Genomic DNA, 144179 nt, shown 5'->3' on the forward strand with positions numbered 1-144179 from the left:
AACATCCAACTTGGATAAAAAATGTACAAAAACTGCCTTTCAACTGATTATTGCACATTTTCATGGATGAGTTCTGTTGAAATGATTTACTTTTGTTACATTTTGTTGATGAGGCTTGTATTTTTTTAAACCTTTTTATTCCTCCTTCCAGCCCCGACAAATGTAATCATTGATTAATCCTGCATGGTCAAATTTTTTTAAAAGGGTGATGAAGTTCTTTGGTCTAGTTTTAATTAATAAAGTTTGATTAATCATGTCAGAGCCTATAAAGCATCTGCACACCTGACTTCATGAACTTCCTATAAAGACACCTCTGACTTCTTAATCTGACCAAACTTTATAGTTCGGCTCTTAGTGAAGATCCCATAAAGCTAATGTGGGAAGTTTCAGGATAATAAAATCACTCCTGCATCTTATTTCCTTCTTTACATTTACGGGAACAATCCAGCATCTATTGGGGTTTGATACAAGACACAAACTGTAGGTCTTTGTTTCCGTTTTGGTCCAATCTTTTATTAAAAAATGTGCAAAACATGATGAAAACGTGGGTGATAGAGGTGGCAGTCTCTGTAGCTTGTTCAGTCGAGGGTATTTTCATGCAATGGGCTCCACGCTGTGGTTTTCATTTTCAGGAGGAAAAAATATAGTTGATGAACGGGAAAATATCCAAGCGAGGACGTGACTTAAAGCACAGCTCGTGGTCACTAACAAAGGGAATTCACCGTCCACTGATGGCATGGCTGTAAAAAAGTAAAATTATAGGAGGTGCAGCAGTCAGACAAAAAGACATCCGTTTGCAGCAGAAGATTAAGTGTCAGTGAGTCAGAGCTGGTGATTTCTGTCCTTACGAAACTTCACAGAAGGAAGGTGTGGAGATGACTGGAACAGTCAAAAGCTGCTCTCTGATTGTCTTTAGCAGGAAGTGTTTGGTAAACTCCAAACATCCTTAGAGCTGCATCCCCATTATTCAGATGTCAATGGAGAATGGATTTGATAGATGGCAACTTGATTTCCTCTTGATCAGATGGGAGTTTCCCATTCCAGAACAATAAAACTAGTGAACTACTAACCAGAACCAGGAAATTGGAGACGTCGAATCCTCTTTCTCAAATCCTTGAACCTCCTCTTTGGTCTTCCTCTAGATCAGGGGTTTGCAACCTCCAGATCCAGAGCCACATGTGACTGTTTTACCCCTCCATTTTTAATTTTAAAAAGAAACTGCAAAGTAAAAAAAAGGGAAGTAAGTACTAAAGTATCAGAAAAAGTAAACATACTTGTCTAGTTTTGAACAAATTCAAGAATTTAAAAGCAGCTTATCAGTTAAAAAAATTCGGTAAAGGTCATTTAATTAGCTCTAATTTAATTTTTGTTCGTTAGGTGTTTATGGGTAGATACTGGTAAATACAGGCAGATACTGGTAAATACGGGCAGATAAGGGTGGATGCTGGTAGATACTGGTGGATACTTGTCGATACTGGTAAATACTAACTGTTGGATACGGGTGGATACGGGTGGATACTGGTAAATACAGGTAGATACTGGTAAATACGGGCAGATAAGGGTGGATGCTGGTAGATACTGGTGGATACTTGTCGATACTGGTAAAAACTAACAGTTGGATACGGGTAGATAGGGGTAAATACTGGTAAATACAGGTAGATACTGGTAAATACAGGTAGATACTGGTAAATACGGGCAGAGAAAGGTGGATACTGGTGGATACTGGTAAATACTAACTGTTGGATACGGGTAGGTAAAGGTGGATACGGGTGGATACTGGTAAATACAGGTAGATACTGGTAAATACGGGCAGATAAAGGTGGATACTGGTGGATACTGGTAGATACTAACTGTTGGATACGGGTAGGTAAAGGTGGATACGGGTGGATACTGGTAAATACTAACTGTTGGATACGGGTAGGTAAAGGTGGATACGGGTGGATACTGGTAGATACTTGTCGATACTGGTAAATACTAACTGTTGGATACGGGTAGGTAAAGGTGGATACGGGTGGATACTGGTAAATACAGGTAGATACTGGTAAATACGGGCAGATAAAGGTGGATACTGGTGGATACTGGTAGATACTAACTGTTGGATACGGGTAGGTAAAGGTGGATACGGGTGGATACTGGTAAATACTAACTGTTGGATACGGGTAGGTAAAGGTGGATACGGGTGGATACTGGTAGATACTTGTCGATACTGATAAATACTAACTGTTGGATACGGTTAGGTAAAGGTGGATACGGGTGGATACTGGTAAATACAGGTATATACTGGTAAATACGGTAAAGACCTATCAGTGAGTTAACACATATAAAACATGTAAGTAAGGGTGAAGCAAATTACATAGGCCTCACTATGCAGACTATCAGACTTTAATCTCTCATTTACAAGGTGTTAATAACAAAAAACTTCAAAAAACGATTGGACAACAAGGAATCTAAAGAGTTTTATGTATTGCCCTAAAGCTGTTAAGGATCCATGGCATTGAAATCCTCTGCAGAAAATGGTCTACGTGGGACTGGACTTTGTGTGATGCTATTTCAAAAATCAAACTAGAGCCAACAGGAAGTACTGAAGGAGGATAACAGGTCAACAAATCACCAGACCCATAAACAGTCACCTTACCAAAACCCGTTCAGTCCTGTCACTCTGTTCAAAACAGTGACAGGGAACTTGAGAAACAGGATTTATAGTTAGGATTAGTATCTGATTGTCCGTAAATTACTCATCATTATTTCTATTGTGAATTCTTCAATGACCTCTACTGTGGTAAATATTTAACTTATAGCAAAAAAGGTGTTATAAAAGCATCCAAAAGCTTAGAAAAGGAGCAAAATAAACTTTATCAATTTTTTTAATGAAAAAACTTTACTAAAACGTTAAAACAACAGAAGAAATCAATATGATCAAGGTTTTCATGGGATTCTGCTGACCTCTATTGATTACACCGAGCTAATTAAGAACAAAATCCTACTATAGTGAAACACGGGGGTGGTCCTATCGTGGTACAAATTAAAAAGTCCTCTTCTGCTTTCAAGTTCTCCCTTTCAGTCGCACCAGGTTGGGGCTGTCAATCATCCACAGCTGTCTTGATTTGTGTTAAGGATCCTGAGTGGTTTTTCAGTTCACCCTTTTTTTTTCTCAATTTATACATCAAGTTTTTGTCACCAAACCTCAGTTTTGGATCCTACACCAATTTTAATTATCACTATTATTATTACTTATAGAGAAAACGCGTATCCACAAATATTTCTCAAAATTGTTGGTTGGTTACGTGAAAAAAGATGCAGAAACTTAAGTCGGGAACAAATAAATAAAAAGTAAAATTCAGTCATTGCTGGTTTGCTTTTATCAAGCCTCTATTAATTAATTGTTCGATAAAATGATGAGTCAATGCAAACCCCTAACTTATTTTACTATTTCTATTCAAATTACAGTCATTGAAATACTTCCTAGTACTTTTTTGTTTCCTTCCCCTAACCCCAGTTACGATTTCCCCCTTTTCAACTCTTTACTATGTGTTTTACTAGTTAAATACTTGTTTGTTTTGTTTTTAGTATCCTATAAAAACAGACTATTAGTTCCCCATCAAGTCAAAGCTGCTAATAAGCATCTCTTCTTTTAAAAATATGGTTTACTAACTGGAATGTTTATGTTGTACAAAAATAAAGTAATTTAAATAAATACCAAAAATAAAAAACAATTTCTTGATCAGTTTATTGATTAACCCCGAAGAATCTAAGAATATATTTGTCTTGGGCTCTCAAAGTTAATTTGTTTTTTGTTTTTATGTTCATTCTGGGTCGCGGAAATTAACCATAAATAAAAAGAAAACAAGTAGAAAAAAAAGAAATAAATACATAAAATTAAAAAGCAAAAGTAATACAGAAATAGAACTAAATACATTGAAAAAATAGGCCCCCCTCCTATGGTTGCCGTATGGAGTGGGCCCCCCCTCTTTCGGTTTTATTTGCACCTTAGACATGTAGGGTCCTTGGTAGGGGGGGTGCTTGGACATCACTGCCAGCAAGCAGCAGATGTCCTCCTGGCACCCTACCCGCCAATTTTAACCGCACCTTAGACATTTAGGGCCCCTTGGTGGGGAGGGTGAGGGGACATCACTGTGAGTAATCAGGATGTGTCCCCTTAGTGCCCTACTCGCCAATTTTAACTGCACCCCCCTTAGAACACACACCCCTCCCCCCTCAATATATACATTCCAACATAAACACACACACACCCTCTCAAACACACATACACGCACACACATTTTGCAAGGAAGGTGGGACCTAGGACCATCTGTCCCCTGCCCTTTCCCTGGTGGGGGGTGCGGGCCCCTTGGCAACGGCGGCCGTGTCCCCTGGGTGCCGGCTCCCTGGGCCCGGCGGTGCTCTCTCCGCACGGTGGGGGGGTTTACATTACACCTGAGCCGGGGGTGTTCGTGTCCCTGGGGGGTGGGTCCTGGTCCTTGCCCCTGAGCGCTGGGCCCCGCCAAATTGCCAACTGTGGCCGAGCCTAATCGGGCCATATTTACAACACCCCTTGTGGGCCCCCTTTTTTCCCCGGGGTTCCCCCCTCCTGGGCGGGGGCGGCGGGCCCCTGCCTTGCTCCTCCCTGGACCAACCGTGGGCCGGGTGGGTGGCTGCCTGGAGTGCGGAGCGGGTCTCCCTTGGGGGGTCCTGGCTCGTACCTGGGGTTGGGGCGGGGGGATGCCCGGAACTCCTGGGTGGTGGTGGGGTGCTCGTCTGGGGCTGTGGGCGTCCTTCTCCGGTGGGGCCCTGCGTTGGGCTCTTCCGGCGCGGCGGGGGGCTGCTTTCCTGGCTGGGCTGGGGCGGCGCTCTCTTTCCCTCCGCGCCTCCCTGCTCTCTGGCTCTGGGGGCCTCGCGGCGGTCCTGCTGGCCCTGGCCTGGGTGGCGGTCTTGGTCGCCGGGGGGCGGTTGTTCCCTGCCTGTTCCCGTGTGGCGTTGGGGGAATTCCGGCTGCCGCTGCTGCTGCGGCGGGGGTCTGGGGGTGGGGGTGGCTGGGCGCTCCTCCTCCTTCTTTTCACATTCCACCATCCATTTTAGAAGAACATAAACACTCACCTGAGCACAGGTGTTAGCTCACCTTTGCACTTATAGTTTGCATGATTGAATGAATGAAAGATTTCACACTAGTTGGTTTAAAGTCATAAGTATGCGTGTGTGAGCACTATCTGTTTTGTGTGCATGTTGACATGTGAACATTTCTTGCAGCTAGCAGGTGTGTTGATAATATTTGAGTGTGTGTGAACAGGCCCCGCCCTTTTTGTACTACATTTGAACTGTACCGTAACGATAAACAACCAGTAAACTTGTTGCTGTATGCTGCTTTATGGTCTTATCCCCCCTCCCCTCCTATTATCACCCTCCTACCCCCCTCTCTCTCTAACATCCCTCTCTCTTCTTCCCTTCTTTCCTTTTCCGTCCGGTCCAACACCAAAGATTTTCAAACATGGTTGAAATTAAGATTAATATTAATAACCCCTGTTGTTAAAGTAAAATATGTCCAACACAAGAGGCCCTCAGCTCTCATCTGTCTGCCCAGCTGTTGGACAGGACAAGTTAAAAAAAAGAAAAAGAAAAGAAAAAATAACTAACAAAAAAATTAATTAATTAATAAAACAAATAGAAAATAAATACAAATAAATAATCAAAATGGAAAAAATTGAAATTGATCAAATAGAAAATATATAAATAACTGACACTGAAAATGTCAATAGAAATAAATAAAAATGTAAAAAATGTAATTACATTTTAGAAAAAAGATCAAACAAAAGCAGTCAAATTTGACCCAATGGGTTCTCAGGTAAATCGTGTTGTTGATTTTTTTTACTCAAAGAAAAAAAACGAGTTTCTGTTTCCTGACTGTGAAATCAGTATTTAGAGAGGAAAAAGCGAGTGAGGCGTCATGACTAACACTTCTGTTATCATTTACCTGACAAAGAGTGTCACAAAAATACTTTCAGTTTGACAAAAAGTTCATTGTTGTTCTGTCGTCCTTTGTTCGTTGTTGAAGACGCTTCCGGAGACGTGTTGCGTTGGCTGGAACCGGGTCAGCGAATGAATCTACTGAACTTGGTCAAGCTTGGTCAAAGGTTCAGGACGTCCAAAGGTCAAAAGGTGAAGAGGATTTCAACCTGGGACGTGTTTTATCTGGATACCAAGATCATTTTAAAGAGTCCTTTTCTGAACAAATAAACGTCCAGCTTTCAGAGAAATAAATGTTACGAAATATTTCAATGTTACATATAATTTCGGTTGAAAAGCCGACTTAATGACAGTTTTTTTTACTAATTGCTTTAAAAGATATTTTTAAACAGTATTTTAATAAAACAATTCAGTGGCCCTTTTTGTTTGCCCCCCCACCCCCAGACACACATTTTTGAAGAAAAACTCTTAATTTCTATCCTGTGTAGAAAACTATTGTAAGATTGTTAAACTTTGGCTTTTTTAATTTGACTTTTTAAGAATGTTTGGTCCATTTACTCTCATTTTTTTAGCAGCTGCATCGTCTTTTCTTGATTTTGGCTTCAATAATTACAGTTCTTGTTAATCCTTTTTTTTTTAAAGCATCTTGTATTTCAGAAGAACAAAATAAAAATAAAAACATCATGATATGTGGTTAAGAAACAAAAACACTTTTTTTTTGGTCTATTGTGATCCAAAAAATCCTGACCTGATTAAACTATGATCTGTAAAGCTGCAGATCATCTGTCATCCAGTAAAAAGAGCTTTTTAGTCAGACAAAAAACAATAAACATCTCAGCCTCTTTAAGAATGTAGAGGAAAAGAAAACTGAGAAAGAATTTCCTGGAGGTTTTCTCAGAAGCTCATTAAGAAAAACAAAAATCCTGGCTGGAATCCAGACAACAAATAATGACTGTTACATGGACACGTGTGCAAAGCTGCACGTCTAGTCCTGCATCAGAAGAAGGAAGTTTTTCCTTTTCTCTAGTTTTATTTTTAAAATGTTTTATTCCAGGAAGAGAGTTGAGAAGTCTATAGAAAGTACTATTTTTGAGTCACTTTCCTTTCCAAATCTGCCAAAATCCTCAATTGATTTAATCTCATGAAGATAGAAAGGATTAAAATCATGCTTTGGACAACATTTTTCCACCGATGGTGGAGGTCTTATTTATTTGAAGCCTAAACCTGCAGACAGTTTCCACAGAAACGATGTCCTAGACACCGACAGGCACTTTGGATTTTGCCTAAAAACAGCATAATCGGGATTAAAAGAGCACAGATCAAAATACGATGGTATAGGGGCTTTAAAAACAAACTTTTTTCTAGTACAAGTATGTCCAAAGTCCAGTCCGTAGGGCATATGTGACCTGTGCTAAAGTGTCCACCAGCCCACGAGGGTCCTGCCATAGAATCAATAATAAGGGCCCCTAGCACAAAACTGTGGACGATTTCTAGATTGCTGATTTACTATATTTTAAACCAGGGGCATCACTACCGTGTGGCCGTCTGACTGTATATTTAAAAAAAATACATAAAAAACGACAGCGAGGACTGTGATTTCAGGTCAGTTGGAGCCTTTTTCCGCAAAAAAAGAAATGATAAAGAGGCAGACAAGACATACAAACTACGCCAACCTAACTGGGAAAGAATGGTGCAAAATATTTCAATATGAAATTCACAGTCATTTGGGAAAAACTGCATTTAATGGAATGTTTTTCGGCTTCTATGTGAAGAAATTCAAAGTGTGCCATTGATATTATATCACCATAGCTGGCCGTCTTTCCCTTAAAAGTTTGGACCCCCCCTGTTCTAGTAGTACAGTAGTCTAATTTTTGAAAAACTTTTTGGTTTAGCCACAAGGTGGCAGTGTGGGACAACTTTTCCTTCTGTCCTGATCATTGCAGGGAGAAAAAAGTTGCATTGATTAATGCAAGAAAAGAATGCAACAAACAGGCAGAACGCAGGGATAATCTTTTTTAATCCACATTTTGGTGAGATTTTTTTTCTCACAATCCACTCTTTACAGTCACACCATCAACCAGGCTTTTTCACAAACACTGTATCTGATAAATCACAATTCTGGCAATTTTTTGTCAAAGACAGATGGTACTAAACCACACGGAAGAATAAAGATGATCAGCGAGAAGAGTGTTATAGATAATTCAACAAAAATACTTTGTTTAAACAACATATTTCCTTATATATATATTTATTATATTATATTTTTTCTTTTTAAAACTCAGAGATGGCACAATCCAAATGAACAATCTCTAAACGGTTGCATAGTTGAAAGGACAAATATTGAGGAAAAGAAATGAAAATCACATAAAGAGTAAAAATCTCCTTGGGTAAGGAGTAAAAAATACTTTTTTTGTTTTTTGGAATACTTTTTTTGAATTTTGGCTGTAAACCCTTCACACGTTTGCCTCACCACGCGTGTAGTGGATGTGTGTAACATGGTAGCTTGCAGGGAGGATATGTGCAGCATAACAGCAGGGAAATCCACAGCAAACCAAATGATGGTCAATTCCAAAGCGGGAGAAAACGTGTTGGATGTGATTGTAAGCCGCCGGCGTCTGTCGTTGGGAGGAAACGATATTTCCGGTTAGGTGACAGACGCATCTTTCTGGCTTCTACTTGGAAGCTGCGAGGAGCTTGAAGAATTCCTGTTCTGTTCTCTGCGTCACGCCATGATGCGTTTCCGTCCGTGCTGAGCGTTAGTTCAGTGTTAATGCGGCTCGCTTCGCCTAAAAGCTCGTCGAGTCTTTAAAGCGCCGAGCCGAGCATGGATTAAAATCAAACCTTAAGACAAATGAAGAAATGGGCGATCAACCGCAGTCTTTTGATGCCGGCGCCGACCGTCCCGCCTCGTTCTGCACTTCCTCCACGCGTACATTCGCTCGTCCCGCGCGCTGAGAAAAACCTCCGAGTTCTTTGCTCCTCCAAAGCCTTTTCGTCTCGTCCGAACTGGGTTCCCTTTCCGCAGAACCTCTGCTTTCTTCAAGTCCACCACAAGACACAAACAAAATCTCCCCCCGGCGCCTGGCGGGGGTCACCGGAACTCGTAGATGGCTGCACTGTGCTCGGGAACGTGGGTGAGGTTTAGAGACTGATACCTGGGGAGACAGAGCAGCAGAATTCACCTGGAATTAGCGTGATCAGCCCATCGATGTGGGGAGGGGGTTTAGCTCCAGAAGATATTCACAACAAACAACCACATCGGGACAGTTTATCATAGAGAAATTAAGAAAACTACCCCTTAAGGGTATTTTGTTGGACGTTTAAGAAAAGCAAAAGTCTGTGGGTTACCTGAGAAAAGTCACCCTAAAATACAATTCAAACAGCAGCAAATGAGTAGAAGTGGTCACCAACTGGTAAATAGGTAAGGGATCAATAAGGTGTCCGGTATCGGAAATGAACGGACGGCGAAGAGGCGGGAATCGTCTTCCGTTTAGCGCCTGACTGTTTCTTCCTGGAAGTCCATTCATGTCAGATTCTGGAGCTAAGAGTTCTGCATCTAGAGGACCTCTCTGACCTTCACAGGCGTTTCCGTGAGCATCACAGTCCTTCCCGGTTTATTTAAGAGTATTTCTTTCTCTCCGCATGATGCTACTGTGGCGTTGCAGTTGATTCTCTCTGCCCGATTGGAGGAAGGAACAAGGGAGCTCTTCTCTGCAGATTTCCTCAAGCACAGATGATGTGAATTAAAGGCCCTGATTGGATAAAAACTCGCCAAGAAGTCAGGATTTCCTCACAAAGAACTGCTTCCAAGGTATATATTAGGTATAGTAACCAATAAACGGACAGAGATTCTGGTTATTTGATGAACTTTGAGGAAATGGAATCATGATCTGCAGAAAAACAACTAAAAATGGCATCATCCTTAATGAAAGACTTTAAAAAAATAAATGAAATGATTCAAAGCTTTTATATTGTATCTTTTGCATCTTCTTAAAGATCGTATTAAATTAGGTCAAAGAAAGAGTTTGTTACAAAGTTATCATGTCTAATTATTCTAAATTTGAATGTATAACCGATGATTGTATCGTTTTTGTGTATTATTCTTATTTGATTGCCTGAAACAAACCATTTCAAATCAAATCAAATCAAAATTTAGAGCTGAAAACTAACAATAAGTAGTTCATTAGCTATATGTATATTTAGTTGCACAAACTACAGATGTTTTATTCTTATTTGTTGGTGCTTCCACAGAAAAATCATTGTTAAGGTTGCAGCAGGAAAGACTTGGAGGTTATTTGTAGACGACAGTTTTTTTTACCTTTGCAGCATTTTTCCGTCATGTTAGGACAGACGGTGCAGGACTCTTTCCATGTTTGAACATGAACCCTCATCCTTGAACCAGAAAAGCTGGTTGTCAGTCTGTAGATAAGCAACCCCCCCCACCCCCCACAAGGGTTTCTATGACATCATACTTTGGTTCTCCGTGTTGCTTCGGTTGTGGTTCTGCTCTTCACTAACCAGTTAAGTCCCTGATTCTCTGCTAAAAACAGACGTTCGGACGAAAACGATGGACTTCTCTGCGATAAAAACGCAAACGATTGGTTGTTTTCTCCTAAATCTGATGCCGTCTCCGTCAGGATGCCTGTGACGTCGAGTCATCTTTTCCATGTCAGTGCAAATCTGTGAAAGGATGTGAGATCTACTTATTTTTCAAACCAACGCAGGTGTGATTCGTTACCATTCGGAGCTCCTGTGGTAGTAGTAGCCCTCGATTGTTGCCGTAGATTTCTGAAAGCAGATGTAGTAGAATCCTGCAAAGGAGGCGCCGCTGATGTCTTTGATGGTGTGGTCAGGAACTAGGAACTGCTCCTGCAGACAGAGAGGAGCTAAATGAGAGCGGCTGCATCTTGGAGTTCACTAGCAAACAGGTCGAGGCTTACCTTCCACCTCATAAAAATATAGTCCGAGTTCTTTAGATCCTCGTAGTCGAACTCGTCAGAGTTAAAAGTCTTCGCATACCGGTAGAAAGCCTGGAACTTGCCCTTGGTGCCAAAAGAGAGCGCATATAAAGTTACGGCGAGACGGCCACGTCGCCGCGGACGCCGAGCGTGGAAAAAGTGTCGTCTTACTTACCCAGTGCTTACGATCCACGTCCTCGTCTGCATCCCACTTTCGGGTGAGGAACGGCCTCTTCCTGCTGATGATCTCCCCGGCGAAAAAAGTGGTCAGGGTCGGATATTCCTACGAAAATGTGCAACTGGATTATACCAACAATCTTGTTTTGTAAACTTTACAGCGTTAAGGCTAGGTTATCGCTATGTATAAATCATTAATAGAAAATTAAGACGTTTAAAAATATTCTAAGCAAATCGATCCCTTAATTAAAAATATCTGCACTTCAGAGGCAGAACAAAACAAAAAACTATGTAGAATTATTTGGCTCACGATCAGTTGGACTAATATTTAGTCATTGCAAGAAAAATTACACAAAAGGTGGAGGAAAAACTTGCAAAAACATTTAAAATTCTAAGTCCAGTTCATCCACATGTACATATTCCAACATGAATCCTCTAAATATGAACAGAACTGACCTCTGTGAGTCCTTTTATTTTCAAATAGCCACACAAGTAGGAATCCTCCATTGTGACATGCTGTAACAAATAATAAACAGAACTTTTAGGTCAAATCTCCACTGAATTTATGTTAAAAAAAATAACAAAAACAAAACTTGACGGTCAGAAGCTGCAGTTTCTCAAAAAATGTCAACAGCCCCTAATGTTGCAACATTTAAGCTAGTTGTGATAGTTTGTGTTAATTTAAACTGGTAGAAAATTGTGCAGCTGGTTGTTGTTAGTCGGTGTTGTTTGGGCGCAGTTGCTCTGCTACTCCCACCACTACACCCACAGTTGGTCCAGGACAGGCCGGGACCCCCTTTTTTTTTCAGCTGTCACTCTTCCAGCCGCCACTTTGACACATCACCCGAAAGCCTCGCGCTCGCAGTACGAAAAGCAACATTTCCGCCTCGGTGCCCCCCACCTGTAAGACCACCTCAACGTCGTAGGAGTTCCCTTTGCTTTTCTGGTGGCCTCTGAACTTGGAGCCGCTGTACAGCAGCGACGTGACAACACCGGGCTGGTGAGTGTTTATCGGCGGCAGCGGGATAAGCGAGGCCGAGGATGCAAAGGCCGCGGCCGGGAACTCGCTGAGATATCCAGCGGGGACAGGCATAGCTCCAGCTTCGCAGGCTGAACTCCAACCGCGGTCAACGGCCGTGCGGCAGCGGGACTCGGTCAACCTGTACGACCAGCCAGAAAGAAAGTCCCGAGGAGGTCCTCAAACATTCAAATTGCTCTTAATTGCGCCACAGTTCAGTTTGCGAAGCATCAAGCTCCCCAGAACTAAAAGTGGACTTCGAAGCTGCGCTGTAACCAGTAGCAACGGCTTATCTCATTGGTCCAACAACTTCACCCTCGAAGATCGTCGACGCTCATTGGCTGAGCAGGCGGAAGAGTATTCGTGAACATTTTTGATGTAGTTTTTAAGTGATGTGTAAGCGTTAGCAGTGCCAAAAATAAACTACATTTCCCAAAGCATGCAATGAAAACATTTTGTAGCTTTGTAGCATCGAAGGTCACACGCGTGGTTTTGAACCGATGTGTTACTGTAAGCTAGATGAAAACCTTAATGTTTAACAACAGATTTATTGTAGAGTCAGGTTCATTATACACTCAAGATCTGTTTGTTCAATGTGGTACTTTAGTGCGTGAGAGACCGGCTTAAGAAATCGCTAGTGAATCGTCTTTTTTATTGTAAACAGTATACGTCCAAATTTAGGTATGAATATGTTTAGACGTGTTTTTCAACTTCGAAATTCCTTTGGAAATGTAATTTCAGTTTGCAAGTCGTGTCCCAGTCATCAGTACTCCAAGTGTTTGTCAAAATACTCCACTGCATCTACAGGTAAACGTGTTTATTTTGACATTACTATTATTAATTATCAATATGCTGTGTGCTAATCATGTGCTACATGTTTTGCTATTTGACAGAGAGGAAGAGATTTTATCAAGATGTCAGCATATCTCAAGGAGATGGTGAGTCTTATTTAAAATTTAAAATAATTTTATTTATTGTTCCAGGGAAGACCAAGATTGATTATATTCTCTAATTTTGTGACGATTTTGTCCATAGATGGTTTGTATGAAATAAATCTGGATAGAAGGAAACTCAAAACTCCAGGAGGGAAGCTGTTCACAGTACCAAATGAAGCCCTGGCTATCGCCGTGGCAACAGAGTGGGATGCTCAGAGGGGGACACTCAAGTTTTATACCATGCACCTTGTATGGGATATTTTTTCTGACCTATTTACACCACAGTGTGTAGCCAGCCGTACTCATATGCCGGTTGAACTTTTCTTGCAGACCACTTTGTGCAACACGGCTCTGGACAACCCCACCCAACGCAACAAGGAGCAAATGATCAATTCAGCGTTGAAGTTTTTGGAGACTGACACGATCTGGTATGGATTTAGCTTTTATACTGTTTCTGTCCAGAGTTGATGATTATTTGGCTCATTTATGCCGGTTACTCAGTTTAAAAGATAAAACACCTGTATTTCAAATCAATATTTTACTTGAATGGAGAAAAAATGTTCTTAATCTAGAGAGAAAAGCAACAAGGACTTCAAAATAAAAGCACCTAACAGAAATACCAAAACAATAGAAAATTCAAAATTAGGTTTGTTTAGATAAAAAGTACCCAAACAAATCCTGGACTTGTGAGATGCAACTACATCTAATATGTTTTTTTTTTTTTCTATTTCTCTTTGTAAAAAATAAAACGTTATCTGCCATTCTGTGCTCTTTTTTTGCAATTTTTTTTGCAAATAATAGTCAAAATGCAATTACTTTTTAGCTTTTTGAAAATGTTCGAACCTATTAATATAATTTAGACTTTTTTTTTCATTATTATAAATTATACTTGTATAATGAGATATATTGTTTAACTGTCAACTATGTATTAGATAATCCCTTTAGTTCTTTAAATTTATATATTACATATTTATTTATTTCCCTTGTCTTTTTAACTTTTTACACATATTTAAAAAAAACTTATTATCTTATTCAGAATTTAATTTAAACATTTTATTGTGGTCCTGAAATATTCAACTTCTTTACACTTGTCTGCTTAATTGTTTTATGGATACCTTAGTAGTTTTAGCAAACAGATTTGCATCAGTCTTTTATTTACAATTATTATGTTTTAGCTACTTTATTGTGTAGGTGTGAATTTGTAATACATTTATTGGCACTATATATCTTTTTACATTTTCTATTTACTTTAGCATATTAGCTTAGGATTTAGCAACGTTCACTTTCTTAATTTCTTTAGCTAATTAACAATTTTATTTTACTGTTTTTTTGTGTTGATCCTTTTGTTATTGTGATTATTATTAATAATTATGCAGTGTATTTTTAGTTATCTCCCTTTATTTGACTAATGTAGCATTTTGCACTAAACTGTAATGCCACTGTAAAAGAAAGCAGATGTTTTTAGCTTATTGCAGAAAACTAGCATTTTTGTTTATGGAAATAAAATAAAAGAAATGAATTTTGGAACTTCTATGAATTTCATATACTAGATATTTGCAGGAGAAACTTTTTTTTCTCGGTCCATTGTCAGATGATTCCAGACTCCAAAGCATTAAAAATAAAGAATTACTGTGAAAATGAATGCAACAAACTTTTTCTTTGACCTAATTTCTTTAATAGGACCATCATTGTCTGGCCAGTAAAGTGAAAGCAAGGTCTGTTTTGTTTTCACCGGAGATGGTTGCCATATACCTGACTGTGGAGCAGGCTGTGCTGCTCTCTTATAGCATCTGCCATTTGGCTGCCTCTTTTTTTTAAGTTTCATTTTCAGATTAAGTTACCTTGTTGTCACAAAACAGTGATTTATTTATGCTTTGATTCAGTTACAGAGTGGAGGATCCTCCTGGTTTAGTGGACCTACAGAAGAACGAGTGGGATCCGGTTCTGCACTGGATTGAAAACCGGTAAAAAAAATAAAACAAAAGCATTAATCTTCACATCTTGTGCAGTAGACTTCCAAATGATGTAGGAACTGTCTCAGTAAACCATACATTATTATGCATTTTCTCTGTACTATTGCATGGCAGATACAATGTCACTATTGGATCTTCATCGAGCATTCTGGGTCCTGAAATTCCACAGGCAACCAAGGAAACTTTTCGACAGCATCTCAATTCTTACAGCCTCTGGTCCCTGACGGGTAAGACATCTCAACTCCAGAAAACGTGATCATCTATAGATCTCAACTTGTGCAGGCTGAGATGATGTATTTATTGTTTTTGAAATGTTTAAGAATTGTGTCTGTTTCTTTGCAGGACTTGAGTTTGTGATCTCGCAGCTGAAGTCTATTTTGCTTTCACTGGGGATGGTTGACCGATACCTGACAGTGGAGCAGGCGGTGCTGCTCTCCAGACTGGAGGAAGAATACCAGGTGGGAAAAGTCCATTTGATTTACCATCAATCTTTTATAATATTTACTATACTAAGACTTTTTTGTTTGATTTTTGTCTGTTTTAAGAAACAGATATTATTCTATTAATACAATGATATCTAACTATGTAGTGGGAAAAAAAAACCCCATTGTAACTAGGTTTATTTTATATCAAATTTGTTTTTTGAATATCTGTTGTTTAATGCTCTTTTCTTGAGTTCAGAACTCTGTTTTTCTTATTGCAGATAAGTCACTGGGGAAACGTAGAATGGGCTCATGACTACGACATGTATGAGCTCAGGGCGCGGACTGCTGCTGGAGCTCTTTTCATTCAGCTTTCATCTGAGAATTTAACCGTCAAACACAAAATTATGCAAGACTAATTACTCTTTTTATTTGGCCAAATCAAAAACACACACACTGCAATCCACCCAAACAAGGAATTCAGTCTTTTTCAGACTAATATCTTGACAACCAGTCGCACCGTCTTATTCTGAAAAACCCTTTATTTTGTTTAAGTGCTGGTTCTAAATAACCTGTAAAACTTTGGACCCTAGCATGCAGTTACAAGGGTGGACCCAGTGCTTTTACTTTGTAATTTCAAGCCATCTTTTCATGTTACCTGTATTTAAATTCTGATGCATGCAAAGCTTGTCTTACTGTTTTTTGTTGTTTTTTTTGGTACAGGTTTACCACACCTGAGAAAAAAAAATTATTTGAATAAAGGAAACACCTTGCAAGCAAGACCTCTCTATGCTTATTTTTTTAAAATCTTCTATTACACATTTGTTGAGAATATTTGTATGCAAATATGATTACGGTATGTTAGGTGGAGTGTTTCTACCAGACCTTTCCTAAAGTCGTTGGCGACTAATAAAAATAAATACAAACGGGAATAGTCTCTATGAGACTTTTATTGTTGTAACCTTTGGATCCGTTTTATTTACAATCCTACATCCTTGGCGATGGAGTTCAGCTCTATCCAATCAAAAGACGAGTTGAGATTATGTCGGCCAATCATGTCAGAGTGTGGGCGGGACTTCAAGGACGTTTCCTCACGCATCATCATTATCCCATGGACTGACTAGGTTGTTGTCGAGCAAGATGGAGTTCCTTTTGGGAAATCCTTTCACTACGCCAGTAGGACATTGCATAGGCAAGTAATTGTGTTCTTTATTAAATATAATAACCGTAACTTTCAGTTTTTATTTTATTTATCGTTTTGCGTTTGCGTGGATTGAGCTTTTGCCACATTAGCATGCTAATGTCCCTGTGTTCTCCACAAGTGAAGTCACCGTTAGCCGCCTTGCTAACCAGCAACTAACACAAAATATGATTAAGTCATTGTGCTGACACCTTATTCTAGTTACTAAATGCATACTATTTTGTAGCCTGGGACAATTTAAATACAACGACGTAGAACATTTCTTGTAATTAAGGGCTACTAGCAGCGAACTTTGCTAATTGTTAGCTAATTACCCGTCATGCAATTGAGTTTTTTTCTTATATATTGTAAAAACCAATTTAACTAACGCTTTTTTCTTCTTCAGAGAGAGCTACTGATGGCTCCCTTCAGAGTGAAGACTGGGCCCTTAACATGGAAATATGTGACATAATCAATGAAACAGAGGATGGGTGAGTTCACATTTAATCAACATCCTGCAGTTATTTACTCTCCTACCTATGTTTTCTGTACATTGTGAATTCTTGAAATCAGAGTTCTGGTTACTGTCTATCTTTATCTTATCAGTCTACAGTTAGCAAATATCTTGTCCTAGTTTACTTGGGTGGATTCAGGCAAGGCCTCTGTGCTAATCTTTGTGCTCCAATAACCTTGTGACATATGTTTGAATTGGTGTATGAAGTCCAGGCCTAATTTGATTACATGGCGTGATTCGGTCCAGCAGAGCCAGGCACAACCTGGATTACACAAACTGCTTAAAAAAATTAATTAAAAATGGCTATTCCTCACACCTACAACTTGAAGACAAATTATTTTGCTAAAAGATACCTTGCGTTAGATTAGATAAATCAGTTCATTTAACATTTCTTCAGTTGGAAAATGCAATATTTCTTTGACTGGGGTTTCGTTTTAAAGCGTTTATATCATGCAAAATCAACTTTTTTAAGCTTTTAAGTGTATTAGGATGTTAATTCCTTATGAAAAACAGCCCCAAAGGGTTATTTTTGCTCCATTCACACATCAAAAACCCTGCTGCCTGAGCAGCAGCCCCTCTCAGTCCACAGAAACGAGTGGGTCCTCACATAGTGATGTCACAGAGTGAGGAACCGCCCCTCCCAGGAAGAGTTTGCACTGCCAGCACCGCCCCCAGGCTAACAGACACATCCACTTTCTCTGCAGAGCTAGTGGGAATCGACTAAACTTTTTTGATTTTATATGCACAATATACACATCCATCTTTGCAAAAGTTTGGATGTTGTTTGTTTTCATGGGAGAAATGCACACATGCTGCCGAGGCCGATGGGCGACACCCACAAGGAGCCAAAGGCGGAGCTTCAGAGATCGAGTCGTCTTACTTCAGACTAGAAAAATGCTAAAATAACTCATTAATATACATACATATATTAATGAACATATATATTTAGTAACAGTAATTTATGATCATATATATGGATATAGTTTACTCTGAAAGACTTAAGAAAAGCATGATAAAGGCACACTAATCTAATCTTTGAATGGGGTTTCCTTTATGGCGATTTTAAAGACAGGTTTTCTGTTTGTTTATTTCCTAAAATTACTTTTTTCATTATTGGAAGTTTTGTTTAATATATGAAAACAGTTTTTCTAAATTAATTTTAAAATAAAATTGAATAAACGGAAAACGTAAATTTGATGTCATTTGAATTGTGCCAAATTTCAAACCACTTCATCCAATCTATTCAGTATTTTTGTTTTTTTTACAAACTGAGCTGTCATCAGATGTGTTGACAGTTTATTTTCTTCATTGTGTTTTTTGCCTGTCATATGTTTTTCCTTTTTCTGCTTGTATTTAGCCCAAAAGATGCCATAAGAGCAGTAAAGAAGAAACTTGGCGGCAACAAGAACTACAGAGAAGTGATGTTGACTTTAACGGTGAGCTCCTTTTGAATGAACGTAAAAGTTTAGGACATGTAAATTTGTTCTGCTTTTTCATAAAAAACAGATTTTCCTTGTGGATATGAATCATTTTTACACCAAATTGCTTTTAAATAGTAAATAATCCAGGAGCAGTTATTCATTTGCTTTTGATAATCCTCTAATGTGGTTGGATGTCTTAAAAGTCCATCTCACGTGTCTTTAATAGGTTCTGGAGACGTGTGTGAAAAACTGTGGCCATCGTTTTCATGCTTTAGTGACCAGCAGGGACTTTGTTGACGGCGTGCTGGTTAAGGTCATTTCTCCTAAAAACAATCCTCCCACCATCGTTCAAGACAAAGTTCTCGCTTTGATCCAGGTGAGATAACTAGTCCCCCATGAGGCGGAGCTTTCGCTTTCAGTGCGAATCATAAATCTTAATGGATTACTCGCACAAACCTGCTTCATTTTGTAATGACGCCTGGCGCTGAATGACGGAGATTCTGGGCCGTTTGCATTTGTGAGGTAAATGTAACAGGGTAGCAGAGGCGTTTATTGTAGTTTAAGGTAGCAGTGCAGAGGGATCATCCTGTCACCCTGTATCCCCGGGTTTCTTTTAGCCTGGAACGGCTCTAGTTACCTGTTCCCAGCTCAGGTAACCCCGCAGTGAGACATGGCCTGCTCATTTTTCCACTTATAACCGAATCATTTCCAGCAAATAATCCAGAATAAGGCGTTTCTGTGAAAGAGCAGTGAGAATCTAACTGCTTTTCATTATCTTTGTTTGTCTTTCCATTTCAGTAAACAAACATTTGGTTGCAGTTTCATTTGGGGAAAACGGTCGGAAAAGCCCAATTCACACGGCAGCTGTGTGGCTGCTCAGCTCCATGCATAAAACCCAGTCGGGATTGGCCGTGCTTCTGTTTAACCACCTGTTTCTCCTGTCAGATGTTTATGGAGACGATAACAAATGGAACTGAAGCCCCTTTTGTCCGTTTTAAGGAAGAATTGTTGGCTTTGATTTGAGCTGTTTTAACTTAGATTTAGAAATGCATAAGTTGCTGTTATATCTAGTTTAAACTGACTGGTTTCGATGATGCGTGTAGATTTTTTTTCCCGTGCAAGTTTGAGACGAACAAATGACAACAAATTAAGAGAATTTTTCTCTTTCTACAATTCAGTTTATTTCTGTCCTCCTCTCATCTGTTTTTGTTCATCTCTTTTGTTTGTTTGTCTTTTACACACGCCTTGCTTTGCCTTCTGCAGGCATGGGCCGATGCGTTCAGGAGCATTCCTGACCTCACCGGTGTGGTCCAAGTCTACGAGGAGCTGAAGAGGAAAGGCATCGAGTTCCCCACATCAGAAATGGAGACCCTCTCACCGATACACACACCTCAACGTGTACGTCCAACCCGACATATGTGCAAACCGCGCGGTCCTTTGGCTGCCCGTATTTGCCGTTTGAACGCAACTTTGTTTGGCGTTCGTAGGTACCGCCTGTTCCAGAGGGCGACTCTGCTTTACACAAGTACAGCACCACCCAACCCAAAACGCAGTCTGTCCCACCACCATATAGCAGCCCCCCGGTCCTGAACATTAACGCCCCTGGATCCATCAATCCCACACCTGAACAGGTACAGAGTTAATGCTATTTTGGCAAGAAATTGATATTTATATTAAATCCATATATTATACTTCACACGTAAATAGTTTAGGCTCTTATTTTGAAGGAATGTTTTGCTGAGGAGACACACAGCTACTTTATTTTTGCAGCAGTTCTGGAGATGCAGAATTAATGTTAAAAACAGAAAACTCTGTAGAGTTTGAGTGTAAAAGAAGCTGTTTCTGCATAAATTCAACCCTTTGGCTTTTATAACATTTGATATTCCTGTGGAATGAGATTTATTTACTTATAAATCAATTAGAATTAGTCCGAAACAGGCTTCAAACTCTTGTTTGCTGATTCCTTTTCTGCCTCCCATATAAATGATTTTTTGTTTTCCCCCCCTAAATACTGCCAACACTCTAATGAACTAGAAGGAGCTGCATTTGCAGAAGAAAATGCAGGGTTGAATTATTTATTTTATAAATAAAGTGAAAACAGAAGAATAACAAAAAATATATATTTTTGTAAAAAATGCCAGAGCCGGTATCGAACCAGCGAGCTTCTGCACCACGGATTCCCCATGTATTTCAATGGAGGCAGAAATCCTGGAATAGCTTGAGAAGTTCAAGGATTTGAAGGACCTAAAGTCACAGCTGGGAAAAGCTGAACATTTGAATAGTTGAATGGTTAAAATAGCTGAAACATTGTAGGAGGAGTTAAGCGACAAAAATGGTGGAAGATACTATAATAAAGAAAGATAAACAGGAAGATAATGGGTTGAATGCTGAAAACTATTCACCAATGAATGTGACTCTTTAAATGGCTTTTTTTTTTCTTTTTTGGCCTCTTTGGGAATTTTAATAGATTCTATAATCCACCATATGCTCCGAATTGTTGCTTTATAAATTCTGCATAAACCAAATTTAGGCATCTTTTCAGCCCAAAATGTCCCTCAACATCCTGCAGATCTGTCGGCTGCGCAGTGAGTTGGACGTTGTCCGTGGAAACACGAAGGTGATGTCAGAGATGCTGACTGAGATGGTCCCGGGACAGGAAGAGGCGTCTGATTACGAGTTACTTCAGGCAAGCAAACTCTTGTTTCTATCAACAGGTGTTAAAAATAAACAACAGCAACACATTTTCACTTCCCTCTAATGGACATCTTCTTATTTCTGTGGTTCTTTTGCTCAGGAGCTAAACAGGACCTGCAGAGCCATGCAGCAGAGGATAGTGGAGCTCATCTCCTGCGTTTCTAATGAGGCGGTTACAGAGGAGCTGCTGCACGTCAACGACGACCTCAACAACATTTTCCTCCGTTACGAAAGGTTTGTCTGTGCTGAACATTTTCCAGTCAGACGTGAAGCATGTCAGTTGTTTACTCTGCCCTGCAGCAGTCCTGGACTGTAAGGATCAAATTGTTTCCACAATTCTTCCTCACTGTGTCTCTGAGCAAAAATGTCGCCCCCGCCACAAGCTTAAAAACTCTTAAAGGGCTCAAAAATCCACTAACGGAACCAGACAGACGTGTCGGAGATTTCCAAAGGGAGGATTAGAATTATTATGTACCTGAGTGGGAAATTTGGCGATGTTCCATTGACCTTTTGGGAGGAGGCCGCCGTCTTCAAAAAAATCACTAAAACCAGCCACTAATGTAACTCTTCTAACTCTTCAAGCATCATTGGGAAGCTACTTGTAAAAAAAAAAAGAATAAAATGTTTATTTTATAGTTTGTTGACTTTTGAACGGCTCGCAAAAAGTGGCGTTTCGCTGTTGCTCGCACATTTTTTGTTTTTTTACCAGATAATTGTGACATTTTTATACGAGGCATTGGCTCAAGCTGAACGAAACAATCTAACATTGGATATGAACATATTAGAAATGTGGGCGGGGTTAACAAAAAACCTCTGTTGCCGAGGAGATCCAAAAATGTACTTTTGCCGATTTTGCTTAAAATTGCATCAACCTGTTCGTCACCCCCAGGCGACCAAAAAATCAAATAGTTGCTATGGAGAAAAAACCATCAAAATATCTGCCATTTTGAAAATATGTTTAAGATACGTAATCATTTTGTCTAAATCCCACCAACAAATTGGTCGATTTTTCAGGCGCAGAAACAGTCTTTTGATGCAGAAAACGGACGGCTCCGTTTGTCACTGATGTGCTACAGACTGAGGTCACTGATGCCTTGAATTCATGACAACAGTAACATGTGGCCCAAATGCAGGCGAAACGCTTCATTGGAACCTGCTTGCATGCACAGGTGCATTTTATTTTTATTTTTTGAAACGCTATGTCTTTGTTCGTTTAGGTATGAGAGGTTCAGATCTGGGAGGTCATCAGCTCAAAGCGTCAACAACGGGGTGAGTCTGCCTTCAGCGCGAGTGAAACGGCTAGTTTGGCACAACTCTAACCTTTTCCTGTCCTATCTGTCTGAGCCTGAGCTGATCCCTGTGTGTCGTGGTGTTTAGTTGCGCGTCTTTCATTTTCTGCTGTGGCTTCTCATATCTTTCCCTGTGGTAAAGCCGAGTTCGAAACTGGATTTTTGGCTTTGAATTGTGCATTATCTGCACAGCAACTGCATGAAATGCAGGAAGAGAGTACAAAAACACCGCTGGGCCATGATCTGTTGATCCTGAAGAAGAGGAGGGAGAAGTTTAAACATTTTTGGAGTAGAACTGATCTGTGTTGATACGGAAAAGACTCTTCTGCTGCAAAGTCTTTCTCTTATTTTCCCTGCTGGTGTTAAGTTTATTTTATCTTTTATCTCAGCTTTTTTAGAGAACTTTTGAAGAATTATTATATCAGAATAATGTTGGGAAGGCTTCGTTTTGTTGTTGTAAAAATCATCAGTAAAGTTTGAGGTATCAAAGGCCAAACCCCCATAAGAATGATTTTAAATCTTCTTTCTTAAAATTCTCTTAGTCAGTTTCTTTTGTCATCTTTGGTAAAACGGTTTGCTTTCCTGTGAAGTCTGTTGGTCTGTGTCTGCATTAAGTCTATTTAATTTATTTTCATTTATGAAGCTAGCTGTTTCGCAAGCAGAAAAACATCTGTGACGGTCACTGCGCCCCTTGGCCAGAAAACACCAGGGCGGGGCAATGGAACTTGGTTGTCGGGAAGATCAATCTCTTATTACAAGTCATATTTTTGGCAGTAATTTGGAACTTTAAATCCATCTTTTTTTAAGGATCATTTCACCTCTTTCTGCTTGTTTTATTTTATTTTTATTTTTTGTGTGTAACGTATCAGTGTGGCGTGATGAACCCTGGCCTGTAGGGCTGTTTCTGTCTTGTGTCCACAGGACAAACTCCTGAGCATCAAGTTATTTTAAAACATACATTTTAATCGAAATTTTAGTCTCGTCTAAACCTTTAGATGCAGGTTTGGTGATGTGTAGAGCTCAAAAACCTTGTTCTTTCTCTCTTCACTTAAGGACCCACTCGGACAAACATTTTGTGTTTTTTTTTTTTTTTGGCATTTTTCTGATGATTGAGCCAAATGTAAAGAAAATTCTGTTTAAATTGTTGTGAATCGGGAGCAGACGAAAAAATGCGGTCGGAAAAAGGTCGTATTTGTGGCGTCGAAAATAGGCTGGGTGGCGCATGAGCTCTCGGCAACAGTGAGGGGAAGGGGGGCGGAGTTGCTCCGCGCCAACAGTCCCACCCTCAACTTTGAGGTGAATTTCTAAAGAAATCCTGCTGCTGGAAATATGTCCTAGAAAACAACCTTTTTGTTTTTATATATATATTTTTTGTAATTTTGTCTAAAAACGTCATTCACAATAAAAAAAAAAAACACTGGGATTGATCTAAAGATGATCAGAGTGGGACTTTAAAAAAGCGACAAAACACAAAAAACCCACATTGATATTTTTTCTCTAGCGGCTGTGTTTTATCTGCCCAAGTGTAAAGGAAGAGTGTTATCTCTTGGTTGCTACAGGTGTGTCCGTCTTTTATTGCCGTTTATTCCTGGAACGCTCAGCTACGGTAGCCTGTTGGTTCCAAAAGAGTTAAAGGTGTTTAAAACAGGGCAGTTGTGAATACACCCTTAAGACGCTGCTTTTCCTCCCTGACATAGATGTGTAACAGTTTTTTTTTGTTGCTTTCTTCATGCATTCTCCAGTGTCCCGTTGTTTCCATGTCATTGCTGTGTAAATGTAGAGCCTTTATTTAGAACATTCTCCCTGCTTCAGAGGGTTTCCCGTGGATCATGCCATGACATTTGTGTGTCTGCACTCGCATGCTAACGTTGTTTCACCGTCTCCTCTTTTCTGTTCCTTTGTGTCCTTCTGTTTCTGTTGCTAGCTCAAACAGGCAAGTATGAAAACACTGTCGCCCCCTCCTCACAGCAGCCGCATACACCACAGGAGCCGGTTTTCTCTGACATCTCCCCCCCCCGTCCGGCATGCTCGGTCTGTAAGCCCTCCACAGTCTGAGGCAGCCTGGAAGCGGACTGTAGTCGGCTTAAGACGGCACCAAAGTGGACGCGTTCATGCAGTTGCATCATCTCAGAGATGCAGCCTTCCCCCTGTCCTCCCCGCTGCATTGCTGTATTCTTAAGGGGATTGTTGTGTAGATCAACAAGGAAGCAACCAAAAGACCCACTCCGAGTGAAATTGTTTTGTTTTTTGTGGTGTTTTTTGATGATGAATGGCATCTGTTAAGAAAATTCAGCTTAAAATGACTTTTAAGGAATCATTTTTTCAAATTGTTGTGAACGATGAAGAAAAAAAAAGGCTGTTTGAAAACTATCACAGAAAAAATGCTGGAATCGTTCCAGAGCAGCACAGATAGTGACGAATAAAACTTGTTAGCATTAGCACCTTTTTGCTAAAGTTATTGGAATATTTCTTCATATGTTGCGCTAATTTACTAAACACTTAAACAATTCCTCCTGTGTTTCAATAAAAGCTAAATTAGCATCGATCTGTTGCAGTAGTGAAGCAGATATTCAGTCTATAATTCTTATCTATTTCGTTATGATAAAGAGAAAAGTTTGTTCTTGTCAGTATTTTGTCAAATAATTGTCTCCCAAAAGTGCGACTTGCAGACGATTTTTTTTTTCTTTTTTTGTGTGTGTGAATATTTTTGGCTTGTGCCACTTGTACTCCAGAGTGACTTACAGTCTAAAAAAATACGTTAACCATAATTCAAAACCACTGGGAACGCTTTTTAAATGCCTCAAGAGAAAGTCGGAGTGGGTCTTTAAGGTCATTTCTTTGACTCCTTACCAAAATGATCAATACCCCCTTAAGAATCTATCCATCCGCCTATCGTTTACAGTCTGCACTCCTGCATTTCAAACTTTTCTAAACAGCAAAAGATGCTAAATCCTGCTTTTCCTCCCAGCCTCTTATTTGGGTGAATGTCTCAATGAAGCAGCATCTGGATGTTTCCCCTGGTGTTTCCTCCATCAGGTCCTCAGTGAGGCCACAGAAGATAACCTCATAGACCTCGGTCCAGGCTCCCCTGCAGTGGTCAGCAACATGGCCAGTGCCGCTCCTACCAGCTTACCCCCCAACCTCACCGCTTCTGGAGGAAGGCCGACCTCCCCGGCCACGTTGGCCTCACGTCTGGCTGGTTTGGGTATGACGACAACATAAAGCTTAACGCTTTTTAATGTTGGACTGTAAAGCTCTCCCAGCTGTCCTTTCCACAACTTAACTGTATGCATGGGAATCTAGCCGTGGCGCATACGTTTGGATTAAAATATTCATAGGAGGTAGTGTTTTGGTCATTCGCTATATTGTGATTCTCCCCGTTTCGCAGATTTTTGCTGGCAAGTATTTGTATTTTATTTTTTTTTACAGTGCATTGTGTTCGGCCTTCTGATTGGCTCCTCCGTGTCTCCTGTACAAAATGCGTTCAGTTCACTAAATCTAGATAAATCGCCATCAGATCTTTATCATTCCATAAAACTGGACTCGTTTTTCTGCGAATGTTCAAACTTTGAGAGTTTAATTTTAAAAAGAAAGAAAAAAATTCAAATATGCATCAGAGAAAAAAGTATTAAGTGTTTAGTGAGGGTTTTTTAGCCTTAAAACATCTACATTTACTGTTAAAAAAAAGAGGCCTAATTATCAGATTTCACCATCGTAGGATATTTTTCGAATGCAAATCCTGCAATAAATGAGGAACCACTGTATGTAAAAATAAAAAGCTATTACTGTCCATTTTTGTTTGTTAGTAACAGTCTGGCCTGATTTGACAATCAGAGAAAATAAACAATCAGAATAGTTTTTGCATTTAAGTCAAAATATTATTTCAAAAATTCTTGCAGAAATAGCAGGTTGTCATCCACATAAGTCCTTATTTTTCATGCACTGTCACATTTCACCAAGGATTCCTTGGGAGTTGAAGGTTCTCTCCTCCGCAGACATGGGCGTGGACAGCGTCAGCAGCACCCTGAGTTCTCTGAACAGCTGTAAGCCCACGCCGGCTCAGGATGACTTTGATGTGTTCGCTCAAACCCGGACCGGAGCCAAGTCGGAACCACAGAAGATGTGAGAAAGCTCAAATTCCGACCCCTTCTGTTGCTCAAAAATATCCTTTTGTCAAGCTGAGTTTGCTTTGGCGTCTCCATCAGGTCTGCAGCAGACGACAGTCGTGCTGCCGGTGGCCCTCCTCCCACTCTGGATGTCCTTCAGTCGACTGCAGGGGGGGTGAGTGTCTGTAAAGCACGTGTTTTCTCCTGCGGGACGACACTAAGAGGTCAAAAGCACAAGCAAGCCGCGTATTTTCATCTCCTTCGGCTCATTTCTTGAGTCGTCGGTCCTCGGATGTTTGTGACCTCGGAGCAGAACGGTGGACTGTGTCTGCTTTAAGGCTCACGGCGACATAAACCCACGAACCTGCCGACATCTGAGCGCGCTCCTAACATCCTGGAAGTCTGAGCTGCTGCACAACAGACGCAGCAGGGGATTCATGAATCCGACAGATTAGAAAATGCCGTGAGGTGTCATGGGTCATCACGTAAACAAACACCAAACCTACCTGTGATTGTCGTTTAAAGCAAACCCACAGCAGTGTGAAGAATAAACATCAGAGACTCTTCTATGGAGGTGACTTGGTTTTATCCAAATACTTGGAGTCAGTCGACTGTTTTCATGAACCCCGCCTTTGCTCAACAGTACCTGGGCAGGCTCCATCAACTCCCATAACCCCTAAGCGGGTTCGGAAAACTGAGGGATGGACCGTTTTTATCACTTGGTTATGGTTACTGTGCGAATGACACTTAAACTAAACTTTCTCTTCATTATTATACATATATATATAAAACAAGCCATTGGTCAACATTGACCCATGTTTGGCTCAGTTTAAGTTGCTTTGCACTATAAACAGTTGTGGGCAGCTCCTGGTTGCCGTGGGAACAGATGACAGACACCGTTTTTAATTAGACCTTTTAAACTATTCCATAAGGATGATCATTATTTGTAGAAAAGAAAAAAACCATGAGCAGTTTTTCATCTTTATGTATTTTTGTTTTAATGTCCAGATCAGATGTTTTTCTCATTTCATATCAGTTCCACTCCTACGTTGTTTGAGTTTCCATATTTTTTTGTTTTCATTCATGTATTTTTTGTTTGTATGTTTTTGGACACCCGTGGCACTCTTGCTCCTCCCCCCACCCCCCCTTCTCAGGGTGTCCCGGGTCACTCCTCTGTCATGGATGACGTAGAGGCGTGGTTGTGCACCGACGTGGTGAGCCAATCACGATTCTTTCATTTTATTTCATATTTCCTGTTTGCCTTTCTTTCCTCTTTTTTTTTTTCCCCCACCGTTTGAGCTTCATTAAAATCAAAATCTTTACAAACTCTGGCTGATCAAAGGTTAAAAAGTCACTCAAACTAAAAGGGTTTTTATTAAACTGAACCAATGAGTTCTGCAAAATCAGCATGAGATGCTTTAGATCTGGTTGTGAATAAATAACGACTTTCATCATTTGGGTTTGGAACTTAAAACTAGAAATGCATCAAATGTGATTCTCTTTTTAAATTTGTAATTAAACATTATTATGTTGTATTTAAATGGTTAATAAAGCATCACAACTTCCTCCTCCATTTAGCTCACGAACTGTGGTAAAACTTGAAGACACACTCCGCTGAAAATTATGTTTTTAACAAGTTCTTGTAGTATTTTTCTGATGATGGAGGATATTTATAAAGAAAATTAAGCTTCAGATTACATTTCTTGGCATTTCTTTACTCAAATGAATCAGGAGCAGCTGACAAACAAATGCAGGTTGAAAAAGAATCGCCGTAGGGAGAAAAAAAACGCTGTATGGCTGGAAAACTCAGGGTGGAGAAGGGGGCGGGGTTTCTGTGCTCCAATGGTCCCGCCTACAACTCGAGGACGAATTTCTAATGAACTCCTGCAGCTCTGCAGAAACTCTGTCCTGGAATACAACACCGGTTTGTTGATTTGTGGCTAAAAACGACCGAATCATAGTATAAAAGATCACTGGAAACGCTTTGGAAGTAGATCAAAAGATGATCGGAGTGGGACTTTGTTGGTGGGGCTTTGAATTTTGGAGTTTCAAACCTAATTAGTTTGATTTATATTAACAGGGACGTGCTGTAAATCGGTTTGTTTATTGGAAAAGTCTTTTTTTTTTAATTTGTTTTGCAGTGTTTGTCGCAGGAATCTGTTTCATTTGGTGGTTTTCTTGTCGTCACAGCTGTGATGTTTTTGGGTTTTTGCAGAAAGGAGATGAAGCAGAAGAAGGCGTCACCAGCGAAGGTTCGATTACCTGCTTTTCTTAAAGTCTTCAGTCGTTTTTTTAAGAATGTTTCACGTGATTCTGGTTCTGACGTGTCCAGAGTTCGATAAGTTCCTGGAAGAGCGAGCCAAAGCTGCAGAGATGGCCCCCAGCTTACCGTCGCCCCCAAGTGGTACCCCGGGCGAAGGACAGGGAACCCCCGGGAGGAAGAAGCCTGACAGACGGGAGGACTCTCTGTTCGCCATGTAGACCCCTCCCACCTTTGACCTCTGATCCGCAGCCTTAGACCTGACCAGCCGAGCAGCACCACCTCTCATCCGTGTGCTTTCTGACTCACCCCAGCACTACATTCGAGTTTTGCACATGCTCTAAACGAAACGACGACAAAAAACACAAATTCTGGTTTCTTTTTGCTGAATAAATGAGTGTGTGAGATGAAAGGACGGTGGCCCTGAAGTTCAAATCATTCAAACATATTAAGGATCACAACGACAAATAAAAATGTAAAAGTGACATTTCAGAGATTAAACAAATATACAAAAAACAAAACGTAATTGAAGAGATTTCCAGAAATCCAAATGAATGAATGTGATCGTTGTATCAACTCTCATCTACAGTTCAGGCAAAACCTCTTCCTGGTTGCCTCTTTTTCAAAACTCTTCTTTTTTTTTCTAACATTTTATTTTTTAATTTCTAAAATGTTATTTTAATCACTTTTATTATTTGTTTTGCCTTTTTCAATTTTTCATATGCTTTTACGTTGGTGTGATTTGCACTTGCGGGCCACCGTACTTTTGCCCTGTTGTGTATTGCACAGCTTCACATCGCAGCTCATTGTGATGAAACGTTATTTTATTTAAAAAAGGGAAAAGCAGAGTCTCACAAAAGGAATGGGATTTTCTAGTAACACTAAGTTTAATCTTATTTTTCACTCTTAAAGAAATCCCAACGCAGAACTTTTTGTTTATGGTTGAAGTCTTACAGACAGTTTTAGTGTTGCAGTTTCTTTAGAAACCTGTCAGAACTTGATTTGTAAATCTGTAAATGACAAATGTCAAGTTTAATACTTCATGTGTGTATATTTAAGCCACATATATATATATATAAATATATATGATTGAGAGGGTAATATAATGGGAAGGAGATTGAGCTTTGACAATGGGATGTACCTGGCTGAGCTTAGTGGAAGGCATCCTTTACACTGTTTTTAATGGGAAGACGAAGGGAAAGAAAAGGGAATTCAGTCGAGCGCCGTGGTTTGATGCTTCTGCTGGTCACAGCAAATCTGAGATTAATTAACATGAAGCTGCTATCCTTGCTATCGTATTCTCCTCTGTTTGGATCTGAATTGCTGTAGGAGGAGCTGTTGTAGCCCAAGACACGCTGTTATCTGTGACTCAGTCGCTGTAGGTTTCAGCAAACTGAGGTTTGTTTTTTTCAAAAGATTAAGCTTAAAGGACCAAGTACAAGATATTTTTTTCTTTCTTATTTTTTTAAGCGTTATAATTTGTTTCTGGACGCAGAAGGGTTGAATTTGGTGCAAATATGTCCCCCGGTGGAAGCACATTCATTATTTTCCGTGTCATAAGGAAAAGCTCGCACTGCTGAAGCTTTTTCTTTTTTTTTTTTTTTCTCCACCGACATCTCAAAAAGCCTGACCTTTCTGCACGACGTTTGTGATCAGAAATGAGCTCGGCGCAGACGTGCCGCTTCAAATGAGACATTTTCCTCCTGACAACCGTAAATGCGGCGTGTAACACAACACCAACAAGCTAAAAACAAGTGTGCACTTTGACGGCGGCATCATTTCCCCGCCGCCTAACACTTGGTTGACGTGTAGACTTCAAAGCACTATTACTATTTTTTTTTCTGATCAGTATTTTTGGTTGCTAATTTAATTTGGGGAATTGTGGTGTTATAGAACAGAATGAAGAAAACAAAATGTCAATGTGTGTTTTGATGTTTTTTGATTCGTGTTTATGGTGTTAAAGTTTTCCTTTTTTTTTTGTTTTTTTACTTGTTGCTGCTGGTGGATGAATTATGGCGTTGATCTTGTTTGTTGAACACGAACACATGAACGTGAGAAGGAGGTTTCTAGTTTGAACTGACACTTTGAAAAAAATGACTGAAAAAAGTTTGATATTTAGCTGGTTTTTCACTTTCTAAGCATCAGAACCTGGAAATTCTTCGCGTATTTGGTTTCCTCTCGCCTCCCCTCTGTCTGTTTTGGTGTTGACGTGAAATTTGTGAAACGTCTCATCTCCTTAGATTTGAAGAAGACGCCCAGAGATGTTCTTGAACCGTCGCCACCTCGGAGGCGGGAGGGGGCGGGGCTGGAGTGTATGAAAGCTGGAGTATATGAAAGCTGACTTTTTCTGAGCTGCCTCATCATCTTCTTTGTTGTTTGACTGATGCATGAACTCCTAATAAAGTTAGCATCTGTGATCTGCATGTTTGGTTTAAATGCTGATTTCTGTTACATCATGATACTACCGCCTCCCTGCTTGATTTTGAATCATTTCCCTTTTGAGGCAGAATTTAGGGAGTTTACTAGCTAAATTTTAGGATCAGCTCAACATTTGTTAATGAGTTTAGTTTCTTAAACACGGTTATTACGTAAATTTGTGCCATTGCAATTTTCAACCTGTGCATAATGCACATAGTGTAAAACGTAGAAAGAAATGAGGTCTTTATAATTCAACAAAAGTCTTTAATTTGCCTCAATTTGTTTCATAAGTCTAAAGAAAAAAATGGACCAAAACTTGACATTTTTTGACTGCTATCTTCTCAGCAAAAAATGGGAAAAATAAATGAGAAGACTCAAATATACAGAATTCTGTACAGAAGAATCCTTAAAAAACAAATTACGCTTTATTTGACCTTTATGAAATACGGTTGTACTTAAATCTATTTTTTCTTTTTAACAATTCAACCCTGTTTGAGGCCTTTTTGAGATTTGTTTTACATTTTTCCAATTTGCTCTCATAATTTACTTAAATACAGTTTTTTGTCCTTCAAATCAATTTGTTTTATCAGTGCAACCCCATCTTTTTTTTGTTCATCTTTTGATGCATTTATACAATAAATGTGAAAATTAAATTTTTATTTTTTAGTACAACCTCATCTTTTTTCCCCATTTTTTTCCACATTCTACAAAAATAGAACCCAACAGAATTTCAAGGAGTAACTTCTATCTTTTTCATTGCAAATCGCAAAAGCTGAGATCAGTTTTTATAAAAAAGATCAAAAGGGTGAAGACCTCATATAAATCTATAAAGCAAAAGTGAGGGTCTTCACTCTATTGTTTATATCAAAACTAACATTTCTAAAACCTTACATTTTGAATGCAAACTTTACTAAATGGGGCTTTCCACGTTATTGTAAACAAGCGTTGTGATTGGCTTGTGCTCCGGGGAGTTCAGAGACTACAGAGGATAAATGTTAGATCAGGGTTGTTTTTTTTTGTTCATTTTATTTCATTCTTTTACTTTTTTCTATTTTATTCATAGACTGTAAATGGGAACTGGATAGAGTGACAGTTCTAAACAGGAAGTACCTGCTGGCCCCAAGAAGACAAAATCCAACAGACACCAATAGATAAATACACAGCAGCTACTTAGTCATTCCATTGGCCAGAATAACCATTCTTGATCTGATATCTTTTTTCTAAACGTGTTTTTGACAATTCAAAAATGTGCCTATTTCTTTTTCATCCCAAGTTATTCACGTTATTAACTGACCAATCAGATGTCTCAGTTAAAGCATGTGGTGCCCACAGGCCCCCGCCTTGAACGTTGATTCTCTCGTGCCTTTCGCCCTGCAAATGTTTGGCACACCCCCATACTGGATGTAACCCCAGACCAGGATTTTTCCGCCACCAAACTTAACTGTTTTCTGGGTGAATCTTGGGTCCATGCGGGCTCCAGTTGGTCTCCTGCAATATTTGCGGCGGCTGTGATGTAATTCACAGCCGCCGCTGTGAATTACGGGGCGGCCGTGGTACAGCGGTAGGGTGGTCAACCCATGATCGTAAGATTGCAGGTTCAATTCCCGCCTTGCACGCCCATGAGTCGAAGTGTCTGTGGGCAAGACACTGAACCCCACCTTGCCTCTGGTGGTAGGCAGGCGCCCGTGTTTGGCAGCAGTGTGTGAATGTGTGTTTGACTGGGTGAATGGGTCTGTGACTGTAAAGCGCTTTGTCCTTGTAGGATGAAAGGTGCTATATAAGTATTTACCATTCAACTGAAGACTCATCTGAGAAATCCACCTTCTGCCACTTTTCCAGCGTCCATCCTTTTAGCAGGCTGTGGGCCTTGGCAAATGCCACACGTTTTTTCAATTGCCTTTTGTTTAGTGCTGCTTTCTGGGCACTGATTGGACCATGGAGGCCATGTTGAGACAGAATTCTACAAACTGTTCTGGTTGACACAGGGACTTGAGGTGACCAGGCCTGGTGGAGCTCTGCTGCAGTGGAAAAGGGGCTGGCCTTGGATTTTCCAACCAACAAACGGTCCTCCTGAGCAGTTGTCTTGCGGGGTCTGCCGGACCTGGGCTTGTCAAAAACATCTCCAGTCTCTTCAAATCTTTTTCTTATTCTTTGTACTTGGCGCTGAGACACATTGAAGGTGTCAGCCACCTCAGCAGTGGATCTGGTCTTCAGCCTCTTGATAATCAACGCTTTGGTCTCAGGGTGAATCTTAGGCATGTTGTCAGAGGTCAAGTTGCAGTTGATGTGAAGGCCTGGTGTGCTGGCCAAAACTTGCCAAAATGTGACTTTTCTGTGTTCATTAAATGATCAATCTTTCTTCAGTGAAGCAATTTTATTTTAGTACATTGAACATAATTTGGGAGGGTTTTAACTTTCATATGAGACATTTCTAAAACCAATGGATTCATTAAAAGGGAGGTTATACGATTTTGTTTCTACAAAATGGATAAGCGACAAGACTTTTTGTCTTGAATTGTTTTGTCCATTTCCTTCTAGATTTGCTCCAAAAGTGAGACGTTGGATCCATTTGGTTGAAAGTTTGTGTTTGCTCCTGCAACAAATTATAGACCCACATCATAACAGGACCACCTCTGTGCTTTACAGATTACCCTAAATATTAAGGAGTTTTTTTCTTTTCTTTAATTTACCTTAGCATGACGTGAAATATCTTTTGATAGTAGTGTAGTCAAAAGTAGCACTTCACCATTTTAGACTCATCAAACTGCTACTTGTAAAAAATAATTTGGATTTGCTAACCTTTGACTTGAGAAGTGAGAAGGTTAATCATGTATTGATTTTTTTTCTTTTTTGATCTTATTTAAATCTTTGTTTTGAATAAAATGTTTTTCATCCGCCATGTGTTAAAAGGGTTAGGGTTAGGGTTAGAGAGAAGCCTGTAAGAAAAGAGAAACCTGTAAAACATAAAGAGACTTTATTTTTTTATTTTTTATTTGACGATAAATAAAACTGGTTCTTATCAAGTAAACAGTTTTCAGCTCTTGTTTCAAAGATTTTCTGATCTTTAAATACTTAAAGTCATACTTAGTTTTTGGAGATTCCATACTTGTCTTGCAGGATTTTCTCATTCTTATTAATACATTTTTTATTTTGTTAACATTTAGATACTAAACACTAACGTCTCAATTAAAGCAGAAACTATTTTTTTTACCTTCTAATTTCCTTTCTTCAAATGCAGAAAGTGATATTTTTCTTCCAGGATGTTCCGTTATTTTCCTGCCCTCATGAGGTCTTTATGTTTTGCATTTTCATGACGACGTTGCTCAGCTTCCGTAGCAGCTGGAATGTAAACACTTGAGCATAGGTTGACTGACACGCCGTGTTGGTTTTCTCATTCCTGACTCACTTGAAGCCATTTGAAAAAAAAAATAAAATAAAATAAACAAAAAAATCCACTTCAGGCCCTAAAGTGTTCCTCCAGCAGCGGTGCACGTGCCATTAAACAGCACGTGCGCCCACAAAACCCCTCAGGCTATTTCATAAGCCCTTATTGAGACATACAGATAATATTTACCATAATCCTCATCATAAATCTAATCACAAACAAACATGGAGGATAAAACGACCTGTTTGTGTTTATGATTTACTCCTAATGAATGTTGCGCTCCGGCGGTTTGCCGTTTTTCCTGATTTTGCAGAATCTTTTGGTGGCACAGTAATAATCTGGAGCAGGAATAGAGGCAGCTGATAGGGAACACACTGCCAGTAGCTGCAGGTTCATATATATCATATGTAATATATGTGCACTGACTTTTCGGGCCTGACTGGCGGCCTGCGCTCCTCTCAGCCGTCTTGCAAAGACTCCTGTAGCCTCCGAGCACTTTATGCTAAGTTAATTTACCCAAATGTGTCGGCGGCGTCATGGCAGCGGCAGCCCCCCCGCTCCCCAACATCAACAACTTTATTAATGGAAACTTGCTGATCCATAAATGAGAGTGCCGCCGCCGCCGCCGCCAACGCTGGGGGGCAAGCTTACAAAACCTGCAGATCCATGAGGGGCATTTGCAAAAGAGGCATGAGGTGTGTTTAATTATAAGGTTTGTGGGTGCATTCGCCTTGTTGGGGTTGGTAGGGGTGGGGGCTGCTGTTTAAACCTGGGGAAAAGGGGGCCTCGGTATTTAAATAGGGTCACTTCCCGGCCTTACCTTGCAAGTGTTATGCTATATTAAATGCCACTCATGTTAAGTGTGTTGAAGGCCTCCTCTGATGTAGTCAAGACATAATATAAAGGTTAAATTGAAAAATGTCCCCTTCAACAGTGCAGGAAGGCGCCGTGATTGATGTCTGCTGTACGGGGGGAGGGAAATGTGAGGCCCTCGTCTGTTTCCCTAAACCTGAATGAATATCATGGGCTGTAATAGGGACGGACCGGATTAGAATTTAAGTGTCAGTCAATCAGGGCTCCAGAAAGGTCAGGGGGAAAAAAGAAATTAGCAGGACGCAGATCAGAGGCAATTGAATTCCAACACGTGAGCCGGCGTGCACGAGCAGACGTGACTTTACCACAACAAGACACTCTTTGACTGGGGAGTCATTCATCCAGTGTTTATCTATAAATTCAGTCATTCAAAAAAGCCATTTGAAATATTTCTATTTATAATAGAACATTTTAAAAGTCATATCTTTTTGTTTGCAAAAAATATCTAATAATTATGTGATTTTAAAACTGTTTGAAACCACATTTTTATATATTTAATCAGAAATTTTAGGGTAAGATGTATTCTTTTGTAATATTTTCCCGAATAGCTCAATTTTAGCTTTTCTGTTTTTTTGTAACACTTGGTACCTTAAAGTAAGTTTCAAAAATTCAAAGCAACTTTATGAAAAGAATGCAAAGGTGAATCAAACCACTTTAGCTCCAAAATGACCTTAATCTACGTGAAAGCAAAAACATAAGTGACTTTTTTTATGGCTGGAAAAAGAATTTCAAGCATCACGGGGGTTACAGGTGGGTGGGTGTCATGACCATGGAGGACCAGGAATCCATTGGTAAGTAAATAATTGTGAATTGAAAATAACATTTTTAGTTCAATCGTTTTAACAAGTAAATACAAAGCCAAACTGTTTTCCAATCAGACATTTAAAAAAGTATTAAACCAGAGGAATTGCAGTATTTGTTATTAAATGATGATCAAATATCGACTGAAAAATCTAATTTTATTACGTCGAAATGGAAAAAAAAGCATTTCATTCCAATTTTTGGTCTTCTGTCCATGATGTCATTTTGGTTTTCTGTCAGTAAACAAAGAGATGGACTGATTTTAATAAAAAATATTAAAAATGCAATGAAAGAATTTAAATCTGAGTTGCCTTTTTAAAGTATTTTCAGTGTTTTTTTATGAGAGTGAAAAAACTGTCCTCCTTTCTAAAAAATGCATTATTTAATCAGGAAAATAAAGACATTTTAAAACTATTTTTTATTTCCATTTGACAAATATCAAATTTTATACCATTAAATTTAACACAATTTAATTAAACATTCCACATAAAATGTTAAATTCAACAAATCCATTATTTCATACATCATAAACTATTATTTTAAGGACTAATTTGCTTATGTAGCTTAATATCTTATTATATTTATATCAAAATCAGACAATCACTTTCACCATCAACTCTTTCTGACAATATTGTGCAGCTTATTACTTTAAGTTTTTTTTTTTTTTTCTGTTTGGGCATTTGTTCTGTTTATTCCACAGATTTCGTCTGCAATCTAAGATTATTTTTGCTGCATTCTATCATCCTCAAGCTGCTGAGTTAAGGTCGTGTCAATCAGTCGCTACGTACATTTTACGCATGGTTCTTTACGGGTCTATGGGATCTATGAACCACGTTAAAAAACCATAGAAGAAGTACGAAAAACCCACGCAAAGAACACGTAAATCGAGGTAAAACATGAACCGTGCGTGAATATTACGCTGGGTTAGGGTCAGTTACGTAAATTTAACGTGACAAATTACTCTGTATACACGACATAAAAGTCATTCGTCGGTGCGTTCATTGGACTCACGTCGTGGAAAGGCACAAGTTTTCGAATGCATCTCACAAAAATCACGCACAACATCGTAAGATCTAAGTAACAATTGTGCACAAACCGCGCAAAATACGCATAGACTGCATACTTCTCAACCGAACAAACACGTCGCACAACTCAACACTGAACTCACGCAAAGACCCGTCGGCCAAAACCCTCGACAGACATCTCATGAATTCACGCATGTATCACGAAAGACGGAAAGTTCATACGTGTAAACGGCACAAAATGCTGGTATGTGGCTGTGAGACACAGCCTTGAGCTGTCAGTTCTTGCAGATCTTCACAGAAGGATCAGAATTGTTGCAGGAGGGGCTGTTGGAGCCAAAAAGACTGAATCAACTGAAGGTTTTAATCAGTTTTAATCAGTTTTCTGATAAAATAATCTTGAGGTGCCAAGTGTGATTTAGTTTCTGCTCTTTTAGGATATTTGAAAACCTTATAATTAGGCTACATTTCCTGATGTTATGGATGAAAAGTGTTTCACTTAAAAATAGAAATAAAACGTTTTTTTTTTCTTTCTTCAGACAAAGTTTTAAGTTTTGGATGCGTTTAAAGAAATATCGTTTTTTTTCTATTTTTTTCTTTCTACCGATTCAGTTCCAGCTCCATTTTTACAAAAGACATGTTAGAAATTCACTTCAACAATTGTTTATATTTTGAATTTGTTCCAGAAAAATAAGGTGAACACTGATAAATACAATTTAAAGCTTGTTTGGAAGAAAAAGCAGTCATTTCCAGAAGGATCTGCTTTTCTTTATCTGACCTTAAATTACGGAAAAGACATAAATTAAACTGTCCATCACGGCTGAGTGCATGAATACATATGGAGAGAACTGCCAGCACTAGACTTTCCACAAACAGAATGTAAACATCAACGGATGCAGCTTTTCTGCTTCTCTTTTCGATCCCTTTCTTTCCATCCTTTTCCTCTTTTCCAGCTACAATTCCTCCGCTGGAGTTCTCTCTTTGGCTGTCCTCAGAGTTCCCGGTTAGATTCCTTCTCAGAGAGTCCAGAAGTGGAGGTTGAGGTGTTGGGGCTCCAGAACGTGGACAGGTGGCCCGGTGGGAACCACGTGTAGGGGGCCGTGAGAGGGCCTGAGGCCCGTCAGGGGCGGATCCGGCGTGGACAGGATGTAGTCAATGCTGAATTTAATCTCTGACTCGGGTTTTCCCTGCTGGGCGGGGTTCAGAAGGAGGCGGTTTTGTTGGGCGCTCGGCCTTGACCTCTCAGGGGTCAGCGGGCAGAGGGCGGAGTTGGGGTCGGGGCGGCGGGCGGGGGCCATGTGCTGGTGGCTGTGGCTCTCTACGGGGTGGAAGGACTTTTCTCCCGGGTCGTGGAGGCTTATCTTCACGTTTCGCCGACGTCTGCGGCGGCGGAAGTTGCCATTTTCAAAGAGGTCGAGCATGGATTCACAGCCGGTGGCAAACGTCCAGTAATTTCCTTTTCCCTTGTCGTTGCCCTCCGTCCGAGGAACCTGAGGGGGGAAGACACCCAAAGCCTTGGTGACATCATTTACGTCATCATTTATGTCATTTTCCCAGAATCCCCCACCTTGATGAAGCAGCTGTTGAGAGACAGGTTGTGTCTGATGGAGTTCTGCCAGGCTCTCTGGTTGGAGCGGTAGTAGGGGAACCTCTTCATGATGAACTCGTAGATGCCCGACAGCGTGACCCGCTGCTCGGGGCTCTGCTGGATGGCCATGGCGATCAGAGCGATGTAACTGACACATACGAGCACTTTGATGAGGCAGAAGTGGCGCCGCGTCACTCCAAAAAACACCAAACATCACCAAGTCTTTCTGCCTGGTCTCTAGTTTAAATATGACATTTGACTGAAGACAAAACCACCTTTTCCAATGAGATGTATCGACTTATTGTAAGACAAGAAATCTTGACTATCCAACAATAAATATCTCTAATGAAACAAGTATTGTTTTTACTTTACACAATAATTTAAAGCTGAAATTTTATTTGTGGTCTAATTTTAGGAAACAGAATTTCTTAATGTAGGAAAACTGGAACTTTTTGTCCTAATTCAGATATTTTTTTCATACATTTACCCTCAAATGTGGAATTCTAGTTTTTCTTTAGGATGATTTTGGTCCAGAAGTAAGGGTAGTTGGACTGTTACAGCATTAAAAAATTGTATATATTTGGGGAGAAACCTACTTTAAAGATAAATATTTATTCATTTGAGCCAAACCTGCCGATTTCAAGACAAATTATGTTTTTAGTCAGAATAGTATACCTTAATTTGAGGGTTTATGGCTCATTTCAAGCTATAATTTGGTGTTAATAGGGCCCATCATTACAACATATTTTAAGAAATCCTAACTAAAACTAATTTTACTTGTTTTATTTGTAGAATTTTCATCATCTTTTCTTTATTTCTTACCTTATCACATTTTTCCTATGATCACAAATTATTTACCAAAATTTTTAAATGTTTGAATCAAAAACTTTTTATTGTAAAGTCATTTATTACAAGTCCAGCTAGTCTGTAATAATAATAATAATATAATATTCAAATTTATTAAAGAAGTTTATTTTTGAAATTGGATGCAATCTTTTAAAATATCTATATGTAGCCATTTAAACAAAATTAGATTCATTTGTTTTGAAGTTTCTAAAACTAAAATCTTCTTTAAAAAGGTAGACATTTTACCCTAAAGTTTCTATTTTAGCACTATTTTTTTAATATGTATAGTTAACTTTTGTTTTTTAAATCTGATATTTTTACAAGAACACAAAGAAAAATCCACCAATTAGATTTTTAACAGTAAAGATGTGTAATTAGGCTTTCGACGTCTTTTTTACTCGGCTGTCAGAGTCTGAAAGTGTGAAATTTATTCAGTCATTCCAACAGTAGACATGATTTAGAACTCCTAATAAACAGAAAATACTTGAAATCTGCAGGAAGAAATAAAAAAAGTACCCTCAAAGTTATTGGTTTTTTTTTTGCCTAAGTCATTTTATCCATCAATAATAAATTATATATCCTTTAAAAATGAAACCCAAAGCAGGTACAAAGTGTTTTCCAGTGCATTGGCGTAGAAAGTTGCGTACCTGTAGGCGGGTCGGCAGATCTTCTTCTCCTCATCGGTGCTGGAGGAAGGGTATCCGTCTCCATCGTAGTTGAAGCAGTTGAAGGGGTAGTGGGAGTTGTCGAACATGTCTCCCCCCTCGGTGTCCTCCTGCAGACCAGCAAAGCCACGTCCTGCCGCTCAGCCAGCTGACACTCACTCTGAGGCTTTCTGCTCCTGAAAACTGGGGGCTGAATACGACCCCCCCCTCCCCTCCTTCATTCCTTATTCCAGCTTTTCCCAAGGAAAAAAGGCTGCTACGTCCCTGAACACCGCCCCACTTGAAAGTCACTTTTCTTAAATATAGATGCTGCGACTAAATGGTTGACTTCTGTGAAAAATACACCAATAAGTCCAGTCGGAGTTCATGGTTGTTGCAGAACAGCCGTCACTGAGTGCTTTGGGGCATAAAAAAAGATTAAATGGCCCCAAAAAAAATCCAACATTCAGCTTCATCCTCATCTCTTTACTGGTGAGGCTGTAAAAGCAGAATTTGCAGCTTCCTGTGAGGTTTTTGTCTACAAACATGGTTTTATGGCTTCACATCGCTGATGAGTTTTCACACAGAGCTTTGGTCAAACTGGGGCTTTTGTGGGATTTTGCTCCATTTAGATGGAGTTAGCCCGTCCTTCTGGACTGTACCTGTTTCTGGGAACCGATCCTGTCCTGATTATTTCCTCTGCCACTTTTCCATCTAATTATGGCGCCTTTGCTTGCAGACACCCAGGATGTTCTTCAGAGCTTTCTTTCTTTCTTTTGAGCGCAGTAGAGTTTCAATAACCAGACCTTTTTATGAACTTTGCGGCTTAAACTGATAAAGTCTTACTGAAAAAAGGACTTGGATGTGTATAATTTTTGTACTTTTTATTAAATGGTCACTGTAATTTACTCTTAATAGGTTACCTGATGGCATTTTTTTATTCAGCTCGTCTTTCTGAAATGAATTTTCTTTAATTGGTCAACTCTTTGGGGTTGTCTCTTTGTAAATAAAAAAAAACCCACATAGATGATACGGTCTTAAAACAATAAATAAATAAAAACAGAAACGCTATGAAAGTAAATATTTAGATGATATCTTGACTGAAGAATTTTAACATTTTCCTGTTGAATTTAAGTTTAAAACAAGAAGTACTTCCTGTCAGGACGACTGGCTAACAGTTTTACTGATTTTTACTTGTAACAGTCATGAAAAAGTTAAACATCGTGGAATGGTCGTGAAAAAGACACAAATTTACGTGTACAACTCTCAAAAATCACGCACAATCAGGTACGATTTACGCACTAATTGCATAAAAACGACATAAAATGCGCGTGAACTGCATAATTCTCCACGGACCAAAAACTCTCACCAAAAAAACCCCCCCGTGAACCTTCCACGGACATCTGCGCACATCGACGAATGACAAACGCAAGAGACACTCATGAATGACGTATATGACGGGTGCATCACGAAAGACCGACATTTCAAATGTGGAAAATGTGCGCATGACTGAGATCACATTTCTTCACATTATGTTCAAAACTGATTCATTTCCACTCATGACACTGTTTTTGTTGTTACTGTTATCAAAACAAACTACAATTAGGTTCATGAAAACTACAAAAAAATTATTTAACTAAAACTAGCAAAAAAAAAACTTATTATTGGGCTGTAAAGGAAGTTATTCCATCTAACAGTTAACTTATATTATCATTTTTCCAAATTTTAATATCTTACTATAAGATTTCTCATTAAGTAAAAAGGATTTCTAATGATTTCTTGTTACATTCCGTGTCCTTGTCCTCTTTTGGGGCTAACCTTCTTGCAGCGACAGGGTCAGAGTTCGATGAAAACATGGGATTTATCCTGCTTTTCCATCAACAACCAGGCTGATGGCCTCTCTGCCACCTCCCTGCAGCCGTGTCCAGGGTGGTCCTCTGGACTCCCCTTCTGTTCCATGTTTTATTTTGCTTCCTTTTATAGCTCAATCTCTCTATCTGTACTTAAAACAGCAAACTCCACATCAACAAACAGAATCCTCTGCGTATTTGTTTTGTTTTTTAACTCTTTTGGAGTGTGTGTTTGTGTGTGTGCCCAGTCTGGCAGACGTTTAGTCAACAACGGGAAGTTTTGTAGATGATATCTATAATGCTCCATAATGGCCACAAATTGTTTCCGTGTCTATAAAATAAGGGGATGTGTATTTTTAAGAGCTCTTAAAGGGGCAATTGCAGGTCTCCCGTGAGTCCACGGAGGCCGGGAAAACAGCCTGAGGTCTGCGGGGCGGCGTGTGTGGTCTCGCCGGGGCCGGAGTCACCTACAGGCCTCCGCCGGAAACTGCTGCTCCCACACTAGATGCACATTTTTGGTCAGTGTGCTGAGAATGACTTTAGTTCAGACCAGATCCCCTTGTTGTGGGTCCCAAAAACCCTGCCTGGTGCATGATAGCATGGACTTGCTGAAACAGAAATGAGTCTAGAAGGTGAAAAACCAAAACAAAAAAAAGACATTAGCATCAACTTTTCTGCAGAAGAAAACAGCCGTTAGTAGTTTTGGCATTTCTGTCAAATGAGCTGTTAAATGATGATGTTTTTGCATGCAAAGCAACAGGCAGGGGGAGGCAGATGGAGAGGTTAGGGCACCACGTTGAGCTGAGATCTGATAAGCACCTCGGAGCTGGCTCCCATGACGGGGCTTCCTCTGGAGCCCCGCCAGCCGGGCCAATTACAGCCCTCAGTTCTCCTCTGGTCACTCTCTGTCCCTCTGATGGCCGTCTTCCTCCGTCTGCCTTCCTCGCTCGGCAGTGGGCTTGGAGGCGTTCGTGTAAACTGGCCGATAGGCCTTTTCCGGGGGCTGTTCTGTGAGGAAAAGGTTATCAAAACACAGCGGAGCGCCCAGGACTGTAAACATGCTCCTGCCATGATCCGAGGCCCTTTCCTTCTGCAGAGTGCAGCTCCGCCACATGTGCAAGAAGAGGTTTGAAGCATAAAAACATCACTTCATTCAATATTTACTCAAATTAATTTACATCAAATCAAAGGTGAACTGATTTTATGATCTTGCAGGTTAAAGCTACTGATTGGATCCACTTTGATGCAAGTTGTAAAGCAAAACTTGTTTGGAGGAGTGCAAACTTGAACCTATTTTAGCCTCATTAAGGCAGTTCTGATTTCTTCATGAACACTTCATGACCAAAAAAAGAAACAAAAATAAATAAAACATCCAAAGCAGGAAATCTTCTGAGTATAATTCCCTTCCTGAATCATAAAATCAATGCTCCGTAAACCCGCAGCTAAGCCTCGGATTACGAAGAAACGCTCCAAAGACGAGAAAGAAAAGAGCTGCAGCTGGGAGGTGTGATTCTGAAATCTTTTCTCTTTTTCTCGTCCTGGAAAAGGCGTAACCTGAAAACACCTGAACATTCCAAAAACACGGATTTATCAGTGTTTATAGAGACTTTTGCATCTTTTTTTTGGAGCAGTAAAAACACATCCCCATAGAAATGAGGAAAAAATGAAAGAATTAAAGAATAATAAATAAAAAAATCTGTATGGGTTTGAAAAATGGTCTTTTTTAAAAAAAGAAAGAAAATTCTGGTCATAAAAACAAGTTTTCCCATTTTTTTGGGAAAAACTTTCTTTATTCGGGTTTTTCTTCTGGGAAGACAGAAATTAAGGCTTTATAATATTAACTATATCACTGGTTTTTCTGGAAAGTAGTTATATTTCAATCTATATTCTTTAGCAAAATATTGTTATGCATTTATTTTTATATAAAAACCAGAACATTATCAAGTACAAGATTTGATGTTTTTTTGTTGTTTCTGCACAAACAAAAAAATTGGCATGAAAATACATAATTTATTTTACCCTTTTGTGATGTTTTTATTAATCTGACAGAACTTTGGTGAATTGGATTTACCTCCAATATTAAAATGATCGGTGTTGCAAACCTATGTATGTAAGTGAGATCATGTCTTAGATTTTAGTATTTTCATTTTGTCTTTGAAATGCTAGATTTTGTTAATTTAAAGTATAACTGCTCTCTCCTAATATTCTTTATGGATGTTATTATTTTTCATCATTTTTAATCATGTATTTCTGGGGTGGTGATTGATTTTTTTCTTTTCTTTTTTTAGATCTTCTCATTTATCTTTTGTTTTTCCCACTAAATTCCAAAGATCCAATCTAATAAAAATGGTGTTTTAACATGTTTTTGTGGTATTTTCTTGTTCGTGGATGACATAAATAAATAAAAATGACATATCATAATTAAAAGGCCTCTAAGAACAATTCTAAAACGAATGAAAAGTGACACATATTAATTATTCTGAGATTTATGATGGATCTGTTTGCTGGAGAGTCTCCAGAGGCTGCACCGCCCCCTACTGGGCGGCTCATTGTCCTGCCTCACATGAAGCAGAACCCATTCATCTCCTCTTCTTTTGTTGGAATCCATTACTGCATGTTTGGCATATTTGTGTAAGACGTTAACATCTTTTTGATGGATTTATAGGCCTCCAGCTTTAACGCCTAGTTTGGGGTGAGTAATGGTGACAGATTAACCAAACTAGTTTACTGTGCCACCAACCTGCCGCCACACCTCGTCTGCCTCTCAAAATATTTTCTTTTCAGATAAAAGAAGCTCCTTTTCCTCGTACTCCTCAGGCCGTAATGAGAAAACGCCTGTGTTGTGCAACCGTTGCAGTTATAAAACGTATCATCCTTCAAATTGTGGATTATGTTCCTGTCAGGCCAGACTAGAAATTAAGAAACGGGGCCACAGAAACAGAAACTGGACGTACAACCTTTGCACATGAGAAACCTGCTGAGCTACGGGAGGAAATCTGGCAACCCACAATGCACCTCAGATGTGTAACTGCAGTTCTTCCATAAGCAGAGGCCTTTTCTACCAGAACTTCCTAGGAAAACTTTTTCACAGGGATGCTTGGAAACACGTCTCCTGAGGAACATCTGACAGAGAAGCTGCCAGATTTGGGGTTTTCTCCTTCAAATGTTCTCTTTTTTACTCCCGGCTTCACTGTTTGCTGCTGTGTCTTCATACAATCTGTGTTTTTCTTTTGAACTGGCTGGATATTCGAAGGATGTTCCTCAATTTACTGTTTAAAATGAGCTCAGATGTTATTTCATTGCTGTTTTGATGTGAATTCTAAAGGAAACTTTTGGGTGAAAGACTACAAAAAAACCTTTTTTATGCATTCAGATCTAATGTAACCTCTACAAATTGTACTCTTTACAGGCTTACTGATTTGTTTTTAATATTAATGTATGGAAATAGAAACAATAAATGAAGATTAACAAACAATTTTATGATTTTGTATTGAATCGAGATGCTAAAAATGTTATAACGGTATGCATTTTTTTCACCGCTGTCACAAATTAAGAAGTCGTGTGATGCCTGAGACATTTTTTTTACTCTGACCTTTTACTTTATTTTTCATTCATGTCAATGGGCCCTTAATTTTATTTTTATTCATATTATTTATTCGGTTAAAGAGCCCAAAGGCGATTTTTTTTACATCTGTGGACGATAAAGTTTTATTCTGTTACTACTTTACTGAATGAAGTGCTGGGCAATGATGGGAAAACAGTCACACTTCTGTCATGTTATTAGCAAAAGTGGATTAAAGGCATTGATTGTTGTCATGTTGGCCTGGAGGTTTGTGAGACGTCTGTCCAGCTGCAGAGTTCCTGGTTCAACTCCCACAAATGAAAAGTGTTTTTATTTTTTATTAATCGCTTTGCTTTCTAATCCCTTGTGCTATCCTAGGCACTTTAACATTGGGAGTTGGGTCATCTAGACCCACTAGACAGTGCGATGAACCTTTTTTCTTCAATGATTTGTGATCTTCACTGGTGTCCATGGATGACATGAAATCTTTCCACCTTTATCCACCTTTGTCATGGTAGGGAGAACACGTCAATGCAAGGGTGGGGTCATCTGGACCCCATAAAATAGCACAAGGGTTAATCTGTCGCTGTGTTCTTGGTTGTGTGAATTTGTTGATGTGATCACGCCCCAGCGGTGGTTGCTGCAGTCCAGCGTGGCGCCTTTGACCTCCCGTCCTTCCAGTACTCCCAGTAATCAATGAGACACCGACTCACGCTGACAATCCTGTTTCGTCTTTCGGCATTAAAAAAAAGCAAAATGAAACATTTTCCCGCTTAGATCTGCAAACAAAGACACAGTTTGGGTGCAGCTTCAATATAAACACGAACCAAAAAGGAAATGTGTAAATGAAGTGTATAAAAAACAATCTTTTCATAGCAGCCAATCAACATATTTTTTTATTCTTTTTTTTGTAGTTTTATTTGTCTATACAAAAAAAAAGTATCTATTTTTGTATTTGGACATATTTAGTTATGTTTGTTGAAATAACAGCAACAAAATCTGCATTTAGATCTAAAAAAGTTGCAATTTTTCCAACCTTTCTTTGTTATTGAAAATCTTGAGGATGCTATAAGATAAAGACCTAACAAGCTGCATGAAATCATGCCGGAGTTCCCCGCTTTCACAACCTGCCTGAATATTCACATAAAAAGAAAAGTCCGACTCAATGCTCATTTCGATTTATTGCACTTTTACCATGATGCAAAGAAATGAAAAAAAATTAAACAAATCAAAATAAAAACACAGAAACAAATGGGTCAAATTAAAAAAAAAAAAAAGAAGCAGATTGACTTTAGGACATCCATCTGTGGCTCCGCCCATACCTCCACGCACGCAGACAGGACGAGGGAAACTTGGAGACGGGTGGAGTCAGCACATCCACACATGAGGACCTCTGCATCTTCTCTATTGCTCGTACCCTTATCGGCTAAGAAACCAGACATTCAAGTATTTCTATCATTGCACAGGCACTAGATTTTCCTACTGTATATATTAACTTTCAGTCAGTGACAGAGTCGCTGACACCAACAGAAAAGGTATCCGCAGTTGGCGTTGAAGGAAATATACATCCTGGAGAAGAATCCTTCCACAACAGCAACATTTGGACATCAAATATATATCACAAATCATCAAAAGTGTCACGTTTGACTTTTTGAAGCATAAAAAAGGGGCTGGAGACAGCATGAAAGCTGCAAACAGAGGTGGAGAGCCATGGTGGATGGTTGTACACATGCAAGTCTGCCCTCTCCTGGGCAAAATGAGGAAGTGCGCCTCTGCGATTTGAACAGATTCGTTTGCTGCAGCAGTTTTGGTCAATTTTAGCACTTAATTTCAAACAATAAATATGATTCTTTTTTCTTTAAATAAATACTCTCAAAGACATGTAACAGCTCTGGGGATAAAATGATGACAGGAGTAAGCCTGCACTCCAAATTGGGCATCTCAAGGTTTTCTAGACAGCAGAAACAAAGTTCTAAAAAGCATTAAAACGCGCTCCTCGTCCCGCTCCTCCGTCCTGAAGGGTTCGTAAGAAAACTTGCATTGGTGAAGAGGGTTAGAAACACAATGTTTAGCTGCGGAAGAGGGAGGGGACGCTTTTCAAGGCCCTCAGAATTCACTGAATTCAAAAATGGGGGGGGTCCTGAAGCAGACAGGAAGCTGTCTTCTGCAAGACGAATGTGGTCTGGCTGCTGCAGTGGACAAACGGGGGCGGTGATGCTGTCCTACTCTACATCAGGGTGGGATGTTTTTTCTTTTTTTTTTATTAAGGAGTCTACGGTGACGTTTTTGTGGCAGGAAGTTCCCGCAGCTTTGCAGCCTCTCAAAGTCCAGCAGGTCCTCCACAGATGCAGAACTCAGTGGAAAAAGTTCGACAAACGGACCGGATCGGCTCAGAGGAAAGTCAAATCTCCGGGGAGTCCGTCCAATCTGGCCACCAGCGCAGGCAGCTACCTCCGTCTCGGTCCGATATGGTAACGTTCCGAGCCTTGGTCTCCCAGGAGGTCGTCCTCCACCACAAAGCTGTAGCCCTCCTTTCCGATGCAGTCCGACAGAGCGTTTAACACCTGCAGACAGAAACATGAAGGCTTTCATTCCTCAATCTGCAAACTGCATCTTACTGCAAATAAAAGGAGAGAATTTAAAAAAACTTAGATTAGCTTTTTTCAAATGTATTTGAGATATTTAGTCGAAAAATACTTTTTATTGAAATGCTTTTCCAACCTTAAACAGCTGGTGTGATTTCATGGGATGTGCCTCTTTAGATTTGAGTCTTACAGCTCTGTGCAAAACGTTTTAAAAGTGCACTTCCTAACAGATGAGTTAGCCTGCAGCATACGAGTTTTGAATCACCTCAACGGTCAGAAATGAGCTTTAAAGCAAAAAAAAAAAGTTTTTTTTTTTGCACAATTCAATCCCTTAAATGTGACTGCTTTCTTAAAAGTCTTGTATATGTTCCTTTATTTTTGTTAAATGATGCCAAATTTCTGGCTTTTCTAAGCAAAAACTGTCAGTTTGTTGAAAATTTGATGATCCTGTGGCACCTGAGGAAAACGGCTTATTTGGCCTTTTTTTTTGGCAGTAGTGCGAATAAGAGATCGAGCAGATCTCCTTTGATGAATTTCATAAACTTCAACACTTTTGACACACAAAAAAAAAACCCAGAAGGAAGAGTTAGAATGACAGACCAGACGCAGCCGTCGGTCCATGGCGTCCAGGTGAGGCTGGATGAGGATGGGCGTGAGGCGGTCCCTCGTCAGGGATTCGGCCATGAGCGTGGACAGTTTGTACTCTTCCTTCGCCAGCAGCTGCAGCCGTATGTGGGTCGACTTCCTCACCCTGCAGGCAGAGCGGGTAACCGTCAGTCAGCCTCGTCGTGTGCGCGGGCGGCCGGATCGCTTAGTGTGACGGGCTCACCTGCAGCACTGCGTCAGCGGCACCAGAATGGACATCTCATCGTGGGAATGCTTTCCAAACCTGGAAAAAGACAAAAATAAAAGACAATTTTAGTCATTTAAAAGTTTTGGAGAAGTTCTGCTTTGCATTCTTGCCTTAAAAAACAGCATCAGCGCCAACGGACAACTGAAGGTGGCGTTTAAGTTTTCGTAAGATTCCGGTTTTCAAAAGAAGGTTTTGAATTTAAAAAAAATTTGAATTTTAAAACCTTACAAACTAGATGTGAATCATCCCTAACATTACTTTTAAAACAAAAAGAATAAAATATTTAAAAAGACATGACACCAAATGAATGATGTGAATTTTCAATAACAGGAAATGCAGTTTAATAGGAGAGTCTGAGAATGTCTGTAAATAATTTACAGAGAATAAAGATTCAATGATACAAAGTTGTTGATTTTCATAAGTTGTTTCTGATTTATAAAAATATCACACAGGGAACATTACTGTTTTTTTTTCCCACAATGCAATTTTAACAATGAGAACTCTAAAGGATTTTCTGAATTCATTGTTCTGGGGACAATCTATCTTTCTATCAGATACCGTGCCGTCGGCTCTGCTTACCCTCTGCCGTTATCCAGGTGGATGATGAAAGTCTCGTTTCCAAACTTTTCAAAGGTCTCATAATGGTGTCGGTCCATGTTTCCTGTGAGGAAAACCACACGGGATCAAACGCCGCCGTGGGACCGCGGCGGGGTTCTCCTACACTCGGTGCTGCACTCACCCATAAGGAAGTCAAAGATGGTCATGTCCATGACGTCCAGCAGCCGCGTGCCACTGTCATACGGGGGGGTTTGTTTGACCTCCTCGCAGTAGTCTGGGTCCACCTCCCACCTGAAGAGTTTTCGTTAAAAAATCTGACCTCAGGAACGGCGGGAAAGTCGTAGTCGGACTCTTACTCTGCTTTCTTGCGTTTGTGGTAGGAGCGTCTCCACGGGTTCCTCCAGGTCTTCCTCTTAGCCAGGGCCAGGTCTGGGAGGAAGGCGGCCAGGGAGCCCTCTATCTGGTCCGGCTTGCCGCACAGAGCGTGCTCAGTGGAGCAGTAGTACGAGCACTCTCCGTAGAAACACACGTTGTTGGCTGACAGGACAGAAAAAAGCCAGATGCTGACAGGGGGCGGTTGATAGCCCCGCCCCCTTGTGGATGCGCCGTTATCGTCCCCCCCCCCCACAACATTCAAAGCTGAACATGATTAAAAGTACCTGGGGACGTTCACTGAACTGGATCAAATGCTGAGGCTGCTGCTAATTCGATTCCTGGGAGAATCTTCCAGGTGTAAAGCACTGAGAAGCTGCATTGCTAATTAATTGTGGTGCTTTGGCACAAGGTAAAGTCCCATGATAATACTAATTCGACACAAATTAATATCCTGGTAATTTAGGCCAGAAGCTTTGCATTTGATTAGGAGAAGCTGCAGATTTCTGCTGGCCTTTCATTTTTGTCGTTTGCGGCAAAACTTGGACTCTCCAGAGATGAGAGCAAAGATTGTGCTTTAGGTTTGGTGGGAATCCAGAGAGCGTACCTGGGGAGATGAAGAAGGTCCTCCACAGCTTTTTGTCCCGCGTCACGTCCCGGATCTCTTTGGTCATGTTGACCAGCCTGCCAGCGACGGGGGGAACGCGCCGGAAGTCCAGGATCCTGTCAGAGTCACAAAACGATTAATGTGAAACGGCTCCAATGTGAGCTTTAAACCAAAGAAGATCCAAAATACAACCAAATTTGAAGGGAAAAAAAGATGACATCACAGTGGGCGAAACCATCAAATAAATCCCTAATATATATACGTTTATTTGAAATGTTTTATTTCAAGCAATCAAAGCAAGGATAATGCACAAAACAATACAATCAGCAGTTTTACATTCGTACAGGGACAAACTTAGGATAATTACATTTTAAGAGTTAGTAGACGTTTTGCCCGCCAAGTGATGTTTCCCTACTGCATGGACATTTTTCACCAGAATAATGTAAAAATGTAAAAAATAAATCCTTGGATGAGGTTGAAAAAAAACCTCCATCGCAAATCAAGAAAGTTACATAGACCTGTCCGTTATCTTCAGGCGACCAAAACATTAAATGGTTGCCATGGAGACAAAACCAAAAGAAAAAAGTTTGTCCTTTCAAACCTGTAAAAACCTTGAAGAACAGATTTCCTCTGGGCTTTTAAAGTTAGTTTGACAAGTTGTTTGATCATTTTGCGTAGCAGCTATTAACAGCAGCCAAAAAGGGAGGACGAAAACTAAAAATATAAATATGAAAATGGAAGAAAAAAAACTGGAGACAAATTTGATCCTGTGGGTTCTGGAGGCTTAAATGAATTCGTCACATGCAGCTCTGACCACGGTGGCAAAGAAAGGGGTAAACAGGGGCCTGTGAGGGCAGGTAGCGCCTGTGAGCCTGTGGGCCAAACAACCCAGCTCACAGCTTTAATTTGGTTGGAGTTTTTAGAGTTGATTTAATTAATGACCTATGTTTTTCTTTTAGCAATTAAATCCTACTTTCACTGAATTTGACATAAAAACTAAAATGATCATCTTTAGTTTTATGTAATCCTTTAAGATAATGAATAAAACAGACACATTTTACAGGCGGAGCACAGATAGAAGTCTTTGAATATTTAAAATGTCATAACAGTGATGTGCGCTGTGCACCGAAAGGGATAAAAGTAAAACAGAAACCCTTTAAATTTATGTTTAGTCGTATTTTTCCAACACAAAAGCTTATTTTACATCCACAAATCAGTGATTATAACGGTCTCACAAATCCGTTCAGTTAAAAATGTATTCAGTTTAATCATCAATTTCAATGTAATGCTCTTTTTGTTGGTTTTTAAATCATTTGTTGCTTTTAAATGAGTTTTTATGCTAAATCAATAAACGTTTATAATAAGAAGACACAACATTAAAAGAAAAAATTACAGTAATTTTTAAGAATTGACATCAAATGTTGTAAAATAATTTTTTTTCTACATTTTAATACCCATTAAAGTACAATTTTAGTGAGAGCCTGTTATTACTATTTTGTGTTGTGCAGTTCACCATTACAGCCGTAAGGGGGCACTGTGACATCAATAATGTCCCCACATTTCCACTGGATGGCGGTTAACTTGTCAGTGGTTCTGATCTGATCTAAGTGATTATTTTTGTGAAAATTTTAAATCTATATTTTCTCGTTTAAATGATTATTTGACAGAAAATAAAAAGAATGAATGTAAACATAAGTGTCTTGTCGATAGATGTCCGGCTTTGTGCATGTGGAGCTTCTGTTCTAATTAATGACAAAATATAGATGTCAACTAAACAGTTGATCCTCATCTAATATCTCTGATGAAACGGGGAAAAAATAAAAAAATAAAAGGACTAAAGGATGGAGCAGCACGGCCACCTGAGCTTTATCTCTTGAGTTCTCTTCTTTCTTTACAACCCTCCTTCTTTCCGCAGCAGCTGTTTAAACCCACAGATGGGACCGGGAACCCCGCTGAGAGCCGTGCGCTCGCCAACCGTGGGAATTTCATGCGCTCCCATATGAAAAAGTGGTTCTCATGAATTTGGAGATCTATGGCTCAATATTCGGAGGTCATATCGGGGCTCGGCGAATCTCCAGATATGCTGACTGCCTAATGCAGCAAAATGCAAGCCCCCCCCTCCACACACACAGTCAAATCCAATCACATAATTAATGATGCTTAAAGCAGTGCAGTCTGCAGGGGAGGAGACGGGCGCTGTGTCTTAGTGTGCTCGTGATTGTGCGAGGCTGTGTGTGTCTGCAGGCCTCCTGGGAGGCAGTGCAGCCTCTGCACCAGCAGCAGCAGCAGCAGCAGCAGCAGCTCTAATTTAGAACAGACACAAAATAAGGAGAAAAAAACTCTGAAGACACATTTGGCAAACCCTGCCTGGCTTATATTTAGGATGGGCGCTGGGCCTTGCATGCCTTTGGTTTCCGTCTTTTTCTCTTAACCCACACATCCTCTTGTGTGCATGTGTGTGAGTGTGTGTGTGTGGTACAGCTGAGACCAGATGTGCAGCAGACTGGTGAGGGACGCCACGACAACTGCTGATGAACTGTGTCATTGGGCCTGAAGGGAAACAGATCTAACACAACCCCATGTGTGTGTGTGTGTGTGTGTGTGTGTGTGTGTGTGTGTGACCTCTGGATCATCTCGTGTCGCTTTATGCTAAACATCAACCGTCCGTCACGCGGGAGGGCGGTAAAGGCATCATGCTTGTAAAGCCAGAGAGCTGAGCGCAAAGCCAGCGTTCAGTCAGACGCACGCTGCAGGGGGGGGGCATTCATGCTTCATGACTCACGCCCCCCCACTAACATCACCCTCTCAAAGGTACAAGAGAGGAGAAAATGTAAGGTATCAGGAAAGTGTTGGTGTGGCAAAAGGTGTGCCGGCGTGCAGACACCTACGTGGTGCTTATGAATGTCAACTCTTCATTCTTACTCCTCAAATAATGGCAGCTTGTTCGTCTTCTTTGTCTCACCGAACGTAAATACATATACTTTCATTTTTAAAGAATATCAGCAGAGTCATCGGCTAAAATCTGGGAAGTCAGCTTTGAGGAAAATGGTGTTTTGAAAATATACTTGTGGATATTTATAAAGAAAAGTACGTTTAAAACTGCCTTTCTTTCCTTTAAGCTGTTGTGGATCAGGAGCAGACTACAAAATGCAGATTGGAAAAAGCTTGCAGGTGTGACGTACGAACTACTACAGCTCCATTCCGATGCATCCACGTTCAGACACATATCAGTTTTCTTGTGGATTGACCCTTTGCCACCTTTGCATGGGGAGTTCATCTCTATTTTCACTATAAAGAAATGCATCAATGCAGGTTTTCCTCTGTTTTTCTGCAGCATAGCAGTTTGGATTATAAGTTCATAAACTAAAGACTAGATCCTTCCAGCGACAAAACAATTGTTTTAACCACGACAACTTAAATGTATGACATCTAGAATTACCTGGTTTGAACCCATTTTTGGAAGAAACGTTTTAATTTATTCTTAATTTTTAGGCAGATAATTAAAGGTTTGGTTTCTGACTTCGTTAGGTGTCTTAGAGTTGAACCGCTGCGCGACCATGGCAGAGGACCACTGAGCAAACTGGCTATAACCATGAGGGTCGCATCTTTCATATCTCTTGTCCTTCTGACAGATTTTTTATAGGTTAAAAGTTCTAAAAATGAAAAACTGAATGATGTTTGTCTTTTTTTTATGCAATCCCTCATCTTTAAAGTTTACAGACGTTCAGCTTCTCTTCTAAAGCCTGAGGTGATCAATCCTGCTGAGCTGCACAGATCATCTGTGCTTTAGCCCTCAAACCTGGATTATCCCGACTCTGGAAAGCCTGAATTTTGACCACATTTCAAATATTCAGTTACTGCCTAAACCCCCCCTGAACATTGTTTAAAATATAACGTCTAAACATCCCGAGAGCAGCAGATTTTCGCGTTTACGTTCAACCTCTACGGGCTTAAATTGGGACAACAAACAAGGCAGACACCATTTATTTATAGGCTGGTTTTCACCTACTTGTCCAGATGAAAGGCTGCAATCTCAGCGTTGTGTCTTTCAAAGTCAGAGAAGTAGAAGAAATCCGGCGGGGTTTCCTGCTCGCGGGTTTGCCTGCAGATGCAAGAACAGCTCCAGTTAGCTCAGAGGGTGCAAACTGCAAAAGGTCTGCAAGGCTTTGCAATTAGCAGAACGAGAAGATTGAATCCACAAAGTTATTAAAGTTCAAATCTGAGCAGCAGCAGCAGCAGCAGCAGTCCAGAAAATGGGTGGTAAAACCCAATTCCTTATTTGTTTGTTAGTGTGACCCAACACAAATGCTGTGGGTGTTTTGTTGGGAAGCAAAAAGAACTGGAGGATCCAAGGTCATAAAGACTTTTCTCCTGCAGCATCTGCTTCTCTTTTCAGTCTGCACCTATTTCTGTCCAGCTCTGATCCTTCAGCAAAAGAAAAAAAAGGAACAAAAATGCTTTCCACACACATTCTGCCGTAAAGCTCTTACTGGAGGGGAAAAGAGGCTCTTAAAGGCTTAAATCTCTGACCTGACGGAACACGGGCCAGGACGGAGCGGGGCGGACACGCAGAAAAAGGTAAAGTCAAAAGGAAGAGAAGTGAAAAGACCCAAAGAAGGAATAAAAATGCTGTTTGAAAGGCCCACATAAAGAGGAGCAGCCCGTCATCAGCATGCCTTCCAAAGCCATTTTGCCTTTCCCTGCACACCATCTTCTCTTCGCTCTTTCATTGACAACAGTAAATACTTTTCAGGAAGGCAGCTGAGTGTAATGATTTGGACTGCAGCCTCCCCCGTTTCTACTCCAGCACGTTGAAGGAGGATGAAAAGAATGGAAACTATCTTGGCAAATTCCGCCTCTTTCTCCCGATTCCCTCTGGATGCCTTTCTCTGTTTGTTTCTCTCAAAATCCTCTGCTCCGCTGCTCTCCCTCTCTAAGAACTGCTTTCCCCAGATTTGATTCGATTTTTATTTTATTTATTTTTTTATGTTTGTGCACCCACAGCTTAATACTTTGAATCTGTCTGCATCTCCCTCTTTTTCTGTCTGCGTTGCATCCGTCACTCCCCTCCTCAGCTGGCTGATTGTAGCTCTGCACTTGGTGGCTGACATGTGCACCAGTCATTAGCTAAGCCAACACAGAGCCCAGAAACTCACCCAGCCACTAAAAACTCCTCAATTTCCTCCTCATTTTTGTTTTGCTTTCTTTCCCCTCTGCATCCTGTCCTTCTCTGCAAACATGTTTTCTTTTCATGAAGCCCTTAGCACACATATGTCAAACTCAAGGCCCGGGGGCCAAATGTGGCCCTCCATGTCATTTTATGTGGCCCTCGAGAGCATAAAAGTTTCTGATTTCTTAAAATAAAAAATAAAAATTGATGTGTATTTATATATATATATATATATATATAGGGAGAATCTGCCTTGAAATATCAGATTGGGCAACTATACATTAGGACTTAAACACTGTCCATATAACCTAACCTGACAGAATCAAATTTAAAAGGATTTATGACAGAGTAACAAGCAAACATATGTTTTCTATGCAACTGGAATTGTCACTTTCAAAAGTTATAATAAATAAATAAATTAGTTGTTTAACATTAAGGAGTAGTTACGTGTATGTTTCATTACATTTAGTTACATGTATAAGTTATATCCGGCCCTTTGAGGACAGCTGCTATACTGATGTGGCCCTCGGTGGAAATGAGTTTGACACCCCTGCCTTAGCAGATGCATAGCTGAGTTTGGGCTAAAGACTCACTCCCTTGAAAACGGCATGGTGATGGTGGACAAAAAGAAAATTACGTTCAAAATTGTATTTATGACTATTTTTCAGATTATATCTTTTGTTCTTTTGCAGTTTGACTGATTTTGTTTTATTATTTTCCCAATAACAACCACTAGAGGGCGTTGTAGGTGGATTTGCTACTGACAGCATTGCAGAAGAAAAAGAAGAAGTGCCGTCTAAAACCAACATGGTTCTCCATCGGATCGGATCATTCTCCTGATCTTTATTATTTTTTTAAATTATTTTTGTTTTTATGTTTTCCTTCCTCTGACTAAAGCGGGACAGCAAGTCGTCAAACTGGGTCACAAAGAGACTGAAGTAGCGCTGAAAGAACCGTCATTCAACTCCTGGATGATCCGATGAACCCAGACATGGAGACCTTTTTTTTTTTTTTTACATCTGTTTTAAATAAATAAACCTGATTTCTGAATGTATTCCGTGTCTTCAGAAGCATCGCACTTTTCTCCCTAAAGTGCGACTAAAGCTACGTTCACACTGGCCGCATTGACTGGCGTTCAAACGGAACCTTTGACCGCTAAATCATTTTAAAAAAAAACTGAAATTTGAATTATAGGTGGCAGACAACTGGCAGAATGCATGTCCATGAAACCACGTAGATCAAGTCCAGTTCAACTTATAGGTGTTTTTTCCCCCTTTTTATTAGGCCTGCACGTCAAATCCCAAATTTGTTGTTTTTGCGACATCAAGCGCTGAAATTTGCATTTCGCAAAAGTTGGTGGAAATTGTAAAAAAAAATGGCTACCTTAAATGTGCTAAAACAATATAATGGCAGCTTAAAGTATTCAACGTATCAAATAAATCCCTTTATGCATTTGACAAATCAGATTGGACGGACTTATAGTCAGAAAAATATGGAGTGATGTTTATGCCACTACATTGCACACACAACATTCTAAGTTGCAAATGAAAATATTAAATATTTGCTTTAAAAAACTTTTTGTTTTATTTTTGCTTTCAATTTTTTTTTTGCATTAAAAAATATTTTTGTGTTTGCAACACAATGTTTTCACATGCATTGTGTCTCATTTCTCCTTTTTCCTATCTTTGATTTTGTTCTCATAAGTTTCAGTTTACCGTGACATAGCTGCGATCAAACTGCTGCTGATTGGTCTAGATTCTAACCAATCAGGTGTCTCTGTCTCGTAATGCCGGAGCTTGGAGGCAGACATGGACTTTGGATTTTGTTTCGGTTCTGTTCTAACGGGATTCTGCCGTCTTCAAGCATTCTGGCTGGTTCGGCCTCTGAATCTCGTTAGCAGACACCATGTTAGATAAATATGGTGATTAAATTGGTTAGAATAAAAAAAAAACATTTAAAAAGCAAATTAAAAAAAAATTGAACGCAAAGAAAAAGTATTTGAAAACAAATATTTGACATTTTTATTTGCAACTTGGAAAGTTTTGTGAGCAACGTGGTGGCATAAATATCACTCCATGGAAAAATAGTCTCTTTCTTTATTGAAATCATTGTGAATCAGGAGCAGATGAAAAAAATGTTGTTTGAAAAAGATTGCATTTGTGACGTAGAAAATACTTTTGTCGCTTGTAGACGACTGGATCCATGCACGTCTTTATTTTCCTCGTCTGAGCTGGGATCTGGCTCCAAACTGCATCGCCAAAGTCAGGCTGGGGGTGTGAGGGGCTGTAAGCTAGTGGGACATAGTGTAAACAGAGAGCAACTGGAAGGGGGTCGGGGTTGCCAACAGCTCCGCCCACAACTCAGAGGTGAATTTCTAATAAACGCCTTCCGCTTTGCAGAAACTATGTTCTAGAACACGACAAGTTTGGGATTTTAGCTAAAGACGGCATCGTTGTAATTAGAAGACCACTGAGAACACAACAGATTAAAAGATGATCGGGGTGGGACTATAAGTCAGCAGAAAAGTTATTTCTATTTAGCTGTGGTGTTTTCTGCTGTGGGCACCAACGGCATTTATCTCAAGCAGCATGCTTTTCCTTTTCCATTTCTCAGCCGGACTTCCTTCAGCCTCCCCCCATCTCCCCAGACTCAGCCAGGACCCACCATTAAAGGCCAAAAGCAGTCTGACTGTTGATTGTATTGCTGTCCTCCTATAGACAGCTTAGCTTCAGGGACACAGCAGGCGAGGAGACGTGATACCGACTTTGAAAGAAGAGGAAAGTGTCTATTTACACCCAAGCTGCCAAGCCCGACCACAGGACAATATCATTTCTTTAGGCTGGGGCTGTTTTACCTGCTGTGCAAAGTTTAGCTCATTTCCTGGGAAATGACAGGAAATTGATTTGGAATGAATGCAAAATGTCAAACATAAGATGAATATGACTTGATGGAAAAGAATAAAGAATGGAAAACTAGAAAAATATATGCCTGGTCTGTCTTTATTCCAGCCGTTCTTCATGAAAAGGGATAAACAAAAACAAAATAAGCAAAGTCTAATTTTGGATCATCCCCCTTCATTGTAATTAAGTAAACAGCAAATTGGGATTCTGAAACTGACTGTACGGTTAAAGTTCCACTCCGATCATCTTTTGATGGACATTGGAGCAGAGCAACCCCACCCCACTTCCCCTCCCTTGTGCTGACAGCTCTCTGTTTAGGAGGAGCAGGGAGCTTGTGGCCCACCCAGCGCATTTTCTACGCTTTTTCAAACTAGTAAGAAGTGCAATTTTAAGCTTTATTTTCTTTCATCACTGGGAAAATGCCAGAAGAACATGTTAAAAAATAAGAAATCACCTTTTTCATGGGAGTGGGTGTTCAACAGAATCGTCTACTAGAGTGTTTCTGACTCACATCAGTGGACGTTCTCTTGATTCGGTTTATAAACTTGTTTTGATGAAGTGCACATTTATAAAGCACTTCCTTCTGATTTTATAGACCAATAAGAAACTAAAATGTGGCCACCGATTCTAAGATTTGACACTAACTTCATCTTTTCTCTTTAGAAGATACTTAACATTTAGTTTTTTAAACATTTTGCTGCTCTGTTTGATCTTTAGTCTTAGAATATTAGCAAAATACCATGTTATAATAGTCTAAACTTTTTTATTTATTAATTACGTAACAAAAAAGCCTTTAAACAAATTTAAGCATTATGAAAAAAATTCAATGAATTACTTCAGCTCAATGTTTCTATGGCAACTGGGCAACAATTTGTTGACAAATTCGCTTTTAAAAATCAAAAATCCCTAAAATGTGTAGACAAATCTTTACCATCCTTTGTACACAGCAAAAACAGAAATATGTAAAAAGCTTTTACCCCTTTGGGAGAATTTATTTAAATCAAGATTAGAAAATGCGGTACAATAAATAGTCTTTCCAAGAATTCTTATTTTAAGAAAAAAAAATCTTAGTTTTCCCAAACTTTTTATTTTCAATAACACATGTTTTGATAGGATTATTTAAAAAATATGTATTTTTTCCTGAAACTTTTAGCTCAAACAAATTTTATTTTGATGGAAAAAAAGCAAGACTCGCATCTATAAATTAATTTTAAGATGTCTAAAGTGCCGGTGTTGCTAAGTAGAAATACCAGTTGCTAAGGAAAACACCAATATTTACTTTAGGGTACAGACACATACGTTGCTATATATTTTAATCAGCTCTATATATGAAAAAAAAGTATGGTTGCTATGGATTCAACACCTCCACAGAGGAAGATTTTAAATTAAAAAGTGATAATTTTCCTTTAATAAACTTTGCTTAATCTGCCTCTTATGGCTACATGAACAGAAAGCACTTTAAAAATGGGGGGAAACAAGAAAATTTCCAAAGAAGAACAAGTAATCCATGTTTTAAAACTCCTTCTAGGTTTTTTTGGGTTTTTTTTAGTACTTCAGGACCTTGCTGACCATACAGAGGCGTAGTCATGGAGATTTCTTGGAGGATAAGAGTAAGCAAACATTCTAGTGCAATGATTCATGGTCACTCAGTTTTAAGCCCTGAAGAATACTTCACACCGTCCTACCACATTGCTCCGGCCGTATAGGGGGAGCATTATAGACGGAGCAGACTGCAGTAAGCCCTTTTATGCACCACAAACCCCGTCAATGATATGTGCTAAGTGCACACGCTCCCCGCCACTGCTTCTCTATCAGAATGTAAAGGATAATAGGGGCGAGCATCCGTGTGTGTTCGGCTTGGACACACATTTCTTGGCCTGAATGCGCCTTTCCTCCCTGACTGCCAGCCAGGAAGCAGGAAGGCTGGATAATTACTGCCATCTATGGCCAATTCAAATGTCAATAAAGTTATTTAGAGCACGGCATCACGCCCTCTGACTTGGAAAAGACTCGGAAGAGAGGTATGGGAAGAATTAACTGTCACGAAAGCTTGTGAAACGGGCAGATAGAGGACAAAGTGGCAAACACACAGTGCTTCTTCACGAAGCAAGTTTGCAGCATTTGGGGTAAAAAGCAAAGGAAACGTACATAAATTTATGACCACATCAAAAAAAAGAAAAAAAAGGCCATAAATGTTTGAGCACGGTGTGAGGGAAAACACAGGGGGAGGGAGCAGCTCGTCCCCTTCACCCGCCGCCGCTCCTGGCTTCACCCTTAAAATATTTACCAATCCAGGGGGGGGGGGGGGGGGGGTTATGTTGCAAAATTGAAAAATATTATGTAGAAAAAAAGAAAGAAGAAAAAAAGCTGCCAGATGTGCTGTTCCTCCTCATGAAGGAACATTTTAGCAACAACAACAACCTTCATCATCAGAGGCAGGTGGGCTGAGCATGCTCAGTGCGGCCCTGCTGTTTACAGTGGGTGGTTCGACACCCCCAGCAAACACAGAGGCAACAGAAGGGCAGAGGTGAATGTGCACAAATCCAACAGAGCCGAGGAGGGGGTGGACCCAAGCAGAAGACAACTTTTCTGCTTAAAAATGCACACACGGTCTGTTTTTTGACATAAGTCAATGGCCTGTTTTCCCCCGGACGTCCTCCGCCTGGTAAACACCCGTGGCTTTCAAACTCCCTGACCCAGTTTGCAGCACGAGCTTGGAGCCGCACACTTTAGTATCTCTAAATTTTAATGAGAGAACTCGTTTTGGGAACAAAAACGTCTTTTTCCAGAAAACTTAGCGGTAGCTTTAAGCTATTGTTTGCACGCACAAATCAAGTCCCACAGTTATATGTAGAACTTGAAAATTATCCCTGTTAAATCAAATTATGATGCTCAAACTTCAAGCAATGAAAAACATTAAAGCAATGTGGTCAGTACCCGCCCCTTTTTGACCCGCCCTCACTGGTTAAACGCCTTCACGTTACTATTAAAAGTCAATACAGAGGTCCGCCAAACACATTGTTCATCAACTTTGTCCCAGATGATGAAAATAAGGAAACAACAACAACTTTAACAAATGATATTCAGAAAAAGTTCGAAAAAAGACTGAGTCTCTACAGCCTGGAAGGTAAAAACAAAAAGTCTTTAAAGAATCCAAAACCAAAGTTTTGGATTTATTTCAGTGTAACGGTTGCAGTTATGGAATAATCTAGAAAGAGAAATGAAAGAATCAAGAACATTAATTATTTTTGAAATCTAATGTACTAATTAGGAATGAAATTTAAGATCAAACTAATGTTGGGCTGCCACAGCAAATAACCTTTCACTGATTCACACAGAGATTCTTATGCTGGATGTCCTTCCTGACACAACCCTGTATCTCATCCGGGCTGGGGACTGGCGCAGGGAGACCCAGACTAAACCCCCCCTGGAAATGGGACTCTGGTTTCCCCATACGCCAGTCCTACATACAGCCAACTGAGCCATCCAGCTGCTTGAGATTAAACTAATGATCTGTGTGAACTGAGACGGCATTTGTGTAATAGTTGAGTTGATTATGTAAATTTAGACTGAAATACTTCAAAAAAAACAAAAAACTACGTACACATGGGGCATGTGATACACTTCAGGAACATGCTAAACGTGGATTCTTGGATGCAAGTAGCCCATGGTGTTCACACTGGACAAGCAAGGAGGGGCTTCCTCTTCTTTATATTATGTTTCTACTGTTTACTAGCTCATGTCCACCACCTACAGTTGGAAGAGGCTTGGTGTGAAATGTCAAAGTGTGTAAATCTGGTGAATCTTGCTCCAGGTTTTTTCTTTCACAGCTCTATATCGACATATAAAAGACTCAATGTTATATAATTACAGCCAGAAACAAACTCCAATTATTAATTTGTCCTCCACAATCCATTTTTAAACGGTTGGCACGTATGTGAATTTAAATGGGGGTGCCGTCCACACATCACTGCCAAATCTCTGATTGGTCAAAGTTCGAGCCCGTTCAATTTTCTACGCACATTCAATGCCATTGTGTGCGCAGAGCCCAAAAACAGTCGAAGATACTTGCGCAGCTTTGCACGAACGCCAGAGTTTTGAATGCAGAAGCCCAAAACTTGCATTTAAGTACATTTACATAGACTTTTAGTGTGAGCACAGCTAAAGAATGAAAGCGATATTGAAAAGCGGGCAGATTTAACAAGATTCGTTCTTCTTTCTGCTCCTTTTCATGCTTTTACTTTTAGTGACATACAGTCTGGGTTTTTTTTGTTGCTTTTTTTTAAAATCATGAATAAAATAAGTAAAATTGAACTAAATTCCTACTTAAGTGGAGATTCAGCCCCTAAACATAACTCTTTTTTTTATGTCAGTTACATTTTGCAAAGGCTGATATTATTCCCACAAATTTACCCACATTATAACCCAGCACAAAAACTGATGGAAAATCATGTAAAACGTGTAGCCAAGATGCACATTGCTGTATTGCCTGCACGTATTTGCAGTGCGACCGAGGCTAAATGTTGTGAATGGTCGCACGTATTGACCAATCCCTATCCCTAACCCTTCCTCTGGGTCTGTGCAGCCACACACATTTAGAAAACGTGTTCTAATTTAGTGCTAACGCCTCAAACTTTACTATATTACAACAGCAGGGAAGCATAAAACTCATGTTTTAAGGAGAAAAAGACGGAATTTGCGGGGAAAAAATTGTTTTCTTCTCTGTGCTTTATTTGCTTTGTCATTTTTGTTCACCGTCCAAACGTCTTCAAACACTCTTTCATCTGCAGCTGCTGCCTAAAACAACATCAAAATGTTTCGTTTCAACTTCCTGATTGGGTACGGCACAGAGAGAATATTTTACTCGCTGTCGTCAAACTGCCCATCGATCACAGCGAGCCTTTGGGTATGTACGCCGGCCCAAGTGCAGCAGGAAGAAAAAGATATGCTCTGAAATCTGAAAGGACAAGGGCATCCTCCTGCCCCGGCGGGTTCCCACCAAAGGGCTGACTCCACACACTTGTCACACACCATCCATCAAAGCGCCGCAGCTGGTGAAGTGAGTACATGAATCCACACAGCCGTGCCTCCACATTTCTGCAGACACAGAAACAAGCCGTGCTGTGTGCGTACAAAGTCAGTACAGAAGAGTTCTTCTAAATCTCAAGAGGGAGATGTTGAGCTGCTGGGTGGCAGGTATAGGCTTTATAGGTCAATAAAGAAAATAAACGTCACAGCCACATGGAGATGAGAGGAGGCGGCAAGGCTGGTTTATCTCAGGCATAACACGTGGGGAGGCTGACCTTTCAAGCTCTGACATTTGATAAATTGAGAAAAAAAGCGTCTCATGAGCGTAACAGACAGGCGTACCTGCGTGTTTGCATCTGGCAATAAGTGTTACGGTTTACTGGCCTCTGCCGCTGCGGCCGCACGCTGTAATCTCATGTCTGCAGTGAGGATTTGGCACACAAACGCGAGGCTGTGACAGGTTATTTTGTATGAGTGAGCACTGTGTAGGTGGAACACAAGGCTGACATTTTGTGAATGTGATGAAAGGATGCGCAGACAGAGGGGCAAAGATAGAGAGCCAGAAGGAAGGCAGGAAAGTTTCATGCTCCATGTCAACACCCAACCAAGCATTTGATCTGTTTCTTTGCGTTTATTCATCGTCACAGTCATTCAGCAAAAACTCCTTACACTAAAAAAAAAAAAGACCCGAAACACCCTTCTAAATGCAATAACAGTCACTCACAAACTAGTTTATAGCTCTATAAAGAAAGATGGTTTAGATGTAATGAATGAGGCGGGAAAATGAAACAACAATTAAAGCCTTGAGTGGCGTTGCATGGCCCGGCACTACCCGTCCTCGCCCTCGCCAACCCCCTTTGACCCGCCATAACTGGGTGAGCTGCTGCTACATGCTCCTCACTCTCCCCCTCTGTCAGAGTTGCATGTGACAAAATCTTTTTTTTTTTGAAACACTCTTTTTTTCAAAATGCTGGCTTTTCTGTTGGTTTTATCTCCATAGCAACCATTTTATTTTTTGGTCGCCTAGGGGTGACGAACAAGTCTATGTAATCTTTACAAGAATCTGTAAAAGTAAACTTTTGGATTTCCTTGGCAACAGAGGTTTTTTTTTGTGCTAACCATGCCCACATTCCTAATATGATCCCATCCTATATGTTATATTGTTTCTCTCAGCTTGAGTCAAGGACTCATGTCAGAAATGTTCACAATATTCCAGTAAAAATCGTCCGAACAACAGCGTAACACTACTTTCGTGAGCTTGCTGCGCTAACAACGATCAAATTCTACAAACTTTTGAAACCAAAATCTTTTCCCAAGTATCTTCACAATGTTAGGGTCAAAATCACTAGGGACAGTTTAAATTTGTAGAAGGTGCTAACTGTTAATTCTTTTTGAAAAATTCAAGAAGAAGCCATATTCCTGAGGTCAAAGGTCAACAAAACTTCAGTTGGGATTTTAGACTTAAGCTGGTGGCACGCGTGTAAAATTATCTTCTTTCATATTGTGCAAAAATCACCATATTTCACATTTTGCCACAAAATGGTTGCCAAGTCGTAGGTCTTTTGGCCATCCCATAATGATCAATCAAATCTAACATTGGATATCTCTGACGTGTGTTTTCGTGTCATTAGTAGATTAAACTTTTTTTTTTGGCCGCTTAAGAGATTTTGGTCCCATTCTTTTTTTGTTTTGATGGTTTCTCCCGCTGTGATGTCATCGTTCACAACAGCCCAAACTGATTTTCACTGGGTACTCCATGCATGTAAATTTTGGTTTTTGAATATGAGGTGGGGGTCAAACTTTCACTCAAACACGCAGTAATATAGGATCTTTCATTCTCACAGTTCAGGACATAAAATCATCCAAAAAACACCCAAAAGGCTCCCCAAATAACCTTCATGCCTTGATCCAGGTGTGTCCCTGCGCCTCTGTTTTTGTCTGTTTCTGGGGTGGATGGCTGCCTTTGCTCACCAAGCGCTGTAGTGCAGTCTTCATCAACCTCAGGCTGTCATATCCTGAGCTTGACACACACAGAGACAGCTGTTTCCTTCCAGCAGAGCCAGCTCTGCTTAACTCCTTGATACTTCGATGCACAAACTCTTATTCAAGGGGGAAAGACACAAATCAAGACAGATGTGCTCTAAAGGGGCAGAGCAGAGGCTCAAAAAGGTCTGTGTGTGTGGCAAACACTTTCACTGAGACTAGGAAAGCAGTGATTGGTCAGCATAAAGGTTTAATTATGACAAAAAATTACAGTTCATCTGATTTTTAACTTTAGCATCTAGCATAGTTAGCTTTTGCCAATAAGCCAGGAAATGTTTTATGGAAGGTTTTGCATTTATCAGGTAAAACTAGAATTTTTTTTTAAAAACAAGCAAAGTCAGTAAAAAAACAAACTTGGCAAATGAAGCCCCGTGAAGCTTCGAGGCTTTCCTTTGAAATAGTACTAAAAAAGACATCTGAAGGTGAAATGAAGCCTTAAAGACCCACTTTAATCAAATTTTAAGCTACTGTATTTTTACGCACCATAGGGCGCAGCAGATTATAAGGCGCACCTTCAATGAATGGTCTATAACTTATGTCATACATAAGGCGCATTAGGTGTGCAAATGAGTCAAAGGTAAATCTGTCAGTCAGTAAGACTTTTTAATAAATAAGTTCCCTTATGCTAGAACGTGTTTGGAACATGCTACACATTAGCCATGCTAACCCTTTTAGCGTGTTCTCAATGCTCTTGTTAGTGACGCGCAAAAAAAACCTGTCAGGTTGTGTCCGAATTCCTTCACTACTCATTATATAGGGCGTTCGCCATTTTGTAGCGCTATCCAAATTTACAATTCGAAAATCGAGTGCCCTTGAAACTTCCCAGAAGTCTCTGCAAAAAAGCAGTGTGCATCGATGCTAACTGGAATGGCGAATATGGACCACAATGCATTGCGTCTGAACAATGTTTGCCAAAAAATAGTATTTAAATGTACTCTTTTAATAAACTAGTAACATTTTTATTTTCAGAAGACAGTGGATTCATAAATGATCATCGCTCATATCAATGAGATTTATAAATTTGTGGTATCGATAACATCATATTCGTCGTTGAAAAAGAAAAAAAAATTGAGAGCATGGCGTCCGAATTGCTTTTAAAATCCAGGGCACTACATAATCACACACTACAGTATATAGTTTTTTAGTAGTTAGGGGTTAGGGTGGGAATTCGGACACAACCTCAAGTGTTCTTTTTAATGCAGTTTTTGGTCAAAATCAAAAAACCGGTGTCGTTTTCTAAGACATAGTTTCTGCAGAGTGGCAGGAGCATTTATTGATTTTTAACACTCCAGCCACCATGTCAAATGTGTTCCAAATCTGCAGTGAAAGATTTTTACATTCGACAGACAAGTCACTCCTGGAATTAGGCTCACAACTAGAAACAAAAACAAGTTTACTTCCCCATTAAACTGGTTTACTTCTATCTGAACGCCTTCACTATTGCTAATGCATAAAGCCAACACGGTCTCAGGTGTGTAGCTCCCCATTAGATTTTTTTAAACATTCTTTCTTTTAAAAAAAAAACAGTTTATATATAAACTGTATATTATTAAGACTGAATCCTTTTTTAATTTTAATAAAAACTAAACTAATAATAAATTACATGAAATCAATTGTGACTAAAACAAATAATTATTGGTGGCTTAGTCAGCAATCAAAATAACCATAAGTAGCAGCCCTAATTAAGACAAATTGTGACTCATCGCCAACACTTTGCATGGATCATAGAAACGGCAAAAGATATAATTGCCACTACTTGACGTCTTGCTTTGAGTTGAGTGCCGTACTATATAAATACTGAATAAGTAGCCACGACCTCAGTTACAACAAAGGCACCGTTTTTTCCTCCTATGGGGAAGCACTTTAAAGAGGCTGGTGCTTTTGAGAACAGTTTTAAGGAAAGACCACTGCTACCACGTGAAAGGGGGGGGAAATTGGAAGAATCATCGATATACAATACCGCCGCCTGATTTAATTGAAAATTGTTGGCGTGGTCATGAATGTAGACCACAAGCCGTCCATATCCGGTGCAACCAGCCGCCTGGTAGCCTGTGGGTATGTAAAAAGTGGGACACATTGCAATTTTTAGACAAGAAACCCAGCAAGAGCAAAGCCCCAGCTCCCAAATCAAAGGTCCAAGAGGTCCAACCACAGGATTCATATCTGGGACCCACGTTGGCCGAAATCGTCAGACTGGCGTCTGGTCATTGCCTGGTCCCCGGCGGATGTCTACAGCCCTCGTCGACTGCTACCGTACGATTTCTAACAATTGAACAGCAGTGGGACGGCAGCATGGAGGCAGGGGGGCAGCAGGCCAAAATGAGACGATCATCAGACGATTTTGGGGACCTTTGAGACCCTCCTATCAGTCAATTGCAGCGCTGCTGCCTTCCTGCCAACAGGAAGCGGTAGCTATTTGTCAAAACAAATAGTCTGGTGGCGCTGCGTGTAAAAACGCGACCGGAGCCTCCCGATTTCAAATGTCGGCCACCTGCAGATATTGCTGAGAAACTTGCATTTAGGTCACCGCGCAGAAGCATTTTGATGTTTGAGTCAAAAAAATGCAGAGCGCTATTGGAACTGACCAAGACGTACTTGGACCTAGTCGTCCACAGGTGGAGGCATCAGAATGGAGCGGAGCAGAAAGCTTGTGCCCCGCCCAGCGTATTTTCTACATCACATATAGGATCTTTTTAAAACTACTTTTTTTTCCGTCTGCTCCTGATTCACAACCATTTGAACAAAGAAATCCTCATAAATGCAACTTAAAGCCTCATAACTGTCCTGAATAATTGGAAAAATGCCACAAGAACATGTCAAAAACACCCAAAACATTTTTCTTTTGAAAATAAGTGGGTCCTAAAGGTTCATTTCGTGGCAGGACATCATTCTCCTTTATAGGCCTGTGGATCATGATGAGCGACAAGAGTCCACACCATTCCTTTGACAAGTTTTTCATGTAAATACTTTATGAGGAGCACATAGGCACACATGGACCAAGCGCATGATGATCCCAGAGCTTCCATGCTGCCTCTGACTCAGTAAATCTGCAACCTCTTGTCACGAAAAAAACCTACCCTAAAGATGAAGCCATCATCTGGACATAATCTGAGAAAGATACACCTTTGCCTCTGACAGCCAGCCTTCAGACCTTATCTGTGCAAGAAGCCTCCTTCCAACGGCACATATCACAATACGGCACCTCCTCTTATCTCTGCACTCCTTTTTTCTGAGATTGTGTTTGCTGGGGGGGAGGAACCTACAAGACTGCAACCGCTGTCTGTCAGGTGGAGCATAAAGCGCTCAGAAAGGCAGTTTCTGGATGTGGAAAGAGTGGTCACAGACCGTGCAGGTTTGGAGAGGAAAAGCACCACAGGAGTCACCCCTGCAGCGCAGTAATATTCCCCGGGAACATCGGGCGGTTTCCTATTTCATTTCAAATGCATCAAAGCCAACAGGAAATCAGGAAAGGGTCCAAGTTTAATTAAATTTCCTCTGATTAAAAAAATGGAGCTTGGAAATGCAATTATGTATTGCTAAAATGCCTGATGCCATTCTCCCCCCCCCACCCCACCCCACCAGCAACTCGACAGTGGAGCGACTTAGAGGCAGAGAAAGGATGACCGGGATTTGTCAAGAAGTCCGGGATATTTAAAGTGAAACAGGCATGAGAAAATTCCCGGGGGGGGCGTCTAAAAGGCGAGTAATCTCTGTTACTAGAGCTGCAGTGGATGCGTGTCTCTGTGAAAGACAGATGATGAATTTCTCCGTACGGCAGGAAAGATGATCCCTAATTTGCACCCTTCAGTCGGCGTTCAAACAAACATCAGCCGGCTCTCCGAGCTGCACGCAGCGCTGCATTTTGATCAAATAATCACATTACACTGGCTCAGTCGCACCGGCTGTAAATGTACACAAAACTGATTAGTTCTCTTTTAAAGTAACATTGTTATAGCAGAAGGGCTGGAAGGAAATGGCAGCGTGTACGAGATGTGCTCACTTTGTAAGCCATTATTTTGAAAGGATTTTCAGCCGCTTGAACAGTTTCAGACGGATGCTCAGCGTCCTCTGCTTTTACTGGATGCATGAGGAGACATTTCTAAATACAGGAGAAAGTGAAAATACCCAAAGAGTAAATTAGCTCAACAAAAATTTATTATTATTATTTAAAACCTAATTTTAAACAATATTTAGTAAGACAATATTAGTTCTAACACATATTTGGAGATGCTCCAAATTCCCATTCAAGACAAATTGACTTTTTTTTTTTATAAAAACAAATATTGAGTGAACGTTACCAGTTTGACAAACAGTCAAGGCTGAAGTAACGTTTCCTTATTATTAAATTAACTTCAAAATCGCTTCAATGTATGAACATAGCTGTAATAACAATAAAGGAGAACGTGTTGTATTGCATCTGAGGTCCATAAAACCGATTTCTACAGATTTGGGGTGAGAAAAAAACAAAACAAAATATCAAGCTTTTTCTCTGAGGCAGACAGGATTAAATTAATTGAGTTGGAGGAGCTGAATTTCAAGCATTAAGACTTCTGTTTTCCTGCTCCTGTGTATTGTTAGATTAACCCAAAGCCTTGCCAGCTGCTATATTTCTACTTTATAAAGTGGCAAATGTTAAACAGCCACAAAAAAGCTGCAACAGCACCCATTTAAGGCTGATTGTGGATCAATTTCAATTATCCATATCTGTGCTAGCTGCACATTTGACTTCAATGGAGGAGCTCAAGTGCAAATTTGCTAAAAAAAAAACTAAAAAAAAGAAAGAAAGGGAAAAAAAAGGCCTTCCATTCACAATAAAAATCTCTACTGGATGATTAGGGGACAGGCCTGGCTGAGACTGATTGCCGTGGCCTTTCAAGAGCTATTCTGGCTTTGCTGAGTGTGCCTTCCACTCAGAATTGATCTATCGACCTCCCAGTCCAGTAAAACCCTGCATGGACCAAAAGGTGAATCGCACACACACACAGATAAATGTGCAGCCTAACAAGCATGTTTGTTCTTGATGACAAGATGGATGCAGCTTCTCTGAATTATCCTTGCATCAACAATAGCCAGTGGCAGACTTGCCCCGCGATCCAATCACAGGTGCCCTAATTGGAATTGAGCAGCTCATCTGTGTAACTGCAGCTCAGGTGAGGCTTAGAAAAAAAACAGAAAAAAACAGCTACCGGCTGCTGTAATAAGATGCAGGCTGATGCCTTGAGGTTAAAAGATAGTTATTCAGGAAGTCTCAGGGCTCACACAGAAGAGAGCAGCTGCTTGCAGCTGACAAATACAGCCATGAATATCTGAGGAGAAAGTGAGGAGAGCATAATCCCAAAAGAAGAGGAGCTGTTTTCTTTAGTTTCAAGTGTTCCTCCAAGCTGCACTCACTGCTTTTCCACTCAAAGCTCAGCTGCAATTTTCTTTAAGCTCACTCACCTACACTGAGCGTTCCGCTCAGCAGCAACGCTCACGGCCCTGACCTCAATGTGACTACACCCAGCTCCGTCATGGAGGCTCTCCCTTTGACTCCATGTCTCTATATCCACCTCGTCCAAGTAAGTGGAGTGTGCAGCGGAAGGCCCGCTCTTCCTGCTCCTTGTTTATACGGCGCCGGCATCAGAGCTCCGAGTTATGTTGCAGCATTATTTTTTTCTCGTGAGCCGTCTCTGACTGCTTTTATGGCAAACACGAAAACAGAGTTACAGCTTTGAGATGATCAGATTCTACAGTCATATTTAAGGACTTTCTTATACCAGGTTCTCCTGATCTACCACTTATCTGTTCCAGCATCCTGCCATGTCACCAAGACTTTTATTTATTTATGTATTTTTGATTTGATAGGGAAAATGCACTTTAGAGTTCCACTCCGATCTATTTTCCAAGCGTTCCCAGTTTTGCTGTTTTTACCCATTTAAAAAAAAAATTGTTGTTTTCTAGGACATAGTTTCTGCAGAGCGGCAGTAGCTTTTAAGAAATTCATCTCCGAGTTGTGGGCAGGAGCTTTGGCATTGAGAAGCCCCTTCTCCGCCCCACTGCTGAGCGGGTCAGGGTCCAGTGTATTCTCTATGTAACAAATACGATCTTTTCCAAACGCCATTTTTTCATCTGGTCCTGATTTACACTGAGTTGAATAAAGAAAAACTTAAAAATGCAATTTAAATCTTCATTATATATATAAATATATGTCCTCCATCATCAGGAAAAAAAAAAACCTAAAAGACTATAAAGTGCCAGACTTTCCAGTGGCTGGGATTTTGCAATTCGATTCCTACTTTTTTTTCATGCTAAATACGTTATCACCCATTTGCCGAAGTAAACACCTAATAAATATAAATGTTTCACAATCCATCGTGTTCTGATCCAGAAAACCTGAATGACATGACACATCGTTCAAACACAGTGCGTTGGGGTCTATATTTGCCAATCTAATGAGCAATGATGGAATCATTCGGAGACCCTGACAAAATGGCAAACGTCCTAAACAGTGCATCACTAGGGGAGAAATGAGTGAATCTGGACCATCGACTGTAAATGAGAACTGGACTGGTGTTCCAAACAGGAAGTACCCGCCGGTTACAAAAAGCCAACATCGCATAGACTTCTATAAGTAAACTTCTTCACCCTATTAGTCAGGGGGACTATTCTTGCTCTGAAACCGAATCAGATGGCTGAATTAAAGTAGGTGGTGCCTGCTGCTTGGCCCCATGTCCAACATTCACAGCATTTGATTGACAGATTTTAGACCAATCCCTGCTTACTGAGGTTGTCTGACTCCAATATGGTGGTGTCCATATGGTAGAGAAATGGCAGTTGAATGGACACGATTGACGTTTCGGACACATTTTGGGTTCTGCACCTTCGGTTCCTGACACTGAAGGCTAACACCATCACTCATAAGAAACACCGGCTCTGAAGATTTGCACGTAGAAGCAAAGAAGCGTTTGAGAGGAGTGGATGTGATGGTGGCCAATTCTACATGTCTAAGTGGGTGGATCTTTTTATTTAAAAAAACAAAGTCGATTCAACTCCTCGCACAAACCAAATAAACATCATTTCTTATAATTTAACGCTGAATTAAGTGATAGCTGCATGTAACACAGGGCTGGTTGTTTCTGCAAAATTTCCTTTTCAAAGCGATGATGTAAAACAAGCTGTCAGGGAGCAACAGACATTATGTAAATTTTCTTTTTTGAGGTTTTTAGAAAAGAAGTTCTACATTGGAGTACAAAGCAGTCACTATTCACCAGTTTGAGAGGAAGTTTTATTATCCTGAAACTGTAGGGAACTCTTCCAGGATGGACTCCTGAGGAGAAAATAAAATGAAACAAGTCTGGATAAAACAGAATGCACTGTCCATCTGAATAAAGTTGGGCTCTGGGGGGGGGGGAACCTTCAAGTTTGCAAAAGAAAATAAAGGCAACATTTGCAAGAAACCTTTGAGGCTTGCAGGATATTTGACTGAATGCTTTGTCCTTGAAAAGAGGAAACAACCAGTGTTTTTTTTTTAAATAACACGTGAAGATATCAGGCTTGGTACAAGAACAAGGTTCCTTGGAGCTGACGGTTTTGAGGTGTTACCAAGCTAACCTGACAAAGAAAAAAAAGCCTTACAGGGTTTCCTTTTTGAAGTTTTTTGGCTCTAAACAGTGTTTCTGTTCATTTTTTATTAAGATTTGTGTCTTTGGATGAAACTATTCCTGTTTCTTCCTCTTAAAACTTGCTAACTACCAGCCTGAAGATCCACGAGGATCTATCCCTTCGCTTCTCGGGCCATTTGTCTCCCGTTCTGTCTCACTTTGCCCGTGACCGGCGCAGCACGGGGGGAAACCGGGGTGCCGCCACGCTGAATGGAGCTGCGTGTGCATCAGTGCCTTTCATTATTCATGTCTGCCCTCTTTCTCGCAGCGGTTCTGCATTTTCCTCCTTTAGTTCCCTGATTCTCCCTTTGGCATTCCCCGCATGCACTGGCTTTTGGGTATTATCAGGTGGGCCCTGTGTCATCAGGCTTTGCTCACAACGTAAAGGGGAGGAGGAAAAACAAGGGATGAATAAAGCACTTTGTGGCATTGTGTGGCCATATCACTACTAGCCTCCTTGGCCAGAGCTGAATGTCACAAATTCATAGGAAAAAGAAAAAAATGTTTTCAAAATGGCAGCTTTTCCGTCGCTTTTATCTCCATAGCAACCATTTTCATTTTTGGTCGCCGTGATGTGACGAACATGTGTAGCTAATTTTTAGAAGAATCAGCAAAAGTAATTTTTTGCATTTCCTTGGCAACGGAGGTTTTTTGTTAACCACACCCATCAAATACATTATATATACTATACATACATCAAATACTGTATGCCAATTGCTTTGTTCCACTCGAGCCAAGGATTTATGTAATACATTTTTACAATATTCCGGTAGATAATGTGAAAGCATCGCCAGCTTGCTTCCCAATGATTTATAGAAGGTACAAAAGGTGTATTTGGAAAATTCCAGATGGAGTCCCCTTCAGAGATCAAAGGTCAACAAAACGTCAGTTTTTGTAGTAGAGCTCATAACGTTTCGAGTCTGTAGCAGTACAATTTTTGCCTAAAGGCACGGGAACAACAAAGAACTGCAAAAACAGTGGGACTGCTACGGTACATAAATATTTGGGGAGGCTCTGGGGCAGAAACAGGAGAGATAAAGCTCCAAGACCAAACGGTGAACAGTTTTTATGATCTCCTGCAACACGAGACGTAAATGTGTAACAATGATGTTAACGTTGCTTCAGAGGAGCTTTGTTCTGCATTAACTTGAGCCCTGCTTTGTCGTCAGAGAGCTTTTCACAGCTTTGTGACTCTTTCCCCTTTTCCACCCTGCCCCGAAAATCCTCCATTAAAGCCCAACCGTTTCTGTCTCAAACTGTTGACTTCACCTGACTTCTCCCAGGAAAGCAAACACACACACTCCCATCACGACTATGCCAGTGAGCTGCCTCTTTGAGCACAGTAATACTGCGTGAGCCAGTGTTGCTGCACGTTCGCCCAGCTCAACGAGGTAAACACACACACTCGTGGAGAAGGGAGCACATGCAGGCATCAGGAGATGAATATAATGTCAAGTCATTAAGTGTGTCAGAATTCCTTCACTACTTACTACATACCGCCGTCTCCATTTTGTAATGCTGTCCAGATTTACAATTACAGAATTTTCCAGAAGTGTCAGTGTGCATCGATGCTCACTGGCAAATATAGACCAATCCGTTGCGTTTGAACTTTAAAAAAAGTGTTCTAAAAATGTATTTTGCAGACAAACACACCTCAGAAATGAGGCTTTTCCAAAGTTCATCCAAGCTTCTTTCAGAACCAATGGACCGGAGGTCTCTGTACCAGCAGAACCCCCACAGCTGGAGGCCACACTATCCAAACCCCGGAAGAACCTCTCTGTGGCCCGTTTCATTGTCCTGCAGGCTGATCGGCCTGTTCCTGAATCGGACGCACTAATGGAATTATGCGGGGGGGGGGAGTTAAAAAAGAAAATCTGCAGGGAGTAGATCTTTGTCCGAAAGCAAAATCACTCTGGTGGACACGTGTTGTAGCTATTGTTCAGGCTTCAGTCAACAAGGCCAAGGCTGACACTGAAGAAACTCTGAGGCACGGAGTTAAAGCACCCAGAGGAGTTACAACCACCGCTCTAATTGAGCAGCCGGCAAGAGAGGAGGAAAAGCAGGAACTGCAGGCAGAGCTATTTCCAGGCAGGTCCTCTGCTGGGCGAGCAGGTGGAAAAGTGGAATTTCATCTCACACACAGACGACCTGCAGACTTCAGCTCTCATATAAACCTCTTCTTCCTAAAGAACTCGCTGCGATGCAGATGAAGTATCTCCAGGAGGGAGGCTGAGGCCGGAGCCGCATGACGATCTGGAAACAGCTGGATGTGGCACATCGACACCAGAACACAGCAGAGAGCCTCACATTGAAGCGATCGGCAGCCTGACCCAATGAGCTTTAACCGGTCCTAATGCATCGAAGTCCCGTCTTATGTTATTAACTTTGTCATAAACTCTATGCAGTCATTTAAAACCCATCAAGCGTTTTTCCTCTAAATTTGTTTTAAGCTGCTCCGTGTCTGACAAATTATTCAGGTTTTAGCTTAATGGAGGATTGTGGTCTCTGATTTAGGATTTTTCTTTGGAAAGGATCTAAAAATGTCCCCCCCCCCACACACACACACACACCCACACTTTTTGGCAGAAAAATAAAAGCAACGAAGAACAAAAAAACTGTTTCTGACAGTCTTTGCCAAGTCCTTTATACTTAAAAACTGAAACTCGCTTGAAACAAATTGTGATTTCCTCATGAGTTTTGCTTATTCCTAACATCTGCCAAGCGTCAATAATTTAGGGAAAGGAGGCAAATTACCCTGTGGCAACCACAGAGGACAGAAAGCTACAAGCAAAAGCAAAAAACAGCTATTTCTTAAATAAAACAGGAGGAAAGCAGATGAATGGTGGTGTAATGGTGACTTCCGGTGAAGGGGAAACCCTTTAACTTCCTGATTGAAGCTCAACTTAAAATGAATGGAGATAAGGAGTTGAAATAGTAACCAATAGTATGAATAGTATCCTTAAATAGTACCAATAGTATTAGTATGAAATGTGAAATGGTAGAAATTGGTAAAGTTACCTCAAAGTCCCGCTCTGATCATCTATTTATCTATTTTTAAATCGTTCCCTGTGCCCCTTTAATGATTGTCAGGCGTTTTTAGACAAAATGTTTAAAAAGAAATAAGTGTCATTTTCAAGGACATAGGAGCTGCAGGAGTTTGACCGTAACCCAACCCCCACTTCCCATCACCCATCCATTAAGATGCTCTCCCACTAGCTTACAGCTCAGACGAGGAAAACTATACATGGATCGAGTCGTCTGCAGGTGGATGCATCAGAATGCAACTGCGTTTGAAAATAAAGAAATTGAATAAAGAAATCCTCTGATTTTCTTTATGCATGTCTGGCATCATTAGAAACATGGCACAAGAAGATGTTAACACCATGTTGTTGCTTTATTAGCCGTAATGCAGGTCTGCTGTTCTGCTTTGTTGCCATTGACTGTATAGCAGAACTGGAGCAAGCAAATGTGCCTTCGCCATGATGGAACCGAAAAAGAGCTATTACCAGTGATTAGTCTGAGTCAGTCCGAGTCATCGTTTCTACGGCAACCACCCTCACCAATCAAGAGTGAGCTTGTTGAAAGGTCACACCCCTACCCCTTGGATTTAGGCTCGGGAGAATTTGTCAGTCAAACGCTTCAAAAGTTCGACTACTTTTATTGAGGCATCTGATTGGTCAGTTTATAACTTGAATAACTTGAACTACAGCAAAAAATATGAAAAAATGAGAATTAGTAGGAAGAAGAAAAAAAATGTATCAGAGCCAGAATGGCTTTTTTGACTAATAGAATGACGGAGTAACAGCTGAAGTCTATCAGACTGTGGCTTTTTGGAACCAGCGGGTACTTCCTGTTTGGAACACCAGTCCAGGTCACAAATACAGATGATGCTCATAGCTCATTTTTAAAAGGATTAGGGTTTGATGATATTCCTGCCAAAGTGATACAGTCTACTTAAATCTGGTTTTAATCCTCAATCCAAGTTCAGATTCTCATAATATTCACTTTTTCTTTCTTTTTTTTAAATTCCTCTCAGAATAGTTATGTGGAGAATCTAAACTGCCTTTAAAAGCTAGAGTGTGTTTGCTGCCTTTCTATACACAGCGTTATCCTACTAAAAAATGGATTTGTTGATACTTTAACCCATTTTTATTTTGAATTAGTCTACACAAAAAATCAAAAGTTATTAATTGACTGCAGTTTCTACAATTATTTAGAGTAAACACACTAGAATAAAAACAGTATCAGATGACTAAAAGCTTTTTTTTTTTTTTACTTGTGATTGAGTTTCCTCAGGAATGCACATATGGTAAATTGGAAATGAGGTTAGCCGCATTTTTCAAGGAGCTTGAGTTAATGGGAAGATAACTTAATTGGCCTCTAAATTAAAGCTCTGCATTCATCAAGTTGATAAGTGACTTTGATCAGGAGAAGTCCAAACAGGTGAAACAGTTGAGAGCAGCTTGTTTAAAGTCTTTCACAACTGAGCTTAGGTTATTCACTCCTGACACACAGCATCACACCACGTCTTAGATCCAAGTTTGCAATGAGCTTGCACACCCAGAGTGTCAACATTACAACACGTGTCCGTGCAGCAAACAGCGAGTCTCAACGAAAGGTAACCTCCCAGATCACAGACCTATTCAGTCATTAATGGAATCCGTGCGCAAGAGCTGGTGATCTAATGTCGTGCGTATGCCCCCCTCCCAGAGTCTTTCTGCTCCAAATGGCACCACAAGTATGACCTGGCTGCATGCAGATGCCACCAGATTGCTTCTGATTGCAGCTGAAGTCATCCTTCTTCTCTTCTTGTCTTTCATGTTGGCTACATTAGTGACAGGAGAGTAATCAAAGCTGCCATTAATGCTTGGCCATTTCCTCTGCCCTTGTCATGTAGGCCCACAGGGCAAAACTGCTCCTTCAGTGCTCTAAAAAGGAGGAGGGGGGGCTAAAACCACCCAGCTAATGGATTTTCCTCATTTCCTGTGGCTTTGGACTTGAAAGAAAAAGAAAAGTGGTGGGTAGAGTGGAGATTCGTTAAAAGTGACCAAACAGAAACCTGGAATCAAAAACCACCACATCTTTGCCCACCTCGACAGGTTTGGATTACATCTGTGATAAAAATGAAGAAGTAAACGGCCGGGGTTACAACAATAAAAACGTTAAAAACGACATTGATTCTGTCACTGGGTCAGAGCGCCACGCGCGGCGCTGAGCGCAGCCTCGGGATTGCGGCGCATCTGATGGATGCCGCTCCCTGAAGCAGTTTCCCTCCAAACATTGTCATAAAAGATGGCTGAAAGCATCCAGACTGGTTGTGTAACTCATGTCTTGGTGCTGCAAGAAAAAGCTCAGGTGTAGAAAAATGAAAGGACTCGGGCATGCGGCAGGGAAACATTGGAAAAAGGACGAACAAGCAGACAGACAAGTGCTCAAAGGTAATAGAAGGAACAGATTAAAGGAGAATTTTAATTAATTCCAAAGACAACAGAAGTCTGAAGACGCTTTCATTTTCACGTTTTGTACATATAAAGTTGATACGCTGCTAATCAATAGTAACTGAGTTTATTTGGCTAAAAACAGCTTTGATTCTTTTGTTCTTGTTCTAAAGTAAGTCACACACGAGCCTCAGAGGAGCTAAAACCGGAGCCTTTGCTGTTGTTGTTGCTCTTGTTCCAACCACACCCCTCAAGTTCTGGGTGTTAGTTCACCACCGCTTTATATTTGTGGAAATACAGCAGCAGCTGCACAATAAAACTGACAGCCAAGCCACAATTTATTACATTTTGTTTTGTTCTTTAACTTTCTAGTCATTTCATTTCTTCCAGACTTTGTGGCTCGCCGTTTTCCTCCTTCAGGACGGGAAGATTTCAGCTGAAGCCTTTCCCCTTTTTGGTGCCACAATGGGCCACTTACCAAATTCAACCACACGGTGTCCTGTAGCAGAAATTCCCGTGTTTTGACAGTTTTTCGCTCACCTGTACTTAACGGAGATGCCTAAGGGGGGTCTGGTGGGACCCTATACTTATCTGCAGCGCCTCACCTAATTCTGACGGAGTGGAGTTAGACGTGACTCTTCTGTCACAGAGTTCACAGTCGGAGCTTCTTTTTTTATTTTTATTTTTTTTATCTCCCGCCCGCTGAGCACAATTCAATCTAGCTTGTGGAGTTTCTTTAATCAATTTTAGCCTAAAATTACCCACCATCCACCAATGCGCCACTCCCTAACATTAAAAACTACGTCTGTGCCCCGCCGTTGCGAATTCGGGCGGAAAACTGCGCGAACAATTAGCATTGCACCCCCCCCCCCCACACACACACACACACCCTTTAAAATTCTTTCATGTCTGGATTGAAATATGTTGCAGAGACAATTAGTTTAATTACACTGTTTGCTGGCTGCCTGGGAGTGCGCTGGCATGCCGCTCAGTCAGGATCTCGACGTGTGTGGGTTTGTTAGTTTTCCCCCATTTTGATTAAAAAGCACTCGGATTTAAGTGCCACCTGGCAACTTACAAAACCAAAAAAAATAATTAAAAAAAGTAAAGCAGATCACAACACGTGAAAACAGAAGACGAAGTCTTAAAGTGGCATTTAATGAGAAACAGCAGAAGAAAAAAAGAGATAGAAGAATGAATGGGAGAGGAAGCTAATAACTGATGGTCGGAATGAAAAGCTGGGTGGTGAGAAGAAATGTAAATCATCTGGGCACCAATCGAGGGAAGCCTTTGGTAGATAGACTTAAATGAAAGACGGGGGAACGGGGAGATCAAGGCCTGTGGTGATGTGACATCTGAACGCTGTCTCTGGTAAACTGTGGGTGGAGTATGCGGTGGCTGCTGATCGGTGGAGGGGAAAAAACAGTCCTGGGGATGGAAAAGGGGGTGCAGGAGATAATTCTATTTAATAAAAAGACATATGTAACATGTGCTTTATAATAAAAAAGGACCCTTTTTATTATTATCCCACAGTTTTGAATATAACACTAGAAGAGCAGACGTAGTACAGAATAGAAGTCTATGGAAATAAAATAAAACTAACCTCATTACACATTTATAAAAAAAAAAAGTGTCTGGAAATGTTTTTGTGAGGAGCAGAACAATAAAAATGGGATTTTCCAGCAGAGCAGCTGGAGAAGAAAAGGCTTCGGCAGATGTGCGACTCCATCATATCAGAAGGAGATGATGGGATGAAGGGTTTGTTGAAAGGACAGAGACCAGCGCTCTGCTCCAGCTTCCAGCTCTCCAAAGAGCAGAGATTGAAGGGCGTGTTTGGACGACAATGAAGTGATGGTGACGGGAATTAACGGGACGAGCAGACGGACAAAAACAGGGAATGGGCCCTGTGACGGCTATAAAAGACGTGTTGATACAGTACGATTTTTGTAAACTGTACTTTACCTGTAGCTTTTATTTTGGACGACTGCTTTAGTGCCCAACTATGGAGACACAAAATTGCAAGATATACAGAGTTATTTTACTCAGTCTGACACTTATATAGTATAAAACACATTTTGCAGATTTTGGAGTTGCATCCCCACAGCTGTTTAACGCATTTTATGCAATTCAGTTTAAAACCATTTCCAATGAAAATGGTATTTGTAGCATTTTTACGATGATTTAGGTCATAAATAAAGAAGATTAAGCTTAAAATTGCATTTCTTAGTATGTCTTTAAGTTGTTATGAATCAGGAGCATATGCATCTGCTCACAGGAATCTGGATCTAAACTGTACGGCTGGATAGCGCTGATATTGCTCGCCTTTTTTTCTTGCACCACTAATGTCAGGTTAGGGGTGTGAGGGGCTGTAAGCTAGTGGGAGAGCATGTTGACAGATGGATAATGGGAAGAGGGGCAGGCTTACTCTGCACCAACTGTCTCACCCACAACTCAGAGGTAAATTTCTGATAAACTACTACTGCTCTGCAGACACTAGGTCGTAGAAAACGACAAAAGTTTTTGGATTTTGGCTAAAAACGGCATTATCACACTTTGAAAACAGATCAAAAGATGATCGGACTGGGACTTTAAACATGAAACTTCATTTAAACTAAAACAAAATCAACTCTACTGTTTAGATTTATGGCAGGAATCTAAACTTTTCAGTATATTTGTCTTGGTTTTGCTTTGTTAGGTAGGTAGTTTCATTCAGCGAAACTTTCGAGGCTCTTGTAACATTAGCTGTATGTCTAACTTCGAAAATAGAAAGATAACTTGCATCCAGTCTCTTCTCCTTGAATCAGTTTAGCATCAAAGCAGGTAAAGAGGTCATTTCTCAGAAAGAGCTGTTTTTATAATAATTAATACATTCCTGAATTGGTTATCCAGTTTCTGACGTTATCCCTTTTATGGTTTAGGGTCAATGTTTCTTCACATCTACGCCGATCTATGAAGTCATCACTACAATATGTTCTGGGGCCTTCATCAAAGCGTTATTTTTATGCGAATTAGTAAGATAAAAGAGTTTGATGAGTTAATTACAGACAATAATCTTGATTTGTAATTAATTACAAGCTTTTGGCCATTTTTGAGTACATAAATAAACACAGCCAATATTCTGTTTTAGCGATTTGTTAGTGTTGTCAACCAAAAACAACAAGATTCACTGATACATCATGGCAGCTTTGGGCCAAATAACAATCCAATTCAACATAGGGGGGAGTTAATGAAGGGGTTAATCCTATTTCAGAGTAATTCTGCTGATTTTACTCACCTCTGCCATTAGAACTGTTTCAGTTTCTTTGACTTCTGTCAAATCCATATCAGTCAAAACAATTGTTTTGGTGCCAGAACCCAAATATTTGTCATCTTTGAGTATTTCCTTTTTTATTCTAAGCTTGTCACAACAGTCTGAGGGAAACAGACCGGATGAAAAAAATACAAAATCATCAGTTTGAGAGTGTTTTTGTGACAACTATATGGAGAATAAACGTAATAAAAAACAACCTTTTTGGTGTTTAGAGACATTTCTGAAACGTTGTAATGCAGCAGATTTAGGAGGACAGGTCACACATTTAGAGGTACCAAAGAATAAACAGAATTAAAGATCAAACTTAATGTTAGCAGAGGATGAAACGTATGAATCATGTTTCTTCTCCTTTTTAACGGACAAGAGGGATGGAGGTGAAATCATCGTGTTTCAAAGCACTTCTGCATCACAAAAAACACCAAATATCAGTCAGCCATTTGCAAACGTTGGTAAAGAGCGCTCTCGTAAAAGGAGGGAGAAAAATGCAGCGGCCAACTGGCAAAAATAGAGACACAAACTGCCACTTTGCTCCATCTGTGCCGTCACTCAGTTTCCAGCAAGAAAACCCTGCAGTATGTCTTCACGAAACAAGCCAACTTCTGTTCTGCTGCATAAAAAAAAAAAAAAACTGGCTTCTAATGCAGTAACTAATGGTATGCAAGCCATGACAGACATATGCACAATTAATTCAGAGAATTAAAGAAAAACTCATGGAAAAAAGAAGGTCTGCATACATTTGCATCTGTAATTCACAGCAGAGTTATTAAGTCATGGATCTAACTGCAGTTTTATTAAGGCTGTGCTGCTGAATAAAGGAGTGGAAACTCAAACAAACCAACTGTTTTTTCCCCCTCTTTCCTTTAAAAAGTGCTTTGCTATCAACAACAAGGCTTTATGAAAGGGAAAAGTAAGTAAAAGTGACATGAAAAGGAGTTTTTTCACTTTGTTTTTTTCAACTGCAGCTGACCAGGCAGCATGAATCATGCAGTTCCAAGAACTGCTCACCTGGAGGCGCTATTACTTGACCAAGACAGACATTAAAGCAAAACAGCTAGCCCAGCCAATAGGCCAGTTCAAAGATATGAATGCACTAGTGGGGGATCAGAGGTCAAAGCCTCATTGGGCGACAAACATGGCGACGACTAAGCCAACATTTTGCTTTTGTTAGACATAACTCATTCATGCTTATTCTAAACCTGTTTTTGTTTTTAATTTTTTTTTAAATTAAAAACGTGCGGTGATGCGGTGATGTGGTTATCGTCACACCCCTAGTCTATATTACTAGTAGAAGGCTAAAGGCTTAGTCTCAACTTCCCTTATGGGTTGATACGGGCTGTTTGCGGGTGAAATATGCAACGGGTAACCGGTTGGGGCACGCAGGTGAAAATATCAAGGTCGTAGACCGCTCAGTAACCCCGTAGAGAGAAAATGTTTGTGCTCATTTTTTCAACGGTGAATTGTCTGCGACAGGTCGTCGTGAACATTTATACAACATGCAAGGATGAGTAAGGGTGAAGTAGGTGAGACACAGGCATGTTATACACGTTTTCTTTTTTTTAAACCCTCTCTAAATCCTGCTCAAGGATCCCACAAGTGCTGTTCAAGTGATGAGAGAAATGAGAAACTACGCTAATCAAAGTTTGTCTGGACACTTGCACTCTGGGGCACTTGCGTATGACATACCGTGCATGCAGCGCTCGGTCAGTAAAGGTCCAGTACTCTCAGCGTACAAGAGGATCACCCGTGCGGGTGATTACATGAACCTACTTTGCAATGCACTTACCATACACAGAACAATGGTACTTTGCATTTTCAGTACATCCCTTAAGGTGGCCTTTGCAAGACACACCTGCGCTCCTCTTAAGATGCGAGCGACCACTCTTCTATGACCCTCTACAACCCAAAAACCTGCAGCATCCGTACGATCCTATTGCAGATAGCTTTGGCTACCCGCCATGATTACAGAGGTACCAATCTGATCCGAAATAGTGTACTAAAATCATACATCCCTAGCCGCTTGGAGATGATGTCACTGATCAGTCTGCCCTTTACTAACAATCGTTATGTTGGTGCTATTCCATTGCAAATGTTGGCTGGACTATACAATCCTTCAACGTCTATTCTGCAAGGAAACACAGCAATGACCTGAAAACGAGCCCTTGGCTTCTGCCATTATCGACTTCTAAACAGTTAGGAGGCCTTCACCTTTGAAAATACTTTTATTTTAATTTTAAAAATACCTGTTTCTTCCATTTTTGCACTTTTTATGTTTTGGCAACTAAGAAAACAAGGCGCTGAGATCTAGAGCTTCCTGAAAATCACCTCCACACTTTGGTTCCAGTAAAACGAGACCTTTGCTCTCAAATGGTCCAAAGTTCGTTTGTTCAATCTGCACCAGAGTTTGCTTAACTATTTCACTCCTCAAACAAACCCCATAGTGCCACCAATTACTGCGCCCCAACAAGCCTAATTGTGTTTATGTGGAGATTTTTTAAATATATTTCAGCCAAAATCCATTCAACAGGACAAATATACATCTGTCTGTTTGAGCTTGTAGCAAGAGTTCATGCTGGCCTCTGAAATGAGTTATCTGAAGACAGGACGGCGGCGAGGGCCACGGGGAATAAAAGGTGAAAGTCCTCTCCCGGATTACCCAAGGCGGCAATTTTAACGGATAGTTACACTCAATGATGAGTCGTCCACATCGTCCCCCCCCCCCAAAGTCAGCTCGTGCTTGGACGTGAACCCAGACTCCAAAGCTCATATTTGACTGAGTGCTGTGCAAACACGATAAATGCCTCCCTTCTCTTGATTATACCCCTCCTCCCAAGCCCTCCACTAAGTTGCCTGAGCCCACAGCATCACAGTTGGTAGGAAGGCACACTGTTTGGCTGCACACTAATCCAGGCCTTTTTGCCAAGCTGCTTTCTCCTCGCAGAGTGGAACAATACTTTTGCTCACTTTTTTTCTGAAAATAAACAACAAATCATAATCCTTTGGTGAACTCAAGCATATGGCCTCTTCTTTATCCTTTCTTTATCCACACTCGACTGACAATAATAATCTACAGGACTAGGCGGCTTGGAGAGGCCCAGAACATTCCCGACATTCAAATAACATTCTGTCACTTCTTCCCTTTTTCTGATGACGTCCCATCAATGATCTGGAGTGTCAGTGGAAATGATGAGGTTTTGTTAAGCTGCAAGATTTTGCACAACTCTTGGTAACATCTGACTGTTCAATGTGGCATCAATGCATCAAATGAAGATTTAAGAGAGGTTGCTGATGGAAAAATCAGTTCTACTATAAAGTCTTCTGGAGCTACGCCATAAAGTCAGTTTCTTAAGAAAAAAGACATCAGGATACTCATATGATGGTGTTATTTTTAACATGTAGCGTTTTAATCTCAAAAGTATTTCTTTATTTAAATTGTTGGACGAAGAAAAAATGCAGTTAGAAAAAGATCGTATCTGCGAAGTAGAAAAATATGCTGGGCGGGGCACAAGCTCCATGCTCCGCCCCTTTCTGATGCACCCACTTGTCGACAAAAAGATTCACAAACATCTTTGTTTCCTCGACTCAAAACCGTACGGCTGGATAGCTACCGTACTGCTCGCCATTTTTGTCGCACCGCTAATGTTAGGTCCATGCCAAATTGCAAACAAAAATCTTCTGTTTTAAAGACAAAACGTTCTAAGGATCAAATGAAAATACTGAATGTTTGCTTTCAAAATCTTTTTCTTGGGGTTCAAAATACAGTTTTGCGTTTGTGACACAACAGAGAAAAACGGACCAGAATGGTTGAAGATTGCAGAATCCTTGTAACACCGAACTGATCCAAAAACCATGTGTGCCTCCACGTGGAACAGGATGGGACCTTTCTTTTTGTTTTAATTACACAAAATGTTGGTTGTCCCTACGTTTCTTTCCCCCCTGTGCTGGGTTGGTAGCCCCTCCTTTGTGTTAGAAATATGAATCCTCATTTTATCCTGTTATCATTTGAGTTTGTTACGGGAAAAATCCGAAACCCATTAAGACGTAGATGTTTTTCTTCCTCTTGTGTAGGAGCTAAGACGGACAGCTAACGCTGTGATTTCTATTTCTTTTCGTTTCTTTTCGGAAAATTGTCAGATCTGCAATAAATGGAGGTGGTCTCCAAGAGTGTCTCAACGTCCTTTATGTCCTTGAACACAACGAAGAAGTGATCCGGTTACACAAGCACCGTCAAGGCAAGGCAGAGACACTTAACTATAGAATCTAAACCAATCAGCATCCACCCTCTTGTTTGTGATTGGCTGGTTTGGTGGCACATATGTCACGCTGAATCAGAATCGTCAAAACTGTCCGAATTGAAAATCAAGAGGAAGGGGAGAAAGCGAGATTCGATACAATACATTTAAGACCGTTGTGCCGCAAAAATGTATTTCAAAACCAAAGGAAAAGATTTTGAGAGCAAACTTTTAGTATTTTCATTTGCCACTCAGAAAGTTTATTTTTCAAAACTAAACATTTTGTTCACAATTTAAGTAAGTTTGATTTGAAGGCTTTGACTTTTGTTCTTATTGTGCAGCAAAATATATAAAAAATACATTTTTAACAAACAATGTCCTAGAAATTTAAGTTTTTTTGTTTTTGTTTTTGCAAAAAGGCATAATTACAACTAAAAGACCACTGGGAACACTTTGACAGTAGATCAAAGATGATTGGAGTGAGACTTTGGGATCATTCCAGTGACAAAGATCGGCTGCATCCCCACCACACTGAACCGATATGATCTTATTTCTTTTTTTTTTTAAAGTAAAATTAAATGCTTTCCTCCCCAAAACCCCCCTACTGCCACTGAGGTCAGTTTTAATTTGAAGACATGGGATTAAGAAAACACGAATTCCTCTACTAAAACTAGCAAAAATGTTGAGTTTTTCCTTCGTTTTCAAAATACAACACCCCAAATGGTCTCTATGTTTGTTCCAAAAAAATGTGCAGAGAGACTATCATCATTAAAGACTTCAAGTACTTCAAATGTACATCATGTTCGCCAAAAATCTTTCATTCATCACTAAAGTCTTGGAAAACTAAAAGGCAGACTTTTAAGATAAATATTGAACAAACTTTAATTAAGAACTGCTATAATTAAAATATTTTAATCAAAATAATCTGTTTCTGCAAAGTTATGTGAAGCAATAATTTTGTTATACATTTATCCTAAATGCCCTTCATGCAGTAAATGTTTGTCTTTTTTTTCCGGGTTTTAACATAATGATAAGATAACATGTTTGCGTTTCTCCTGGGTGCAGCTCAGAAAAAAAGGCATCAGTAAACCGTAATAAATATAAGTGTTTGACAAAGTTAAACCAAAAAGCACAGCAATTAAAATTAGAAAAAAAAAAAACTAAAGCTGTCTGGAGAAGCTTTTTTCCCGCCACTTCATCAGCCTGAAAACAAATTACACGCTGTCAGGACTTTTGAATGAAGAAATGCGCAGCAGAACACACAGCACGGCTTCATCCTTCATCTGGGAGAAATTCATGTTGAGACTTGGGCATCAGGAGCCTGTTATATTATTATTCTTTTTTTTAATCTTGCCATCGGAGGATGGATGCCTCGCTTGTTTTGACTCATTTTTGCTGTGGAGAACACATCAAGGCTTGAAGGGGCACGGGTGGATATCCTAATTTGGAACAGTAGGAGCGCAACTTTGGACTTTAATCCGGCGAATGCGTGCAGCAGATGTTTAATCTGCATCAGTGGTGCTGGTCAGGGGGGTGGATAACAGATGTGGTTCACACAACCTTTCACACTTTGACCTTTGCTGAGTCTCTGCTGTTTGCTGATTACAAGACAAAACAGTTTCTAATAGGAAAAAAAAAGGTTTTTCACACCAACTGTTCACCTGGAAGGCTGGAAGATGGCGAATAGAGGTAAAAGAACCGCAGCAAAAACCAGGGAGAGACCTTCCGATGCTGTAATTAAACCTGACAATCAGGAATGCTGGAGAACGACGGCTGAACATGGTGTTTTACCTCCTGCTTCATTACAGTCTAATGATCCCCTTCAGCTGTTTTTCCAAACACAACTTGTAAAAGGGATCGGTTTCTGCCATCAGGACAATATGAAGAGACGTGGAGCTTTGATGATTAATGAAGGTGAATTCAGAAGAAGAAGAAGGAAGATCACACGAAGGACCTGGAGCAAACCACACCAGGCTCCCATCATTAAGAGGTCTGCTGGCTTTGTGTGAATGAAACGACGGTTTCGGTGTCACAACTTCTCGTTCTTTTTTTTGTGTCTGGTTCTTGATTCAAACGATGAGGTGCAACGATAGAACAGACAGAGCAGAAGACGATGAAAGGAGCAGAAAGGAAAACAATAAAAATGAAAGAAAAAAAAAGATTTGAGTTTGGAGTTGATTTATTTCAAGCAATCAAACAAAAATACTAAAAAGTACAAACAAAAGACATATATATGTCTAAGATGATTAGTCATGATTGGACTGGAAAAAAAATAAAGTAAAAGAAATACAAATCTATGATAATTACTCTTAAATAAACGTATTTGTACTTATATGTAAAATATATGATACTTTCAATCCGTTGAATGTGTCTATTAGAAGTCATTTTTATCAGTATTCATTGTGTGTGGGGTCATGGGTCATTGTAATATTGCGTATGTTTTTTTTTATTTTAAATGTTAAAGCGCTTCGAGTTGTGCAAGGCATGACAAGTGCTTTTTATAAATCAAGTTCTGATTTAATTTGATCACTATTACATTTAGAAGGATGCGGAATTTCATTGCATTTAAATTAAATAAATAATTACTAAAATACCTTTAGATGAAAACCAAAATAAAGAACAAGGACCCCACATTTCATAAATAAATAAAAAAAGAACAAAGCTTAAAACAGTTGAATTTAGGAAACCAGAAATACATTTTAAAAATCCCAAATATCCAACTTTTTACAAATAAAACATTAAATTTGTGTTTTATTACATTGTAGATTGATCTAATAACCTGAAGTTTAATGGTTATATTATTTTAGGAACGGTTGTTTTCTGATTTTCATTGTTTATACCATATTTTGACATTTTTGCTTATTTTTTTCAAGCATGTTTTCTTGTGCTTTGCGTCCATTTAAGCACCGGAAGTATTTAACACTTAGTTTTGGTTCAACTTTGAGAGAAAAAAAAAGAGGCCTTTTCCTAGAAACTGACAGAACCCCATATGTCAACTTTTTGAACAGCAGCTGTGGAGGAAGGATTTTAGCAGAAAGCAAAATAAAACAACTTAAAGTCGGGGCAGATGGTGGGTCATTTTCTCAGATGCTCTCGGAGTAAATACAGTCCAGACAATAAACCGTTTCTTGGTTAATCCAGTCAGATTTCACCATCAAAGATTCACATGATGACAGATTTCCAAAACTACTAAACAAATATTTGTTGAGCCGCTGAGGCTTACGTTTACAAGTTCTGGTTTGCTTTAAGTTGGCAGTAAAAACCCATTAAATAAACCAAGTTATCAAAGACTGACACTAAATGAAGCCAAACGGGTTCCGACGTTGCTTTGAATCTCATCTTCAGTTGAATTCCTGAGCACGGAGGAGTGCTGGGGTTCATTAAGTTAGGGACACGCGACGCCGTCGTACTTCCTCCTTCTTTGTTCCCTGACTCTGGAAAGTCATGGAGAGCTGATTTCCAGCCACAGAACATCCTTAGTGCATCTGTTGTCAGAATCTGCTCCTCAGTGACTGTAGTGCTGTGGACGGTCAATCTGAACTGCTTTTGTCACTTTTACTGCCTTTGTCTCAACTGCCCTTATAGGTGGACACGGCCTTTTGAGAAATGGTCAAATCTGTACGAAGCATACGGGTGGTGACAAACCATAGTCGTAGACGGCCAAGTGAACCCGTAGAGCAAAAATGTTAATGGACGTTTTCTTTTACAGGCGTGCTGTGGACGACGCACTTGTATGACACATAAGGGTAAGTATGGGTGAAGTAGGGGACACACAGGCGTGTCATTTGTCCAACCCCCCACATCCGACTGACAGATCAAGGATACCCATTAGTGCGGTTTACGTGTTAATTGCGTGCTTCTTGCGTGCAACCTGACCATTAAAAGTTTGCGTGCACTTCCTGCGATCATTTAAAAATCACGTGCACAAACACCATGCCAGTATGGTGCCAGTATGCGCACCAAACTACAGAACACTTGTACGTCATAAGCGCAAGTAACTTATATCCTCAAAGATACTTCACGATACATTTAACACTCGCACAGCGATGGTACGTTCCATTTTTATGACGTCCATTAGGGTGACCACAAGCCTCGAGGGACCTGCACAACACACCTGTGCTACCCTTGAGATGAGGCCACTGCTCTCTACGACCCTCCAGTGTTCAGACCATTGTGTGAATCCAAGTCAAATCAGTCGCCAATTTTTTTGGGCGATGGACGCCCTCGTGTCAGAGCCAGACATCGTGAGTGATTGGTCAGTTTGAGTCAGCGTTGCTATGGCAGCCACTCTCTCTAATCAGGAGTGAACTTGTTGGAAGGCCACACCCCTACCATTTAAAACAAGACACACAAAATCAAACATTGTAACCGTTGGACGTGAGGGCCAGTAGGCTACTTTTATTTAGTTATCTGAAAATTAATTTGAATAACTTGAACTACAGAGAAAAATATCATGAAAAAAATGAGAATGATCAAGAACATGTTAACAAAAAAAAGGTATCAGATCAAGAACGGTTCTTCTGTTCTCAGTGGAAGTCTATGGGTTTTTGGCTTTTTGGAGCCACTTCCTGTTTGGAACGCCAGTCCAGTTCTCATATACAGACTTAAAAATGTCTCTTTTTAATTCACCGCTGTGATGACAAATGGCTTCAAGGCTTACATTTCCACCAACACTCGAAGCTGAATCAGGTCTAGTCAAATGTTTTTGGGTGATTAAATACAGACATGTAATTTCTTGGAAACAAAAGGTTTGTCAGGGTTGAACCGTTCAAGCGACAGGCAATGAGGAAGTACCCTCTGAGACTCAAACGCTCAGGTGTGCGTGGACTGTCAACACACATGCACACACGCAGATGGCAGAGGAATTTGGCCTTGGCTTTGATATGCAGATTGCCCGCTTGGCCCTGTCATTTCATCCGGATGGCGCGCCGTGTTATCACTCTCTCAGTGCAACATCTGAGCTGATAACATTTTCCTGAAGGGGGCAGATGACTGATCGTATCGTCAAAACAACCCTGCTCCTGCAAGGCATGAACAAGAGTTTCCTGCAAGCGTATCGCTTCGCGAGGATGCTCATGCTGTGGGTGCTGACTCGCATGAGCGGAAACCAACGCAGGAAGCCAATCAAACATCCCCCTTTTTTTTTTTTATCAATCCTGGTCTCCTTGGCAACTGGAGTGTGACTACTGTCACAGACAGGACACTACATGCCCAAAGTTATCAGAGGAGGCAGGAAGTCGCTCACACTCATCACACACTCTGGGAGGTTAAGAAAACTGTTAAAGTAGAGGAAGATGCAAACATCTCCCAGAAACAACAAACTAAACGATTATGCTAATCAGCCACACTAATTATAAGTGGCACTGGGCGCTTAAATATCCCACAGATGTAAACATCGCTGGCTTTTTAATATCTACATTCAACATAAATCACGATGGCTGATTACAGTAGGTGGCAGGAAGCCAGTGGTACATTAACAGATTATTATGGTGGGATGTGGGCAGCTTCCCCCATCCCCACTAGACTGTAGATTAGTTGCATAAGCTTCTGTTGCTGAAAGCGCGTGGCGTGGTTTTCTGTAGTGCAGCAGACCATACATCTGTAATGTCTGCAGCATAACAGTCCATTCCTGTCCAGTTTTCAAGAGCCAATGTCTCTGCATGGTTAACAGGGAGACTTCAATTTAAACACATGTATAGAAAAATAAATCTTGAAACAGTCCTGAAAGGCTGTCATCTCTATGAGATTCCTTCTGTGAAGCTGTATTTTTAAAGGAAATGTGTGCAAAAGAAAAATAAGAAAAGAAAAAAAGTCTGGAAGCTTTAGCAAGAATCACTGCCTTAAAGTGTGGTCAGATAGGAAATGAAAAATCTCTTGTTGTCCTTACATCACACACACCTTTCCTTTTTATTCTTTATCTCCTGCCTTTGTGTGTTAGTATTGGTAGTTGTCTGTGTCTGTCAGATCTGTTTTTTCTAGTGAGTGTTCGTTTTTTTGTTGTTTTTTTTGTTTGTTTTTGTTTGATTTTCTGTTGTCTCACTTAAATTTGAGATAATGATAAAAAATAAAAAATAAAAAGATAGGAACTGAAAAAAAAAGCTAAAAATGTCAATTTTCTTAAACATTTTGCTATGTCAGGTTTAAAAATAAAGCTCTTCTATGTGCATAAGACAAAATAAAGGAAAATAATATTCTGCAGCGCAGCAGAGAACAACAGAAAGAAGGTAAAGACGTATCCTAGAGGTGACCCCAAACATGGGAGCTTTTGTGAATCAACAGCCTCAAACTACATGCAGAACAATAAAGCAAAAACATCTTTTTCCTTTTGGAGTTTTGGAGTTGCTGGAGCCTGTCCTTACATTATAGGGCACCTTTATGTCTATGATGACTCATTTCTTTTTTATACTTTCAATGCTTGTGGCTTTCTTAATGCAACTGCATCAACCATAGCTGATGGGACTGATGGTGAGGAGTTTATGAGCTGGTCAGGTATGAACATCATCTTTTCCTAAGGATCTGTGTTTTCACTAATAAAAATGAACATCTTTATTTGTTTTTTTGGGTGCCCAGAAAACAAAAAACAGTTTTTATTTTATTTTAAAATATATTTAACACATTATTCCAGAGGTTTATCATTTTACTGTGGGAAAAATAAACATGTATGCATCACTTTTGGATCAAAATGAAAAGCAGACCATCTAAAAATATTGTATTTTCTTTTACTTTAAGTTTTTTTATTCCATCAAAGATTTATCTTTTTTTTATGTAAAATATTTTAAGTGACTTATAAAATAAACGGAATTTCAGTTTTTTTGGATAGTAAATCCACTCTGACCGGATCAAATATGAAACCAGCTCTGAGTACAAATTTTCTCCATAAAAGTATCAAAAGCAATTATAAAGGGTGATATAATAAATAGATACAAGGGAGGAACAAGATTCATCTATATGTCCTTTTTTTCTAAAACCTTTGGATCATAAGTGTCTGTTTTGAGCGTATTTTTCGTGTAATTCTTGTATTTGATTAAATAACTAAGGCTGACAATCAGCTGAGAGCGGACCAGCTCTTATAGGAATCATCTAGCTGTTTCCCTCAAATGATAATGTAGAAACGCTTCACTCGGCTTAATCTGAATGCAGCGGCGGGCGAGCGTGTCTCCGTCCCTGTGGGGACGTCACTAAAGAGGTCAGTTTACTAAGCCTGAAGGCTCCATTTGATCAGGTCTCATCAGAGCCCTCAGGAAAACCGGTTCAGCCACTGCAGCCCACATGGCATCTGGGTTGTCAAACCACTTAAACTGCCGGTTTAAGCTTTTTTTTTTTTTTCTGAACATATTTTTTCAATGCAAACTTTAATCTATGCAATGGCAGAAAATATCTCAGTAAATAAAAGTGCATAGCGTGCGGCAATATGCTTGTAAAACTATTTAACCAGAAGGGAAGGAGAGCGTTAAGAGCTAAAACACCGACAAACTAAATGTGGCTTCAATTTCAGCAAGTAAATGAAAGTTAATGAACAACAGAAATCAGCAGGTAAAGTATGTTCACAGTTGTGATTTTCAATCCTGAGTGAGATGCACACTGTGGTTAAACGTAAGTAAATCTTAATCACTCCCAAAAGCAAACAGTGAATTTCTCAAAGGTTTGTACAACAGACTGTCATACAACTTGAATAAACTACAAAATGTTTACCTGAATTTAAAAGGATGGAAATAAAGCAGTATTTACAATTATGCTACCATATTTTTCAGCGTATACGTCACGTGTTTTTGCATGGTCTGGTCATGTGATTTTAAAATATTAAATGTCGGCACATGTATTTGTTGTTTTCCCACTAACAGCCACTAGAGGGCACTGTAGGTGCAACAGTATTTGATACCGATAGAAAAGCAGAAGAAGAAGAGCCGTCTAATGCAAAAAGGAGGAAAATCTGATCATTCTCATTCTCAAGTATTTTTCTCTTATTTGCATCGAGACCATCTTCTTCTGGTTTTTTGCTTTGTTCCTTCCTTGGTCTAATGCAGTGACAGCAAGTCATCAAACTGGGTCACAGAAACACGGAAGTACCGCTGAAAGCGGCCGTCATTCAGACGCAGCTCCTGCAGAAGGAGCTAAAGAGCGCTGTAAAAAAAACTAAAAAAAGATCTAGTCAACCCAGACATGGAGATTACTGATGCTTTTGTAGAGTTTTTCCAAATAAATAAACCTGATCGCTCAACATCCTCCGTGTCTTCTGTGGATTGCAAATGCGATATACGGTCAACACTCGCGTGTAGTGATGAGGCTAAATACTAGGGAATGGCCAATATCAATGTGTCCCCTGCAACTCTGGCTTATAGCCGATATTTGCCAATGAGCGTCTACAATAAAATAAAGTTTAGATTTCCCTTTTTGCTTCTTTATTAGAAAAGCACACTTTTTCCGGAGAATCACATTGACCTTTTGAACATACAGCAAAGGATCTCATAGGAACAAGTATCAATTTAAAACGTTCATATAAATATTGTTGAATATTGGACAAAATTGTAAACCATAAGCTCCCCGTTGCCAGGGATCATTAGGAACAACATGTATGCCTATATCAAAAATAACATTCACCTGAAAACAGTTGCAGTTACTGACTACGACTGTAAACACACGCTTCCCAATCTATTAGGAACAAGTTTACATTTAAAAAATAAAGTGTTTCTGAAAACAATCAGAAGAATATGGGTATTTAAATATCAGACCGATAAACGGTAAACTCAAATTATGCAAATATCGGCCAACTAAAAATTTGACGGTAGTTCCTCCCACACGCGGCGGGAGCGTCTAGTCTCTGAACACACTTTAGGACAACCATAGAGCATTGAATTTGACGCACATCAGAGGCACCTATAAAAGGTCTTATAGCACTTTTGTTCAGAAGCGTCGCACAGCGTCGAAAAGTGCAACTTTTACTCCAGAGTGACTTATATATGTTGCTATGCCTTTTGTCAACTCCGCTGCTTTAAGTCATGGTTCACTGCAAGCCCAAGTCTCTTTGGCACCAGTTTTAGATAAATAACGGAGAAGTTTGAGGGTTAACGTGATGTTTTCTGCCCCCCAGCTCTGCCACTGCTGCTGCGTCGCTACGATTTCCCTCTCTTTCCAAAGTGAGCGGCGCTCATCATGGCTGCTCTGAATGACTTGTCCTGAGGCACTTCATCCTTTTATTTCCCGAACACAAAGTCAAAGCAGGGGCGCGGGGGACCTTGCCAACACAGAGTCACACACCAAAACGAGATCGCATGCCAAACAAACGAGCCAAATGCAGATATGTTTTTCTTTAAAATTCAACACAAGGATGGAACTTATTCTGCAGAAACATCGCATTCGTTTGACAGCCTGCATACAAAAGAAGAATCGTCTAACAACCCCCCTCTCTCCGTCTGTCTCTGGCTTCGCCGGATGACAAATCCGAGCAGCTTCATGCAAGAATAACAAAGGTTTTTAATTTCAAACATGCCCTCACCATCTTCAGAAGAGGCTCCATCAATCTTGTTCATCCACCTCCCACTGTTTATGCAGCTCGATGATACAGCATCAGCCCCTCATATGCAGCCAATTTCCCTCTAATTTTTCCCATTTAACACAGACATTTCCTTCAGGGCTGCGGCTTGTGCCACTGTCGATACCTTATTGACTCAAACAAGGTGACATTATGCGGCTCTAGTTTCTTCTCTCTCTGGCACGTCAATCAAAATTACTTATTGACTCGACTGGGTGCAGATATAGTTCTGGCAGAGAGGAGGAGCAGCGGAAAGAGCAGATATCTAGAAGAGATATCTGCCTTAAATTGATTTGCGTGCCACTGAGCTGACAGCCGACTGATTGACAAGAGATAAAATTAAACTGAAGGAACGGAAGACCATCATTATATCACTCATCAGTCCGTCCCACGCCTCCCTTCGCCGCTCACCCGTGCTCATCATCTAACAGGCTTTGTGTGCTCCCACTTGAAATTTTCAGTAAATATTACAATTCAGTTCACAGCCGCACAAAAGCATAATGACGACGGTAGAAAGAGGTTCTGACAAAAGACAGAGAGAGCAGCAGTACACGACAGTGAAGACCCAAACACACCTTGTTGGCACTTTTTTTGCACAAAACAAAAAGAGATTCTGTAGCTTTGTGTCCTGATTATAATATGACAAATGTACTGTACATTGAAATTGTTTATTTGTCCTTTGCAGTGGCTTTTGGTCACCACGTTGTATTAATTCTGTTGGACATGGTAAAGGAGTTTGAACACACACTTGAATAAAAACAGAATAACGCATCACAGAATAAACCTTATATTGTGTTTTCAAGTGTGAAAACGGGTCAATTTCGACCCAAACCCAATATAAGGGTTAAATCAGAATCAAAGAAATTAGAAGTAGAGGTTTTTAGGTTATCTAGCAGGGAAAAAAAGTGCGATTACGTATGAAAGGCGATGTCCTTAAAGTCCCACTCCGATCATCTTTTTTCAAACTGTTCCCAGTGGTCTTGTAGTAATAAATATGCTGTTTTGTTTTGTTTTTTTTAACCAAAATCTGAAAATAATAACGTCGTTTTTCTAGGACATAGTTTCTGCAGAGCAGCAGGAGTTCATTAGAAATTCAGCTCTGAGTTGTGGGTGGAGTAATCCCGCCTCCACTTCCCATTACCCATACCTTAGTGCCCCTCACACCCCCAACCTAACATTGGCGGTGCAACAAACATGTTAATCATTACCGGAGCAATCCAGCCATCCATTTTTGAATCCGATTCCAAAAGACCCACATAGATCAGAATGGAGCCGAGCAGGAAGTTTGTGGGCCACTTAGCACATTTTCTTCGTCACAAATACCATCTTTTTTTATATTTTAAATGCATTTTTTCATCTGCTCCTGATTCACAATGATTTTGAAAGAATAAATACTCAGCAATGTATTTATTGAACTTGATTTTCTTTATTTATGACCTCCATTAACATGTTAAAAAAAACATCTTCGTTGGATTGTCACAAAATTCGTGTGTCCCGCCTATTTGACCATTTTTGGAAAGGCCATGAAGTGGTGACATCACATCCGGCTACAATAGCTTCAAACGAGTAGGACATGTGCTGTTTTTTTCAGTCACTGGTTACAATAGACGAGTTAGTTTATTGAGTAAAAAAAACAAACATATTTTATGATTTTCTACAAGTGGATAAATCTTTTCATTTGGTAAATGATTCCAAGTAATAATTGTCTGCCTACATTTCCCATAGTGCCTTTGACAGACTGAGCAGCCACTGACATTTTTTTATTTTTGGTTGGTTTTTCAATCGTCTAAAAATATTGTGATTTTCTTAGATGAGTTGTTGTTTTGTATTTTTATTTTTTATTTTACTCCTTTTTGGGACAAGTCTATTTGCACATAATAGAAAATGTGACACATAAAAGAGGCTGATTTGATGGGTTTTGATTTTATTATTTATATTATTATATATATATATATATATATATATATATATATATATATATATATATATATATATATATATATATATATATATATATATATATATATATATTATATTATTTAACGTTGAAAGTGTGAAATGTGTTCACAGCTTGTGTGACCCATCAGCTGCCGGAGAAGTGAAACATTTGATGGTAGGACGTACAAATCCAACCTTTGATGCAGAGGATGGAGCAAAAGAAGAGCAGAAATGCTATTGAGTATGCTCATATTCCTGAACTGTAATCTAATGTAACGTGTATTGTTTTAATTCTGAGGTCTACAGCAACGCTAATATCAACATTTTCCAGATAAGAGAACTTATTTATCATATTCTTTTAATATTGATAAGTCCCCAAGTTTTAGAAGAAGACTGGGGGTTTAATGGATTATCGCCCTAACAAACTAAGTATTAGGGGTTCGATCCGCAGCCTCTAACTGCACTCATTCCCAGTCGAACCCCTGGAACTCCTCCCTTCTCTGCGCAGACGTGCAGCTCTGGGACAAACACCTTCATCAAGTAGCATGACATTACCCATCTCAGTCTGGATGCCGCCGGAAAATTGTTTCTGACCCTGTCTGCGAGTGATTGAACAGGAGCCAGTGGTCATCAAAAAGCAGATAATCGCTCAGGTGTCCTTGCGCGAGCGCTTAGCGCATCTAGATAGATGGTCCTGGAAAAACACGTGCCGGTAATGTGTGAGAAAAAACTCCAGGGGCTTCTCCACATGATGACTGAGAAAAAGCTAGAGAGGAAACAAAGGAATGAAAAAAAAACCAGACTCCCTACATCTGCTCTGCTGTGAAAACTTCAAACACATGGCAGAATAATCAACATTTCACCTCATGACATTTCCAGAAAAGACAGATTCACTTCAAATTTGTTGGAATTCTTTCCATTTTTATGAGATATTAGAAATTTATGAATTCTGCCATTATTTATGGCCAATTCTGTCCAAATTTTAGGACAATCTGTATATTTATATTAATTATTCAATTCATCAGAAAACATTTTTTCTTGTATACATAGATTTGATCATAGGTTTTTAATGTATTAAAGAGCATATAATAAATTCTCTTTAATACCTAAATGCTCTTTAACCTAAATAATAAATCAGGACGACTTCCTCCCCATCAGTTGCATAGATTTTGACTTTTAAAAGTTGTCTCTTTAAACTTTGCTGTTTCTTTTGCTTTATTTATTTTGCAAAAAAAAAAATCTTTCCGTCAGCAAGACTCAAAGGAAAGGTGTACAAGACAGTGGTGAGACCAGCAATGCTCTATGGGTTAGAGACGGTAGCAGTGAGACAGAGACAAGAGGCTGAGATGGAGGTAGCGGAGATGAAGATGTTGAGGTTCTCCTTAGGAGTGACCAGGTTAGACAGGATAAGGAACGAGTACATCAGAGGGACGGCTCATGTTGCCTGTGTTAGCGACAAAGTCAGAGAAGCCAGACTGAGATGGTTTGGACATGTTCAGAGGAGGGATAGTGGATTTATTGGTAGAAGGATGTTGGAGATGGAGCTGCCTGGCAGGAGGGCAAGAGGACGGCCAAAGAGGAGATATATGGATGTCTTAACAGAGGACATGAAGTTGGCTAATGTTAGGGTAGAAGATGTTCATGATAGAGTGAGGTGGAAAACGATGATTCGCTGTGGCGACCCCTGATGGGAAAAGCCGATAGAGAAAGAAGAAGATTTTGCAAAAAAATAAAGCTCACATTTTTTATTTTAGATTAGACCACAGGTAGTGTTTATTTATTATTTTTATGTGTTGAAACTGAGGTATGGAGTACAGTTCATTTAGCATCTGTTACAGCAGGAAACCCTTTTCACAAAATGAATAACACCCCAAACATCCCATTTTTGGCTCAATATTTGAATTTAACATGTCTATTTTGTTCATAAAAGATAATAAAACTAATGTTTAGTTGTGTTTGGGGGTATTTAGGTTTATTAAATCTGTTTTATGGACAAAAAAGATGGGATGACACAATTCTCAGTTGAAATACGAACTATCAGTTGCACCGCTGAACTGAATCGTGGGAAAGTGTATCATTGCATCACAAATTTCTACGCTAAAATAACAATGCTTTAAATTTGAGTTTTAAAGTGTTGAAATTGCTGTGATTGTTAGGTTAACGCTACTATTTGGGCTAATCTTATTGTTTGCATGTTGTTTGTGTTTTTCTAAAACAAATTTAAATTTGTAAAAAGAAAAGAAAAAACATTTTTGCAAAAGAAAAAGTTTTTGTTTGGATCTCAGGTTTGTCAGACTACAGACACAACAGGATCGCCAGGATGATGAAGGCGACCGAGCTGAGTCATCACTTTAGTTTACAGTCTGCTATGAAAGTGTGTAAATTGACTGACTTTGGGCGTCAGTCTGGATGGCAAATCCTCAGAGTCCTGCAGTCTAAGCCAATACCGCACGGCGAGCTTTGAGGAAAACAAGCTAAGTCTGGGTTTATTCCATGTCTGCCGGCTGGATCTGATTGGTCTGTGTTGCATCACAGCGGCAGACCCTGCAGGTCGGTCTCCGCTGCCTCAGTACAGTACCGGTTCTGCTGTCTTTAAGATGACACAATCTGATTCGTTTTTATGAGAAAGTGGTAGAGAAAGGACAGGAAGAATAAACCCACACGAAACAAGCAAACAAACTAAGCAGCATGGTGTCCTCGGGTAAAAAAAAAAGGGTTGTGGGGTCAAATCTCCACAGAGGTGGCACACTTTTCCTGCCCTCCGCCTGGCTCACGTTTGCAAGATAAAAAAAAAAAGCTGAACGGATGAGCACGGCCGGGGGAAGTCTTTGATCTTCCCAGTTCTGGCTCTTTGATGCTCCGCGCGGAAACACATCAGCAGTTTCAGGAACAAGCAAATGATGTTGGGCGTGAATACTGACACGGAGAAAAAGATGGATGTAAGGTAGACTACTAAGAAGTGAGTCTGTAAGACCTTTCCTGCGGTCCAGAACACACACGTCAGCACGGCTTGCCCCCATTTTATTAAACGGCGCATTCAAGCTCTGGCTGTTTTGGAGGATTATCAAACATTAGAGCAGTTCTGACAGCTGCAACTGTCAAGCAGCAGATTTACATCCAGCACCACTGCCCCGTGCTTTTCTTGGAAAATGTCATTCCACAGATCCGCCTTGCTGCTACATCTGAGGCGAAGCGCGGAGATAATCTATGGATTGTGACTGAGCGTGCATTTGCAGCCCTCTCTGCCCACCTCTGTCTCTGCTCCTCGCCGCCTCGTCTTCCCCCGGTCCTTCCCCCCTCACCAGCTCTCATTCTTCCCCCGGCGCTAAGCGCCTCTCCTCTTTCGCATCTCTTCACCCCACTCTCGTCTCAGCTCCTCCCAGCCTGTCAGGATGATTTCAGGCTTGTTGCGTCTGGCCTGACTTAGCGTGGTACGGCGGGAACCGTAATTACAAAGTCTCTGAATAGCTTCCCCGCCCTCCTTCCTACCTATCATCCACAGGCTTAACCCCACTCTCACTGCTGACATGCAGGGGCAAGACAACAGCCGGTGTTAAGAACCATTAGCCCACAATTAAAGTGTGATCTTCATTACAGAGGATGGGATTTAGGCCCAATAAGGCCAATCAGAGTGGGATTAGGAGCAAAGAGTACATCACTTAATGTAAATATGATAAAGGACAAAAGACATGAAGATTTCTATTTTTACCATTGATTGAACGTTTATCCTTAAAGTCTCAATCCAATCATCTTGTGATCCATTTTCAAAGTGTTCCCAGTAGTCTTTAAATTATGATGATGCCGTTTTTTGCCAAAACCCAAAAACCTGTCATTTCTAAGACAAAGTTTCTGCAGGGCGGCAGTAATACATTAAAAATTCACCTCTAAGTTGTGGGCGGGACCGCTGGCGCAGAGCAACCCCGCCCCCATTCCCCTCCCCATTGCAGAAAGCTCAGGGCAGAGGGTTTGTTGCCCGCCAAGCGCATTTTCTACATCACATTTTACTGTCTGATCCAGATTCACAACAATTTGAAAAGAAATACTGTATTTTTCAGACATTAAGTCTAAGGCCAAATCTGAATTCAACCCCTCCAGCTTCTCAATACCCCTTCAATTGTAGGGGCATTTGGAGCTGTAGTGGAGCTCTAAGGGAAAGACATGGTGTCTTAGGATCAGATATCCCTCCGCGGGGAGGGTGTCAGAAAAATGCATTTCTTCACATAGGTGTGCTCACACATGCACAAAAGTTTACATTTAAATGTAAGTAATGATTTTTTGTCTTTACATGACTATTTAAAGTTATAAAACCAATGTTGTTATGTATTTTCCAAAGGTAGTTCACCAGGAGTTCAGATTTGGCCTTTGTCGCAGATGCCAAAAAATGCATAATAAAGAAGAAAATATCCTATATAAGTCGCACTTTTGGGAGAACTTTTCGGGAACAAGTCCTCTTGAAAGGTAAATCATAATGGACTAGATAACAATAATAGACTGAATATAGAAATATATATTTTAAAAAGAAGCTCAGAAAAATATGGTACTCAGAAATGTGATTTTAACCTTAACTTTCTTAATGTTTATCCTCCATTACCAGAAAAGTGCCACAAGAACATGTTGTGACATCGAGAATGTGCTGCTGCATGACTCACAGCAGGAAAGAGTCATGAGGAGAACGTAGGCTGTTCAGTTAAATCCTAAAGCTCCCAGCAATCATGTCCACTATCAGAGGTGTTTGCTCAGGAGAAGCATCTAGCCAGTGAGGTCCTGTGGCACTTCAACAACAAACATCATATATCCATCTGTTAGATGCTAAGCACAAACTTCATATCCGTTGTTGGAAGACACACTTCAATGAAAATTGTGTTTTGGGTGTTTTTAAATTGTTTTTGTGGCATTTTTATTGATGGTGGAGGACATATATTCATAATATTAAGCTTAAAACTGTGTTTTATTCAAATCATTGTGAATCAGAAGCAGATGAAAAAAATACTGCTTGAACAAGCTTGTAGTTGTTATCTACACAAAACTGTATGGTTTTTTTTTCCTGGCTAAAAATGTAACAATTATAATTAAAAGACCACTGGAAATGCTTTGAAAATAGATCAAAAGATGATTGGAGTGGGACTCTGAAGATATAGAGGTGAAGATTGCTAAAGAAATTCCACTTCCTTTAGGAAACATTCATTTCACCTTCAATGCTTAACTGTCAATGCGGTAACTTGTGTGGGAGTTTTTCTTCAATCACCAGGTTTCCTCCTCTGGCCATAGAATATGTTCCAATTCATGTGATATAAAAGATACTTCAGTGAATGAATAAAAATCTGAACAGGCTTTTGGCTTTATGTGATAAGTCTATGTAATTTTTCAACTGTTCGAATGATCCATCATACATACGGTATCGACACTTCTACCAACGCCCCAGTGTAAACATTAAGGCCTTCAAAGATCTATAGGACGTGTTGTTGGGGTCGTTATGAACGTAAAGTTGACCAGATGTCTAATCATGTTTGATTGGCTGGTGGTAGTTAAAACTGCCAAACAACTAGTGTATAAAATTCTATTTTGATCAAATCAAAGAAAAGGAAATAAAAGGAACACAGAGAAGACCATTTCCAACTTTTGTTGACCCAAGTTTTGGGGTGTATTCACACTGGACACATTTGAAGGGAGCCAGAGTTCATTTCTCCCGATCATCCAGAACAAATTATTAGTCCCAATACACCCAAGTGGACCCTGGTTCGGGACCGAGAACCGCTCTCGGACTCGTGATGGTCTCAGGTGGTCTCAGTTTGTTTCCAATCGGACTGAGCTTCGCTTTTGCTCTGAGATTGCTCAGTCTGATTACAATCCGTCCTCAGAGCGGACCAACTGAACCAAGACGGCCACTGTAGCCGTCGTGAACAGAGTGGGAAGGAAGTTATGGATGAGCCGCAGATAAATGCAAAGCAACGATTGTCGAGTTATCAAACAGAAAAAGGGTTTATTTGTTAGAACGTTTATTTTAACACCACTGAAAACACTTCTTACATGCCTTTTCTGTACCTCGATAACGCGGCACAGCTGTGACATCACCCTAAAAGCTAGCTTATGTTTCCTTAACAGAATTCTCTTAAAGCAATGCCACCACACCACAACGATGAGACACAGCAACTGATTGAAATGTGGTCGGATGAATGCAGGCTCATCAAAACAAATTTTGGCGTGACGCACATTGCTTCTCTCACTGTTTTCCCGACAATCTATATATAATCAAAACTTAGCAGCGTACTATCATACCTGACATGTCGTCATCACTGCATCACTGAGTTAAAGCACATACGGCACGTCTCCTAGACAGTAACTGCCTTGCAGCACGCCTCCGCTGTACCAAAGTATCAAGTAAAAACTGTTGTTCCCGACATTCTAAACTAGTAATTAAAATATAAGTTAACTGTTAAGGATTGTATAGGGAAACATGTCCTTCTTTCTCTTGCTTTAGTTTGGTAGGTAAACGCCAGTTTGAATACATACCAAATGCAAAGTTTGAGAAAAGATCCGGAACAAATTAAGCAAACTCGATCTGAAAAAAAATTAAGCAAACTCGATCCGGAACAAGGATTTTTTCCAGTCTGAATACACCTTTAGATTCAAGCTTCTTCTATTCTGTTATTGTGTATTCGCTTTTCCTTTTGGGTTAAATCGTTAACTGTATATGAAAACTGGACCGAGTGTGACGTCAACCATAGAAAATGTTTCTGTCTCCAATGAAATAAAGTCATTTCAGACGTTATTTTTTTGCAATACGTACAAGGTTGTAGCCATTAGGCAGTGATTGATGTTTGGATGTGGGGGCCCGAAGGCTCCACCTACTTTTGTTGAGGTATCTGATTGGCCAGTTTATAACTTCAATACCTTGAGTTACAGAAAAAATATCTATCTATCTATCTATTATTAATATATATATATATATATATATATATATATATATATATATATATATACTCTGATAAATTAAATTTCTTAAATTTCTGACAGAAATTTAATTTATCAGAGTTATAATTTCTTACTTTAAAAACTAAAAAAAAACATTTTAGTCTAAAAAATACAAGAATAACTTTTATTGAAGGTTGGTTCATGCATTAGATCATAGTAAAGGTGAATTCATTAGCGATTGATCCACTTCTTAAACCTAGGTCTGTGTAATCACACTGTAGTAAACCACACTAGAATTCACTTGCAAATGAACTTAAAGCCGTGTTTTCAGGTGGACAGGAGTTTGCTTTTTGTAACACAACTTAGTGTAACGACTGTTAAAACAAACAACTGAGGAAAATAAATCCCCAAAATGCAAAAACTTTTTTACAATTTGTGTTTTCAGCAAGTTCATGTACCCCAACAACTTACAATCCAAGCACAGCACACCAGGGAATGACAGGGATTGTTCAACTGAATTCGATAACGTAACTTTGACTCAAATCGAGTTCAATTATGAGAATATCTCAAATGACAAACAACCTTCGACCAAATGGATGCTCCTATTGGTGGCCAAACCACATAGTATGTGTAGCGTAAGACTCAGTAGACCAGCCAGCTGTATTCATCAAAGCCAAAAGGCAGAAAGAACCATCACCACGATCACAGAAGAACACCATCAACACAAGCTTAGGAGAGCTCCAAAAAGAACTGGAACATTTGACTTTGATACAGAAGAATGGTGTCTGCCTTCAATCAAATATGAAAGTTGAGCCGGAATGAAAGCCATTTGATATGGCCGGAGAAGTGAGTGAGTGAGATTGATGCTCAGAGGAGAAATGAGTGGGTGGTTGAATGCAACAAAGAAAGTCGGTGAAAGCAGAAAGCTGCACAGTTGGTGTTTTATGTTGAAATGGCACTCGTTTCTTTTCTTTTTTTTTTACAAAAAAATAGGTTTGACATTAAAGTTCCTGCATGGCAGCACATGAGGACATTTAAATGGAAGGGAAAAAAAGTAGTAGCTTTTTTTTTTTTTTTATCAGTGAAACGCTGTGAAAGCTGTATGAAAGAGAGTTACTTACTTCATGGGTTTGAACAGAGCCTGGCCATAGTTTTGGAAGGTCATGATGAGCTTCAGCTGAGTGCCTCCAGACTTCATTGCTGTTGGAATCAAACAGACAAAAATGTCAACTAAGCTCAGAAACTACACACACACTGGTGAGTAACTTTAAAGAACATTTTTTTGGAGTTTTTAGCTGTCTGAATGATCAAAAATCTGTCTTTTCTTTCTTAAACTGCTAAAGAAAATCAAAATCAACCAAACCTATTTGTCTAATATTTACTCGAAAGTAGCTGCTATTGTTTAAAAAGGTTGTTTTACTGCAATAAAATGCCTTTTGATGTATTTTAGATATATTTCTTTTTTACTTTCCTTTGCTTTGCTTTCTGACCAATATATCTCACTAGAAACAATCAAATGTACTAAATAGTGTATTTTTTTCATAAAAAATCATTCTTATGTCCCTGGCCTAACAGTTATATTTATTGTTTACAATAGATTTGACTTTAGACTTAATTTTAAGTTCAATTGACTTAAGTTGCTCAGTTTTCATCTTTAACTTTTTTCGTTTTATCATCTTGTTTCTATAAAGGTTCACTCCTTTTTTGAACCTGCTACTTCAAAAATACATTTTTCAAGAAGTAAACTTGTGTTTTTTTTGTAAGAAATGTCCAAAATAATTTCAATATTTTTATTTTTGACATGTATGTTGTTGACATGTTATTTTTCTTTCCCACACATGTCTTTTTTTATTTACATGGTGATTCTAAGCCTACTGTAAATATATAAAAGTCAATAGATAATATATCTTTGGATTATTAAATAATGAAATGAGTTTTTATGCTTTTTAAACAGTGCTCTTTCATTTAAAACATCCTTTTGTAAGGATGTTCCTGCCCTAAACAGATGAGGGAGGTCTGCTCGGCACTACAGGTCAATCCCCAGCTCTGGTGGGTCTTTTTCAAGAGACACATGCCACGTATGTCACAACAAACAACACGTGACAAACAAAGGCGAACATAACGTGTCGCAGCAGCAGAACCAGGCTCTCACACCGAGGTGAAAGATACTCACAACATAAGCCTTCGATTGGACACAGTCAACACACAGCTGACGGTTTCCTGCTAACGCCCCAGACCTCGTCGCACACTACAGAACACTACAGCACACTACACACTACAGCCAAGAAAGTGTTGTCTGTCAAAATAATATAAAATGACACAATACTAAAACAACATGTAAAAAGTCTCCATATCGTGCTATGGTGTAACTTGATTTGGTATCGATTTTTCGTTAACTTTCGTTATAGGAATTCATAATTCAAACTCAAAACAGTCAACTGAAGTTTTAGGGCTTCTGTTTGAGGCAAAAGACGTGTTAACCTGCTTTCACGCTGGGCTGAGTTCATCCGCTCCGTCTAAAAGCTCATCTGAACCTCGGGGCAGTCAAACAAGTAATTTCTGCTCTGAATTAAAAAAAAACAAAGTTCTCACTTCCCTGTCAGTGAACTCTCAGCGTCAATTAGGACAATTGGAAATTCCTTTTAGGAGTCTCCAGGGGATATTTTATTCTCGGGGGAGTTTGCCAAACACAGGTTAGAGTAGTTTTTACTCAATATTGAATGTGAAAGTATCAGAATGGTTTTTAGCTTTGAAATATTTGGTTTGAAACAAACATAAGATGTGATTCCCCTTGGAATAAATCCTTGAAAAATTGCAGTTTAGTGGAGCTTTACCTGTTTTCTTAGACATTTTTCAAATCGTTTTCCCCCTTTCTTAGCTTTATTTATGGATTTATAAATTTCGATTCTGTTAGATCTTTGTTATAGAACATCAAAAACAGTTTGAACTTAATTGTTGTGATTCTTGCAGTAAAAAAAATGGCAAAATTGACTACTTGGAACTGAGTTCTTTGGACAGTTTCAGGTTCATTGGGGAATTTTTTTTTTTGCTTTTGTCCTATATTTCGCTTAAAGATACAATTAGAATAAAAAACTACAAAAACAATCAGGACTGCTGCAGGACGTGAATATTAGAGTACTAATAAGAACGGCTCAAAAAGACCCCGAACTACTGAAGGTTAAATAGGGTGACGTAGCAATTGAAGTTGGTTTTTACTTTGATAGTCAAAGGAAAGTTTCTTTAGTCCACCTCTGCTCTCAAAAGTACAATGTGAAAGTGAATCAAAGGTAAATGAAATTGTCGTTTAAAGGTGTATTCAGACTGGACACATTTGGTTCGTTTAAGGTGAACCGGAGTTCTTTTACTCCGATAATCCGGAACACATTTTCAGTCTGAATAGAAGCAGAACCTGGTCTGAGACCAGGAACGACTCTCGCTTTTGAGGTGGTCTCAGGTCGTTTCCAATCGACCTGAGCTTCGGTTCGCTCTGAGTTTCCATTGTCTGAACAGGCTCCGTGCCTACAACTGGACCTAAACGGCCACCGTAGCCGATGTTTACCAAATGTAGACAGAGAGCCGCAGACAAACTTGCAGCAGCGATGCGACTGAAAATGATTGAAATGTGCTCGGATGAATACAGAATAATCAAAATTAACTTTTAACATCATACACATTGCTTCTCGCATGGTTTTCCCGACAATCTCATGTCTCAGAAACACTTATCAGCATGCCTTCTTGGACGTTGTCTCCTTAGCAACCACCTTGCAGCACGTCTCCACCGGACCAAAGGAACAAGTGAAAGAGCTGTACCTGACGTTGATGCAACGTTACCTAATTTCCGCCCTCGTAATTCCTGGCCAGTGACTGAAAAAAACATTACTTGTTTACAAGCTTTAGTTTGAAACAGAAATCTCAGGTCTGAACACAGACCAAACACAAGGTTCAGGACTCGATCTGAACCAAATCAAGCAGACTCGGTCTGGACCAACTGACAATTCCAGCCTTAATGAACCATAAGGCTTTTCTTTACATGCATGTGTAGTTGAGCTCTGAAGATACTCATCTGATGTCAGCACTCCTTTGATGGGAACCGATGGAGAGAGTTCAGTGAAGGACAAACAGGGCTCTCCTGTCCTTTGCTTCTCTGCTATTTTGCTTTTTTAAATTTCTTCTCAGAGCTTTTCATGTTTTTCCTCATTCTGAACACGGTAAGGCCGTCTGAAGAGCTCAGCACCACAATTACAGAGAAAGACCAAAGCAGCCGCTCCGCCATTTATTTGGGACCTGATTGATCCGGAGTGATGTTTCGGTGGCATTTTGCCACAGAGCAATGCTCTCAATCAATGCTTTCATTTACTTTTACATATGAGAACCAGGAACACAAGCCAGCTCACTCAAATTAAAAGTGAAAAAAGATCGATTCCCTGCCTTCTCTCGCGTGCTGCCGTCCATGCAAAATATACTCACGCAGATGAGAAGACCTTCCAAATTAAGCTAACTAACTGTAATCGTAATTAAGTCACATCCTGAGTGCATGAAGCCACCACCACCAGGATTTCTGACGTAGTAAACATGGCAGTAAGGGCTTCATCAGTGTGTTATGGCAGCAGTCACTTATCGGAAGCATAAAAGTGATTCATGCTTCCATAACGCTTCATTCACAGCTTCATTCAAGCAGGCAATATTTATCTTTCGCCAAGACTGGACGTTAAATCAAATGAGGTTTATCACTGGAACCTAATTTTACCGTCTTTTTTTGTACAGGCGAGTTTGAGGATTGCAGAGGCAGCTAAAAATATCTCTTCACAAAGTTGTTAAGTTCCCAAGATGAAACTTCAGGTTCAGGACGATCAGGCTGTTGGTGCAGTGCGGCCTAAACTGAGAGACCTTCTGCTCCCAAAATAAAAATGGACGATAAGTTTTATGGAACTTTGCTATAAGTGCATAAAAGATGTTGCCTAAAAATAGCACTTCAGTGTCTGCATTCAATGAAATGTCCTACAAACCTCTAAAAAAAACAAAAAACCCGCACACGCTGGATTCATGTGTGGCTTCAGTTAATGCGAATCATCAGACGGCAGTAACCCAGAAGGAGACTGTTGCCTATTTAAGGCAGCTGTGTTTCAACTGCCTGTGGGAGGGGCAGAGTCACCAGCTGCGGGTTCAACCACTGACTGTATCTGAGATCTGGACCGAGTGAGTGAGACGTCACCCATATAAACGTCCGGCTACAACCTCAAATCGATTCGGTTGCCGTTTTTTTTTTGGGATACGGATGCCGCCATGTTGGAGACAGAGGTCGTCAGTAAGCAGTGATTGGTCTGAGTCTGTCTGAGTCATCGTTTCTGGGGCAACCGCTCTCTCAAGTCAGTAGCGAGCTTGCTGGAAATCCACATCCCTACCACCTGAACACTGGCCGGCAGAATCTGTCAAACGTTTCGAATGTTTGACGTGAGGCCGCCTACTTTTATTGGAGCATCTGATTGGACAGTTTATAAATTGAATAACCTGAACTACAAAAAAAACATAATTAAAACAGAACAGAACGGTTATTCTGACAAATAATGGCTTATTAATACTGTAGCTGTTATTTTCTCCTTAAAATTCTATAGGATTTTGGCTTCTAGGAGTACTTCCTGTTTGAAACACCAAACTTTTGCAGTTTGACATACATCAAGACATTGTTCTACTTTAGGAGGTAAAGTACCCTAAAAATGCAGTTATGTTTTGGCAAATTTGTGTTTCCATTCTATCAATGCTAATATGCACAAATGTCTTGTTCGTCACACGCCGCCGCTGATTTGTTGGTGAGTTTTTTTTTACTACAAAATGCCGTTTTGCGTGAACACGCATTAAATTAACGAGCAATCTGTATTGGGCTTAAACAGAAATCAATTAAAAAAAAATACAACGGCAGTTAAAGCCCAGAAAATAAAGTCCTTAAAATAAAAAAATAAAAAAGTGAAGTGGAGTCAAACAATAAGAGCAATGCTCCAAATAGTTTATGCAAGTTAAGTTAAATTGGTAAAAAAAATAGTATTTTGATATTAAGAATTTGATTAAAAGACTGTCGACTATTAGAGTTTAGGGATCTGAGTGAATTGGGAAAAAATGGTTTGGAACAAAGATAAGATCTTTACCAAAATAAACAGAGAGCTACAACTAGGGAGCAGAAAATCCAAGTAAACAGAAACAAAAATAAATGATTATTCAGAAATATAAAAGATACTCAGCAAAAGATTAAAACAGTTTGAACTTTTTTTCTCTTCAGTAATGCTTTTTGACAGAAAAAAATAAAGTAAAAAAGTTTTGATTTGTCTGTTTAAAACTGTTTTGACTGTGTAATCTGTCAGATTACTCAAAAGCAGCTAATCTCACTTTGACCAAAGAATGCAGCGTAAACCACTCCTTCGAACTCCAGTCCATCCCTCTCTGCCTTCATTCATAAAGCTTTCTGGAGAACCTCTAGACTATAATACGTTCAGACATTCCCATCCTGAACTTTAGATAATCCACATCTGCTGTTGGCTTCACTTGTGCCCAGGGCTTGTGTTAAGACTCTGTAATTACAGAGCCACCATGTATTTTAGCTGGCAAGAGTTGCTGAAAAACTGCTTCCTTTATCCGCCAAGGCTGCGATCTAGGAGGCGGGGTATGAGGAACCTTTTGACTAGAAAGGCAAAACTAAAAAGGAAACGTATTTCTCTGTTCGTAACCGAGTACGAAGCGTTGAGTCTCTGCTCTGGGCCGGTTCCATTTTTGTCACGGGGAGGTGAACCTGCATTTGAACATTTGCTCTCCCAGCAGGAATGAGATGGACTGGTGAAAGTGGACCGTTGGAATGTGTGATCTGGACGCAGCCAAGAGGGGAAGACAATCCCCCGTGAAGAAGAAGGAAAAAAAAGGTGGTATGGATTCAAGGTATCTGCTCCACTCAGCGTAGAATCTCACCTCAATCTGGTCTGAACAGACGTTCTCAGCAAAGGTTTCTCTTTACTCTAGAAATCCAGATTAAAATCACTTGTGGAACTAATAAGAAACCAGAGACTTCTATGTTATCCAAAAGGAGGGTGTTCAATTCTCAAGGAGACCAGGTGTTGGTTTGACGGAGCTCTGCGTGGCACTTTGTGAGAACCCATAAGGGGGGGGGGGGGGGCTGAGGTGTTTCATTATTGAGCAGCAGCAGCGTCCAGGCAGGTCTAACTGAAGCTACGTTTACACTTCCCTGGGTAACACGCGTTCAAGTGGTCAGTTCCAATAAAAAGTCTATGACTGTATAAGGGAACTGGGCTGAGTGACACACACACACACACACACACACACACACCCGGCGTCCCAAACAGGAAGTACCCGTTGGTTCCAAGAAGCCAAAAACCCACAGACTTCCATTGAAAAACTAACAGCTCATTCATTCTCAGTCATATTAGTCTGAATAACCATTCTTGATCTGCTACTTCTTCTTAACATGTTTTTTGATAATCCTTTTTTTTATGTTTTTCTGATTGGCCAGTTTAGCACAAGTTCATCAAGTTCTAAACTGGCCAATCAGATGCCTCAACAACATTAGACAGTTGACCTGGTTGAACTTAGACCAATCAGGGACTCAGGTTTGGTAGTCACATAAGGATGACGTCCCTTTTAAGTGCAAACCGTTTGAAAATTGATAACGAGTGAGAAATTAAAAGTTGTGGTTTGCACCCGGTGGTCTGTCATTTATCAGCATAGGGCTGAGAACGAGAAAAGCCTGGAGAAAGATTCACCAGATTTGCACCACTTTGACATTTTGCACCAAGCCTCTTCCAACAGTAAACATGCGTAAACTGTAGAAAAAGAATAAAAAATAAGAAGAAGGAGAAGCCCCTCCCAGCCTGTCCAGTGTGAAGATAGCCTGCAGCTCATGGGTGTTTGGATGCGCTCCTGTCGTGTAGAGGAACCTCTCAGCCTTCTGGTTTCTTATCAAGCTGATCCCATGAAGGACCTGTTCCCTTTTAATTGGAGTTTCTCTGCCTGAACCATATTTTCGCCTCATGTTTACAACATTTTAGAAGACCCTTCAACCAGGACAAAGTCCAGATAAACATGGACGGAAGCAGAGTTCAAACCCTGTGAACTTCCTTTACAAAATGTGTTTTCATCGCATGACAGACGCTCCGGCCAGACTTTTGCAGTCCACTCACCCACGCTGGTGATCCTCTGCGTCACCAGGTCCTTCAGGAGAGCATCGATGACCGGGTTGTGTCTGGAGTAGAGCTCATATCGATTAATCCCAATGTGGAAGCGGAGCCAGTTAGGATAGGACTCTGCTGTCAACTCTCCTGCTGGGCTAAACTCATCCAGGTTGCTCTCTCCAGCCCTGGATGAAGATGAGGGGGAAATGGAAGAGGATTTTCAAGAATTGGAGTTCAAATCAAAAACACCTGTGATGCTGGTTCTTACCATGAGTGATCCTCTGCTGCTTTGGGGTCAAACCTGATGTCCTGGTTCACATTAAAGAGCGTGTCCTCCTCCATCAAAGGTGGAGGGGATCTCTTGTATAAGGGATGCTCAAAGAGAGCCAACAACCTTGACCCCTTGGCCAGTGCGTTTTTGGCCACTGCTGCCTTCTGCTTGAACCCGCTCTTTCTGTCCGCGCGTGGATGCTCCAGCCTCTCCAGAGCTTTGTCTACAGCCAGCGGGACCCTCTCCAGGGAGTGGGAGGACACGTTGGAGCTGGGCTCGTTGCTAAAGTCCTGCAGGATACGCAGAGTGTGCTTGTTAGGCCAGCCCTGCTTCCCCCAGTTCTGAGGCTCCTCGCTCGGCGTGTGCGCACAGGAGCAGCCGCCGCTGCCCTGCCGCTCCAGTTTGGGTAACAAGTCTATCATGATGTGCATGGAGCACGCGACCAGGAACACCATGAGGATCAGGACGCGGAATTTGCGCAGGAGGATCATTTTCATGGTCTCCCGTTTGAGCAGGTTGGAGTATTTACTGCAAATGATCAGCACGCAGATGACCAGACTGACTACATCGCTGATGATGTTGATCAGACTGGACGCCAATCTAATGAGATATACGTTGAACACGTAGGAGACATCTTCGCTGGCCGTCTTGCGTAAAGGAGTCAGCGTTCAGCCGTGGTCCTGCGTGATCCGCGGCTCTTCGGAGTTCTCAGAGGCGCAAACACAACCGCCGCACGACTCCAGGTAGAACAGGTCGAGTCGGTTCGGCCGACCTGCGCAAGCCTCATTCTCTTCACGCCGCTGGAGCGTGAAATAAGTCTCGCGCGGAAAAGTGGCTGCGGGACGTGGAGAGTCCGATCCTCAGAACGCGCGTTCCCAACACATCTGACAGCGCGCATTGGGTCTTCACCGTTCCGGCGTGTTCCAGAGAGGACGAGGAGGAGGGGGGCGCTTTAACCGGGACAGAAGGGTGGTGGGGGGTCTGTAACGAAGACGTGCGGCTCTTCACATTTCACTGTCTGAAGGGGAACTCCCAAAAAGCGTCATTTCTCATTTCCCGCAGCGATCCAAAGGCGAGCAATTTGCGAGGAAAAAACCACCCCGTAGGCGTGCCAAAAGAGAGATCTGCGCAGGTAGCAGCAGGGCCGGGCCACCTCCAGGACTACAGCTGGATCAGGAGAATGAGTCCCTTGTAGCATGTGGGAATCAGGGTGGGTGTGTTAAATAAGATGATGAAGGCGAGCTTAGATCCTGCCTTTGCGCAGCGTCATCGCGCGCAGATTGGCTGAGAGGAGCGAAGGAGAAGGAGGAGACCCTGCGAGCATGTGAGGCGCACAGATTCCTGCCTGTTCCTGCCGGAGTCAACCTTCCTGCACATCCCGGCTGCGCAAGAAGAGGGCGTCTTTCTCCTGGCTATTATCCAGTGTGGCTGACACGCAGAAGAAAAGGCGTTTTTTTAATCCATCTGCTGGAATCCCACTGAAACGTCTCCTCGGAGTTGGCAGTCCATCCATCGATGATAGATTGGACAGGCCTATTAGACGGCTCATCTGTCTCAGGACCCGGTTCTATTCTGCGCTCCTGCCAATCAGAAGCAATCACATCTCCAATAAAGTTTAGAGTCTGCATGAAATGAAGCCTTCAGCATCAGCAGCAGCTCTTTTGGAGACTCATTTTGCTGCTCCCCCCTCAGGATCCACTCAGTGGGCTAATGTCTCTAATATAAGACTAATGAGAGCTCTCAAGGTTTCCTGGTGGATGTAAATAAGTCATAAAACAGCTTGTGCTGAACTGTGTGTAATGGGGGAGGGGGGGGGCAAATGCTGTCTATGATTACCCCCCTCCAATCTTTTGTAATTAAAAGGCCAAAAGCAAGAAGGAGGAAGACAACAAACGCTGGTTTAAAGTCCCAATCTGATCTATTTTGTGTTCCCAGTGGTCTTTTAATTACGATTATGACATTTTTGACAACATCTTTTCGTTTTTGTTTTCCAGGAGATAGTTTCTGCAGAGTGGCAAGAGTTCATAAGAAATTCAGGTAGGACCAGTTGTGGGTACAGGACCATTAGAGGAACCTGGCTGCAGACAAGATGGCGCCGAAAGTGGAAATTCAATAACCCAACCCAAAAGTGTTCAGAATTGTGGGGGGGGGGGGACTTTTATTGAAGCTCATCCCAGCAGTCCTTGTCTGAGCTGGCTCAAAACTGTATGGCCTGATAGCTCCAATACTGCTCGCCATTTTTGTTGCACCGGTAATTTTAGGTTGGGGGTAGTGCACAATAAATCCCCAATTTATCGTTAGCGCGATATCAAGCAGTGCAATACGCATATCAGAAAAGACGTTGTCAATTGCAATAAATTTTAACCTTAAATGTGCTAAAAACAATCTTATGGCAGCTTGAATTATTTAACAAATCAGATAAATCCCTTTATGCATTTTGACTAATATGATGGAGCCCTTCTATGTAAGACAATTGCCTCCTATGTAGACGAGGGTCATTTGGAGAATAATTTAAGTTGTTGACTCTTATTTAAATCAAACTGTTGCATTGAAATGGAAATAATGTATTCAGTTTTTTTGCTAGTTGTTCATGTGTCGCAAGTTATACTGTCATCGCAATATTGATCACTAATATCGCAAATCGTGAGTTTTTCTCATTTCGTGCAGCCCTAGTTAGGGGTGTGAGGGGCTTGTGGCAGAGAGGTTAAACAGACGGATGATGGGAGGGGCTAGGGTTATTCCCCACTAACAGTCCCGCCCACAACAAAGAGATACATTTCTAATGAGCTCCTGCTGCTCTGCAGAAACTATGCGCTAGAAAACAACACAGACTTTTGATTTTTTCTTAAAGCGTCATAATCATAATTAAAAGACCACCGGGAACCCTTTGAAAACAGATCAAAAGATGATCAGAGCGGAAATATAATTTTATTTTACTTATTTATTCATTTACGAGAAAAATGCCACAAAAACAGCTTAAAAACACCAAAAACACAATTTTCATCAAAGTGAGTCTTTAAGAACTCTTTGAAGAGACATCAAAACCTGAGTTTTTTGATGACTAAATGATTCCATAAATATAGATTGAAGAAGTTTTCCTAATCAAGTTCGTAGTAGACAGCCTTCAAACACCAGATACCGAACATTGACATTTCAGAGCCTCTTTAACTGTGACTAATTGGCAGCTAAAGCAAAAGGTGAATTGGATCCAAGCCGGCGGCGTTTGATATCAGTGACAGAGCGCGGCCGAAAGACAAAGTGATGCTCGCTGTCGGTCCGGATTTCATGCCAACCGCTGCGGCCCGTGGCCCACCGGCCTGAGGTGAAACAAGCTGAGATGAATGTGTATTGATGTCCATCAGACATGGATCACAGGAGCTGATGGGTCAGTAGTTCCTCTCAAGGCCTGTCTTGTGGAATTGAAGCTAAGCCTTTCAGGAGAAATCCAGAGGGTCGCTAGATCTTCTGACTTTCCCTTTTGGAGCAGATGTATCCATTTATTGGTGTACTCGTTTTATCCACTGTCAAATCAGGTTAGTGCACCTGCGTTTCTGGAGAATTTGCATCTGCTTTATTGCAGAGTACCAATGAAAGATGTTAACGTTAAAAAAAAACAGTAAATCCCCAACAAAAGAACTCTGGGAATTCCAGAGTCGAATTTCAGGTCTTGTCTTCTCGTACCATCTATGAGCAATAAGCCGCGGACGGATTGAGCAAGAGCAACAAAAGCATCTGGACTTTGCACAGAGACCAGGGGGAGGTGCTGGGAGACCAGAGCGGGTATAGTGCGTCCTAAAAGAGCTGATTTAAGCACAACTCGTTCCTCCATAAGATTTATAGCCTCCATGATTCACACGGAGATAGAACAGATGATAGCCAGATAGCTGGAGATGAACTCGTATCTGTGCCGTGACAGTGAAAGGTGGCTTCAGCCGCGGTGCCACGTCTGCTAAAGAGATGTCGGTGAGAGGTGCTTCAAGTCAAAATTAAACTCGATTGCGTCTGCTGATACAGTGACATTACCTCCATTTATTACAGATAATTGAATGTCAAACTAACCTATGGAGCTTTTTCCCTCCCTTTTTATTTTATTTCATGTCTTTTTTTATTGTGTGTAAAAACCTAGGATTGTTATTTTTGTGGAAAATAATCACAGTTTTCATATAGAAAAAGAAGGTAAATTGACAAAAAAAAAGTGCAATAAGTACTTTGTTACTCAAACTGTTACTTACTGAAGCTTCAAAAGGTCATTTCCCAAATCATTACATTTCTTTCATCACTCTTTATAACATCACTTTAGTTTTATTTTTTGTTAAACTGCTATCAATTTAAATCGAGGTGAAATTAGTAAAGATTAAACGGTGCACATCATTTAAAGGGCTTTTAATTTGATAGGCTTAGCAGATGAATAGAAATACCTAAAAATGTGTGTCAAATAATATACGATGTGATCAGATAAAAATTAAAAATCAGTTGGCAGAAGAGTTATACATTTCATCACATCAAGACTGGTCATTATTTAGGGAATGGGATGAAATGCATTTGTAAGTAAACTAAAGTCGCCTAATATTTGCTTCTGGTAAACAAAAGAGTCCTGTATCAACTCTGACTGCAGATTCATTTGTGTGGTGTTTCTCAAAAACAGGCCCACATCATCTCCTTTCCACCACCGTGCTCGTCAACAGGCGTGTTTTGTGCCCACTGGAATGATCGTTTTAATTTCTGCTAACCCCTGAAGCTGCACCCGTGCAGAGGCTGACACGTATGGCTGCTGCAGGTTTTAGAGTTGTCTGGGTCCGTGGAGGGTCAAAGAGGGGAGTGGTTGCATCTTATTGTAGCGCAGGTGTTCCTTGCAGTTCCCATGAGGCTCATACGGACACCTCAAAGGACGTCATGAAAATGGAATGTACTGTTGTCGTGTGTGTGGTAACTGTATCGTGAAGCATTTGAAAGAATAATGGAAGTTACACACACTTCTGACGTACTGGGGATGCTGTCGTATGGTGTCCTTAAGCTACACTCTAGTTCACACGTGTCAAACCCAAGGACCCGCGGGCAAAATGTGGCCCCACATGTCATTTTATGAGGCCCGCGAGAGCATAAAAGTTTTCAATTTCTTAAAATAAAAATACACTGGCGCTGCTTTAAAGGTTTCTTTTGTCTTTATGACTTTCCGCCAATCAATGGGTTTCATCGTGTGACGACAGTAGCCTCACCCTTACCGGTCCGTTCCATTTTTCTATGGACCAACAGCCAACGGGGCCCAAAAACAGTGTAGTTTGTTTCATTATTTATAATGGAAATGCTCAAAATACATGACCTGACCACCCAGTGGAAACGAGGCATATCTAACATTCAGGCTGCACAAAAGGAGCACACGCTCATGTGAACAGCAATAACAGGCTCCTGTGCAGTCCACAGGGTTCTGGGCGGTTACAAAAATGAAGTCTATACGACGCGCTTGCGTTTCACCTACTGCCTAAGTGTTCACTACGACCTGTCACCGCAGCATGTTTGGAGAAATAAATGTTCTTGAACATTTTCTCTCTATGGATTCACTGAGCGGCAATGACCTTGAAATGTCATGTGGTCACCTGTGTGCCCCGTATAAGTTTCCCATTTTTTCACCCATAGACAGCCCAGATCCACATTCAAAGCCCCTCTTTTGGCCTTCAGTAAATGGGAGCAATGTTCCCTGCTCTCATTCATAGGAGTTCTCAGGTGAGTTTCATACCTTTGGTCACACTCAGCTCCCTTAAGATTCATTCATAGACTTTAAAATGGGTTGAGGTCGTTTTAAAACCCTTTTTTTAAATATTTTTCTTGCCCATTCTGAAGTAGTTTCACACAAACAGCCTTCACCTGTCTGTCACACACATATATTTGTATGCAAGAATACTCAATAATAAAGACAACAGGTGTGATTGCCCAAGTTATAATTTTAATTTGGTCAGTTTGAAGCCTTTTTATCAGCTCTATAGTACAAAGCTTTTTCCAAAAATGGTCTAAAAAGGTTAATATAAAATGGCGAGTTCCTGAAATAAGTCAGGTAAAGCTGCTTCAAAGCTAGAAGTTATATGGTCACCTATAAATTAACAGTACATAACCCTGTTGTTTTTTCAACTGATTTGATGTCAAGTAACCACTAAGAATATTGACACATAAAAACCAACAGCTTTAATGTCACCAGTTTTAAATAAATGGTTTTTAAGAATGTTTATCCAAAGTTGAGCTGTTTTAGTCAGAGAGGCTCAGAATCCACAAATTACTTTTCTTGGGGGGAAAAACACAGTATTAGTGTTGCCCATGTTGTTTTTTTTCCTTTATTGTCTAATTGATGCTAAAGAGAAATACAAAGTGAAATTAAACCATAATTTGTAAATCACTAACCCCCCCTTGCTTACAGCCCCCACACCCCCAACTGAAAATGACTGATGCAACAAAAATGGCGAGCGATATCTCAGCTTTCCAGCTATACAGTTGTGAGCCAGATTTCAGCTGAGACGAGGAAAATGAAGACGTACATGGAAGGGAGCTTCTGCCCCACCCGGTGTATTTTCTATGTCACAAATACGGTCTTTCTCAAGCTGCATATTTTTGATTCTGCTGCTGATTCACAACAATTTTAATAAGGAAATACTCAGAAATACAAAAGGAACATGTTAAAAAAAACACCAAGACACTATTTTCATCCGAATTTAATTTACTTGAGTATTAATCAGATTATTTTTTTAATGGATATGAAAAGAATAGTTTTATTTAAGGATTAAAAAAAAGTAGTTAAAAATGAGAAAATAAGGGGCTACACGGTGGTGCAGTGGTTAGCGCTCTCATTGTGAGGCAAAAGATGTGGTTCGAATCCCGGCTGGGATCTTTCTGTGTGGAATTTGCGTGTTCTCTCCGGTTTCTCTCCGGTTTTCTCCTGGTACCTCAGCTCCCCGTCCAAAAAACATGTTTCATAGAGTGATTGGTTACTCCAAAGTGTCCCAAGGTGTGTTGGAGTGATTGTGAGGCCCCACGACCGACTGGCAACCTGTTCGTGGTGTACCCCACCTTCGCCCAGCAGTTGCTGGAACAGGTTTTGGTGACCCAGAAAGTGATATAGCGGGTTAAGAAAAGGATGGATGGATGGAATAAAATGATTCACTCAACTTGGGTCCTGTTTACATAGGACAGGTTCTCTTTTTCTCTTGCCCTGGAGATTCTGTAAAGCCCAAAACAGGGATGGTGAGCTATAGGAGCCCTCAACTTGGTACAGTAGGTTAAAAAACAATCCCACTAGTTTGGTGTGGGAGGATTTCTTAACATTTCTTTAGCTTACAAACCATTCTGAATGATGCATCAAGCTAACTTCCCGTTACAGAATAAAGCGTATCAAATTGAGGGTAATGCTCCACTAGAGCCTGGCTGTGATTTCTTTATTAAAAGAGCCGTTTACAGGCAGTCACCTGTGTCATCACATTGGTTTCAGGTGTTAAATAGATGGTTAGTGTTTATTTTCATGTCAGGTGTAGCCCCGGCAGCCCTACACAAAACTGTTCCAAATGAAGCGTGTTCAAATGAAAGTCACCCTGAAGCTGCATGGAAATAAAACGCTGACGGTTGTTCAGCGTTGCCAGGACAAAAAGGGAGGGCAGGCGTGGAGGCGCAGTCACGCCGATCTCTGTATCATCAGCACTCCATATGTACTGCCTGCTCCAATTCATTTATCTGAATCTGCCCTCGCAGTGACCAGGGCCGAGCAGAGAACAAGACTAATTTCCATTCCTGAAGAGCGCCGCTCTCGCTGCATCTGATACGGCATATTTGAATGGATATTACAGATAACCGTGCCCTCCGTTGGCCCCAATACGCATCACTGCTCCTCCATCTCCTCACAGCCGGGTCCTCTCCTCACAGCAGCCCCTGATGAATGCAGCTTTGGAGCCACATGCGTAAAACTTCCCTCCAAAATCCTTCAAATCGTCTCATCAGCCTCATCTCAGCTTCACTTTCCATGAATTCTTTTGTCGTTCCCTTTCATTTGTTTATGTAAAACATTTGAATGAAAGACGCTTCTTTCGTTTATCATCTGCGGATGTAAACACAAATTAAGGTTGACATTCTGCTTGATTGTTTATTAGCAGACGAGAGAGATGTGTGTTTCCTTTGTGATCATCACTTTGTTCTTCCATGCAGAGGGATGGAAGTTGTTTAATAAAATAATTGCAATCTCATTTGAGAGAAAGACACTATTCAAAGAGGATTTATCGTTCTTTAAGATGACGCCTCAGGACTTCAGAGAGAATAGCTTGTTAATTTTTCTTCTGCAGTGTGACACAGATATTTTGTTTGTCTACAGACAGTATGGAAACACATCTTAGTAAGATTTATTTAGTTATTCATAGCCAAGAATAAGTCGACAGTCAACTAAAGCTGCATCTAGTCTTTGCAGAGTTCTTTGTACTGTCTTAGTAAATAAAATAAAATAAAAAGGCCTCAAAAGGCAAATTAATCTTTAAGTAAATTACACACGAGAAAATACAAAGCAGGAAGTGATTGGACCATTGTTCAAAAAGAACAACAGGAAGAAAAGAAATTCCCTTTATTCTAGAAAAGCGATTTATATATGTACCAACAGCACATTTTTCATCAAACATCTTCAGAATTTCAAAGGTAATCAGAAATGTGTAATAAACTACCCAAATCCAATAAAGGGGTTTGTGACTGAACCATTGAATGACCTTTGCTGGTCTTTGCTGAAGCAGTTGGTTGATGGACCTTCATATTTTATGCAATTTAAGCTTCGTTTTTCTACTGAAAGGTGCTGTACGGTACCGTATAGCAGTTAGAGTAGTACGTTATGGAATGGACCCATTGAGCCGGACTAAACCGTACCATTTTTGGACCCCCGTTGGTTGTAGGTCCATAGAAACATGAAAAGGAACAGTTAGGGTGGAGCTACTGTTATCACACGATGAAACCCATTGATTGGCTGAAGGTCATTACGACAAAAGAAAGCGCCACGAAAGCGGCTGTATTCATATTTGCCGCTGCAATCTTCTCTCAAACAACATTAAATGACTTATAAACACAAACTACCAAAAGCCAAGCGGAAAAAAAAGTAGCTGCTGGATGACCTCCTTTGCTGTTGCACTGCTATGACACAAAGCTACCCAGCCGGGCGACCTCACGCAAGCACCACGACGGTCCAACTTTGTGCGGAAGTGCTCACCTCAAATGCCTGGACCATTCTAAACGGGACTGTACCGTTCCACTCAGTGGAAATGAGACTGTAGAACTTTAGAAATAAGACAACCAATACGTAGTTTGCGTGAGCGTCCTACTGGCAATTATGTGTCACATGCACACCCCACGCATTTGGCCTTTGAGCAGTCAATAAGGGGCCAGAACACGCACCTTACTAATGACTGAAGTGTGGCATGAGGACACCTTATTCAAAAGTGTGCCTAACTTACATTATAGCCTTTTGAATACTTCAGGATATACTTACCACACGCATAGCAATGGTAAATTCCATTTTCATGACATCTTTTAACCCTTGTGCTATCCTAGGCACTTTAACATTGGGAGTTGGGTCATCTAGACCCACTAGACAGTGCACTGAACCTTTTTTCTTCAAGGATTTGTGAACCTCACGGGTGTCCATGGCTTACATGAAATCCTTCCACCTTTATCCACCTTTGTCATGGTAGGGAGAACACGTCAATGTAAGGGTGGGGTCATCTAAGATAGCACAAGGGTTAAGGTGACCATACGGGCCTCAAGGAACTGTGAGAAACACCTGCACTCCACTTAAGATGAAGTTGCTCCTCTCTACGACAACCCAAAAACCAGCTGCACCGATGCGGGTGCACCCTCCAGATGAGTGCTTGGGACTATGGCCTTATCTATGATCCAGTAGTTAGACGAGGTTTGACCCAACCGCTGACATGACCTGACCACTAAAGAATGAAAGGATGACCAGACAAACAAGTACAAGGAACCTCAGCAGAAGGAAAGGAAGGAGGCAGCTTCTGTCTTAAGTGGCGATGCCGAATCTCCAGGGTCATCACTTAAAACATCTTAAAAGCCCAGACTGTCTGCAGATATAATAAGATGTTATTGAGAAAAACCTCTCCAGGCCCGCGCTCGCTCTACTATCAGAGGCTGACTCTCCCCACTGCTTCACCAAAGGGCTATTTTTACGTGTTTAGGAGGTGCAGAGTCAGCGCCTCACTTCCGCAGGTGTGTGCCTTGTTTGTGAGCTCAGACTGTGAGGTGTGTGTGTGTGGGCTCCTATAAAGAGGCACAAAAAGGGGCTCTGTGCGAATGAGTGTTTGAGGTCAGGGCAACAGTGTGTGCTTGTGGGTGGATACCTGTGTCACTAGGTGCAGAGATCGGTGTGTTTTGGGGCTGCTGCACCCAATCAGAGGACCTGGCCGTGTCCCGCCGGCTGCCTTCTAATCCTATAATTAGAGCTTGGGGTGGACCACTTTAATGAAGGCTGCCTCGGACGGATTAGTGTCCCTGTTTGAATCGTTTCAGCGAAGTCATGTGTTTATTTGACTCCCATGTCCTCTCCTCTCCCCAGCGTGGCTTCACTGCTCAGGTCCGGATATAGCTGTGACGCTCAGCTGCCCCCCAACCCAGTCCCCCCATCAAGCAAGAGTAACTTTTAGTACATTTGTTTGTTCACTTCTGCTCTGATTGCCTGTTTGCAGCAATAATTGCTCATCTGGAAAAGATGCTTGTGTGCTACCTCGATGAGTGTTAAATGAAAAGATTGCCGAGAGTACGTTTAATGGGCGTGTTTTTGTGTAGCTAATTCAAAATAAACCATTTAAACGGTCAAACGAAGGAAAATTTAAAGATTTCCTGAACTGTTTTTTTTATTGTAACTTTCCACAAATGGTTAAAACTTTTTTTTTAATATGTTTATGTCTCTGTTTTTTAAAGCTATCATTGCAACACAAATAACTTAGTGTTTACTGGTTGCAGCTCTTTATAAATCTTTTGAGACCACTTCTAAGTGACAATCCGCTCATGTTGCATGGAGGCCTTGCAAAATGGTAGTTTAAGTTTGTTTTACGAGATAAATGATGGAAAACATTTGAAAAATGCTGGAAAAATGTGTTGTAAGTGAATAGTGTGGTATTAGCTGGGTTTTATACGCCTCAAGGTACTCTAAGCAAAATATTCATCGTTTTCAGTCGAAAAAAGTTCAGTTCTTTGAACATGTCTGATTAATAAAACAGAAAAACAACTACTAGAGAAGATAAAAATATCTATTTTTAAATGGTTTAAAATCTGGCTATTGCTGCATGTCCATCATTGGCTGTATAAGAGAGCTGGAATGAGTGAATGTGACATCACCCATAGAAAAGGGCTTGGTTCCGGCTCCAACCAAATAAAGTTGCCATTCTTTTGCCATATGGATGTCGCCATGACAGAGACCCGTGTTGTCAGTAGGCAGTGATTGATCTGAGTCGGTCTGAGTCATTGTTTATTTGGCAACCGCTCTGGCCAATCAGGCGTGAGCTTGTAAGATGGACACACCCCGACATGCGGCGTCCCTGAAGTGCAAATCCCACCAACAAATCACTCGACACAAAAACTTTTCAAAGATCACGACGACAATTGGAAAAAAAAGCAAACCAAATAATTAAACAACAGCCGTGCGTTTTAGAAAACAAAACAAAATTTCCGAACCAAAACGTAAGAGACACATTTCGGAGAACAAAAGTAATTTACAGAAAACATCCACTGCTGATTAGGTGATGATGTTCACCCGTAAGTCGTTGGGATAGGCTCCGGCTGCCCCGTGACCCGTAAAGGGACAAAATGGATTCAAAGATGAATAAATGAATTCTTGAATTTGTTCAAAAAATAGAAAACATGCTTTGTAATCCAATGCCTTTTAGTTCTGGCTGTGCTGGTTACTGGCCTCAAATTGATTTTCCGTGGTAAAACGGTGCTCAGTACAACTTGAGTAAAACTAAGTACAAATGACTGATGAGCATTATGGGTAGTGTAGTCTGGAACCTCGTGGAGTGATGCGTACTGTGCTTCAACGGTTGAGTGAATGAGTTGCCTAAAGGTTGAGTCGTTTTACCGTACCGGTACTTTTTTTTTTGCTTTACCTTTCAGTTACTTTTTTTAACCGGAAAACAATTTTCTTTTTCTTCAAGCAGAGTTTTACTATAATAAACTGAACAGTCACTCCATAGGAGAGTCCACATCAGCAGCTTCTTTTAGCTGTTCATCATCATTAGTTTAGCCTTTTTCCATCATGACTCTTCTGTTTTTCTCTTAGCCAAACAATGAGTCAGCAGGTTTTAAATCTAGTTTGCATTCAGCCGGTAATACAGGTCTCCTTCTCCTCTTCCACCCTCCTCTTCTCTCTAACTCCTATACGTTCTTTGGGTGTTTCAACTCCTCCCAATTGTAAGTCTGAGCCGTCCTCAAAACACTTTTCAGGCTCGCCGTCCACTCTGAGTCGCAAAGCACTCACCTCTCACCTTTCATTCATGTTAAATCCCTCCTGACTATAATGTATAAAAGATAATATATGTTACTTGTGGCACACTAAAGGACTTTTTTATGAAATGTGACCCAAATCCGAGTGATAAAAAAGCACAAAAAATAATAATAAAAAGCTGATTTTAATATGTATAATTTTTTTCAAAAATTAAAATAGTTTATTTGAATATATTCGCTCACAAACTGATTTAACAGAGCGAGTTTGCTGATGTTGTTCATTTAAAGTCCTATCTCTAGTCGGAAAAGTTTTCCTCCCAAAAATAAAAAATAATCAATTCCATTTTTAAACTTTTTTTTTTATATTTCAAACTAAGCTGTTTTTCCACCAGTTCAACAAACTATTAAAAATGTAATTAAAGTTTCAGCAGCTGCTCTGCTCTGCAGACCTAAGTTGTCTCACTGGAAAATTTTCAAACTCAGCCAAAGAGGCTCAACTCCTCCTTAAATTTTACAGTTCATTAAATTAATATTCATCCATGCACCCACACTGTTAATTTACTCACATAACGATGTGACTCCAGCAGGAATAGTTATTTTTTTAGTACAATACACTTTTGCTAAACTAATACTTGTAAAGTTATTGCCACAGAAAATCAATATTTATATTTTAAGCTTATAATTTTGATTCTGCAAAACCAAAGTCTTGTTTCAGGATGCAAACATGGTGGCTGGAATAGAGCAAAATCACATTAATGAAGCAGTGTGGCACTGACATGTTTGGGTTACAACGCGCAGTAAAGGTTTGCTCTGCAGCATTTCTCCAGCTCCTCTCAGCGGTTATGACAGCTGAGCTGAATGGGCGCTAAATAGAGACGGATCCTGTCGTCTCCAAGTCAAAATGAGAGCGAAAGTGATAGCTCAAAGATTTGAGTCAGGGCCAACACCATTAGCAGCATAATGCAGGGACTTATTCCTCCACACACCTCTTCCTGCAGCTTCCTGCAGCTCAGCTCCCGTCTCCAACACCCAACTCCTCCGTGCTGACAATGCAACTCCTGCTTTTCTCTTTATTTGTCTGCACCTCTTCATCTTCCACTCATTACAACCATCTCCTGTAGAAGTGCGATGGTCTTCCTCGCTTCATGCTGGTGTCAATCCATCAATTTTTTTTCTACTTCTTTCACTTTTTCTCCCCTGGGCCCATCACTGGTCCTCTGTTTCAGACACAAACTAAGCTAAAACTGAGATGGAGTTTTAATGATATTTAAGGTATGTTGGGATTTTTGTGTGTGCATATCTTCGTTTGTGCCTTGCAAACTATTTGATACATGTTTTTAGAGGACATTAATATTTTAAGTTTTTTGCTCCAAGCTTTTCTCAAACTCAGCACAGTCAAGAATTTTTTTTCTCATTAAGAGCTAGGGGCTAGAAATGTATCATTAAGATAAGTCAAAATCCTTTTTGCTCGTTCTCTCAACAATAGAAAAACTTGATTTAAGACAAAAAAAAAAAAAACCTCAAATTTTACTGAAATTTTTGGTTCAGTTTTAAGGATGTTTTTTTTAAAGTTCAATAAAATTAGACAGGCATTCATTGTCAATATTTTGGAAACAAAAAATTAGATTTCAGCTCTAAAAATAAATGCTCGTTTAAGATTTTATGAGGATTAATTACAATGGCCCAACTTTAATATTGTACCTATACTTAAAGTCTCAATTAGATCATCTTTGAGCTAGTTTTGAAGCGTTCCCAGCTGAATTTTAGCTATGATGATGCCGTTTTTAGCCAAAATCAAAAACCTCTGTTGTTTTGTAGGACATAGTTTCTGCAGACCGGCAGGAGTTTGTTAGAAATTCACCTCTAAATTGTGAGTGGGACCATTGGCACGGTGTAAACCCACCAAACCGTTCTAGTCAACTGTTACACCCTTTTTTCAGGTCTAGAGGGGCAAAACATAAAAGTAAAGTAAACTAAAGTGAAGCAAAAAGACTTCAGGGTGAACCAAGGCCAAAATAACAGACAAAGCCCCACCTAACTGAAATCTGTTTTCTTACTTGAACCAAAAGCAAAGGGGAAACAAAGACAATTTCTGACCTCCCTGAACTAACATTAACAGGAGAAACACGTACTAAAGAAAATGGCAGTTCACCCCTACAGCTTCACTTAAACAATACTACACTAAACAAAAGACTAAACAGAGTGGGCACAAAACTGCATAAACTACAAAGGAACACTAAGTGCAACACACAAAACAGGTAGAGAACTACAAAACAAACTGGAGAAGAGGGCCAAGCTGCAATGGAAGACCGGCTGCAGCCAAGCCTTCTCGCAGGTTGGAGGTCCAAATGGTGCTTTTGAAGGCTGCCACCATCAGCTTGGGTCCAAATGGAGGCCACACCCTTCATGCACCACACCTGCAAATAATCAGACAGACACACAAAGATGCACAAAAACACAGAGGTCCCACTCTGATACATATACAAAACAGACAGAGGGAACAAAACCAAAAACGGCCACAGTCGTAACATCAACCATCTGTTTACGCACTCACCTGTCAGCTTACAGCCCCAATCTAACATGACTGGTGCAACAAAAATGCCGAGCAATATCAGATCTATCCAGACGTTCAGTTTAGGAAAACAAAAACATTTATGGATCTATTTCTCAGCAAGAGGATGCATCAGAATGGAGCGGAGCAGGGCGCTTGTGGCCTGTCCTGCACAAAACAGCTTTTTCAAGCAGCATTTTATTTTTCATCTGCTTCTGATTCACAACAATTTGACTCAGAAATGCAGTTTTAAGCCTAATTTTCTTTATGTCCTCCATCATGAGAAAAATGCTACAAGAACATGTTAAATACACCAAAACCTGATTTTGACAGAGCGGGTCTTTAAGAGCGGAATCAAATATTCCCTGTCTAGAGTTGGTTAACAAAGCATCGTTTATTGCATCTAGTTTCTTCAGGTGCTTCGCAGCTTTCCGTCAGAGCGAAGGTAGACTTTCTGCTTGAGTGCCTCGACCAGGGAAACCTTAGTATGCGAGCATGTGAGGCACATAAACCTTCTTTGTTGAAATCCCAGAGCCAGGAGACCAGTGATGTGTTCAGTCAGTGCTGAGTGATGTAGCAACATGTCTGACCTCCTCAGTCCAACAGCCAGGTATAAAGTTGCTGGTAAACTTCATCCGGCCTACTTTTAGGACAGTTTAAGAGCAGCGGAAACCTAATTCCCAAGTGGGAACCAACTGACCAACAAATCACCCCTGACTTCGCCATTTGCAAAGAAAATCCTGTTGTTTTGTGGCACGCTGAGGAAGAAAATAAAGTTTTTGTGAAGGAAATAGAACAAGATTTGCAAAAAAGATTACATTTACTTAAAAAAACTAATTTGTTTTCTTGATTCAGAGGTTAATAAAACAGAGAACATCCTTCAAAAACTTAAGACAGCAATCTGTTCCAGCCTTTCCTGTTTCAGCCAGAGACTTTAAAGTTCTCCGTGATTCTCAGCCTTCTCTAAAACATAGCAGCCTCAGGGCTTTTTCAGACCAGAATAGCAGACGTATTTTATTTTGGTGAGAAATGTGTCACACCTTTGTGAAGCTTTGACGGAGTTTCAATAAGGAAGATTTGCCTCCTTTTCAGGTACGCTGGGTTGCTGATTCTTTACTTCACACGTCACTCATCAGTCAGTCCTCACTCTGCGCCAATAGCTACAGTGCTCACTTTCTTCACAGCCAATCAAATTCCAGCCTTTACATTCATAGAAGTTTGTTTATCCACATTCCACACATTTCGCCAGCCCACCTCCACCCCGTTCTCCTCGCTTTAGCGCCGTCTGGCCTCTACCAACAACAGCTTCCGGGCTCTGGGGTCTCTTCACTCGGTCTTTCCATGCATGCAAGATGCCCTGAGCCCAACCAGCAAAGACTCTTACAATTCATGCTCAATTCCTGTTTCACCGATAAATCTTCCAAACACTTTCAAGATCTCTCCTTAATGAAATGTAGTTTGGTTTGCTTTCACACTGCACTCTCGAGAGCGAACTGACCCTGAAAGGAGCACCGACCAGTCACTGAAACTCCAACTATCACGACTGATACGTTCAGGCTTGCAATATTTTTACTGAATTTGTCATTTGTGCTTCAATGGATTCATGCTGTTGGCTTGTCTCTCTTTGTTTTTTTTACATTTATAATAAAGGTTATTTCTTATAACTTTCATCCAACAAATTTTGAGATGTTGGACAAAAATGGATACTTTTCCTTTCAGTCCCTTAGATTCTCCTTAAAAATATTGGAAAGTTTTTATGACAGAAGTGAGTGTGCATCTTTAAACCATTAGAGTTCTACAATAAACTTGTAATTTGTCCTATTTTTTTTAATATCTTCATCAAATTTTATTTTTACTTTTTTTCTACACATTGCTCAGTTTGATATTTGCTTAAATATTTTTCTGGAACTCGTTTTGCAGCTCTAAATACTACAGCAGCCGTGACTTCTTCCTCAGCACTTTGGTTTCAGTTTGGAATTGTCTTCTTTGAATATTTGAAAAGTTAGTTACTATATTTTTAGTTTGCCTCTGGGTCAAGCTCCTACTGTGGTAGGGACGAAGTTTGTTTTTTTCTTTTTCCATCTAACAAGAGTTTTTTATGCTTAAATGAAAAGGAGTGTGAAAAATAATCACACCAATCCCCCGCCCACCCATTCTATTTTCAAACTTCCACTCTTAAAAATCATCAAACTTCTGTGCAGGATTGTTGAGTTTATTTACCTCCAAAAACAGAATATCAGTTAATTATGATTGTTTTTATTTTTTTAGCTTTTCCTGTACTTTAAGGAATAGAGAGGATGGAGTTGTGTTGGCTCTTTTTGATGAACCAACAGTTAAGTGCTTTAAATCCCTTGAAAAGTGATTCAAAGCACTTTTACTCCATTACACAAATGCTTGATTATTAAAAACAGAAACAGGTTTGAAACCCTCAAATGCCATCAGAATTCTTCCCAATTAAAAAAAAATTAGAAGAAAAGAATCTTTACCCTAACAGTGGATGAAACAAGTGCTTGATCCTTTGCTTATTTTGTAGGTTTACCCTGTTAAGAAATGGATAGTGGACAGTGAGAGAGAAAATCAAACAGAAATAAAGAAATCCACTTTAAAGAATCTATATAAATGTATTTGCATTTCATTGAGGGACATATATATTTGATCCATTTAGAGTCCTGGTTCACATAGACCGGTTAGACTCTCCTAATCAACCTGTCACCTGAATCAAAGACACACCTGTTTGAACTAATCATGTGTCTAAAGACACCTGTCCACAGAATCAGTCCATCAGTCAGACTCCAAACTCTCCAGCATCGGAAAAACTAAAGAGCTTTCGGTGGGTTTAAGGGAGAAGATTGTTGAACTGCACAAGACCGGAAAGGACTACAAAACCATCAGCAAGAAGCTGAGGGTTAAGGTGACAGCTGCTGGTGCAACTGTGCCAAAGCACAAGAACAGGACCAAGATCTGACCCGGTGGGGTTTCTATGATCATGAGAACTGTGAGAAATCGCCCTAAAACAACACAGTAGGAGTTAGTTGATGATCTAAAAGCAGCTGGAGCCACAGTCTCCAAGAAAACCATTGGTAATACTTTACGCTGCAATGATTTGACATCTTGCAGAGTTCACAACGTCCCTCTGCTTAAAAGAGCACATGTGCAGGTCCGCCTTTGCCAATGAACCGTCATGATTCAGAGAGTGATTGGGGAGATGAGACCAAAATGGAGCTCAACCCACCATGTTTGGAGGAAGAGAACTGCTGCCTATGACCTAAAGAACACCATCCCTACTGTCAAGCACGGAGATGGAAGCACTGTTCTTGGTGATTTTTATTTTTATTTTCTGTGTAGATGGGAGGATGATTGGAGTCATGTTGTCAAATCCCGAGTGAGAAACTCCTTCTCTCCTTAAGCCAGGAGGCTTTAAATGCGTCATGGATGGATGTTCCAACAAAATATGACCCAAAACAGGGCAACTAAGGAATGGCTGAAGAAGAAGCATATCAAGGTTATGGTGATACAGGGTTGCTAAGCAACAGCCACCAAATCTTTAAAATTTAGATGGGATGTGCAGAGAATGGGTGAACCAAAATTCCTTCTGAAATGTGCAGAAACCTGCTCATCAACTACAAGAGATGCCTGACATCTGTTCTTGCTAGTAAAAATTTGGCCACAAAGTACCAAGTCTTCAACAAAAGGGTTCGAATACTTATTTCCCTCAATGAAAGGCAAATGTTAATACTTTAAAGTGGATTTCTTGATTTCCGATGTGAATTTCTATCATTCATTCATTTGAACTGTCAGAGAACTGAGGGATCAAATACTTTTTTCCTCCACCTTATATCATTTTTTTTTCATTTAAAAGTAGTTATCAATGCAATTTCTCAATTTATTAGAATAAATAAATCCCCAGATTTGACATGTACATCCACAATGTGCCTGCTTATTTTTTTATGTAGCACATAAAAAAGGCGGCCCATAAATTTGAATAGAAACGGTATCTGGGAGCCCCACATGGAGCTATAACAGGGGTAAAGGGCACGATAAATCTGAAAGAAGCCGGCTACATTTCTGATTCGACCACAGTCTTGACGCCCATCTGTATTCACGGTGATCAAAAAGGTTAAAGTGGTGTCCTGACATTCTCTACACCACTGGAGCTCACATTCCTCCTCTGCGTCCTGAAAAAAGTTATTGCAACTGGCATGATGGCTGGATGGGGGCCGGCGCGGCACGGCCGGTGTGTATTTTTAATGAAGTGTCCGTGAGATTCAGGATAGCTTGACCTTTCAGCGATAGCCTTAATGTGAGGTACTTTCCCTTTGGAGTAAAAAGGGAAATGAAAAAAAAGCCTGTCTGCTGTTTTTCCTGCGCTCAATGGAAGCTTTATTGAATGAAAGGGGGGGGGGGGGGGGGGGGCATCTGTTTCTCCTCGACTTTCCTTATCGAATGTCAGACAAAATTGCGATTAAGTTTGACCCTCAACCATTTTTCAGTCTGGGAGAACAAACAGATAAAACTGAACTAGTCCTCACCATGCAGATGTAGAAGATACAGAGCAGGCCAATCAGGGACGTTCCACCCAAAAAAAACACTGACAGATATGCCGCTCGGCTGCACCAGTGCATTCATTACATTAGCATTTTGGTCAATGTATACAAGCTCCTTGAAGATTACCCATGGTGAAAGCAGAGATGATCAAACGGAGAAAAATACCACAAACCTTGGAGTATAACATCTTCATAAAATATCGTATGCATCAAATTCTTCATCCCCTAAGTGCCTGCAGGACCTCTGTGTTTTTTGCCATTTAAAGGACGTATTGATTTAGCTTTACAGAAAACAATTCCTGTCTTATTTCCCATAAGGCTGCAGTGAATAAAACCCCCTCGTGCACAGGTTGTACATATGGATATTACGGCTGAAAAGAGCAGAATTCACCTTCAAGCTTCCTCGTCGAAAAAAGCTAAAAGCTTCCAGAACACTTTGCAAAAAAATACTAATTTAGCAGCCGGATAAGCGGCCTTTTCCCTTTGAATTTATTTCATTAGCCGGAGGGTTTTCAAAATGCTAAACCTAAAGAACCATGTCACCTTCAACTGATTTAAAGTGTATGAGGAGTTTTCACACCCAACTTAATCAAGCTTTGAAATGAAACTCTGGTGATTTAGCTGCGGCTGTTTCACTTAATCCAATTTAAATTAACACAAAACTCACACAAAGCTGCGCTGGAATCAGTTTTTTGTCCTTCTGGCTATCTGTTATTTGATTTGTTCAACTCAGTTGCTGGGTAAACACAAGCCCTTGGTCTTTGTATGTAAAGACAAGAGCTCTGTTGTAACAGGAGGGGGTCTGACGTGGCCGGTGCAGGTGGTTGGGCTTGATTGCACTAGATGTGCAGAGAACGCCAGAAGGAGGCGAAAAAAGTTAGCGGATAGGTTTCCAGCCAGTTTTCCAGGAATAAAACTGAAGGAGAGGAAAATGATGAGGGGAAGATAGAGGATTAACATTGTGCAAAGAGCTAGATGCTGCACAGATAGGAGGAACAAGGAAAAAACAGGAAGAAAAAAAGCACTTTCATGAAATGCAAATTCGTCATCAGTGTTTCCTTTGTTCAAATATCAAACAGCAACACAAATTTCCCCTAAACCTACTCTGAAAGAAATAATAACATTTAAAAAAAAGACATTAAAGCCTCGGTGTTCTGTTTCCCTCCGATTACAACCCCCTTTGTATCTCAATAATTTCCCTCTATCTGATCCGTCTTTGTTCATGCCCCCACCTACTTGCAGGGGCATTTTTTTCCCTGCAGCTTTATTGGGCCCCAAGAGCAGCTTTATACCTGTGGCTGATCTTAAACCAGTAAAAGGTTTTCTTATAGGCCTCCTGCTGCATTTCATTTCCTTCTCTGCGGACAAGACGCAGCCTGAACACTAAAAGACGGAGTGTAAATGCGGGATATTGGTCTCTGTGTGGTTTACAGAGGCCATTGTGGCAAGCCACGTCTTTAAATGCGTCCTGCACAAACAAAGACGTGTTCAAAGCAAAAATGAGCCCACAAATATTTCTATTTGGGTTTTTTTTTTCCGGATAATTGCATATCCTTCTAAGCATCAGTGATAACAATTGTAACAATGAGTGCACAACATGACAGGCACAGAAACAGACAATAACAACCACTCTCAGAACCAGCTCTGGGTGAAATTGCTTTCTTTCAGCAAAACTCCTATATGCTGCCGGTTTTGTTGCTCACTAGAGAGTCTGAGCTCCTTTGTGCCACGCGTCTCAAACATTCAAGAAGGCTTGAATTCAAAGCAGGGGCCTACAGCAGCTGATGCGTTTCAGTCTGGTGGAAATGCAACAGAAAGAGCTGATCTGTCGCAGCCCTTAAATGGAAAACAACTTGGAAAAAGTCGAGTCTGAGTCCAATGACTAATGCAGAGCGAGCGCTGAGATGCCCCCTGGCTAGTGATCACAATCAAGCCCAAACACACAAATAGCATCTGTCTCTATCTGTTATTTAGCCCACTTTGAATTAAGGAAAGCGAGGGAAAACAATCCAGACCTCTGAATGGATCCTACTAAAGTCAATTGGATTAGCAGACTCCGATCGTTCAGTCCCTCTATTGATCGTCAGCAGACGAAATATCTGGAGGACCACTCCAGTATCCGATGTAAGACTAATTGGGAAAATTGAAGGTACATCAGACAGTTTAGTTTGCTCTTATTCAGCTCCCTGACGCAAAGGCTCAGCAGAGATAGCACCATATTTTCAGAAAGCCTGGTAAGATCAGTCGCAATTATAGTAGGATTGAGATGTTATGTAAACCCTTTGATAAAACCTCACAAAATCATATCAGGTACTTCTCGGTGAGGATTCTGATTCGCTGACGGATATTTTAGAAGTACCTTTTTTGTTGTTGTGGTTATTTATCTTTGCTGGCCTGCGATCTACCCTCATGTACATGAATATCGACCGGTCGATTGCTTTCGAGGTAATGAGCACCCCTGCCCTAAAGGTTTTCCCTTTTTTAAAGTTTTCTAGTTTTGCGTCCTGGCCCCCCCTTTTTTTTTTGACACCAGGCCTCTGTTTACTAATTGCCATACCTGCTTGTCATTGTTAATCACCTCCCCTGTGTGGAGACAGAATGTACCTGCCAAAGCCAGGTATACTCACGTCAGGCCTGCTGAGTGTTAAAAGAGCAGCTCACAAACCAAATCAGAAATGGTGAACTGTCTTTAAAAGACTGACTGTACAACAGAAATTAAAAAGTAATTTTCAGGTTTAGAAAAAAGAAAAGCAGGAATTACTATAAATCAGTGGAATCCAATAGAAACAGTAGAAAAAAATACAAAGTAAAGTTTAAAATTAGGCAAATGAAGAACAAAAACTAATAAAATGAAAAGATAACAAAAAAATCTGGCAATAAAATGATCCAAACTCATCTGTTGTTATTTATTCCTTAACAATAACTACTTGCAATATTGAAAAAAAAAAGAAAACTGGTTTATAATTAATTCTTTATAATGCAGTTACACCAAAAAATGTGTGGACCAAATAAGGTGCTTTTTTCTGAATGCTCGTTATTTTTTGGGGGATCTTAAACTATAATTTTGTAAGCAAAAACTCACCAAATTACCCAACGGATCATAATTGATACTATCTGTATCTCATTAAAAAATGATCTTATCTTATTCCAAAAAACTGGAATTGTCTGTGATGTATGTAGTGGGCTATACAGAGTTAATAATAAACAGAAATGGTTGAAATATTTGAGAAAAACGTTTTGTTTTTGTTTTTGTTTGGTCTGCTATGGAGCACCTAAAGGGACATCAAAGTTTAAAAGAAAAGAAACTGATATGATCTGGTGGGCACAAGATACTATCTGGTTTGCCCAGTATACTATCTGGTGCAAATTGAATACTATCTGGTGTACACAGGATACTATTTGGTACACACAAGAAACCCTTTTTTTTACTTAGATGTCCCTTTAGGGGCACCGTAGTTTTCAGACACAACACTCTGCACTATAATTTTGAAACTATTCCAAGCAAACCGAATCAGCTTTCTTTTTTTTTTTCAGAGAATGTCTGACTTTTATTTAAAGAGGCTGATTTTTACAGTTTGAGTTTCTTTTTTTCCTGATCAAATGCGAATTAAATCAAAAGAACAAGTGTTGAGAAAAACTCAAGGGAAGACTATTGATCTTATTTATTCTGATTCTTTTACTGGTGAACCAGGCAAAACCTGGTTAATCTTGTTTTTCCTCTCTCAAAGAGAGTGATTACTCAGTTAACCTCAAATAAAATCTGTTTACAAATCACATGAGTATCATTCAATAAAATAGGAGGTAGGTCCATTAGACGTAATGGTGGCTGTTATTTAAAAGATATGCCCATAGAGATTAAGATAACAAATGCGAAATATCACCATTGTTATGTTGGCCACACGGCACAACTGACAGATGGCAACCGTCCCAAACTGGCTGTTGTCTTATCTGTGTGGCGGCAGACTGAAATGGTAATGAAGCCTTTTGATCAGCAGCAGACCTGCTGTCAAGTTAGCCTTTAATGTCATCAGTTTGTTGCCCGGAGATTTAAAAAAAAAAAAAAAAGGAAATAAGATCAACCCCCCCATGGCCATGACCTCTATCAAAAGATACAAATAGTTGTTTCTATTACTGCGAGGGTTTGACTTCCTCCCAAATTCCTGGTCCAGGAATTGATTTGACAATGAAGCTGGAAAACAGTGGGGAGGGATGGGAAATTTGACGGAAGGCAACATTTCTTTACAGGAAATCCGGCATGGAGATGGGATTAGGAGTGGAGGGAACAGCAGCATCAGCAAACAGAACATAAAAGGAGCTGAATGGAAACAGAAACTCGAGGAATGAATAGCCGGACATCCAGAGCAGAAAGGAAAAATGAAGCCGAGATGGAACAAAGCAGAGACATTTGATTTTTCTAAGTCTCCACAGTACAGCTGCATTCGGCAAAAAGAGTTCAACAAAATTTGATTTTAAATCAAGGTGACACCACGGCGTCCATTTTCACCATGGACGGCTAAAGTTTAATTTGGAAAAAAACATTATTAGTGACACAAAACCTGCATATTACAAATTTGCAAATTACAGAATTTGCGATAATAAATTTGCATAATGGGAAATACATCAATTTTGAAATAACTCACATTTAGCGAAAAGAAAGTTTTTGTACTTGGAGGAGGTGGTTTTTGAGGTGTATCGAAATGATATATTTCTCTAATCTGCAATGAAAAACAAAAAAAAAAATTCAAATACAATGAATCATGGGAGCAACAACTGGATGGAAAAGCACTTCTTGGTAGGAACTGGCTGAACAGCAGGCGCCACAAGAGGTCCCACAGCTGCTCTGTAAAATCACCAACCACCATTTCCCACAATGGCTTCATCCGTATAGCCACTCCCATGTTGAGAGGCTCGCTGCTTAATGGCCTGAATAAGACACCAACGTCTCTTTCCATGGATGATGATGAGCGCTTGTGCCGTGGCAGAAATTTCAGTATATCTGCTATAAATCAAAAGGCTTCTCGTAAATCCTTTAAAGGAAACAGGACTAAAGTCTAAAATGATTTTCTACTTTATAAATGGTCAAAATTTTATGTAAAATGATAATTTTATGGTGCATTTCTATGTATAATATATGTGAGTTTTGCAGAAATGTAATGTTCTCATGTTACATTAATAGAACTTTGGAAGTTTAAGTGCCAGAGAAATGCAAATGTCGGATTTTATCATAAGAAAATGGTTGAGGGAAATATACACAATTACTAAGAAGTCCAGAGCAAAAGGGCTAAAAATACTTTTAAAACGACGTATCAGTGGTTCAAAACCAGCCTCTGACTCTCGGGGTCACAAAAGACACAACTCCTTCAAAGTTCCTCTGTTCCTCATCAAGCATCACTTGATCATTGTCCTAACATCAGACGCGCCGTGTCTCATTTATCTCACTGTGCACTCCTCATTAACCATGCTAGACTCTCACACTGTCTCTGCAGCGCTAATGGTGGCAATTAGCTAAAAGCTCTGCTCTGCAGCTCGGGTTTTAAGGCGGACACGACGCCTCCACCCTCCACACATGCGGCCGCGCTGTGGCCGGGCAGCCGTCACAGGGTGATGCTGCTGTTGAGCTGAGAGTTAAAGCCTCACTTTCACTGGAGAGTGACAGAAGATTTTCTTTTAAAAACTAGCTGCACCTTTACTGAATAAATGGAATCAAAAATATTCCTAAATGATTGGTATTCCTTCACACTTCTCGAATGTTCTGACGCCGTTCAGAGGAGCTTCTTTTGAAGTCCGACATTCTTGACCCTCTCAGCCTCCACATGCCCCCATAAATCTCCAGGGGGTTCGGGAGGCCGAGGTCCCATTAAAGTCAGAGCGCATTGATCTTCTTTGCTCTTCAGGTAGTTCTTGTCAAGCTTTGAGCTCTTTATTCTCTGGTGTGTGAATCCTTCACCGCAGAGCAGAGTCAGACGGAGGGAAGTGATCTGTCTCAGCGCGGCGTCCAACTTCGAAACAAGGAAAAAAAACATCCACAAACTTTGCTGAGTTTGGTCCAGATTTGACTCTTTTTGTTGTTTGCTTGTTCTTTGCAACAAATCTCAAGCTGTTTTTTTATTTTTTTTATTTATCAAACACCACAAGCTATTAGCAGCAGAAAGTCCATCCAAAGCCTTTGTTTATCCTCCTTAGAAGTGGTTTAGAGACACTCTGTTCTTTATTTACCAGAAACATGTTGGCTTTTAGTATTTATCAGCACCGTCTGAAGTCTTTGCATAGTGTGGTCTCTTTCTCTGTACACAGACTACAAATCTACAAATACAACCATCTCCTCAATCTGCTGCCAAGTTGGGTTTGATTTCCCTCTCTGGTCTGACAAACTCTTCAAACTCCAACAGCAGCTCTGATAAAACACAATACTGGAGGCTGTGCATGTTCATAAATCTGCTGAGGCATCTTTTAAATGCCAGGATTCTTCCAGTGTGGTCGACCCTTATGCAATGATTCACTACTTCCCTCAAAACACTGCAAAAACTGAACCACAAGAAGGTAAAAAAAAAAAAAAAAGACCCTTGTTTCACGAAATATTGTCTTATTTTCTGTCTTTATGAAAAATAATCTTATCAATTAAGTTTTTCAATTGCAAAAAGCAAAGCCGGATATGGGCTTGGCATTCGGGGGGGCAATTTCACCCCAAATGCAGCGACTGCCCCTCCAAATCCAAAATTGTCTAAAGAAATAAAAATGACCCCCCCCCCCCCCCCCCCCCCAAAAAAAAACTATGAAAGCAAATAAAATTAAAATAATATAAAGATGTAGAAGAAGAAAAAAAAGATGAATGCAGCCTCAATAGGGCACACGCTGCCTGTCCAGCCTGTGCCTGTCCCAAGCCCGGAAAATGCAGAGGGTAATGTCAGGAACAGCGTTGAACATAATTCAATTCAATTCAATTTTATTTGTGTAGCCCAAATTCACAACAACAGTCGTCTCGATGGGCTTTGTAATGGTAATTGAGAAAGTAAAACATAAAATCAAAAGGATCGTGAATACATAGAATTCAATAGGAAAATACTAAATTGAACTAACTAAACGAACTAAACTAAACGGGACACCCCTGCCCTTAGAACCCCCATCGCGGTAAGGAAAACTCCTGAAAAAAAATAAATACAGATTCCATGAAAAAAAACGTAAAACCTGTAAGAGATATCGAACAGATCAAATGAGAAGATATGATTGAACTGACACAATGATAGCATGATTTTTTAAGTATTTTAGGGGGTGGGAGGGATATGACACCCTGATCTTCTACCCGCACCCCATAGTGGGGCTGCCAAAATCCAACCTGTTGCTAAAGACTTTTTTTTTACATTGTTGGCAGACAAATCACAAGGTCATTTGATTTTTTTTATTCCTTTTTTCCTTTCAGATTTCCAAGCAAAAAAAAGAGGGGGGGAAAGCACTACTTCATGTGGAATCACCTCGTTTTATCCTCAATAAATTCCAATTCCGAACAAAAGACTGCATGTAAAAGATGAACACACAATTAAAATCCATTTAATTGTTAAAAACTGCTATGAAAACTACATATTTCATAGGAGGTCACAGGGTTTTGAGCTCTGAAGTATTTGGTAAATTGCATTTGCAAATCCCATAATCTCTTTCTTGTAATCTCTTGTAAAATGACTCTGCAACACAACGAGAACTATGAGAGAAGATTGGCGTTAATCTAGTATCTCAGAATGAGCTTAAAGGGACGTGCAGGAACAATGAGGTGCTGCAGAGGGACGCTGACTGCATAGCTCTGTCCAGTGGTTAAAAATGATTTGCTCACAGACAGTCTTCTTACTAGACAGTCAGGCTGTGACTCCTTGAAATCATCGGGCAAATTGAAGAAGAAAAATGACATTTCCTGTTTGACTACGGTCAGCGTCTGTCGAGGGTTTCAGCCGAGGGGTCTTGACGTGAATTCGGTTTTGAGCTGTTTAGAACTTTTGGTCGGTTGAGAATTACGAAGCTTACACGTATTTTACAAAGTTTATATGCAACTGTGCGTGATTTTAGCAAGATGCATATGCAAATTTGTGTCTTTCCACGACTGTTCCACGTCTGTCTAGTGCTGTGTTTTTCAACCAGTGTGCCGCGGCGGAGATGGTCAAGTGTGCCGTGGGAAATTGCCCTCATTAACTGATCTAAAAACATTTTCCATCTCCAGCTCTTTGTTCATCCAAACAAACCCTGATAAAACACTTAGAAGTTAGGAATATAAAAGATCTTAAAATTACTTTTTCTTTGTGTTTATTTAATTCCGCGATTTACCTGCAGCTATAACAGAAAAGTTTGCGGAAAAGTCCCGCCCCTTTAACTATCCCCGCCAATCATTTTTGAAGGCTTAATCACATGTCATCAGTCTGACCAATCAGACGTGGTTAAAGTCTTCACTTCCTTGTTCTTATTTCTGCTGATAAAGTCGCTCAGTTCTAACAAAAATACCAGCTAAAGCTCGTCTTTAGCGGTGTAGCTTTCCACAGAATCCGGTGTCAGACCGTGGAACAAGTGAACAAAACAATGAAGCTCAGAGACGCGAGTCTCTCTGCCCTTTTTCGGCAGTTTTTACACTACATCTCCCATGATGCATTGGCTTAAAGGGACAGTGTCTCAGCGCACAGTGAGTCATCCTTGTGAAACGTCTTGAAACCAACAAACAGTTTCTAAATTTTCTAATTTAACTTTTATTTCATCTCTTAGAAAAAACAGCCGCACCTTCCTGCTTTTCCTGCCACAATTATCACCCAAATGCACGTGAGATTGCGGGGGGGGGGGGGGGGGGGCTGTCGAAAAATACAAAAATGTGCCGCAGGATTTTTGTCAAGGTTAAAGTGTGCCGTGGCTCAAAAAAGGTTGAAAAACACTGGTCTAGTGTACTTTCCACCCATGTACCACCGATGTATAACTTTTACGTTGAGTATGCGGTGCACATATCACGTTCAAATTGCGCAATTGACGCATAAATCACTAATAATTTGAATATAAACAATAATCACGTACGGTCCGTGTTCTACTTTGATTTACGTGTTCTTTGCATGGTTTATTTGTAGAACTTTTCTCACTTTTTCCAAGTATTTTCACGTATGACCAAATATTCATCCAGATGCACGCAGTGGCTCTGTGACACGGCCTTAACTGTTTTGGGAATAGGGCACTGCGTCTGGTGTAAGCCCTCCAGCAACCCTTTTAAATATGCCTTTGCACAAAAACGGTTGGGATTGCCTCCAGCAACCCTGGAGTGAGGAACATTTGTAAATGGGTGGGTGCTGTAGGACAATCTATGAGCCTAACGGAGCTTCGAATGCCAAATCCTGAATCTGGTTTTGGGGACTTTAGTAGACTTACCTGCTGGAAATCATATCAAGAACATCTTAGTAGTGGGTTTAAAGGACTTGTTCTGTTTGTTTTTTCCAAACCAAAAAAACAAGTCCAGATGACAACCTTTAAACCTACTACTATGATGGAATCTACCTGGATGAATGAGATTCTTCATAGACGCATATCAAGACCAGTTTTTTGTGTGTGTGTGTGTGTAGCTTCAAATTTGAAATGTTTATATAGAAAAGATTACAATAGATTAATCTTACAGAGTAAAAATTCACCCAACTTTAAAAATATTTTCAGTTCAACCCAAATGAGATCAGACAGACAACAGAAAAACACATATAGTTCAAGGTTGACTGTGGAGCCATAAAAAGGCACACGTTGTTTGGCATGGGTGTAAATGGGTTACAAGAGAAGGGTAGGGCTAAGTCTAATGCATTCATACGGAGGATGCAGGTAGACCCATACAAGTTCTGCGGGTTTCTGTATTGTCCGGACCCGTGGAGGGTCAAAGAGAGGTGTGGGGGCAGCGTAAGGGGATCTCAGGTGTGTCTTGCGGTTCCCTTGAGGGTCGTACAGACACCTTAAGGGACGTTGGGTGTGCACGTGTTAAGTGACTTCCTGTAGGATGTCCACACAAATAATTTCCTCATTTCTAACAGTCAGGCTGCACACGGAGAGCACGGCCTTTTCGCATGAACAGCCCTAACGAGCACATTGCGTTGTACGCAGAATCACCTACTCGCCCTAACTTCCCTTTGGATGTTGTATAAGTGTTCACCACAACCTGTCGCCTGCAGCATGCTCCTAAAAATATACGAATAAACATTTTTACTCAACGGGTTCAGCGAGCGGTCTACAACCTTGATATTTTTTGCGGGACATATGTGCGACTCATACGTTCATTTTCCCCCACAGGCAGCCCGTGTCCACCCGCTAGGGCAGTTGGGGGAAAAGAATGTGGTTAGTTGCGACACAAAAAAAGGGTTGCATCTCAACATCACCAAAGGACACTGTACAGATAAAACACAGTAAAGCAATGACAGTTGAGTAGAATTTAGCAGATAAAGTGGAGACAAGGCCAGGTAGTATATGATGTTTTAAGTTGATGAGTTTTAAGCATCATGGTTAAAATCTAGGTTTAATATAACTTTTTAAAGTCATTCCAGGAAGCAAGAATATCTGAGCGAAAATTGGAAACACACTGTTCGTCTATTGCTTGTTTAGTTTAATGAAACCAAGAATCTGTTCTCCTGCTTGATTGAGAAAAAATGTTTGACAGGAAATTTGATTTTAGAGGTTATTTGTTCAAATTTTCATTCCTTTCTATTAACTTTCAGAGCCTTTGGATCCCTGAAGTGATGCTGTATAAACACAAAAGTTCCCCACTGAACCAACTGCTGCTGCTGCAGCAAGGCGAGTTGACAACGCAGATCTCAAAAAAGTGCAAAGGAAAAAAAGTGACCAGAATCTGTATTTGTCTCAGCCTGACATGCAGCTGTCTCTGCCAGGAAAGCTGTCCGGACGCATTACTGCGGAGAATTGAGGAAGTGGCGATATGGAAGTGAGCGAAGACAAGAAGATGGACCGAGGCGTCACTGTGGGCTTCTAAATGCAGCGCCTGAGGACAACGGAGGAGGAAAGCCAGTGATGACAGGGAGAAATGGAAATACAGAAAGTGTTGGAGCCAATGGTGGTGGTGGTGGTGGTGGTGGTGGGGGGGGGGGGCGAGTTTAATTACTTTGACAGGCTTGCCAGATAGGTTTAATACACGAGCGGAACAGGGCCCTGATATCTTCCACAGGAGCTCCAATTATCTG

At 40.3% G+C, this 144179-nt stretch overlaps 5 protein-coding genes across 6 annotated transcripts; 2 read left to right on the forward strand and 3 right to left on the reverse strand.

Moving 5' to 3' along the window:
• Nucleotides 1–7957: 7957 nt before the first annotated feature.
• On the reverse strand, nucleotides 7958–12444 carry gid4 (GID complex subunit 4 homolog). The gene is made up of 6 exons (XM_004080148.4): nucleotides 11995–12444; nucleotides 11550–11609; nucleotides 11092–11199; nucleotides 10899–11000; nucleotides 10697–10827; nucleotides 7958–9113 (listed from the first exon to the last, which is right to left on the reverse strand). The coding sequence occupies exons 1-6, from the start codon at nucleotides 12184–12186 to the stop codon at nucleotides 9050–9052; spliced, it is 657 nt and encodes a 218-aa protein (XP_004080196.1). The 5' UTR covers nucleotides 12187–12444; the 3' UTR covers nucleotides 7958–9049.
• A 106-nt stretch (nucleotides 12445–12550) lies between these two features.
• atpaf2 (ATP synthase mitochondrial F1 complex assembly factor 2) lies at nucleotides 12551–16221 on the forward strand. Its single transcript, XM_004080149.2, has 8 exons — nucleotides 12551–12918; nucleotides 13005–13049; nucleotides 13147–13295; nucleotides 13377–13474; nucleotides 14930–15010; nucleotides 15134–15246; nucleotides 15362–15477; nucleotides 15723–16221. The coding sequence occupies exons 1-8, from the start codon at nucleotides 12795–12797 to the stop codon at nucleotides 15858–15860; spliced, it is 864 nt and encodes a 287-aa protein (XP_004080197.1). The 5' UTR covers nucleotides 12551–12794; the 3' UTR covers nucleotides 15861–16221.
• A 187-nt stretch (nucleotides 16222–16408) lies between these two features.
• Nucleotides 16409–31328, forward strand: LOC101172690 (TOM1-like protein 2). 2 transcript variants are annotated; one of them, XM_004080147.4, is made up of 15 exons: nucleotides 16409–16633; nucleotides 17028–17112; nucleotides 18493–18571; nucleotides 18783–18932; nucleotides 19820–19954; nucleotides 20044–20187; nucleotides 21126–21242; nucleotides 21351–21484; nucleotides 22468–22519; nucleotides 25576–25744; nucleotides 26535–26661; nucleotides 26745–26820; nucleotides 27800–27859; nucleotides 28861–28897; nucleotides 28978–31328. In XM_004080147.4, exons 1-15 carry the CDS (start codon nucleotides 16582–16584, stop codon nucleotides 29124–29126), a joined length of 1566 nt encoding a protein of 521 aa, XP_004080195.1. In that variant the 5' UTR covers nucleotides 16409–16581; the 3' UTR covers nucleotides 29127–31328. The 2 variants fall into 2 exon arrangements, with proteins under 2 accessions (XP_004080195.1, XP_011486174.1); XM_011487872.3 differs by lacking the exon at nucleotides 27800–27859 and having other exon boundaries at nucleotides 16413–16633.
• Nucleotides 31329–38004: 6676 nt separating this feature from the next.
• On the reverse strand, nucleotides 38005–40781 carry LOC101173418 (forkhead box protein L1). The gene is made up of 3 exons (XM_011487873.3): nucleotides 40486–40781; nucleotides 38972–39140; nucleotides 38005–38894 (listed from the first exon to the last, which is right to left on the reverse strand). The coding sequence occupies exons 1-3, from the start codon at nucleotides 40590–40592 to the stop codon at nucleotides 38421–38423; spliced, it is 750 nt and encodes a 249-aa protein (XP_011486175.1). The 5' UTR covers nucleotides 40593–40781; the 3' UTR covers nucleotides 38005–38420.
• Nucleotides 40782–47056: 6275 nt separating this feature from the next.
• Nucleotides 47057–115049, reverse strand: LOC101167327 (extracellular serine/threonine protein kinase FAM20C-like). The gene is made up of 11 exons (XM_023949367.1): nucleotides 113443–115049; nucleotides 113184–113359; nucleotides 106128–106206; nucleotides 54879–54971; nucleotides 50870–50985; nucleotides 50247–50427; nucleotides 50072–50181; nucleotides 49912–49993; nucleotides 49309–49368; nucleotides 49080–49230; nucleotides 47057–48458 (listed from the first exon to the last, which is right to left on the reverse strand). The coding sequence occupies exons 1-11, from the start codon at nucleotides 113940–113942 to the stop codon at nucleotides 48342–48344; spliced, it is 1665 nt and encodes a 554-aa protein (XP_023805135.1). The 5' UTR covers nucleotides 113943–115049; the 3' UTR covers nucleotides 47057–48341.
• Between the last annotated feature and the right edge of the window lie 29130 nt (nucleotides 115050–144179).

Source organism: Oryzias latipes, chromosome 19 (genome assembly GCF_002234675.1).
Source record: "Oryzias latipes chromosome 19, ASM223467v1".
Lineage (NCBI taxonomy): Eukaryota > Metazoa > Chordata > Actinopteri > Beloniformes > Adrianichthyidae > Oryzias > Oryzias latipes.

Excerpts from the sequence above, each read along its gene's own strand:
- LOC101172690 (XM_004080147.4), top strand. The coding sequence starts at position 16,582 with ATGGAGTTCCTTTTGGGAAATCCTTTCACTACGCCAGTAGGACATTGC. Across the intron at positions 16,634-17,027 it reads GCCAGTAGGACATTGCATAG|AGAGAGCTACTGATGGCTCC; the intron begins GCAAGTAATTGT and ends TTTCTTCTTCAG. Across the intron at positions 27,860-28,860 it reads CGTGGTTGTGCACCGACGTG|AAAGGAGATGAAGCAGAAGA; the intron begins GTGAGCCAATCA and ends GGGTTTTTGCAG.
- gid4 (XM_004080148.4), bottom strand. The coding sequence starts at position 12,186 with ATGCCTGTCCCCGCTGGATATCTCAGCGAGTTCCCGGCCGCGGCCTTT. Across the intron at positions 11,610-11,994 it reads ACGTTGAGGTGGTCTTACAG|CATGTCACAATGGAGGATTC; the intron begins GTGGGGGGCACC and ends TATTTGTTACAG. Across the intron at positions 10,828-10,898 it reads ATATTTTTATGAGGTGGAAG|GAGCAGTTCCTAGTTCCTGA; the intron begins GTAAGCCTCGAC and ends CTCTGTCTGCAG.
- LOC101173418 (XM_011487873.3), bottom strand. The coding sequence starts at position 40,592 with ATGTTCGACAACTCCCACTACCCCTTCAACTGCTTCAACTACGATGGA. Across the intron at positions 39,141-40,485 it reads ATCTGCCGACCCGCCTACAG|TTACATCGCTCTGATCGCCA; the intron begins GTACGCAACTTT and ends CGTATGTGTCAG. Across the intron at positions 38,895-38,971 it reads TCAACAGCTGCTTCATCAAG|GTTCCTCGGACGGAGGGCAA; the intron begins GTGGGGGATTCT and ends TTCCCCCCTCAG.
- atpaf2 (XM_004080149.2), top strand. The coding sequence starts at position 12,795 with ATGAATATGTTTAGACGTGTTTTTCAACTTCGAAATTCCTTTGGAAAT. Across the intron at positions 12,919-13,004 it reads ATACTCCACTGCATCTACAG|AGAGGAAGAGATTTTATCAA; the intron begins GTAAACGTGTTT and ends GCTATTTGACAG. Across the intron at positions 15,011-15,133 it reads CTGCACTGGATTGAAAACCG|ATACAATGTCACTATTGGAT; the intron begins GTAAAAAAAATA and ends ATTGCATGGCAG.
- LOC101167327 (XM_023949367.1), bottom strand. The coding sequence starts at position 113,942 with ATGAAAATGATCCTCCTGCGCAAATTCCGCGTCCTGATCCTCATGGTG. Across the intron at positions 50,428-50,869 it reads GACCTTCTTCATCTCCCCAG|CCAACAACGTGTGTTTCTAC; the intron begins GTACGCTCTCTG and ends CTGTCCTGTCAG. Across the intron at positions 48,459-49,079 it reads TGGACCGACGGCTGCGTCTG|GTGTTAAACGCTCTGTCGGA; the intron begins GTCTGTCATTCT and ends TTCTGTCTGCAG.